General features: G+C 50.3%; 4 protein-coding genes, 1 long non-coding RNA gene, 4 other non-coding genes and 2 pseudogenes across 16 annotated transcripts; 3 read left to right on the plus strand and 8 right to left on the minus strand.

Moving 5' to 3' along the window:
- Positions 1-22,276: 22,276 nt before the first annotated feature.
- LOC136335729 (mitochondrial carnitine/acylcarnitine carrier protein pseudogene) lies at positions 22,277-24,905 on the minus strand (annotated as a pseudogene).
- A 14,078-nt stretch (positions 24,906-38,983) lies between these two features.
- On the minus strand, positions 38,984-39,055 carry TRNAP-UGG (transfer RNA proline (anticodon UGG)). The gene has a single exon. It is a non-coding gene; the product is annotated as a tRNA-Pro (tRNA).
- A 7,360-nt stretch (positions 39,056-46,415) lies between these two features.
- Positions 46,416-55,975, minus strand: LOC136334634 (caspase-14-like). 2 transcript variants are annotated; one of them, XM_066275115.1, is made up of 11 exons: positions 55,699-55,975; positions 55,474-55,614; positions 55,195-55,390; positions 55,008-55,096; positions 54,088-54,198; positions 53,794-53,961; positions 53,023-53,245; positions 52,588-52,704; positions 52,115-52,189; positions 51,155-51,258; positions 46,416-46,589 (listed from the first exon to the last, which is right to left on the minus strand). In XM_066275115.1, exons 1-11 carry the CDS (start codon positions 55,771-55,773, stop codon positions 46,581-46,583), a joined length of 1,308 nt encoding a protein of 435 aa, XP_066131212.1. In that variant the 5' UTR covers positions 55,774-55,975; the 3' UTR covers positions 46,416-46,580. The 2 variants fall into 2 exon arrangements, with proteins under 2 accessions (XP_066131212.1, XP_066131211.1); XM_066275114.1 differs by lacking the exon at positions 46,416-46,589 and adding an exon at positions 49,065-50,599.
- Positions 48,015-48,087, minus strand: TRNAR-CCU (transfer RNA arginine (anticodon CCU)). Its single transcript has one exon. It is a non-coding gene; the product is annotated as a tRNA-Arg (tRNA).
- TRNAR-CCG (transfer RNA arginine (anticodon CCG)) lies at positions 49,562-49,634 on the minus strand. Its single transcript has one exon. It is a non-coding gene; the product is annotated as a tRNA-Arg (tRNA).
- A 6,625-nt stretch (positions 55,976-62,600) lies between the features above and the next one.
- LOC136334641 (sorting nexin-6 pseudogene) lies at positions 62,601-63,622 on the plus strand (annotated as a pseudogene).
- A 788-nt stretch (positions 63,623-64,410) lies between these two features.
- Positions 64,411-85,811, minus strand: LOC136334633 (zinc finger protein 213-like). 6 transcript variants are annotated; one of them, XM_066275113.1, is made up of 9 exons: positions 83,138-83,229; positions 82,329-82,466; positions 79,673-79,886; positions 79,273-79,364; positions 78,830-78,950; positions 76,988-77,080; positions 75,780-76,748; positions 65,419-65,857; positions 64,411-64,882 (listed from the first exon to the last, which is right to left on the minus strand). In XM_066275113.1, the coding sequence occupies exons 2-9, from the start codon at positions 82,383-82,385 to the stop codon at positions 64,651-64,653; spliced, it is 2,217 nt and encodes a 738-aa protein (XP_066131210.1). In that variant the 5' UTR covers positions 82,386-82,466; positions 83,138-83,229; the 3' UTR covers positions 64,411-64,650. The 6 variants fall into 6 exon arrangements, with proteins under 6 accessions (XP_066131210.1, XP_066131209.1, XP_066131208.1 ...); XM_066275111.1 differs by lacking the exons at positions 64,411-64,882; positions 65,419-65,857; positions 83,138-83,229 and adding an exon at positions 84,833-84,852 and having other exon boundaries at positions 74,141-76,748; XM_066275109.1 differs by lacking the exons at positions 64,411-64,882; positions 65,419-65,857; positions 83,138-83,229 and adding an exon at positions 84,808-84,824 and having other exon boundaries at positions 74,141-76,748.
- Positions 85,812-86,190: 379 nt separating this feature from the next.
- LOC136334645 (uncharacterized) lies at positions 86,191-90,197 on the minus strand. The gene is made up of 2 exons (XR_010731199.1): positions 89,245-90,197; positions 86,191-87,086 (listed from the first exon to the last, which is right to left on the minus strand). It is a non-coding gene; the product is annotated as an uncharacterized lncRNA (long non-coding RNA).
- Positions 90,198-92,448: 2,251 nt separating this feature from the next.
- ZSCAN10 (zinc finger and SCAN domain containing 10) lies at positions 92,449-102,139 on the plus strand. 2 transcript variants are annotated; one of them, XM_066275098.1, is made up of 6 exons: positions 92,449-92,516; positions 97,339-97,808; positions 98,038-98,305; positions 98,505-98,569; positions 98,749-98,806; positions 100,608-102,139. In XM_066275098.1, the coding sequence occupies exons 2-6, from the start codon at positions 97,410-97,412 to the stop codon at positions 102,137-102,139; spliced, it is 2,322 nt and encodes a 773-aa protein (XP_066131195.1). In that variant the 5' UTR covers positions 92,449-92,516; positions 97,339-97,409. The 2 variants fall into 2 exon arrangements, with proteins under 2 accessions (XP_066131195.1, XP_066131196.1); XM_066275099.1 differs by lacking the exons at positions 92,449-92,516; positions 98,038-98,305 and having other exon boundaries at positions 97,444-97,673.
- Positions 102,140-107,142: 5,003 nt separating this feature from the next.
- TRNAG-GCC (transfer RNA glycine (anticodon GCC)) lies at positions 107,143-107,218 on the plus strand. Its single transcript has one exon. It is a non-coding gene; the product is annotated as a tRNA-Gly (tRNA).
- Positions 107,219-109,085: 1,867 nt separating this feature from the next.
- MMP25 (matrix metallopeptidase 25) lies at positions 109,086-121,438 on the minus strand. Its single transcript, XM_066275127.1, has 10 exons — positions 120,612-121,438; positions 120,074-120,206; positions 118,486-118,618; positions 118,100-118,392; positions 112,070-112,246; positions 111,901-111,985; positions 111,664-111,746; positions 111,159-111,311; positions 110,828-111,085; positions 109,086-110,666 (listed from the first exon to the last, which is right to left on the minus strand). Exons 1-10 carry the CDS (start codon positions 120,705-120,707, stop codon positions 110,386-110,388), a joined length of 1,692 nt encoding a protein of 563 aa, XP_066131224.1. The 5' UTR covers positions 120,708-121,438; the 3' UTR covers positions 109,086-110,385.
- Positions 121,439-121,896: the final 458 nt, after the last annotated feature.

Consider the following 121,896-nt stretch of genomic DNA (forward strand, 5'->3'; position numbering starts at 1 on the left):
GGAGATTTAACAACATGCTTTTATATAACAATGAGTCAAATAAGTCTCGAAAATTTAAAATAAATGGAAATGCAACTTGTCAAAATTTGTGGGATGTAGTAAAAGCAAAGCTTACAAATTTACAACATTTGGATGCATGTACTATAAAATAAGATCTAAAATCAATAACTTAAGTTTTAATCTACTTTATGATCTGCAAAAGAGGAAATTAAATCCAAAGGAAACAAGAAAAGATAAAAATTAGAAATCAATAAAATGAAATCAATAGAGAAAATAAAAATCAAAAGCTGGTTCTTTGAAAAGATCAATAAATTAGTAAACTCCTAGCCAGGCTAATAACAAAAGAGAGAAAGGACAAATTACTGCTATCAGAAATGAAAAAAGGGCCATCACTATAAATTCTATGAACATTAAAAGGATAATAAAGGAATACTGTGAACAACTATGCCCATAAATTTGGTAACCTAGATGAAATGAACCAATTCCTTGAAAAACTATTGATACCAAAACTCAAAGAAATAATCTGAATAGGCCTGTATCAATTAAACAGGATGAATAATCAATAACCTTCCAAAAGAGAAACTACTGGGCCTAGATGATTTTACTGCTGAATTCTACAAAATATTTAAGGAAGAAATTAAGCCAATTCTCTATAATTTCCACTAGAAAACAAACAAAAGGAGCACTTCCTAACTCATTGTATGAGGCCAACATTTCCCTAATACCAAAACCAAGCAAAGCTATTACAAAAAAGGAAAACTATAGCCTAATGTATCTCTTGGATATATATGCCAAAATCTTCAAAATGTTAGAAGATGTAATCTGACAACATTAGAAAGAATTACTGTATACACCAGGACCAAATGAAATTTACTCCACATATGCAAGGTTGATTTGACATTTGAAAATCAGTTAATGTACAATATCACATCAACAGGCTAAAGAAAATAAATCATACCAGATGTAGAAAAAGCATTTGATGTCTGACCAGGCAGATAGAGCATACTAGGATGTAGAGGACCCAGGTTTGAAACCCTGAGGTAGCCAGCTTGAGCGCAGGCTCACCAGCTTGTGCGTGGAAGCATAGACATGACCTCATGGTCACTGGCTTGAGCCCAAAGGTCACTAGTGTGAACTCAAGGTTGCTAGCTTGAGCAAGGAGTCACTCGCTCTGCTGTAGTCACCCCCCCCCATCAAGGCACATATGAGAAAACAATCAATGGACAATTAAGTTGCCACAATGAGAATTGATGCTTCTCATCTCTCTGTCTGTCCCACTCTCTGTCATAAGAAAAGAAAAGAAAAAGTATTTGATAAAATCCAAAACCCATTCATGATTTATATATATATATATATATATATATATATATATATATATATATACACACACACACACACACACACACACACACACACACACACCCAGCAAACTTGGAATAGAACTTCAACCTGACAAAGGACATTTACAAAAAACAACAGCCAACATCATAATGGTCAGAAATTAGATGCTTTCCCCTTAACATCAGGAATAAGGAACAATATCCCTTCTCACTACTCCTATTCAACGCATACTGAAATTTCTAGTTAATGCAATATGACAAAGGAAATAATAGGTATACAAATTTGAAAAGAAATAGAAATGTCTGCAGATAACATGATTGTCTATGTAGAAAATCCCAAAGAATAGACAAAAATAAAACTGGAACTCAAACAATTATAGAAACCTATCAGGATACAAGACTAGCCTACAAATTTCAATTGCATTCCTATATACCAGCAGTGAGGCACTGTAGAAAAAGAAGCCATTTTTCCAATCCTAAAACCACTAGCCCACATAAAGGCAAAGAAAAGGAGGCTGAGAATGGTATATTGTTTATGATGACTGTGTGGTAAAATTAACTACCGCTTATCAAGCCAAGGATGTGGATGGATCCACTTCTCTTTAAATAGGGAATAAGGCTGAATTTAGTATTAGTGACAAACAGGGGCCTGGACAATGGATTGCAACTTGTTTGCGACTTTTAGGTCATAATACTAACACCAAGAAACTCTTGGGTTATGTGGCAACTCTGAAGGATAATTTTGGATTTACTGAAACAGCTGCTCTGGCTAGTTGGCTCAGTGGTAGAGCATTGGCCCAGTGTGTGAGTGTCCTGAGTTCAACTCCCGGTCAGGGCACACAGGAGAAGTGCCCATCTACTCCACACCTCTCCTTTTCACTTCTCTCTCTCTCTCCTCTTCCTGCAGCCATGGCTCAAATGGTTTGTGCAAGTTGGCCCCAGGTGCTGAGGATGGCTCCATGGCCTCTGCCTCAAGTGCTAAGAAGAGCTTGGTTGTGGACAATGGAGCAATGCCCCAGATGCGCAGATCATTGTCCCCTAGTGGGCTTGCTGGGTGAATCCCGGTCAGGGTGCATTTGGCAGTCTGTTTCCGACTCCCCTCCTCTCACTGAATATCAAAAATATAATAAAAATTTTTTAAAAAGAAAGAAACAGCCAGCCCTGGCCGGTTGGCTCAGCGGTAGAGCGTCGGCCTAGCGTGCGGAGGACCCGGGTTCGATTCCCGGCCAGGGCACATAGGAGAAGCGCCCATTTGCTTCTCCACCCCTCCGCCGCGCCTTCCTCTCTGTCTCTCTCTTCCCCTCCCGCAGCCAAGGCTCCATTGGAGCAAAGATGGCCCGGGCGCTGGGGATGGCTCTGTGGCCTCTGCCCCAGGCGCTAGAGTGGCTCTGGTCGCAACATGGCGACACCCAGGAGGGTCGCAACATGGCGACGCCCAGGATGGGCAGAGCATCGCCCCCTGGTGGGCAGAGCGTCGCCCCCTGGTGGGCGTGCCGGGTGGATCCCGGTCGGGCGCATGCGGGAGTCTGTCTGACTGTCTCTCCCTGTTTCTAGCTTCAGAAAAATGCAAAAAAAAAAAAAAAAAAAAAAAAAAAAGAAAGAAACAGCCAATCATAATAAGGAAAACTTTTTTCATTACAGGGACTTCTCTGGCAATGTTGATAGCTTGGAACTGGGGGACATGGTTGATTATATTTTGTCCAAAGTTAAAGGCAATGGCAATAGTCAGTGTAGAAAAAGTCAACAAAACACGTTTGGTGAATGGCATTACTGAAGAAGCTGATCCTACCATCAACTCTGGTAAAGTCGTTCACCCCTTGATGAGTGGTGATCCAACAGAGTCTGAGTACCAAGAAATTATTTAAAGCCCTGGCCGGTTGGTTCAGTGGTAGAGTGTCAGCCTGGCATGCAGGAGTCCCGGGTTCGATTCCCGGCCAGGGCACACAGGAGAAGCACCCATCTGCTTCTCTCCCCCTCCCCCACTCCTTCCTCTCTGTCTCTTTCTTCCCCTCCCGCAGCCAAGGCTCCATTGCAGCAAAGTTGGCCCGGGCACTGAGGATGGCTCCGTGGCCTCTGCCTCAGGCACAAAATGGCTCTGGTTGCAACAGAGCGATGCCCCCTGGTGGGCATTCCAGGTGGATCCTGGTCGGGCGCATGCGGGAGTCTGTCTGACTGAACATTATTTTTTTAATTAAAGATCTGTCTGTGAGCCAGATGCAGCCATCAAAAGAGCCACATCTGGCTTGTGAGCCATAGGTTCCTGACCCCTGGCCTACATCATCACTCTCATAGAGACACTATGGAGTGTGAAAAATCAGTTTGGCTTCATTAACTATGAAAAGAGCAAGAAGCTCTTTTTCCATGTAAAAGAAGTTCAGATGGCATTGAGCTACAGGCTGGAAAAGAAGTGAAATGCTCAGTGATTTCCTTCCTTCCTTCCTTCCTTCCTTCCTTCCTTCCTTCCTTCCTTCCTTCCTCCCTCCCTCCCTCCCTCCCTCCCTCCCTCCTCCCTCTCTTCGTCCCTCCTTCCTTCCTTGGAGATAAAAAGCATCAACTCATAGTTGTGGTACTTTAGTTGTTCACTTATTACTTTTCATACATGCCTCGACCAGAGCACTCCTGCTGAACCAGTGACCCCTTGCTCAAGCCAGCAACCATGGAATCATGTCAATAATCCTGTGCTCACCTGACCTGTGGTGGCGCAGTGGATAAAGCATCAACCTGGAACGCTAAGGTCTCCAGTTTGAAGCCCTGCACTTGTCTGGTCAAGGCACATATGGGAACTGATGCTTCCTGCTCCTCCCCCCTTTTTCTCTCTCTCACTCTTACTCTTTCTCTTCTCTAAAATGAATTTAAGAAATTTAAAAAATAATAATAATCCCACACTCAAGTCAGTGACCCCGAACCCAAGCTTGATGAGCCCATGCTCAAGCCGGCAACATTGGGCTTTTGAACCTGGGACCTCAGCATCCCAGATTGACGTTCTATTTACTGTGCCAACACGGGTCAGGCTCCCAGTGGCTCTAAAGCTGTGCACTCACAAGTGCAGCACTTGTAATGATCAGTGGGTCTGCGAGGGCCCCAAGGCTGTTGCAACACCATGAACTGATAGATTGGTCAATTGCTTGAACAGCACCCTGGATGATGCCAGTGCTCCTCACGTAATGGTTCTTCAGTAGCCAATGGGACCAAGTAATTCAACAGGATTTGGTGCAGAGAGAAAGATCTGTCAGTCTGGTATCACTGACTAACCACATCCACAAAACACATCATTGGCCCTGGCTGGTTGGCTCAGCGGTAGAGCATCGGCCTGGCGTGCGGGGGACCCAGGTTCGATTCCTGGCCAGGGCACATAGGAGAAGCGCCCATTTGCTTCTCCACCCCCCCCCTCCTTCCTCTCTGTCTCTCTCTTCCCCTCCCGCAGCCAAGGCTCCATTGGAGCAAGGATGGCCCGGGCGCTGGAGATGGCTCCTTGGCCTCTGCCCCAGGCGCTAGAGTGGCTCTGGTCACAACAGAGCGACACCCCAGAGGGGCAGAGCTTCGCCCCATGGTGGGCAGAGCGACCCCCCGGAGGGGCAGAGCATCGCTCCCTGGTGGGCAGAGCGTCGCCCCTGGTGGGCGTGCCGGGTGTATCCCGGTCGGGCGCATGCGGGAGTCTGTCTGACTGTCTCTTCCTGTTTCCAGCTTCAGAAAAATACAAAAAACACACACACAAAAAAAAACCACCACATCATTAATCCATTATGATAAATTTGGGGAATTCTTGTGAAGAGTTCTGAATATCTTCCTCTTCATCCCTCTTTCTAGATAAAATGTATTAAGATACCTAATAAAGATTATCCCCACTTTGTGACAGCATCTCATCCAAAGCAAAGACCCAGTTTCTCAACTCTACACAAGCCCAAGTCTTTTAATTAATATTTTTTAGCATCTTCCTCCTAAGATGCCTCACTATTCACCCATGGTGGGTGTTCTCCCTTGTTATAAGTGATAAACCCAACTTATTCAACAAAAGGTGTGTTTCTAGTGGGTTTTGAGTGGAGGGCATTAAAATTTGGAACAGTCAAGTTATTTAGTAGAAGTGTTTCTTTTTCCATCTTTAACCTGAAGAGGGTGTATCGAATTCTGTTTTTCTGAGATAGATAGTAGATGATTCTTTTACAAAAGACAAATGGTAAGTTTTACACAATAGAAAAAAGCAAACACGATTTTATTAGATATTAGTTCCCTTGGTGATTTTCTTAGCCTGTTTCATTTTGAATAGAAAAACTTTCATAGCAATCAATCACTTTTTCAAGAGCCCCTTTTATGTCCTTGTTTCTCAGGCTGTAGATGAAGAGGTTCAGCATGAGTCGCCACTGTGAACGTCACAACTGCAGTATCTGTCTCAGCTGAGTGGGGAGGTAAAGAGTTGAAATACAGAAATGTGATGGTGCCATAGAAGAAAACTATAGCCCAGTGGGAACCGCAGTTGGAGAAGGCTTTCCATCTTCCCTGCATAGATGGGACTATCAGGACAGCACAAGCCACAAGAATATATAATACCAGGATGCAAATAAAAGGGAATAATCATTATCATCCCTCCTTTAATAAGAATCATCATGTCACTGAGGGGTGTGTCAGAACAGAGGAGTTCCAGAAGAGTAGTCCTATCACAGAAGAAGTGGGGATGGTGTTGTCCACATAGAATGAGACTTGAGCCATCAGCAGGGTATGCAATAGGACGGGCAGGTTGGCAATAACCCATGATCCAGTGACCAGCACGGCACAGAGATGGTGGATTATCTTTTCTGAGTAGTATAAGGGGTGCCATTCGGTGACAAAAAAGTCACAGGCCATCATAGCCAAGAGGAAATGGCCCATATCCATGAATGCCGCGGACCAGCGCAGCTTCCAAATAACGGTGCGGAATTAAAGAAACACACTTTGTCAGAACAAAACCGATGGGACCGGGAGGACTCTTCAAACTGCCTGGCAGTATCTGAGTGCCTCACAGCCCCAGTTCGCTTTATTATATGGACCTATGCAAATCAAGGACCCTGATACAAAGTTGCACATCAAAGGCTAAGTCAGGAACTCTCCCAAGGCAAAAACAGTATACATTAGTGAATTTTACAAACATCTGAAAACAAAGAGTCAGAGGAAGGGCATGTATATTGCTTCCTGCAACCCAAGGAAGGAAGTGGAGTGGGTGCAAACACTCAGCATCAAAGCCAAATATGGAGATGGAAGAGGGAGAACTTAGCCCCCTGCCAAGCCTCGAATCTATAATGGCTTTTTGCCATTACCGGTCCACAACACATGAACATGAAAAGAAAATAAATCTGTGTAAGACACCCAGAGAAGGAGATGGTCTGACTTCCATGTATGTGGTTGGCCAGCATCTTGGGGATGGTCGAGGAGAAGCAGATGTCTGCAAAGGCCATGTTGTAAGGAGGAAGTATATGGGAGTGTGCAGGTGGGATTTCATGCCAATGGCCCAGAGAACGAGTAGGTTTCATAGGACTGTGATCAGGTACATGCTCAGGAAGAAGATGAAAATGAGCTGCTGCTGCTGCTGCTGGGGCTGCTGGGAGAGCCCCAGGTGGAAGAGCCAGAAGACAATTGACTCGTTTGCCTCTCTCATGGGCCTGCACTCATGCAGAGATAGAGGCAGGGGTCAGAAACCTAGAAGCTGAGGGCGTGGATGCAATAACCCAAGCTCCAGCGATGGCCATGTAGTGAAACCTGTTTTAGAGTAGCTCCATTAGGATCTGCCCCTAGTCTCTATGCCAGTGGCCCCCAACCTTTTTTGGGCCACGGACCGGTTTAATGTCAGAAAATATTTTCATGGACCGACCTTTCGGGTGGGACAGATAAATGTATCATGTGACTGAGACAAGTGTCAAAGAGTGAGTCTTAGACGGATATAACAGAGGGAATCTGGTCATTTTTAAAAAATAAAACATCGTTCAAACTTAAATATAAATAAAGTGGAAATAATGTAAGTTATTTATTCTTTCTCTGTGGACTGGTACCAAATGGCCCATGGATCGGTACTCGTCCGTGGCCCAGGGGTTGGGGACCACTGCTCTATACCATCAACTTCCAACTCCCAGTCCTAGGTGATGCTGGTCCCACTGGACTCAGTTTTAAAATTTTATTAAACGAAACATAGAAACAAGATCCAACATGGCAGTGGAGAAGGTGGACGGTACACTCACCTCCTCCCAGGACCAAACTGGAATTACAACTAAATTATAGAAGAATCAACCTGAATAACCAACTGAAGCCTGGCTAAAGAGAAGTATTAGAACCAAGGATTTACAGAAGAAGCCAAATCGAGACTGGTAGGAAGGGCAAAGATGCAAAAAAGGGATGACCCCACTCCCATGGGTGGTAGCTGAGGGACATCTGAGCTGCAAAGGTTCCCCTTATGGAATGTGAGGTCTTAACCCCATACTGGGCTCCCCAGGTCAGCTCACCAGAGCCAGGAAGAGGCACCCATGGAACATCTGGCTATGAAAAGCAGAGAGGTTTCTGTCCACAGGGAAGGACAGGGGTCTATGGAGACACAGGCATGCTTTTAAAGGGCCAATGCACAAAATTTCATTTGCAGCCACTCACCCTGGCCTCCTGCAGAGGGAAGGCAGAGTGGACTACAGTCATGTAAGGAGAGTCTGGGGTCTGTGGCTCTGGGGAGACAGCTGAAGGGAGAGCTGCCAGGATCCCTGTGCTGAGTCATCTTCTCATAATGCGGGCACCATCTTTCTTAGATGAAACACACCCCTCCCTCCAGAATCAGCCTGGGGAAAGCAATAGCCCCCCACTCTGGATTCCCTCTAGTCCCTCTCTGTGGAGTTTAGCCCTAGCTGAGGAGTTTACCCAGGGGCTATTCCGTGTCTGAGCTTAACAGGCAGCCAGCAGGTAAAGGCAGGCCGAAGCAAATCTTGGAGTGCCTTGGAAGTTTTGCTGACCTTTCCATAGGCTTATTGATAATAAAATCCAGTTCCAAAGAGTGGCCTCCTCCTCCTCCTCCTCTTCCCAGTGCGTACCAATAGCTTTATTCCAGGATTCTGAACCCGCCGTGCCCACGGGGCTCAGAGCAACCATGATAGCTAGATAGGGAGTGAATTACTGATGCTACAAATGTGGAAAATGAAGGCTGAGATGCATGGCCGGCTTCAGGTCTGACTGCTGGACATCGGATAATCTTGCAGCGGAACCTAGAGCTCTTGCAGGATGCCTGATATTTCTGTGTGGACAGACAGAGATGAAAACCTTTGCCCAGATTCAGTAAGGCAGGAAATCAATTAAGGTTTTCATTTTCTGCTTAACCTCAAAAGACAAGCTGATGAGAAAAGGCCTAAGTAGAGAAATGTGTACAGATTCCTGGAAGTTTCACTCTGTCCCGGAAAAAAAGAAATAAGAACGAAAAGCCTTACATGTCCTATTTAAAACATAAAAGCTATAAAAAAAAATCCAGCCTTGGGGTGCAGCTTGGCACTTCCCATGTGCACCCAGGCCCAACGGGGACAGACAAAACTGTGGAATCTTTGTAGCTCCCAACAGGTTGCTGAGGGCCAGTCACAGGCAGTGTCTTACACTGGCCTGCACCGGAGTCCCTGGCAAGAAGCTCAGAACCAACACATCCAGTGGCCAGCTTCAGACAACATCAGAGCAGAACCCAATTAGCTTCACAAGCAGCATATCCAAAGGTAGATCTCAACAGGAACAAAACCCAGCTGAGGTGAATTCTGCTTCCTGTGGTCAGCACCTGCCCAGCGGCTCACATGCCTTGGTTAGGGTACAGCCTCACAGTCAGTCAACCTGAACAGTCTCACACACGAATGGGCCAATAGCAATTGAGATTCAGTTACAACAGGAGGACCCATATAACCCACACAAAGGACATTCCTGGAGCAACTAGCTCAGGTGATCAAGAAGACTGCATCACTGGACCCCATAGAACACCTACTTTATAAGGCCTCCCCACAAAGACTGGGAGTCATAGCAGATCTATCTAATACAGAGAAACAAACACAAAGAGGCAGCCAAAATGGGGAGACAAAGAAACAGGTCCCAAATGGCAGAACCGGAGAAACCTCCAGAAAAAGAGCTAAATGAAATTGAAGTAATCAATTTATCAGATATAAAGTTCAAAGTAATGGTTATAAGAATGTTCAACACAGCATGAAAAATGACATAGAGCCCTGGCCAGTTTGCTCAGTGGATAGAGCATCAGCCTAGCGTGAAGACGTCTCAAGTTCAATCCACAGTCAGGGCACATATGAGAAGCCACCACCTGCTCCTCTTCCCCTCCCTGTCCTCCTTCTCTCTCTCTTCCCCTCCCAGAGCCAGTGGTTCGATTGATTTGAGTGTCGGCCTGGGCAGAGGATAGCTTGGTTGGTCCGAGCATTGGCCTCAGGCACTGAGGACAGTTCGGTTGATTCAAGCATCGGCCCCAGATAGGCATTGCTGGGTGGGTCCCAGTCAGGGCACATGCAGGAGTCTATCTCCCCTCCTCTCACTTAAATAAAAAAGGACATATATATCATTTTAAAAGGACCAGTCAGAAATAAAGAATACAATATATGACATCAAGAATACACTGGAGGCCCTGGCCGGTTGGCTCAGTGGTAGAGCGTCAGCCTGGCGTGCAGAAGTCCCGGGTTCGATTCCCGGCCAGGGCACACAGGAGAAGCGCCCATCTGCTTCTCCACCCCTCCCCCTCTCCTTCCTCTCTGTCTCTCTCTTCCCCTCCCGCAGCGAGGCTCCATTGGAGCAAAGATGGCCCGGGTGCTGGGGATGGCTCCTTGGCCTCTTCCCCAGGTGCTAGAGTGGCTCTGGTCACAACAGAGCGACGCCCCGGAGGGGCAGAGCATCGCCCCCCCCCCCCGTGGGCGTGCCAGGTGGATCCCAGTCGGGTGCATGCCGGAGTCTGTCTGACTGTCTCTCCCCGTTTCCAGCTTCAGAAAAATACAAAAAAAAAAAAAAAAAAAAAAAGAATACACTGGAAAGGTGACTGACCATTGGTCACACAGTGGATAAAGCATTGATCTGGTATGCTGAGGTCCCAGGTTCAAAACCCTGAGTTTTGTTTTCTAAGCTGGGCTCATCAGCTTGAATGTGGGGTTGCCAGCTTGAGCATGGGATCATAGACATGACCCCATGGTCGCTGGCTTGAAGCTCAAGGTTGCTGGTTTGAGCAAGGGGTAACTGGATCAGCTGGAGCCCCCTGGTCAAGCCACATATGAGAAAGCAGTCAGTGAACAACTAAAGGACTGAAACAACAAGTCGATGAGTCTCATCTCTCTCCCTTCCTGTCTATCTGTCCCCATCTGTCTGTATATATATATATATATATATATGGCGTGGGCCCGGAATCTGATAATGGTTTAGCTGACTGGTTCTGGCTCAGGGTTTCTCACGAGATAGCAGTGAAACTGTCAGCAGGGGCTCCACTATCTGAATGCTTGACTGTCGCTGGAGGATGGGCTTGCTCACATAGCTATTGGCAGAAAGCCTCAGGCCCCCCCTGGACTTCTCCTCAGAGCTAACGTGATATGTCCTTACAACAGAGCAGCTGGTTTCCTCAGAGCAAGTGATTCAAGAGACACAGAAACAAGATGGAGGCCATGATATCTTTTATAACTGAGTTCCAGAAGTTACACACCACCACTAGCACAACATCCTACTGCTTACACCAGGGGTCCCCAAACTACGGCCCACGGGCCACATGTGGCCCCCTGAAGCCATTTATCTGGCCCCCACCGCACTTCTGGAAGGGGCACCTCTTTCATTGGTGGTCAGTGAGAGGAGTACAGGATCCTAGAGTACTGTTTGTGGCAGCACCGCAAAGCAGGGCGTCACTCACGTACAGTACTACTTCCGGTGACGCAGGACGCAAGCATCACGGCTCTGGAAGCGCATCATATCACTTGATATGGCTAGCAGTGACAAATATGGAACCAGACATTGACCATTTCATTAGCCAAAAGCAGGCCCATAGTTCCCAATGAAATACTGGTCAGTTTGTTGATTTAAATTTACTTGTTCTTTATTTTAAATACTGTATTTGTTCCCGTTTTGTTTTTTTACTTTAAAATAAGATATGTGCAGTGTGCATAGGGATTTGTTCATAGTTTTTTTTATAGTCCGGCCCTCCAATGGTCTGAGGGACAGTGAACTGGCCCCCTGTGTAAAAAGTTTGGGGACCCCTGGCTTACACAGTACTATGGACTGTGTCCCCACAAAATTCGTATGTTGAAATCCTACCCCCAAAAGTGATAGAATTAGGAGGTGGAGGCTTTGGAAGGTGATTATTAGGTCATGAAGGCAAAGCCATCAGATTAGTACAAAAGAGGCTTGAGAAAGTTCCCTTGTCCCTTCTGCCATGAAAAGACCACCACCTATTAACCAGGAAGTGAGCTCTCACCAGACACCAAATGTGCCAGCATATTGATTTTGGACTTTGTAGCCTCCAGAACTATAAAAAATAAATTTCTGTTGTTTATAAGCTATTGCAGCCCGAACAGATTAAGACACAAAATCAGCTCAGTTGACAGCCATCTTGGCAACTGGCTACCACATCCCTTTTATTATAAAGAGAGTTTTTTGGTTAGAAATTGTTTGTAGAATTCCAAGTTGATGAATAGATCATTTATTCTTAATACATATCCTAGCAATCTTTCAACCACAGGTTGATTAAGCATCTCTTCAGGTACATTAATTTCCCTTCCTGAATGTTTCTGAATGTTCTCCAATACCAATGCTCACCACAGGTTTTCTACCTATACCATCCCAAAAGACTTTCATTATATCAGCTTCATTAAGTGATGATTCTTGAGTTGTCATAAAGATCTGAATCAGTCTGACCTGAAGTGGAGCAGTGGTTAAAGCGTCAATCTGGAATGCTGAGGTCACTGGTTCAAAACCTTGGACTTGGCCCTGGCTGGTTGGCTCAGTGGTAGAGCGTCGGCCTGGCATGCGGGGGTCCCGGGTTCGATTCCCGGCCAGGGCACTCAGGAGAAGCGCCCATCTGCTTCTCCACCCCCACCCCCTCTCCTACCTCTCTGTCTCTCTCTCTTCCCCTCCTGCAGCCAAGGCTCCATTGGAGCAAAGATGGCCTGGGCGCTGGGGATGGCTCCTTGGCCTCTGCCCCAGGCGCTAGAGTGGCTCTGGTCGCAATAGAGCGACGCCCCGGGGGGGGGGGCAGAGCATCGGCCTCTGGTGGGCAGAGCGCCCCCCTGGTGGGCGTGCCGGGTGGATCCCGGTCGGGCGCATGCGGGAGTCTGTCTGTCTCTCCCCGTTTCCAGCTTCAGAAGAATACAAAAACAAAAACAACAACAACAAAAAAAAAACCCTGGACTTACTGGGTCCAGGCACATATGAAAAGCAACTATATACTATGATTTGATGCTTCCCGCTCCAGTCTCTTCTAAAACCAATAAATAAAATCTTTAAAAAAAAAAAAGTATGTGTGTATGTATATACGTACAAGTAAAAAAAAAATCCTGAATCTGACTCACAAAGCTCAAACCTTAACGTCTCTTTTATGTCTGCACTATAGGTCACCGTCTGCAGAACCAAATACACATATCAACATTGCCTCCTAGACCAGAAACCTCGGGAAGCTTAAAGCAGCGATTCTCAAACATTAACATGCGTAGAAACCACCTGGGATATTGTTAAAGTGACGATTCTGATTCAGGAAGTCTGAGATGGAGCCTGAGATCATGTATTTCCAACAATCACCCAGGCAATGCCTGGTCCTCGGGTCACACTGAGTCGCAGGGGCTTAGCCCTACTCTGAGAAGGGTCCGAGTGATCTACATACGCTTATGCTATGCTGGCTCCCCAGTCAACCTTGCCTTTTGAAAGGATATCAGATTGGAAGTCAGACCTTGGCCTCCAACCGTCCCAGCCTGTGGAAGTAGGAGACAGAAATCCTTAACACCTGCCTTACAGGGAAGGACAGACAGGGAAGGGTTCAAAGGGCTAGGGCCAGTGTGGAAGGCTCACAGGACCTGCCAGTTTTCCAGGTTTGGCGGGCACCAACCCCAGTGTGCCTCTTCATGCCATTTTGGAGTAAAAGGGTCACAGCCACTTACTGCAGAGCAGAACCTCCGCTCCACGCTGGAATTCCCAGCACACAGGACTTAAGTTGGGAGTCGCCGCAGCACTTTCCCAAATAGACTGCGCAGAGCTGATGCCCCGCCCCCTCCTGTTATTGGATAATAAAGACCTGCAAGGGGCGGGGCAAGAAGAGGCTGGCGACGCAGTCTCTGATTGGTCCCGTTGGAGGGGGCGTGCAGCTCTTCCGGTAAGTGGTACCCTAGTGTTTGTCGCTTCTGCGCTGCGCCTGCGCAGTGGGGGACCCATCTATGGGGGACATTCAGGCGCAAGTCGGTGAGGGAGGTAGAAGTGCAAAATTCAAAGGGGACCCAAAAACTTAGTCATCAACATAAATACTTCAATACAGTGATTTATTACAATTAATGCAGCAGTCTTTGAACAACTTATCAAAAGTTTAAAGACAAGTAAGATGGAAATTCATGTAATATTACTGAAGACCTTCACTTACTTGGTCGAGAGAAATTGTCAAATATTGTCTATTCTCTCATTTGAAACGAAGAGAGGCCTAGAAGTAGATTTTGATGAACTGACTTCTACTAAAGCTAGTGTCAAAGTAAAACACAGCTGAACATTAATTAAAGCAATAAAAATCAATTTTATTCAGTAACTACTGACAGTAGGGGAGGGAGCTGAGCACCATTCCAATTTATGAAGAGGTGATTAAAAAAAAGATGAGGAAATACAGAGGGAGAATGGCAGGGGTTTAAGCCCTCAGGGAAGTAGAAAACTACAAAAAGTAGGATGAGGGTGTTGCTCTTTGTGAAACCTACCTGGGTTTCCTCTTACAGGGGCCGAGAGAAAGGGGTCCTCTCTTCAGATGTTACTGGAACAAAGAGAAAATTCTTTTGGAAGTATTGATTTTTCTGGCACTTTAAGGGGTGGGGCAGGGTCATTCTAGGGAGGTGGTCTTGAACTGTTAGATGCCATCTTAGTGTTTGTTCAAGTCTTTGAGGTCAAAGTTGAGTCTGGTCGATAAGAAGGAGGATCCTGACTGGAACTTGATCAAGGAAGGAATCTGTTACTAGAGAAGTAAAATTTTTAAGTATTCTGGTTTTGGTATAAAGAAAATATTGGAATTAAGGTATGTGAGTTGTAATAGACCTAATTTTTAATTTCTTAATATTTTCAACTACTTTAAATATTTTGGAAAATTTAACCATTAAATATACATTAAAATATGCATATCAGGCTTCATATGACTTGGACACTCCAAGCCCATCAATTTTTAGGGGACTTTTTCATTTTCCTCTCCAGTGACTTCCTCATATTAATTCATTCATATAATCACTTATTCAGGTAAAAAAAATAATTGTTGAGGAAATACTAAATACCAGGAAATGTTGAAAAACTGAGTCCCTCTATTCATGAAATTAGTATGACAGTTTAGTTGGAGAAGGAGGGATAAAGGGAAAAACACAAAATAATTTACTCAGGGCACCAACTTCTGCTATTTTCTCATTATTCATGAAACATGCACTTTACGTGAACCAAACCCGGTGCCTAACACTGATTTTTTTTAAATGTAAATGATGACCCATTAATTCAAGGGCCTTGTCAGCTCATGATGGAAAACCCAAGAAGAATTAAAAAACAATTGCAGTAGAAGGTTGTACACAGCACATGGAAGGATAAGGCAAGCAATTCTACTGGCATGATGTGTAATTTCTTAGGGCTGCCATGACAAAGAATTATCAACTAGGTGTTTTTATTATATTTTTTAACTAGGTATCTTTAAATAACAGAAATTTATTCTCTTGCTGTTTTGGAGGCTTGGTGTCCAAAATCAAGGTGTTGGTAGGGTTGATTCCTTCTGGAGGTTTTGAGGGAAAATCTGTTCCATGCCTTCCTCCTAGCTTCTGTGGCTGCTAACAACACTTAATGTTCCATCACTTAGGATTACTTAGTGCCAGCAATACTTAGTGATGCTTGTAGATGCACCACTACAATCTCTGTCACTCTCTTCACATGGCATTCTCCCTGAGTGTCTTCTGTGATTCTCTTTCTTCATATGGTTTTCTATGTGTGAATAGCTATGTCCAAATTTCCCTCTTCTTAGAAGGACATCCCTGGATGGGTAGCTCATAGTTAGAACATCATCCCAACATGCCAAGATTATGGGTTCAATCCCTGTTCAGGGCACATAAAAGAATCAACCAATGAGTGCAAAAATAAGTGGAACAATTAATCAATGTTTCTCTCTCTCTCTCTCATAAAGAAATTAAAAGTAAGAATAAGAAGGACACCAGTCATTGGAATAGGGCTCATCTTGATCCCCTACAGCTAGATTACATCTATAAAGACCTTATTTCCAAATAGTCATATTCAGAGGTACTGGGAATTAGGACTGAACATATCTTTTAGGGGGAGTGAACACAATTCTACTCACTACAATAGGGAATAGTATTAAGAAATGATAGTAAGATAGAATGCAGAGCACTTAAGGACTTACTGGATATGAGAAATTAGGGAGAGAGTAAGGGGATTGCACCATAGGTGAAGCATTAATTGAGATAAGTGATGTAGGCAGGCAAGAGGTATATGGAATTTTTGTGCTGGTTGGGGTGGATTGTGCTGCTAATGGTGGCAGTGGGGAGATGATGGGTTCCATTTAGGAAATATTGGGTTATTAGAAAAGTTTACTTACAGGTGTAATGTCCATTGCCTCTAGCATCCCCACAGGAGACACATTATATCTGTCCCATCCCCTTCCCCCTACCCCCGCTTTTAAATGGTACAGTAAAATGGATATCTTTCTAAGTCTCGCTAACTTAAAAAAATTCATTCACAGATGTCTGGGCATGTGTTTAAGGAAAGTCCTGGATTTCTCACCTTTCTCTGTAGTCTAGGGGACAAGAGAAAAGGAAGCACACACTTAACATGGGTCTCAAACACCCAACCTGAGATTAAGAGTTTCATGCTGTACCAATTTAGCTAGCTGGACATGTAATATTGAGATTTATGCTCAGAGAAGAGTGTGTACAAATCAGTTAGTACGACACTGAGAATGAAGTGGGATTGTCGCAGACTGCTGGCAGGAGAAGCAATGGCAGCAAAGCAGGACTTGACCCAGGTCCCCTGATTAGCAAGTAGTGCAGGCAGGAAAAGGGAAGCAAGCCTGGGACTTCTTGTGACCATGAAGAATGTCATTCTTCTTGGGTAAGGATCAGATCAATGGGACTTCATCAGTAACGGCTTGTTAAAGTATAAAGCCATATGGGGACACTCTTTATTATGTCCTTTAAGTGGAGCCACAGAAGCAGATCTGAGATTATCAAGCAGTTCCTTGTGATCGCCTAGTCATGACCAGTATTTGTCTTGTCTGTTTATAAAACCCTGAATTGTGATAAACACAAATTGGCTAAGTTTCTTCTCATATACCTCAGAGTCGTTTTTATTTTAATTTTACAAGGGACACTTAGAGAGATCAGTGGACAAAGCCAAGAAGGGCTGTGCTCTGAAAATATGAGTGCAGGACGCAGCAGCTGCAGCATTATATCAATGTTGAATCCAAAATTTCCCAAGAAGGGACGATTACTCTCTGTTTGTCTCTAATGACATTCTCAGTGGATGTGGCCCTAGTGGCGACAGGATTCCTATAAAGAGCTGGGCCTGTGGTTCCCCAAAACATTCTTCCTGCACTGAGGGCTGAATCCCTGCACTGCAGCCGCTCCTTCAGGCACAATTAGCCTGAAAACGTCCATGAGAGTCCCTCTCCCTCAGACCGATAATCTCTGGCCAAGTCTGGAAAAGTGAAGCAAGCAGGGCCTTCTCGAGACTGAACATTACTATTCTCGGGTAAGAGCCAGATCAGTGGGACTTCATCAACAACTGCTTGTTAAGGTATAAACAAATAAATAAAAGTGTGACAAAGTAACATTAGGACAGGAAATATAACTCGACAGTCAGCCTTGGATCTGCAGTGGTCTCTGGAAAACAGAGGTGAGATGGCCTGGGTGTGACCTGGGCCCACGCACGGTTGCCTGGGAAAGTGGGAAACTTTAGCTCAGGGGTCCCCAAACTTTTTACACAGGGGGCCAGTTCACTGTCCCTCAGACCATTGGAGGGCCGGACTATAAAAAAAACTATGAACAAATCCCTATGCACACTGCACATATCTTATTTTAAAGTAAAAAAACAAAACGGGAACAAATATAACATTTAAAATAAAGAACAAGTAAATTTAAATCAACAAACTGACCAGTATTTCAATGGGAACTATGCTCCTCTCACTGACCACCAATGAAAGAGATGCCCCTTCCAGAAGTGCGGTGGGGGCTGGATAAATGGCCTCAGGGGGCCGCATGTGGCCCGCGGGCCGTAGTTTGGGGACCCCTGCTTTAGCTCTTTATAGAAAACAGCTCTTTGTAGTTGGAACTCTTTTTTTTTTATTTTTTTTACAGGGACAGAGAAAGAGTCAGAGAGAGGGATAGATAGGGACAGACAGACAGGAACGAAGAGAGATGAGAAGCATCAATCATCAGTTTTTCGTTGCGACACCTTAGTTGTTCATTGATTGCTTTCTCATATGTGCCTTGACCGCGGGCCTTCAGCAGACTGAGTAACCCCTTGGTCGAGCCAGCGACTTTGGGTCTAAGATGGTGAGCTTTTGCTCAAACCAGATGAGCCCGTGCTCAAGCTGGAGACCTCAGTGTCTCGAACCTGGCTCCTTCTGCATCCCAGTCTAACGCTCTATCCACTGTGCCACCGCTTGGTCAGGCCCACCTGGGCAATCTTGCATGTAAATTACTGAACGCTTAGCAACGGGAGTCCCAACCAGAGTAATTAATGGCCTTGAACCCTCAAAAGCGTGACTGTGGGAGGGCACTGCCTCTCACGGATTTTCCCCTCCTCAGGCCTTGAGCTGACTGGAGCACCTGGCAGAGCTCCCTGCCTCAATATGTCCACATCCTCTGGACACCCAGGACTCCAGTTAAAATGTATAAGCATCAAGATCCATCGTGAAGCTTTTAAAGATTTTTGTTTGTTTGTTTTTTGTTTTGTTTTGTTTTTGTGACAGAGACAAAGACAGAGTCAGAGAGAGGGACAGACCGACAGGAAGAGAAAGAGATGAAAAGCATCAATTCTTCGTTGTGGTACCTTAGTTGTTCATTGATTGCTTTCTCATATGTGCCTTGACTGGGGGGCTATAGCAGAGCGAGTGACCCCTTGCTCAAGCCAGCGACCTTGGACTTCAAGCCAGCGACCTTTGGGCTCAAGCCAGCAACCAGGGGGTCATGTCTATGATCCCACAATCAAGCTGGATGAGCCCGCGCTCAAGCCAGAGATCTCAGGGTTTTGAACCTGGGTCCTCCACATCCCAATTCGACGCTCTATCCTCTGCTCCACTGACTGGTTCGGCTAAAGAATTTTTTTTTTTATTATTCCTTTTCGTAGTGTTGGGTTTAACACCAAATGGCTGAGACCTCTGGGCAATTCCTAAATCTCTAAGAGGAAGTGGTTTTGTTTAAAAAAGGGACTTGTCAGGGACTTGAACCTGGGACCTCTCACACCATAAGAGGCTTTCCCCACACCAGTAAGCTACCCAAAGTTCCTAGTCTTCTTTATAATTATATGGCTCTCTACGGATGGCAGGGCCAGTCGAGTGGCAGGGATACGCAGATTTCACACCCATCGGGAAGAGTTCAGTTCTGGGGCGGGTGGGTGCGGAGGGAGCCCCGCGCTCCCGCCTCGGACAAAACGAGGAGCAGTTCCTTCACTCTTCACTCCTTCACCCCAATCTGGTGGCTCCAGCGCTGGCTGAAAACAACGAACCGGGGCTGAGAATGGCTGCCGGCGGGCTGGTGATCTGTGCGTCTCAGTGCCTTCCTTAAGTTGCTGCGCAGACACTCCGCTCAGCCCCTAGGGCGCTGGGGACGCGGTGGGGCAATGGTCCGCCGGAGCTCCCGGTCCGCGGGGCGGCGCTGTGTCTCCTGAGCCTCGGCCCCTCGGAAGCCCTGGAAAGGCGGCACCTTCATGGATGCTCCCTAAGGACGCTCCGCCTGCCGGATCTCAGGACTCCAAGGTCCAAACAACAAAAAAAAGGAGTTAGAAGAAGAAGGAGGAGGAAGAAGAGAAGGAAGGAGAAGGGGAGGAGAAGGAAGAGGAAGAAGAAGGAAGACGAAAAAGAAAGAAGAGGAAGAAGAACAAGAACTGCCCGATGTGGGGTCAAACTCACGACCCTGAGATTAACAGCCTCATGCTCTAGCGGCTAGAGCATGCCACTGGGATATCCAAAAGTGCCTAGCATGTGTTATCGTGTCTGAATTTCTCCAGCTCGGCTGAGGTGGCGTGGTGGATAAAACGTTGACCTGGAACGCTGAGGTCGCGGATGGAAAACACCAGGCTTGCCCAGTCAAGGCATATTGAGAAGCAAGGAGTTGATACTTCCTGCTCTTCCCACTCACCTCTCCCCCGCCTTTCTCTCTCTCAAATCAATAAATACAATCTTTTTAAAAAGAGAGAAAGAGATTAAAAATTTCCGAATACGTGAAGGTGGTGGGAACTAGGTTAGGTGATAACTTGAACCTGGGCATCAGGGAAAGGTCAATAGCTGAAGCTCCCAATCCGAAACTACCCTAACCAGCTGGTGTCATCAAGCTGAGAAAGCCGGTCTGGCCCGGGTGACCACCGCAGAGGAGCTGGCATCGGCGCTGGGAGGAGCAGCCCCAACGGAGGAGAAGCGAGAGCAAGGGAGCTGCGCGAGTGAAAACTTAGGGCTAAATGTTAAATTATTGATTCCTTGAAGGACATCTGAATTGTTTCCAGGTTTGTTTGTTTTTACTGTTACAATACAACAGCCATAAACATTCATGTAGAGGTTTTTTGTGTGAACATAAATCATGTTTCTGGGATACACAACCAAAATGTAATTGCCGGTGGTGTGGTAGTTACATGTTTAGTTTTTAAAGAAACTGCCGGTGTTTTCCTGAGTATCTGTACCATTTTGTATCATCACCAACAGTGTTTGAGTGATGTAGTTTCTCAGGTAAAATTTTTTAATAAAAATAAAGTGCCGGCATCTTTGCTGCATTTCCAACCTCAAAAAAAATGTCTTCAAGGTTTCAACATCAAAGTATGAAGTTTGCTGTAGTATTTTGTAGATAATTTAGGTAAGTTATGAATGTTTCTCCCTTTCTCTATTTTACTAAGATTTTTAAAATGTTTATTTTATTGATTTTAGAGAGAGGAAAGGATGGGGGGGGGCAAGAACAAACACCAATCTGTTCCTGTATGTGCCCTGACTGGGAATCAAACCAGCAACCCTTGCACTTCGGGACGATGCTCTAACAAACTGAGCTATCTGGCCAGGGCTAAGAATTTTTAAAATCATGAATGAAAGTTGTATTATATCAAATATCTCTTCTTGAATTTATTGAATACATTAATAGATGTCAAATCAACCTTATATTCCCCAGGATAAACTCAACTTGGGTGTGCTGTATTATTCTTGTCGTGTCATAAGATTTGGCTTCTTAATATTTTGTTTTAAAATTTAATTTTTTGAGATAGAGGAATGGAGAGAGAGACAGGACCATCGAGCTGCTCCTGTAGGCGCCCTGACTGGGAATTGCCCAGCAACCTCTGCACTCTGGGACGATACTCCAACCAACAGAGCTAATCAGCCAGGGCAAAAAAAAATTTACATCTATTTTCATGAGTGAGATTATGTACTTTTTAAATTCTTTTTCCTGCCGTTCATGCTTAGTTTTGATATTAGAGCTATGCCAGCCTGGTAGAATATGTTGGGCAGCCCCTCTTCGCCTATTCTATGTAAGGTTTTGTGTGAGATCAAATTTTTCGTTTGTTTTAAGATTTTATTTATGGGTTTTAGGGAGAGTGATGGGAAGTATCAACTCATAGTTGCTTCACTTTAGCTGTCCATTGGTTGTTTGTCTTACGTGCCTAGACCAGGCAAGCCCAGGGTTTCAAACCGGCGACCTCAGTGTTCCATGTGGACACTTTGCTTTTATCCACTGCACTAACACAGACCAGACAAAGTTCTCTCTTTCTCTTCCTCTCTTCCTCCCTTCTTCCCTTCCTCCTCTTCTTATTCTTCTTCCTTTTTTGGGTCTTTTTTTTTAGTTTTTATTTATTTTAAATTGCACTTGACATTCAATATTATTTTACATTAGTTTCAGATATTCAGTATAGTGTTTAGACACATAATTGAAGAAGTGATCCTGCTGATAAATCTAGTACCCACCTGGTACCATCCATAGTTATTATATTATTGACTATATTCCCTATACTGTACTTTATTTACATCTCCATGAATATTTTGTAACTACCAATTGTACTTCTCTTTTAATTGATTTAGAGAGAGAGAGAGATGGGAGAGAAGTGGGAAGCATCAACTCATAGTAGTTGCTTCCAGTATGTGCCTTGGTCCAGCAAGCCCAGGGATCAAACCAGCGACCTCAGCATTACAAGTTGATGCTTTAGCCACTGTACCACCACGGGTCAGATCCAATTGTACTTCTTATACTCTTCACCTTTCTCACAAAGCCCCCTACCCCTCCTTGAATGTTTGGTAGCACACTCTACTGAAGCTATCTGGGTCAAGAATTTTCCTTGGAGGATATTTGATTATTGATTCACTTTCATTATTGATTTTGGAATCATTTACATTTCTATTCCATTAGGGCATGTTTTGTGCTCCAAAAATACATACATACATACATACATACTAGATATATTTTATTTCTAAAATTTCAGAAAGTTTTTTTAGAATATTCTTATAGTATCTTCTTAAGTTATGTAACAACTATAAAGTCATTTTTATCCCTGATATGGGTTAAGCATGTCTTTTTTCAAATTAAAAACAATATTGTTTCCTATTAAAACAGGGGCTCTCATGAGAAGAGTGTGGAAAGAGAGCCTTCCACACCCTGGGCTTTCTCACATATCCCAGCAGCTGGGACTGTGGATTCAAAACTCTCCTCGCTGTGTAGGAGGAAAAGCTCTCCACCTTCTCCTGGGAAATTAGATTACTCTAGTTTCAATTTTGATTACTTGCATGCTAAAGGGCGGGGAAAAAACCCTTCTGTTATCAGGCTATCTGCCCCCTGCACATTTGCTCATTCCACTTGACAGACAGACATGGGCCTCGAGTCCACATTTCTCTGTGCAAGTCAGGATAGGCTGATACCCTGGAAATCGGAGGTGGGGGGATTCCTGGTGAGGGATCAAAGAAGACCCAGCTCCTGATCAGCTGGCTGATAACATGCATAGTACCTCCAGTGAAAGGCTGAGATTTCCTTTTTCAAGACCAGTATTTTGGGTATAGTAGGGCCAGGGGTCAACCAATCAATAGACAATACTCTGGCCACAGGTGGTGTCTGGTCTAGAAGCTTACTCCATCTCCAAATCCTCCTGAGCTCCCTTAAATTGATAAGATGAATTCAAGTTTCAAAATGGCACACCAAGTTATACAGGTAGAGGATGTCGTTAAGGCAACTGGTCTCAACAAGTCCATGAACAGAGCTCTGATCCCACCGTCCCCCTCTCCTCACCCTTCAGGATGGCCTAGTCCTGCCAGTGCTACTCTTTGGTAACAGTCTCCAGCATCCAGAAGCTGTCAGCAGCCTTCAGTCTCACAAGCTGGTGGTGATCCAATTACGGAACTTAATGGTAACTTCAAAGCCAAGAAAACAGGCCTGTGTTGGCTGGGAAGACTCAGATCATCACTGCATTGGACCCTTTGTACAAGGATGTGACTCCTTCATCCCAGATAAGCTCCCTCAGCACATCTCTGAAACCATTAGGATATTATCCAGGAAGTGCAGTCTGGAAGCAGGACATCAGCACGTTGTGGGGGACTGCCACCGCCCAGTTGAAGATCCCAGTGATGCCCCCAGCCACCAGGATCTGAGGCACGCTGAGCTCACTGACACTCCCTCTGTGGTCAAGATATTTTTCAGCCATTGATATATCATAAAATACATCCCACTGCCTGGCACATCTCACATAAGGGTGAGCACAGTCCCCTTGTGGATACCTCATATCCCAGGCTCCTGGTATAGCGTCCTTGCATAGTCCTAGGCACCACTGGATTTGGTTCCCCTGAAGAAGCCTACATCTGCAACAGCACTAGATCGCTTCTCCAAGGGTCATGATTCCTGTGGTGAATATGCCAGATGACATCCCAGATGCAAATAGCTGGGGTTAGCTGAACACATCTTCTGGGTGTTTCTGTTGCAGTTTCTTCCCCAAACCAAACCCAAACGAGCACACAGGGAACATGGGGATAGCTCCAATGATGGGGCAGCCATGCTTTCATATAGCCCAGTGATGCCGTCTCTAATAAGAGTCTTCCAGAAGCAGTCAATGGTCACAGAGTACCTGGGAGGCTGTCCAGGCAAACTTGGGGGCTGCGTCTGTAGTCAGTGCCCATGCTGCCCCATGAACACAGGCACGTGCCTCCATGGCCACGGGCCTAGAGCTCTGATCCGCACCCGGAGATTGTTAAAGAGGGCTCAGCCAGGATCTCTAGCACCCCATCGAGAGTCACATCCCTAGACCAACGAACCCCACTCGATGCTTCTTTGTGGCCAGTGTGGCTTCCGGGGCGGGACCTGCAGAGATGGTGGAGCTCCACCAGGAGGAGACACCGATTTCAGACCCGTCTGGAAGGCAGTCCAGCGCTCCCGGGTTCCATAAAGTGGGGAGCAGCTTCTGCGCGACCCCCGCGTCCAGCTCTGCCCGCAATCCTCGGCCGCTGCCTCCACTCTGCGCTGGGACAACAAAGATCCTCGGCCAGGAAGTCCCGCCGGCGGGTTGGGAGGTGGGAGAGTCCCTGCGCCGCCCTTCTGTTACCTCCCGGGCGCTCCTCCCGGCGGTGAGCGTGAGCGCACTGGGGGCCGCTGGTGCAAAAGCCTGCGCGCGAGGAGTTCCCGGTCCGGTGCAGATGGGTGCTCAAAAGTGGGGCGATGACCCGACCTGTGGTGGCGCAGTGGATAAAGCGTCGCTGAGATCCCAGGTTGGAAACCCCAAGGTCCCCGGCTTGAGGGCGAGGTGGCCAATTTGAGCGCGGGGTCATTGACTTGAGCGTGGGATCATAGACATGACCCCATGGTCGCTGGCTTGAGCTCAAAGGTCTCTGGCTTGAAGCCCAAGGTCGCTGGATTGAGCAAGGGGTCACTGGCTGGGTTTGGGCCCTACCCACCCCCACGTCAAGGCATGTATGAGAAGCGATCAATGAACAACTAAAGTGAGGCACCTACAAGTTGATGCTTCTCATTATCTCACTCCCTGTAGTCAGTGTCCATGCTGCCCCATGAACACCGGGACATGCCTCCAAGGCCACGGGCCTAGAGCTCTGATCCGCACCTGGAGAGTTAAAGAAGGCTGAGCCAGGATCTCTAGCACCCCATCGAGAATCACATCCCTAGACCAACGAACCACACTCGATGCTTCTTTGTGGCCAGTGTGGCTTCCGGGGCGGGACATGTCTCGCGCATGCGCAAAAAGAAAAAAAAAAATGGGCGACAGCGTGTAGAAGTCCCCCGCTTTGAAAAACGCCTCACCCCTATGGTGTGGCACTCATCAGGGGCTGGCCAAAAGCCTGTGAAGTTCAAAAAGGAAACAGCCACCACCATCTCTGCTCTTCCCCTGCCCCTGCCTCCATTGGCTCGGCTCCCTGCTCTCACCCCAGACAAGATCAAAACAAGAAAATGAGCTTCCGATGTTTGGCCTCCCACCCCAGAGCTAGCGCTGAGAGTCACTTGGTTCTACAGACCAAATCAGCCAGCCAGCAATTGTCCTGACCTCAGGTGCCCTACGGTGGCCTAGCACCAGGAAAGGGTGTCTCCTGGAAGGAGGTGATTCCGTCTACCCAGACCCCATGCCAAGGCAGGTCAGCCCACCAGGATGAGGAGTCCTCCAGTACCCCGATAAGGTGCGAAGTCCCACAGCCCATGGCATCTATGGTGCTAATGTCTTCACTTCCACATCCAGGAAGGCCCTGTGGCCTGGGTGTGTGCGGCGCGGGCCACTGAAGTTCCCCAGCTAAAACACAACTTTAGCTAAGTGTAGGTAGGATTTCACCCAGGACTTGAGTGACAATCTCGAACTCTAAAAGATTTGTACTCCCAGAGCAACCAACAAAGCACTCATAAAAAAAACCTTCTGTTGCCTGACCAGGCGGTGGCACAGTGGATAGAGTGTCAGACTGGGATGCCGAGGACCCAGGTTCGAGACCTGAGGTCGCCAGCTTGAGCACGGGTTTATCTGGCTTGAGCAAAAGCTCACCAGCTTGGACCCAAGGTCTCTGGCTCGAGGAAGGGGTTACTCAGTCTGCTGAAGGCCCGCAGTCAAGGCACATATGAGAAAGCAATCAATGAACAACTAAGGTGTCGCAACAAAAAACTAACAAAAAACTAATGATTGATGCTTCTCATCTCTCTGTTCCTGTCTGTCCCTGTCCATCCCTCTCTCTGACTCTGTCTCTGTAAAAAACAAAACAAAAAAAACCCTTCTGTTTCCGGGAGCGGTTGGTTTCCTCTAACCACAGTTGGTGGTGTGGAATCCCAGGCTCAGTGGATGCTGTCTGCTCACTAGGTCCCCCACCCTGCTCAACCAGCAGGAGCCTCTGCCCAGTGGTCTCCCTTATTCTGCTCAAGACACAGAAGGGGGAAAAGGGGAACCCAAAACCTCTCACACCCAAAGCAAGAACCATACCCTCTAGACCAGCGATTTTCAGTGTGTGCAAGAATTTTTAAAACATGCAATAACTTGTTTAGTCAGGGGCACTAACCTCTTTTTCTTTAGATTTATCAAAAAAATGACAACAGCCAGCACAATAGCCATCCAATGTGAAAGATTAAAAATTATTTCTTTTTTTTTTTTTTTTTTGTCAGGCAAAAAATAAATAATTTTTGGAGTGCCACAGAATTTTAGCACTTCGTTTATGTGTGCCATGAGATGGAAGAGATCGAAAATCGCTGCCTCAGACCAACAAGCCACGATGCCACACTTGCTTTGCCCCTGCCTCCCCCTTCTTTTTTTTCTTTCTCTTCTTCCTCGGGCAGCTGAGACAGGAAAATCAACAGCAGTTGCTGCGTGGGCGCGCAGCCATCCGTTCCCACCGCAGTTGAGCAGCTGAGCGGCTGCAACTCTCTTGGAAGTCCCGAAACCACCCTCTTAGCCTCCTGCCCGGATGGATGGTCTCCCCCGGGCTTCCAGTCAAAGAAAGAAGAGTCGCAGGGTCCCAGCCAGTCTGCTCCCACACCAGAACCAATCCTCAATCCCCAACCTGCAGCGCCTACACTTCTGGGCTGGAGGCTTCTATTGGGGGTGGAGGGCAGGGGCAAAACAGACACTGGAATTTCCAAACTACGCAACATTAGGATCCTTAGATCCCTCTACTTGATCAGATATCTGGGGGTCTTTTTCTTATTGATTTTAGAGAGTCAGAGGGAGAAAGGGAGGGGGAGAGATACACACACACTTTCCTTTGTTGTTCCACTTAGTCGTGCATTCATTGGTCACTTCCCACATGTGTCTGCAATTTGGGTGTTTCAGGACAACACTCCAACCGACTGAGATAACCAGCCAGGACCTGATATTTGAATCAAACTCTCCCCCAACATCCCCTCCTGGGGACCATGGGGACTGGAGTCTGGACAATGTTACGGAGCGAGAGATTAGCAGCAAAAGCAGTTTCTGTGGGTGGTTCTTTGGTCCGAGGGACGGTTCTCACTTAGTGTGCATAGAGAGTCAAATCCTGGAGGAGGCCAGTTTTCAGACTTCCATGTCTTTTTATTAGGGGTATCCCTGGGGAGGAAAACCCTTGTGGGACTCCTTCCAAGGGTCTTTGTTACAAGGAGTGAGGAAGCCCTCTGGTCAGTCCTTTTTTTTTTTTAATAGAGACACAGAGAGTCAGAGAGGGATAAACAGGGACAGACAGACAGGAATGGAGAGAGATGAGAAGCATCAATCATTAGTCTTGTTGCAACACCTTAGTTGTTCATTGATTGCTTTCTCATATGTGCCTTGACCATGGGGCTGCAGTAGACCGAGTAACCCCTTGCTCAAGCCAGCGACCCTGGATCCAAGCTGGTGAGCTTTGCTCAAACCAGATGAGCCCGTGTTCAAGCTGGCGACCTCGGGGTCTTGAACCTGGGTCCTCCGCATCCCAGTCCGACACCACTGCGCCACCGCCCAGTCAGGCTCTGGTCAGTCTTAAAGGGCTCATTTGTCCTTGCCTCGTCCTGATTGGGTGGCTGAACTGCTATTCTCCTGGCCATCAGAAATGAGAGTCCAGAAGGCAGATCTGGTTCAAGGGGCAGACACTTCTGAGAGCCGTAACCCAACATAGATTCCTGGGGTGAGCAGGCATCTGCTTTTATTATAACTATTACCACTGCTTTAATTTTAATTCTCATTGTGCCCCATCAGGGTGCTTTTCAGACTAAGGTGGAAAGCCCAGAGCAGAAAAAATACCTATAGTATAAGGGACCAGGAACCTAGATGCCTTCATGGCCTACAACTGGTGATTAAAAACAAACCTCCCAGTGAAAACCCACCCAACCTGGGGGCTCGAACCCACAGCCCTGCGATTGAGTCTCACATTCCACCGACTGAGCTGGCCAGGCAACCCACACGCTACAACTTACTGAATCTCTAAGGTAAAGCCGAGTCTGAGATCAGTGTGACGCAGGAGTCAAAACTGGCCTGTAGACAACATTTTCAGTTCAGATCCTGAAGGTCATACATATAGCCTGAGACCCCCAATGGTGCCGAGCCCCAAGTTGGGTCCTGGTCCTTCTTTGTGCCCTGAGTCCCTGGATGCTGGCACCACCTTGAAGCCACAGGCGGTAGGTGAGTCAGTCTGAGGTTGGTCCAGAGACCAATGTGAACCAGGGGCACCATCCACATGGTGATGGAAAGCGGTCTGATCCATTGATTCCTTCTTCCCTTAATATATTTTGCTGAACTCAAGACTCAAATCCATCTGAGTTAGCTGGTGGGAGCAGGCCCTCAGGATCCAGCTTCTTCTAAGGGAGTGGCACAGAGCCAGGATCTGCCAATTTGGGACAAAAGACTGTTCAGTTTCCTACCCAAAGGTGTCAGGAGGAGTGTGAGGTGGGGAGGTGGGAGGGAGAATCAGGGCATTGAGAGGGGCCTCACTGAGAAAACCTGGCTTCCATCAGACCAGCTCCAGGAGTGGGGCTGCAGTGGGCAGGCAGACCAGAAACTAGAGAGGAGTTAAGGTTACAGTCTTGAGGCACTATTCTTAATGCTTTTCAAAAAAATAGTAAGTTTTACTATCCCAAATAAATCTTTGAGACACGAGCTGCTATTATCCCCACTTTACAGATTAGTAAACTGAGGCCCCTGAGAACCCAAGCATCGTAGGTTCAGATTTAGAGTCCTGATGAAGAATTGAGGATCCTGGTCCTGTAGCCCTTCCCCGTCCCTAAAAGAACTGCCCAGGGTTTGTGTCCTGGACCTTTCACACCTATGGGGAGGCTCCAGACCACAAGTCATTTGGCCATGGAAATTTCCCGGAGCAATATTTCTCCACGAAGCACAGCGTTGTCTAAAGACTGAAGTTGAGGGAGGGAGTCTGTGCAAGGAAGTTTGAACACGTGGCTCTGGGACAGGAGTCAGCTCTGTGTGTCTACAGCGCCCTCAAGTGGGCTTTGGACAATGGGGGAGCCAGGGCTTAGGCTCCAGGGGCCTCTTTCCACTCTCTCCACTCTCCACCACTTTGCTCTCCATCATAGAGACCTAGAAATGGAGTCTACATCTCATCTACACTACGAAAATGGCCCGTGTACAAGGAAGGGTTTGTCGGGGACTTGAATCTAGGGTTTCTCACTCCCAAAGCCCAGAGAGTACCCCTAGATTAACATACCCACCAAGGTCAGTTCCTTTGCCCGCCTCTCTTCCTTTCACAGAAGAAAGTGGTTTCGTCCCCTGATTCTGTGGGGCCTGTAACCACCCATTCTTCTGTAAGTCACTGGCTGACACAGGCTTTAGGGCTACAGTGAGTGGCTTGCTCCTGTGTACCTGAATTCAACATCTCTTGGAAAAGGCCAGGAGGCTATGTCTTGGAATGTCATCGGGTCCTTTGATTTTACGTGTTTCAGTTTGGTCTAGGCCCTGCATTGGGATGGTGAGATTTGTTCAAGCTGAGAGCCCAGGGTGGGTGGCGGCCTCAGTTAAACCCATAGTTCCAGGGCTATAGATAAGAGGTGGACCGAGGTGGGGTGCAGGTCTGGTCCCTAAGAGAAGAGCCTCTGCTCAGCACTCCGGCCCCTCTCCCTGTGCAACCCTATGGACCCTGCACCCAGGCCCGACTTGCCCTGTCTATGTCTAAACCACCTCCGCCCAAATTAAACCTCCAAACACAGGAAAGGACAGCCAAGTACGGTGTTAGCCTTTTCCTTATAGAAGCAGGAGCCCAGAAGTTTTTCCCACGAAGATCTCTAAACAAAATTAGTTGTTGAAAAGCCTGGTAAAGCCCAACTGGGGGGCTTGAACCCACAACTCATATTAAGAGAGTCTCATACTGCAGGGACGCGGCTATCCTGGGTGAGGACGGGCAGGCAGGCGGTGCTCTTGGCTCTTTCGTCTGAGGCCGCCGGGTACTGGGTTGCTGAAGTTCCACTGCTGCAACCAGAGGACACGGGGACGGACGTGGGGCTTTCATCCCCGCAGTGACCGGCTCTCCAGAGCCGCCGCAACGGAGGAACCAGTCCGCTTCTCGGTGACCTCGGACAGGCCTCTGCGCTGCCTGCTCCGCTGGGGCCACTGGAGGCGCCCAGAATCCCGGGAGTGTGCCTGCTTGCCTCTGTTAGCGTGGCTCTGGGTGTCAGTCCCGGGGCATCGGCGTAGTGTGTCTGCCTCTGTTAGCGTGACTCTGGGTGTCAGTCCCGGGGCATCGGCGTAGTGTGTCTGTCTGCCTCTGTTAGTGTGGCTCTGGGTGTCAGTTAGCGTGGCTCTGGGCGTCAGTCCCGGGGCGTCGGCGTAGTGTGCCTGCCTCTGTTAGCATGGCTCTGAGCGTCAGTCCCGGGCATCGGCGTAGTGTGTCTGCCTCTGTTAGCGTGGCTCTGGGTGTCAGTCCCGGGGCATCGGCGTAGTGTGTCTGTCTGTCTCTGTTAGCGTGGCTCTGGGTGTCAGTCCCGGGGCATCGGCGTAGTGTGTCTGTCTGCCTCTGTTAGCGTGGCTCTGGGTGTCAGCGTGGCTCTGGGTGTCAGTCCCCGGGCATCGGCGTAGTGTGTCTGCCTCTGTTAGCGTGGCTCTGGGTGTCAGTCCCGGGCATCGGCGTAGTGTGTCTGCCTCTGTTAGCGTGGCTCTGGGTGTCAGTCCCGGGGCATCGGCGTAGTGTGTCTGCCTGCCTCTGTTAGCGTGGCTCTGGGCGTCAGTCCCGGGCATCGGCGTAGTGTGTCTGCCTGCCTCTGTTAGCGTGGTTCTGGGTGTCAGTCCCGGGCATCGGCGTAGTGTGTCTGCCTCTGTTAGCGTGGCTCTGGGTGTCAGTCCCGGGGCATCGGCGTAGTGTGTCTGTCTGCCTCTGTTAGCGTGGCTCTGGGTGTCAGTTAGCGTGGCTCTGGGCGTCAGTCCCGGGGCATCGGCGTAGTGTGTCTGCCTCTGTTAGCGTGGCTCTGGGTGTCAGTCCCGGGGCATCAGCGTAGTGTGTCTGCCTGCCTCTGTTAGCATGGCTCTGGGCGTCAGTCCCGGGCATCGGCGTAGTGTGTCTGCCTGCCTCTGTTAGCGTGGTTCTGGGTGTCAGTCCCGGGGCATCGGCGTAGTGTGTCTGCCTGCCTCTGTTAGCGTGGTTCTGGGTGTCAGTCCCGAGGCATCGGCGTAGTGTGTCTGCCTCTGTTAGCGTGGCTCTGGGCGTCAGTCCCGGGCATCGGCGTAGTGTGTCTGCCTGCCTCTGTTAGCGTGGCTCTGGGTGTCAGTCCCGGGCATTGGCGTAGTGTGTCTGCCTGCCTCTGTTAGCGTGGCTCTGGGTGTCAGTCCCGGGGCATCGGCGTAGTGTGTCTGCCTGCCTCTGTTAGCGTGGCTCTGGGTGTCAGTCCCGGGGCGTCGGCGTAGTGTGTCTGCCTGCCTCTGTTAGCGTGGTTCTGGGTGTCAGTCCCGGGGCATCGGCGTAGTGTGTCTGCCTGCCTCTGTTAGCGTGGCTCTGGGTGTCAGTCCCGAGGCATCGGCGTAGTGTGTCTGCCTCTGTTAGCGTGGCTCTGGGCGTCAGTCCCGGGCATCGGCGTAGTGTGTCTGCCTGCCTCTGTTAGCGTGGCTCTGGGTGTCAGTCCCGGGCATTGGCGTAGTGTGTCTGCCTGCCTCTGTTAGCGTGGCTCTGGGCGTCAGTCCCGGGGCATCGGCGTAGTGTGTCTGTCTGCCTCTGTTAGCGTGGCTCTGGGCGTCAGTCCCCGGGCATCGGTGTAGTGTGTCTGCCTGCCTCTGTTAGCGTGGCTCTGGGCGTCAGTCCCGGGGCATCGGCGTAGTGTGTCTGCCTGCCTCTGTTAGCGTGGCTCTGGGCGTCAGTCCCGGGGCATCGGCGTAGTGTGTCTGCCTGCCTCTGTTAGCGTGGCTCTGGGCGTCAGTCCCCGGGCATCGGCGTAGTGTGTCTGCCTGCCTCTGTTAGCGTGGCTCTGGGTGTCAGTCCCGGGGCATCGGCGTAGTGTGTCTGCCTGCCTCTGTTAGCGTGGCTCTGGGCGTCAGTCCCCGGGCATCGGCGTAGTGTGTCTGCCTCTGTTAGCGTGGCTCTGGGTGTCAGTCCCGGGCATCGGCGTAGTGTGTCTGCCTGCCTCTGTTAGCGTGGCTCTGGGCGTCAGTCCCGGGGCGTCGGCGTCGTGTGTCTGCCTGCCTCTGTTAGCGTGGCTCTGGGCGTAGTGTGTCTGCCTCTGTTAGCATGGTTCTGGGCGTCAGTCCCGGGGCATCGGCGTGGGGCTAAGTGCCGCGGAGCTGGGGTGGGGCCCGGATCTGACGGGAAAGGGCTCGGGGTGGCAGGCTGAACGGGGAGTACCGGTACCCCACGCCTGCGCTGGGCTCCAAACAAAGGGACAAGCGCAGCAAAATGCTCAGTCCTGGCGCAGTGAACGCAGCGCTCCTTCGGCACCACGAGCACCGGGGGACACCTGGAGGTACCCGCTGGGTCTGGCCGCCACCAGTGTGGAAGGGGTGGGTGGGGGTTCCTAGAAAGGAAGCTGGCGCACAGTGGCCCAACAGACCTCGCTGGGAAGAAAGGTCCTGCTAGCAGGCTGGCTCTTCTCCATCTATGATTGTCACTCAAGATAAACCTCACAAGGCTGAATTCCCCTCGGGCCAGGTGGTGGTGCAGTGGATAGAGCATGGGACTGGGATGCAGAGGACCCAGGCTCGAGACCTCGAGGGACTGGGATGCAGAGGACCCAGGCTCGAGACCTCGAGGGACTGGGATGCAGAGGACCCAGGCTCGAGACCTCGAGGGACTGGGATGCAGAGGACCCAGGCTCGAGACCTTGAGGGACTGGGATGCAGAGGACCCAGGCTCGAGAATTCGAGGTCACCAGAGGTCGCCAACTTGAGCTGGGCTCATCTGGTTTGAGTGCGGGCTCACCAGCTTGAGTGCCAGGAAGCCGGCTTGAGCATGGGGTCATAGACCCTATGGTAGCTAGCTTGAGCCCAAAGGTCGCTGCCTTGAAGTCCAAGCTTGCTCACTGGCTTGAGCAAGGGGTCACTGGCCCGGTTGGAGGTTCCTCCACCCAGTTAAGGCACTTATGAGAAAGCAATCAATGAACAACTAAAGAGCTGCAATGAAGAACTGATGCTTCTCATCTCTCTCCCTTCTTGACTGTCTCTCTCACAAGAAAAAGAAAAAGGAGATGGAATCCACTGCTTTTGTGAGAATATGGGGAGGGGGTGTTAAATCATACCTCTTGGGTCCCTAATTAACTCAGAAGCCCAGGGTCAGGAGGCAGAGGACCTTGCTCCTTTGTATTTAATTCACATCTGCACTCCCCCTGGGAAGGTTCAGAGGTAGATCCAAGGTCCACCTCCACCCCAGGAGTCCTGACAAGTAGGCAGCCTTAGTCTCCTCAAACTAGTTAAGAAACACGCCATCCATTATGGGTCTGAGTGCGCCGTGTAAGGTTACTCAACTGCAGGCCTGATTCTGGCCCTCGTTAGACAACAGGAAACAAACTAAAATCCCAAAAGGCAAATAACTAAATGCAACTTGGGACCTAAGTCTCTTGCCTGCCTTGCCCCACCCTGTCAGAAGTCACTCAACGCTCTTGAGGAGGGAGGTCTTTCTCCTTTGCCAAGACACCACGTGGTGCCTGCAGCACAGCTCCCTATCATCTTACATGGAAGGTAGTAAGGGTCCAGGTGGACCTGGCTCAAAAGAATCCTGTTCATGGACTCTCTCCCAACAGGGGGCTTGAAACCAAGGCCCTGAGATGAAAAGTCCTGATTTCTTTCAAGGAGGGAAGGAAGTAATCAAGAGGCACAATAAACCCCACTGCCACCTCCATCTCACCTTACCCCACCCCACCCTGGGCCAGCGCTGTCCTCGGCTTGACTCCCTCGTTTCTCCCAGAAACTTCCTGGGAACCTCAGGATCGAAAGCTGCGAGGGAGTGGACCCCTGGTCTGAAAATCAGGGATGCGGTGTGGTTGGCACGGTAATGGGGCAAACAGACATAGGCCCAGATGCGAGGCAGTGCTAGGAACAGTCCCTAATGACACCAAGCCCCATAACACTACACTCGAGGGGCTCGCAGGAGGCGGTAGCGCTAAACTGCCTCTTCCCTCCCAATTCTGGGATCAGAACTGAAACTCCCCCTAGCCATCCCTACCTCCAGGGAGATGGAAAGCAGGGGACCCTCTTGCAGAGGGAAGGGCAGGACCATGGGAGTCAAGGTTACAGAGATAGGGGAACAAGGTACCCTTCTTTGCAGTGGCCCCGGGCGATGAGTCCCTCGGGGCCTGCAGGAGCTCCTGGGTCCAAATCCCAGATGAGTCTCACTTTCAAACTCTCAACGTCCTCCCCCTGTGCCCCCACTTTGCATATCCACCTACTGGCCAGCAGGCCTGCATCTTGAGCCCTTGGTGTTGAGGACAGCTAAGAGCTTGGATTTGCTAGATCAGGGTGCCACCCAGAAACAGACAGGGCCCTCAGGGTGGGACTGCGCTCAGGGGACAGCTGCCTCCAGTACAATGATCCCTAAGGCCCTCCCAAGGAGCCATCAGCAGGGGCTCCCTCAGACGCCAGCCACTTCTATTCCTAAAGCACATGACTCCTATACTCAGGGTGATGCTTTGGACCTAGTTCTGTGGTTCCTAAATTGTGTGTGTTGGCACTTTCATAGTATTTAAATTTTTTTCAGGGATATTGTAAAGTTTTGAGGAAAACAGCAATTCTCAACATCTATCAGACACCATACCCTGTGATCTACTAACTAGAGGCAGTTCAGTTCCAATTTTTGATGATGCTATATTTTTGCAAAGCTGGGTTTTCTATGGTTTCTGTGATTAAAAGCAAGCAGTGCAGGAAAATCAATGCGGAATAGGAACTGGCAAGTGCAGTATCCAGTCTGCTTCCAAGGTTGGAGAAGCAGTGCAGCGCCCATTAACTGCACAAATCCCATTAGAAAATAATTATTGGCACTTAAAAGGAATATAAAAAGATTTTTTCCCAGAAAAGTACTGTACAGGGTTGGATAATGCCCTCTGAATACTTTTGTCCACCCAGAACCTCAGAAGAGGTTAAGGTGAAATCATACTGGTGAGGATGGACCCAAATCCAATAACTGGTGTCTTTATAAAAAGATATGATATAAAGACACAGAGGCTCATAGAAGGAAGGAGTCCATGAGATAATACAGGCCGAGACTGGAGGGATGGGTCTACCAGCCAAAATTGCTGGATGCCACCCAACGCTGGAAGGCAGGAAGGATTTTTCTCCAGACCCTTTAAAGAAGAGGGTGGTTGGGCCATGGGCCATGGGCCTCCTTCTCATTTGAGGTATGAGAAAGCCCAGCGGAGTCTCGACTTGAACCCTTTTGAATATTTTCAGGCATGGCCTGGGATGTCCAGGGAAGAGGGTTGGAGAGGACAGCGCCTCCAGGGCTGGAAGAGGTGGGGACTGCAGACAGGAAACCAGCCAGGAACAGAGCAACTCCCGAGGGAGAGTCAGGAAAGGCCCAGGCCACTTGGGAGTAACCAGTGCACAGTCCCCTCAGTCTCGTGACACCCACACTTTGAATCCAAATTTGCTGGCAGGTGGCGCAGAGTGGCAGCTGTACAAGGGCTCCTGCAGACCGAGGAATCTAGGAACTGTGGCTCTACCCCACACCCTGGGCAACGGAGACAGAAGAGGACCTGCAAGTTCAGCTGCAGTGGAGGCTTTGGTGTACTGGGTGTGGAGGGGCCAGGCAAGCCCAGAACTAGGAGAAGCAGAACAGAGTTCTGAGTCCCCAGAGCTGCAGTCAGTGCCGGGTCTGGAGACACTGAAACATGCTTCCTATCAGGGCTGTGAGCGGATCATACCCCAGCCTCTAGTGGGGTCATCCGGCAGTGGGAAAGGCTGACACTGTGGTGGGACAGGGAAACAGGCAAGTTCAGGACAAGTTTAGGTGTATGATTCAAGCCTCAGGTGCTAGAGGTCTCAGGTTCGAGTCCCACCCTTCCTATCCCTTACCTCAGTATCAGCCTGGGATACCTCACCCTTTGTAGCTCCTGCACCCCCAAGGGGAACTGCCAGCCAGCCTTGCTGGGCTGATGATGCCAGGGCATTGGTCCAGGAAGCATCCCAACTACATTTAGGGTAAGCCACGTTCTGGCCAGCAGCCTTACGCTACTCCTTATTGTTAATAATGATCAGTGCAGTGCTGGGTGTCCTGAGCATACACTTCACAATTTCATACCCCTCCACTTTGGCCCTAGATTCTCCTCACCTCCCCATTTCCTTTCTGGGATCTGAGCAGAAGCTGCAAGGCTACTTCAGCCTGCGGCCCAAAGCCCTAGCAGCAGCCTCCATGTCTTGCCTCGCATTACTCTGGCCTCTAATGGATGTTGCCCCAACCTTCTCTTTGTTCACATGGATTAGAAGGTGACCCTTAGCTCCCCAGAAGGTGTCAGTGGAGAACTAGGGGTCATTAACTCCATTCCTGCCCAACAGTCAAGAAGGCCCCACCCAGTGTAAACTACCCCAGCAACAACAGGGAAGCACCCTCTTTGCCCACCAGAGGGCGCTTTGTCAGAGGAGGCTAATAAACCAGAAGACAAGATCTAAAGTCTCATAATACCAAAAATGTCCAAGATGCAATGAAAATCACTGGTCATAGGAAGAACCAGGAAAATCTCAACTGGAAGGAGAAAGACAATCAAGAGACACTGACTCAGATGCTGGAACCATCTGATGGAGGGAAAAGTGGTAAAGTGGTAAAGCAGCACTGTAAACATACTTCAGTGAGCAATTACAACATACTTGAGACAAATTCAAAATTAGAAAGTCTCAAAGAAAGATAAGATATAAAGAATTCCCGACCATGGCCGGTTGGCTCAGTGGTAGAGCATCGGCCCCACGTGTGGAAGTCGCAGGTTTGATTCCCGGCCAGGGCACATAAGAGAAGCATCCATCTGCTTCTCCACCCTTTCCCCTCTCCTTCCTCTCTATCTCTCTCTTTCCCTCTCTTTCCCCAGTGGGGCACTGGGGATGGCTCCGTGGCCTCTGCCTCAGGCGCTAGAATGCCCCCGTTGCAATGGAGCAATGCCCCAGATGAGCAAAGCATCACCCCCTGGTGGGCATGCCGGTGAATCCCCGCAGGGCGCATGCAGGAGTCTGTCTGCATCCCCGCTTCTTACTTCAGAAAAATATACACCCGCAAAATAAGAATCACCAAATGGCCTGATCAGGCGGTGGCGCAGTGGATCCACCTAGGTTTGAAACTCCAAGGTTGCCAGCTTGGGGGTCTTAAAGGGTTCTGGCCACCAGAGTAAAAAAGGCTTGGCAGGGGATCCTGATTTCCCCTTGATGCCATGGGACTCAGGGTTGGGAGAGGCCTTTCTGGGCATTCAGGTAGGCCCTGGGTTCTGCACAGAATACCCACTCACTCAGGAACTCAAGAGTCAGAAGGCTTGAAAGGGGCACCCAGATTGCCACGGGGCATAAGTAGAGAAACCCAAGGAGGTTTAGATCAGAAGTGAAGCCCACCGCCTTGCCTGCCAGTCAGCAAGCTCCAGGGAACGCGGGCCCAGAAGCAGCTTACAGGGAAGGGGTCGGGGTGCCGCCGTGCAGTACTTCCTGGGCCAGGCACAATCAGTGATTAGGATCAGGAAACTCTTCCCCGACTGAGACTTCCCTGAATTCTCCACCAAGGCCTCAATCCCTGCCTGCATTAGCCCTATCTTTTATTTTCTGTGCTCTGATGTTTTGATTGCCCTGCCCAGAGTTAGCCAATTTGTGGAGATAGCAACCAACTCCTCTGTGAACAGGCATTTCAACTGCAAACCAACACAGCCCCCCACCAGCTCTTTTTCTTTTTAAAATATTTTACACTTATTCATTTTAAAATTAAAAAAACATTTTATTGATTGAACTTTTAGGGACAGAGACAAGGGTAGAGGGAGAGAAAGAAGTATCAATTTGTTATTCCACTCATTCATGCCATCATTGGTTGATTCTTGTACATGCCCTGACCAAGAATCAAACCTGCAACTTTGGTGTATCAGGATGATTCTCTAACTGAGCTGCTCCGCCAGGGCCAGCCAGCTCTTTTATCTGGCTCTCACACTCGGGGTCACCTTCCAGAATCACCCCAAAGCCAGAAAACAACTCAAGACAGTACCTAAACCCAGAGCTGGCTGAAATTATTCAGGCTAGCCAGTCTGATCCCGTTTACCGCTGCCTCACCTGTTTCACCTTCCCTGGAGCCGCAATAAAGGCTCTGGCCCAGACTTGCCCTTCCCTCTCCCTCTGCCTCTTGATCAACTCGGGTGCTTCTCCTGCGGCCCCGTGAGGCTTGCCTCCCTCCTTCTGGGAACTTTCAGTAACAGGGCATCTTTTCAATGGCTGGATCTGCAGGGCTCACCATACCCGAATACCTATAATCATAAAACACTGCAGTTCTTTCGGCGTGAAGAAAAGACACCCGTGTCCACAGCGCAGCCTCGGAGGCCCGTGAGGACCCAGGGCCCCGGGTGGCCCTGACACTGAGGAATAGCCCCTCCCTCCCCATGCTCGTTCTCCCGCGGGGCTTCCTTCCTCCCGCTGGCTGTGGAAGGCCCTTGGACAGCCCCTCAAGAAGTGAAAAGACATTTGAAATGCGGGCTCTCCAAAGTTTGAATTTATAACTAACTTTTCACAACTAAATTAAAAATATATTCCCAATGTCGAGTGATATGGCCACTCCGGACCCTGAGACGCCTGGCACACATTGACCAGGTCTCCCGACCGCGGAGAAAGGCGTGGCCACGAGGGGTTTGTCCCCCTTTTAATCCCGGGAAGCAGGGTCTGACGCCTGTCCCCTGGGATTCCGCGGAGGAAAGAGAAGAAAAAGAGAAGGGAAAAAAAAAACAAAAACCCAGAAAAAAAGAGGGCTCGTCCGGGATTTGAACCCGGGACCTCTCGCACCCAAAGCGAGAATCATACCCCTAGACCAACGAGCCAGTACAGTGAAAGCTGCTGACGTTTGTCCTTGGAAGGCTGCGGCCGGGGCTCCGCCCTCTTGTCCTGCTCCAAGCCGGTTTCGCTGTCCCTGGAGAAGCGCGGAAGGAGGGTGGGGCGCGAAGGGTTCCTTTCGATTCCAGAAAGGGAGGAGGAGGTGCGCCCGGCCCGAACCGGAAGGAGGGCGGGGACCGCGGCCCACGATTACCCCCAGATACGCGGAACCTGACTGCCCCCCTACCGGCTGACGGCCACCAGCCACAAGTAACTGGATAAGGGGCGGATGACAAGGAGGAAGGCCGCGTGGCCTGGGTGAGTATGGAGGCCTCACATGGTGGACCTCACCCGGGAAATTTCACCCAACGTGGGTGTTGTAGTAGTATAATGTTATAGTAATTAAATATATAGAAATATTTTTTAAAATGGAAGATATGTAAAAGTAATTAAGATATATTAAAATTAATTAAGGAAATTAAAGTTGTGCCATCTGGATAGGAATTAATATAGTGTGTGCAGATGTGATAAACAGACTCTGACTTTCGAGCAGGGCCCAGTTAGTGTGTGTGTGTGTGAATGTGAAGTTATACATAGATAAGTGGCTTGATGTCATAACTCTGTAAGTTAACATAAACAAGAAACTTCCCTAGGAACATCTGAAAAGTGGCTTGATGTGACATCTCAGGAAATTAACATAAAAAGGACTTCCTGTGAGGAACTCCCAAAAAGGTGGTTTGAGGTGATAATCCTGTAGAGCAGGGGTAGTCAACCTTTTTACACCTACCGCCCACTTTTGTAGCTCTGTTAGTAGTAAAATTTTCTAACCGCCCACCGGTTCCACAGTAATGGTGATTTATAAAGTAGGGAAGTAACTTTACTTTATAAAATTTATAAAGCAGAGTTACAGCAAGTTAAAGCATATAATAATAATTACCAAGTACTTTATGTTGGACTTTCACTAAGTTTGGCAGAATAAATCTTTATAAAACAACTTACTATAGTTAAATCTATCTTTTTATTTATACTTTGGTTGCTCTGCTACCGCCCACCATGAAAGCTGGAATGCCCACTAGTGTGTGGTAGGGACCAGGTTGACCACCACTCCTGTAGATTGACACCTGTTAGAAGGCGTTGGCCAGAAAAGGTACTAAATCTGAGGGGCCCCCCTGCTGCGGTAGTCGCCCAACTCCAACGTGAACGTGGACTGTCTCCTCGCTGCTCTGAGCTCTGACCAAAGACAGCCGAGAGGAGCATGCCCACAGGGCCCCCTTAAACTGTCTGTACCCAGGCACACCAAAAGGATTTATGAGTAATAAATTGCCTGTGTGATTTTTTGCAACTAACTTGTGTGTCGTCTGGTGTTTTTCTTCCGGTGGCAGTTCGATTTGGCACTGATAAGCAGAATCCTCATAGCCGCCTCAAGAGTAGTCTCAAAGAGGCTGCTAGCCCTGCTGATAAGCAGAAGTGTCCCACTGCACGGGGAAGTCGAATCAGGGATGCCTGATTGACATAGAGCTTGGGCTCTACTGGGACAGTGGGACACAAGTTCAGGACCCTAAGAATGATGTTCTGTCCCCCCCACCCCCGCAACCACATGCCCAGGAGATCCTCAATCACTTTGGGGTCCCGCACTGACACTGGCGCTCCTGTCCTCAGCCGAATCCTTTCATGCCAGCCTCGGCCTCACAGCACCCTCACAGCTCCGGAACCCCCAGACAGGAATCAGATGGGGTGGAGGCGCACTTCTTCCCCAAAGGACAGCTGCTCCAACGCTCCAAACTTTTCTTTGCTCTAGCACTGACAAGGGATCCATCCTCCTCCTGGGATGGAAGGTCTTCTTGGCTTTTCCCCCAGTGAAGCCCTGAGCCTTCCTGATTTGCTTCATTCTGCCTGCCCCGAGAAAAGGCTGATAGTTTGAAAATGAGGGCGTCGGTGATTGGAATCCGGTATTTCCCCCTAAGTTCCCACCGCATTCCTTACTGGCCATGTCTAGTGACACTCGTCCCCATTCCCTTCCTTGCCGTCGCCTTTCTGGCTTTCTGGAGCTCCTGGAGCACAAAAGCCTAGGACAGCAGACAGAGGACCGACGGTTCCCTCTCTTCCTGCTGGAAATACCAGCAAATTCAGCGCTCGAAGGCCAAGGACGAAGTGTGCCTGGGATCCAGGGTGCCAGGATCTCTGCCAGTTTTAGGACAGCCAAGTTCTAGGCAGCTTCAACTAGCTCGTGGGGTGATGAACTCTCACAACAGTCTGACCTGCTTAGTAGAGCATGAGACCCTCACATTCCATGTCCTGGGTTTGAGCCTCACGGTGAGTGTGACTTTTGCCCCGATGGCTTTACAACTAAGCAGAGGTGATGGTTTGTAAGAACTAAACATCTTCCAAAGAAAGACCTGTTGCTTGTCAGAGAGGTCCACACGCAGGAGCTGACCTCCAAACTCACTAGAACAACTTGCTTTTGTCCATTCGTGTTTTATTATGTACTTTTTACAATTTTAGAAGTTGAAGTTGGTACAAAAGAGTCTGGAAACCTCTCAGAGGGGTTCCCCTTCTAGGGACTGAAATTCCCACCGTCCTAGAAGGCGCTAACCAGGCCAAGAATTACTGCCTAAAGCACTTAGACGGGAACCCATTACTTATGAGGTTGAGTCTCAGCTCTACACGCTAAACAAGAGCGACAATGTAGGACTTGGAAGTGGATTTTCTGCTAAAGGTAGAATCGCACTAACTCGGGGCCTGAGCAGTGACCTCGGTGGGGTACCATCTGCATCCCGGGGTACTCCCCACCCCAGGACTCTCACCTCCACAACACTGTGTGTCCCTACCCGCACCTGCCGTGGTTTTCTTCCTCGTGGGACAGAGATGTGACAGGAAAGGGAGTCCCTCACTGGAGTGTCCAGCCTTGTCCAAGCCCCTCTTCCTTTCTAAAGTAGAAAAAGGGGGGGAGGACCGTGGGATACTCCCAGTAAAGGTAGGTGTTGCAGTTCCACAAGAAGCCAGCAGTGAGGGAAGTGTGAGTGCCTTTCTGGGGGTGGGGTAGGGAGCTGAAAGGCTGGCAGCACTGGCTCGGCATCAGTGAGTCAAGATAGATGTCAGTCAGCTGGACATCCGGGTTCCCAGGGGTCCGTTTCTCCTGGTGCCTCTGCAGCCCTGGCACCTAACCAACCTCGGTTGTGGCTCTGTGTCAGAAAACCGAGGCTTCTGGGGTGGAGTGGGGTGGGGGGGCTGGGGAGCGAGTAGATGCTTCCTGGGTCCCTCTTGGTGTCGGGGCTAAGGCACTCCACTGGGCCTAGAGAGCCTGTATTTGTCAGGTTTCTCCATAGAGGGAATGGAAATTTCACTGACATGCACGTGTGCACATGTACACACACACACACACACACACACTGAAGTCTTGCTCCCCACTTGAGTTGGAAGACAATCAGAAGCAGAATTCCTTCCTCTCCGAGGGAACCTCAGTTTTTAAGACATTCCACTGATTGGATGAGGCTCACCGACAATATGGCAATATGGAAGGTACTCTGCTTTGCTTGTCTACTGATTTAAACGTTAATCGCACCTGACTAGGTGGTGGCACAGTGGATAGAGCGTCGGACTGCGATGCAGAGGACCCAAGTTCGAGACCGATGTCACCAGCTTGAGCGTGGGCTCATCTGGTTTGAGGAAAAGCCCACCAGCTTGAACCTAAGGTTACTGGCTCCAGCAAGGAGTTTCTGGGTCTGCTGAAGGCCCGCGGTCAAGGCACATATGAGAAAGCAATCAATGAACAACTAAGGTGTTGCAATGCGCAATGAAAAACTAATGATTGATGCTTCTCATCTCTCTCCGTTCCTGTCTGTCTGTCCCTGTCTGTCCCTCTCTCTGACTCACTCTCTGTCTCTGTAAAAAAATAAATAAGTAAAAATTAAAAAAAAAAACAAAAACCAAAAAAAACGTTAATCGCATCTAAAAAATACCTTCACAACAACATCTAGGCTGGTGTTTAACCAAACATCTGGGTACCATAACTTGACCAAATTGACAGAGAAAACCATTGCTGGTCCTATCAAGGGCTGAGCTTCTTTTTTTAATAATAGGAGACACAGGCACAGGGACAAAAGCTTACCTTCTACTTTGATGTGTCCCAGTATGTGCCAGACCAGAAAACAGACGCTCCTAAGCTTCTTGAAGATGCTGCTGCCTCCCCTCAACTGTGCATGTCTTCTTGCTTGGTAAATGGCACTTGCTCCAGGCATGGCCAAGATCCATAGTCAGCTGGTGGGTTTCTGCTCTGATACCAGAGGACCATTCTAGCATGCCTGTGTCTCTGTCCCTTCTGAATCCTTCCTTCACAGTGTGATATTTCTGGCACCTCTGCTCCATGTAATGTAGGCCATTGCATTGCTTTTCCCATGCTGCCATTAGCCACGCTGGCAGTGTATCATAACCGGTTTGAGGGACACCTGCCAGGATGTCACGGAAGAGTGTCTCATATTGATAATTGCTCCATTTTCCAGCTTTTTATTCTCCCCATCCTGATCCAGATCCAGAACCCTCAGGATCCACCCTGAGCAAACTTTCCTGATGACTTCGGACACGCTGTCCAGACCCTGCAGCTCCTTTGCTGTATAATTCTCCTCCCTTCAGCAGGCCCACTGCTTTCCTAACTGAGTCATGCTGAGATGTGACTCTAGTGTTTGGTCCCATGGCCTGGAGGGGAAACAGAAGCAGGTCCCTGAGGAGAGCAAACATGATCCTGTCTAAGGTACCCAACTCATTTGAGGTTTTCATAGTCTTCAGACAAGGGGGTGGAGGCCTGGGCCACTTGAGCGGGCCCAGAGAGTTCACGGGTCTCGATGTGTCTACCCAGATAGCCCATTCCAAGTCTCAGGGTCACGTCTTCATTATCAGCACCCTGACGTGGGCATAAGAGATTTACTGAGGTTGAGAATTCAACTTCTTCCTCAAGTTTTTCTACTGTCACACTGAGGCCTTGAGCCTGGTTTTCGGCTTCCCTGGCCTTTCAGCTGTAGGAGATGTGGGTTGATTCCAAAGCTGCCAGAATGACCTTGTGTTTTCACATTGCTTTGAATTGGTGATTAGTCAACCTGAACCTTTTATTCTTTTGTTTTGATTCATTAAAAACACTCACCAACAGCCACATAATTCCGCAGTCTACTGTATCATTGAAATGTCAGTCCATCCCAGTCGTACACGGGCAAAAGTCCAGGACGGCGCCAGCATGCCAGGGGCTCTATAAACTCTACTTACCATCAGTGATGTGGTTCTTAGTGCCAGGCGGTCAGCCAGTGACTCAACTTCCGAATCTGGTTCTTAGAATCTAGCTGCAATAGTTTCAGGACAAGTTTCCCGAAAGCAAGTCTGAGACAGGGACTTCTGTGCAGTCTGTTTATGAAGGGAACACAGGAGGCGTCTGAAAGGAGGGGGAGAGGCAGGGCAGGTGTGCCAGTGAGTACGCTCTTACTCTTCACTTCAACCTCACCCTTCTAGACCCTATTTAGGGAGACTCTACTTTTGCCAAGAGGAGAAACTAGAGAGACCAAAAGGCTGGAGGAGGAAGCAAGAACTCACTACCTCCTCTTTCCTGTGCCTATTGCCCCCCCCCCTACTTTTTTGTATCCATGCAGCAACAATTCATTCAGAATTGCAGCTGAATCCAGTTTGGAGGTTTCCCAGCACTCATAAAATCAGCATCATCACAGCTCAGATGAGATGTCAATGCGAGCTGACTGAGGTCCCTCCGTAGGGGTCTGCATTCCAGCTCTCTGCAGAGCCCAAAGACACCCAGGCTAGCTGAGTGGCACCTCTTTTTCAGAGATCTGCTTTTAAGCTCCCTACGACTGTCTCCAAGCTTCTTACACTTAATAATCTCACCTCTTCTCTTAGTCCCTCAGCCCTGTGGGTGGGAGCTGCTCTTTGTGTGTTCCCTTTCTGTTTCCAACAGAGCTATTCCGCTGCTGAGTAATTCTTATGATTTTTAGAAAGACCCGGAGAGGTAGGGAGAGAGAGAGGAGGAGGAAGGGAAGCATTTGTTGTTACACTCAGTTCTGCACTTTTTGTTGTTGCTGCTGCTGTTGCTGCTTCCCATGTGTGCCCTGACCAGGATCCAACCTGCAACCTTGTTGTTTCGGGACAATGTTCTTAACTGATTGAACTAACTGGCCAGGGCCAAAAGTTTGTAGCTTTTAGTAACCTCTCCCCACGTTCCTTACCCACCTTTGGGTGAGTTTTCTGACTGCTCATGAACCCTGGTTCGGTCATGAACTTGGGCTTGAATGCAGTGCTTATCTCCTTGCCAACAGGAAATGAGATATTGATCATTTATGGCACACAGTTGGCATTATGATCAAGCTACATGTCACCTGGTTAATAATGACAAAGTGCCGACTTAAGTAAGTGTTCTGGCGGACCACGTGGCTACTGCTCTCGACTATTATGAAAGTAAAGGTGACTACAAGGACTGTGGCATGGAAATAAATGATTCTTTCTTATAGAAAGAAAATGACAAGGTCAGGCCTTTACACTTTCAGCCTAAGTCATGTTCAGAGACAGGGACATTTTATGGCAGCTATAAAACAATCTTATAGCTGCAGGGTTGATAGTATTAGAAATCCCGTTCATAACTGAATTATACATGTTGCAGAATGACAATGTAAGTGGAGTTCACAGCCTCGGGAAACCTTTTGTGTTGAAGAAATGACACTGATTATGAAGGAGTGGAACTAAAGTCTTGGGGACATCTGGGTGGGCTCAGATAAGGTTGAGAATCTTGAACCAACCCCTGGAGCAGCCCATCCTCTGATATCCGAAGAGAGCAGCTTTTCTGAGTTTGACTATCCTATAATAATCCTATAATAATCCCAAATAGAAAGGGTGTCTTGCAAGGGAATGCCAGTTCTCCTCAAAGTCCACACCAACCACCCTAGTTCCCACCTGCCCCATAACTAGTCAGATCAACATGCTGCAGGAAGTATGTACAAATGCTAACCCAGGAGCAAACAGCTTATATGTCAAAATAATTGTGAGTTTTGTTCGTTTGTGCCAGCAGAAACCTGGGGAATATGTATGGAAATGGATCTAAGGGTGTTCGAATAAGGAGGCTGGGATATGATTTTGCATCTGGTGAATTTATTGATCTGGGTATGTTTTCCAGAAAGCCTGTATTTCACACATTATCTCTGCAGCTGAATGTGGTTCTGGCAGGTTTCTTGCTTGGTTGTCTGAATTCAGGGGTGGCCTGTGTTTAATGAGACTAAGGTACAAGAGCTACGTGCCCTGGAGTCCCAGCCAGTAATTAGCCCCGTTCTGCAGTCACCCGCTTCTGTCCTTTCAACATGACAGATGCCTCTGTGTCCTTCACCAAGGACTTCCCTCCAGGTGGAGTGGCTGCGACGATCTCCAAGACGATGGCAATACCCATCGAGAGGGTCCAGCTGCAGGTGTAGCATGCCAGCAAGCAAATCCCCACAGATGTCAAATCATCACATTGTACACCTTCAAGATATATCATTCTTCTTTGTAAAGTGTACCTCAATAAAGCTGGAAAAAACATAATGGGTGAATGGAGGCATAGACAAAAGAAGCTTATCCATCAGTTGATAATGGCTTAACCTGGGGGACATGACGGCACATTACACAATTTTCTGTGTTTTACTGAATGTCTGAAATAGTCCATGATAAAGTTTTCTTTTTTCTAATTTATGCAATCTGTCCTGAAGGTAAAAGTCTCCCAAACTACAGGACATGATATAGAATAAGATCAGAAGCCTCCTGAATATATTACATGTACAGGAGATGACCACTGGAGCTTTTGTCTTACACATACATATAAAAACATAGTTCTCTTTTGCCTTTAAAACCATGAATGGACTCCTCTGTTCCACTAGCTCTGGCCTTACTTCTTCCACTTTCACACATTTACCACAGCCAAGTTAATGAACACATCTATCAGCTCACAGTTACCTTTTTTGTGTATGAGAGAATGCTTAGGATCTATTCTTGTATCAAATTTCAAGTATGCAACACAGTATTATTAACTATAGTCACCACCTAGCTCATTATAAAGCAAACCAGTTGTCATATAATTTAATCTCTAAATAATTGGGTGTGTTTATAAAATATAAAGGCTTTTAAAAATATATGTGGCCTTGGCCAGGTTGCTCAGTTGGTTAGAGCTTTGTCCCAATATGCCAAGGTTGTGGGTTCCATCCCCAGTCAGGGCACATACAAGACTCAACCAATGATACATACATAAGTGGAACTACAATAACTGGTACAACAAATTGTTCCAGAGAGCAATTGTTTCTCTCTTGCTCTCTCTTCCTCTTTCTCTACAAAATCAATAAATATTATATATATCTATATCTATATCTATATCTATATATATATCTCCACACTACAATTAATACACCTGGAAAAATAAACAATTATTCCTTTATCATTAAGTAGAACGGATGAGTATTAAAATATTATATTTAGAGGTCTGCATTCCAGCTCTCTTCTGAGCCCAAAGACACCCATGCTAGCTAAGTGGCACCTCTTTTTTAGAGATCTGCTTTTAAGCTTCCTACGACCTTCTCCAAGCTTTTTACACCTAATAATCTCACCTCTTCCCTTAGTCCCTCAGCCCTGTGGGTGGGAGCTGCTCTCTGTGTTCCCTTTCTGTTTCCAACAGAGCTATTCCACCACTGGTAATTCTTATTGATTTTTAGAAAGACAGAGAGGTAGGGGGAGAGGGGAGGAGGAAAGGAAGCATTTGTTTTTACACTCAGTTCTGTACTTTTTGTTGTTGCTGAACTTTCGTTATGAAAGCATGCAACCCTTGCCAGAAAATAAGAAATCTCTAACATTATGAGAAAATGAAGACTCATCAACTTTAGCTGAAATCCGGATGCGTCTGACTAACTTTCAGGAACCTCTGTTCACCTTTCAAGTATGGAGGGTGTCTAAAACTCGGCCTTTTCCTACCCCGGGTGGGACTCGAACCCACAATCCCTGGCTTAGGAGGCCAATGCCTTATCCATTAGGCCACCGGGGCTGATGGAAAAGACACTGCAGTAGTCTTAAACCAGTCTCTCAATCATCTCCTCGTGTTTCCTGCAGGTTAGGCACGGTCTCCGGGTTGCATTCTAGCCTTTCTCCAGCCCCTCTACCACTCGGATCTTTTCTGCCCCCGAGCATCCTCGGATAAGAAGAGACCGTGCACATGAGGACAAAGTCCAAAGACCTGGGACGGCAGGCGTTAACTCAGCCCGCTGAATTGGGATACGATCCTCATTTAGGGTGCAAGAAGTCAGGCGATCAATCCCAAAAGAACCTTTTCGCGGTCTTTTTAGGAGAATCCGGGTCCCGGATAACTAACAGCAGAGAGGCATTGACTAACGCAAACTAGAAGAGCCAGGGGGAGGGGGACCAGCGGGAGTTCGGGAAAAGTGCAGGTCCTGTCTCCAGACTACTCCCCACATTTCCCTAGACCCAAAGTGCTCCCTGGACCCAGATCTCCACGGTTTTTAGCGGAGCTCAATGGCTTTAGGTCTTTTTCAAGACCCTTTATAATGGCTCTGTATCTGCCAGCTAGCTCAGTCACACAGAACGTGAGACTCGAATATCATCAGAGAACCCAGTGTTTACTTTTCTACCATAAAAGATGAGAGTTCTTCCCCATCTTTAAAGTATTTTATCTTAATGACGTTTTCTTCTTTATATTTATGAGCCCTCAATAAACCTCTGTCTGAAACATCACCCAAACGATCAAACAGAAAGTGACACTCTGCGTGACACCCAGTCCGCTGCGCCGACCAACCGGGGTGCCATTCTTCCAGCGTTTATCTTGGTGGTGGGGGGGGGGGGGAGGTCCCATTACCTTGGTCATTCGCTTAGATAGAATCCCTTGAAAAAAACCCGGTTCCTCAGGGAGAGACATTTTTCATGGGTAAAGTAATGACTCAGTCCTGGGCATACTCTTCATATTTAAATTTTAAATGTACATTCACATAGTAATTTAAGGATACACACTCAGTGCAAGAAATGGAAATAATTAGATTTTTAAAAACATTTTTATTGTGATACTTGTCATTTTAACCATTTAAAAATGTAATTCAGTGGCATCAGTTACATTTATTCACAATATTGTGCAACCGTTACCACTGTTTCCAAACCCTTTTCATCCCAATAATCTCTTATATTTTAAAATGTTCCCTTGGCCACAGTCCAACCTCTTGTCTGTCAGTTTTCTCCATCTAAACTGTATTTCACGTAACCAATTCCCAGTGGGCTCAAGAGACCCCGGACCGGTGGATTCAGAGCCCGCAGTCTGGTTGCGTCCCGCAAGCGTTGGTCCCCGCAGTGCCCTAGGTGTTGCCACGGGTGCACCCCTGGCCCTCCGTCCCGAGTTTGTGCGAAAGAGGCGGCAGGGAGGGCGGCCGGCATTGCCCAGGGTCCTAGGCCAGCGTAGGGAGGCGTTCCGAAAGGCGGAAAATATTAAGCAGAGAGAGAAAAACCATCCTACGCAGCGACCACGAAGGGACTTGAACCCTCAATCTTCTGATCCGGAATCAGACGCCTTATCCATTAGGCCACGCGGCCCCATGAAACAGGGATCTACAACGATTTTCATAAAGCTTCTCTAGGCGCCTGCGCGGCGTACATTAATGGGAGTGCTCAGAGTAAATGGGAGCTCTGCCTCGCCATCCCCTCGGGCTCTTTGTGGGCGGGGCTCGGATCTGGGCTTCTCCAAGTTCTTTAGCGCAGACCACTTCGCGGGGACCGCTTGCGCAGTCCTGTTGCGAATTTGAGCCCTGGTCGGGCCTCCCAGACCCCCTCCTGCCCGGAAAGGTTCCTTCCGATCTCTTTCCTCACGCTCTCCCGGTCGGAGTTGGGTCAAGAAGTGCCCACTGCTGCACCCACCGTTGTGTTTTTCCCATCACCGCACCGCTAAACCTGCAATGCTTTGTTCCAATCCTGTGGCACCAGACTGGACTTTGACAGTCGTGAAGGCAGAGGCCAAGTGTCCTTCCTGCTTTTCCACGGCTCATGTGCAGATAGGGCACGTGGGCTGGGAGAGAGATAGGTACCCCAAGCTGCCACTTCTCAGGACATCCAGCCCAGCCTAGCCCATGTTGGGTTCCTTAGTCTCGGATGCTGCCCAGCGCCATTCAATGCAGGCCCGACATCTGGTTCCCAGGGGCAAAAATGTGTCCTTATGAAGTGCCAGGCACTTCTCATACATTATCCCACTTATTGTGGCACATCGCTGAGAGCAGGCACTATTCACGTGTGCAGCGATCACCAACAGATGTTTATTGCATGTCACTGAGCCCAGCGCTCTGCTGTGCTGCTCCGTTTATAGGTGAGAGAACTGAGGAGTGGGTGGAGTCAGCAGTGGCACTAGGGTGTGGCCACCTGCTGTCAGCACCACTGCGGGGCTGCGGGCCAAGTCAGGCCTGCAGGCAGAGCCGGCGCCTCAGTGAGCTGCGGATCTCCAGGCAGGACTTGTGGCGCTCGGCACAGTCAGGACCCAGCACATCCAGCTCACACACCTGACGATTGACCTGCAAGGACCACGCCCAGCCTGGCACCCAGCTTATTTATTGTGAGGCTTAAATTTTGAATTCTGCCTTGATATCTTTGGGCCCCAAAGGACTAGCCATGAGTCCCCCTGCTCTTGTCAGCTATGCCCCCCAGCCAGCAGGAAAGGCTCACTCCCCACTCAGCTAGTTCCCCCACCAGCCAGGTCAGCTGTACTCCACCTGGGGCCTCCAAATGAGGGGCATCCGTTAGGTCCCCTTGTGGAACTATTCAAACAAGCCAATCACATCCTCCTGCAGGAATCAGGAGGCGCTCCAACCCCTGTTACTACCAAGCAAGCAGCCCACAGCCCCTGCTGGGTCACCCTGTTCCTGAGTGTAACCCACGTGGCCCTGCCTGGTGTAAGGTGTATTCTCGCCTGGCTGTGAGTACATGACTAATAATAACTGCTGTGGGTGTCATGTTTTCAAACATTCCATATTATTGAGGGTCAGTGTATAGGAGGTGATCAGAAAACCAGGGAGAAGAACGTAACTAGCCCCTTGTCCCCTGTCCCCAACTCGCACCTCCCAACATACCTCAGTCAGCAGCTCCAGGAGGTCTCCCCCGGGGGCAGCTCTGAGGACCTTCACTAGCGTCTGGATAAAGTCTGAACCCTTCTCATCCCGATAGGCTACACAGCCTAGGCCAGAGAACCAAAGCCAGAGCATTAGTCACAGGCTGACCAACTGCCTTCCAATCCCCAGGGGTCTACGGATGGTGGAAGTGGGGCACGTAGCCAGGACCCCATCGAATAGGAAAGGGAATAGGGCAGGGAGCAGGAACTTCTTATTTCTGGAACAAGTTGTTGCTTGATATTTATGGAGTGACTATACAATGGACTCAATATCACACAAACATTCATTGTGAATGCACTATGTGCTAGGCTCTGGGCAGGACCCTGAGGCAGGCAGAACTGCCCTGCTCTCATAAAACTTACAGCTTGGGCCCTGGCTGGTTGGCTCAGTGGTAGAGTGTCAGCCTGGCATGTGGAAGTCCCAGGTTTGATTCCCAGTCAGGGCACACAGGATAAGCACCCATCTGCTTCTCCACCCTTCCTCCTCTCCTTTCTCTCTACCTCTCTCTTCCCCTCCCACAGCCAATGCTCCATTGGAGCAGAGTTGGCCAGGGCACTGAGGAAGGTTCCATGGCCTCCACCTCAGGCACTAGAATGTCTCCGGTTGCAGCGGAGCAACACCCCAGACAGGCAGAGCATTGCCCCCTAGCGGACTTGCTGGGTGGATCCCGGTCGGGTGCATGCAGGAGTCTGCCTCTCTGTCTCCCCACTTCTCACTTCAGAAAACAAACAAAAGATGTGGCACAGTCAGCCCAACTCACATGCTCACCAGCGTTACAATTAGTATAAATAATAAACATAAAACAAAATGGCCTAATTGCAACCAGATGGGTGCCCCTGTGCCACAAATGCCAAGCCCCCACTAAAGCCACGCCAGACCTCCAGCCAGGAGGCTGGGCTTCTTGATGATCCATCCCCTTACCCTCGGCAGCTGCATAGACCATTAGAAGGTCTGCTTGGTCACAGCTTCCTGTAGTGGAGCCTCTGGAGGAGCTGCCTGTAAGGGGGATCAAGGCCATTTACCCAGCATTCTGGGACTCCACCAGCCCCAGGGTCTCCCTGAGCCTGGCCAAGTCCGCACAAGGCAGTGGAAAGAGTGCAGAGCAGACAAGACAGATCAGAGCTCAAATCTCAGCCCTGCCACTTACCAGCTGGGTGACTTCATAAAAGCTATCTCACCTCCTGACTCCAGGGTTGTTTCAAGGCTCAAGTAGGGGAAAGCCCTTGATTTTCAAAGCCTTTTGTGGTTTAAAACAATTTTTCTTCCCATCCTCTTGTCAGAGAGAGGACTGAGGGGGCAGCAGGACCCCAACTCAGAGCCCTGGAGAAGTGCTGTGGGCAGCTCTCCCCCACCACCCCTGCCAAGCCCAGGACCCTGAAGGAAGGCAGATCTACCTTGGGCGTCTGCATAGATCTGGAGGACGTCCGCGTGAGAGGGGGTGGCTGGCGGTGCCCGCAGCCAGCGCCAGTACCAGGGGAGAGCTGTGGGCCCCATGCCGGCATCCCTGTGGCCTGGGGAAGGAGAGGACAGGCAGGTCTTTTCATTCAGCAGACACCTGGGGGTGCCTCCCGTGGCCAAGACCCCAGCCCCCCGAACTCCAGTGCAGACCTGCCAGGCTGGAAACATTCAGAGCACCGAATAAAAAGTGCTGAGGGTGAAGTGCTCAAGATCATGGACTTGACCTCTAGGAGACGCTGGGAGAGGAGGCAGAAAAAGGGCTCAGGCTCCCTGGAGGAGGGGGGCTGGCTGAGGAAATCTAGGGCAGGAGGAGCCAGGCTGGAGCCTAGGACCCAGCTGAGTCTCTAGGGAGGGCCCTGGACTCCACTCACCCCCACGGCAAGCCTGAAGCAGGAAGATCTTGGGGCAGCCCTGCAGGGCCCTGCAGCGGCTCAGCTCCTGCACCAGTGCCTCTGGCTGGACCTCCTTCCCATCAGCCCCCAGCAGCTGCCCCTGAGGCCCCCCGTGAGCCATCAGGGCCACAAGGGCACAGCTCACGGGGCTCCTGAGGGTGTCCAGCTGCCCCTGGAACTGGGCCAGCTCCTCCTGGAAAGCCTGTAGCGAGAACAAGCCTGAGGGTAGGGCCAGGGCCATGGCTTTCCCAGTATTTGATGACCTTCCAGGCAGGTTTCTCCAGCCCCCACCCACTCTACCTCCCACCCCCTGCCAGCCTCAGGACCAGGAAGGAAGTCCTTCTAACCCCTGCTGCAAGGGCTGGCATGGCCTCATTGGCAGTGACAGGTGGTTGTTTCTACAGCTCGTTCTCTAGTGCCAACAAGTTTAAAGGCATGAGGGAAGGACACTGAGCTGATGGCTTTCTGGGAAGGAAACTGAGACCCTTCCAGGAAAAGCCTGATGGTCCAACTGTGGCCTTGAGCAGGATGGCAGAGCAACAGTCAGCCTAAGAAGCCACAGGAGCCTGGAGAACGGGCTTCCGGAGAGGCAGGGAAGTGGATTCCCAATGCAGGCAGCAAGGGTGGAGGCTAGAATTGGGGTGCACTTCTGGCCCACAATGGGTGAGAGGCTCAGGATGGAGTCCTCAGGGTGCTAGGAGGAGGTGTCCTTCTTTAGAGCACCATCAGAAGTTCTGGGGTTCCCCTCACCTGGGCTGTAGGATCTGTCTTCAGGGTGGTCTTGAAGCCCAGGTTCTGACACAGGCCCCCCAGTGCCTCCACATCATGCTGGGCCCCAGGCCGGTCCTGGATCACAGCTAGGAGGAGGGCAGCCCTGTCCCTAGACAGGTCGTACTGAGCGCCGGGGCTGGGTTCTGGCTATAAACAAGTTAAGGTGCACTGAAGGTCTGAGGACCTTCTAGCTCCTTGCCTCTCCCACACTGAGTCTCCCTGAACCCCTGTCCCACCTGCCAGGTGGTTGGACACTCCATCCTTCCCCCTTACCTCAGTTTCCCAGGGCTCCACGTGCCCCAGGCACAATGCCCCCCGCAAGGAGCTCCGAAGGACTGGGCAGCAGGTGGCCCCTGAGGACTCGTCAGCTGTCCTACAGAAGACCTGGGAGAACAGGAGCAGAGGACTGTCAGAGGGCTGTCCCACGGGGGCATGGTGGGAGGAGAGCCAGGACCCTGGCTCCAAGGAAAGACTCAGCCACACTCATAACTACTGCAGCCTCTTTGGGGCCCTCTGCCAGATGGAGGGAGGAGGAGACAAATGAAAGAGGGAAGGATGGAAAGGGGGTTCTGTTTCAGGCTCAAGGTCATAGGCTTCCCTGGACATGGATTATACAGTGACCATACCTTGCAGGGGAAGACACCAGGCTGAGGAGAGTGGTGGAGCAAAGCCAGGGCCCACCCCTCACCTGCAGGACCACCCAGTGCCACATAACCATCCAGTGAGACCTTTGGGTGTTGGAACCAGACCTGAGTCATTCCCACCCCTGCCCTCCAGGGACCTGCACTCTGATGAAATCGTCATTAACTGGATGAGTGTAAACTGGGGTGGGCAGATGTACGTATAAGCATGACTCAGGGAGCGTGAGGAAGAGTGTTATCGGCAGCCTGGACTGCGTGGGGCTGACCAGGACAACAGGAGGGGCACGGCAAGCAGAGCGAGCAGCTGGGGCAAAGGCGTGGAGACCTGAAGATGTTGGAGTGTCTGGGGGATCCTGAGTGGGTAGGAGGAGGGCTGTGGGTAGAGGGTTGGAGGCGAGACTGCAAGGCTGACACCACGTGTGTAGACAATGAATTGTAGAGTGGTATTGTAGAATGAATGGGTGGGAAGCATGTGAATGAATCTGTGTGACAGGCCCAGGGGAAGCGACTGGTGTAGCGCCCTTCCTGTGATTCGCCATCTAGGGTCCCCACCTCTGTCAGCAGCTGCAGCAGGGACCAGTGAGGATGGCGGCCACAGAGTTCACCCAGGCCCGTGAGAAAGGCTCCAGTCGTGGGGGCAGCTGTGTGGAAAAGCACAGTGTTGGTCTGGAGGGAAGATCTTGGCCTCCGACCCCTGACCTTCCCTGGCCACAGTGGGGGTCCCTGCCCGGCCACTCACCCCCAGGAGCACTAGAGAGCAGCAGGAAGACTTTGGGGCAGCCCCGCAGGGCCTCACAGTCACTCAGCTCCCGGACCAACTTCTGTGGCTGCCGCAGCTGCCCCCTGGGGGCCACCAAAGCCACCAGGACACAGCCCAGAGGAGCCCCGTGGGCATCCAGCTGCTCCCGGAACCCAGTCAGCTCCTCCAGGAAGTCCTAGGGCAGGAGCAAAGGCAGGCCTGGTCCGGGGAGGCCCCGGCGGGGCTGAGCATAGAGGCAGCAAACAGGCGAGGGCTTACCTGGACCAGGGCCTCCCTCCGCTGGCAGCTCTCAAAGCCCAAGGTCTGGAACACACCCTCCAGGGCAGCCACTGTAGAGATGGACACCTCAGGGCTGCTGAGTGTCAGGGCCACCCTTGGACCCTGCACATTGTACTTCCCCTGGGGAGGCAAGTCCAGAGTTGGGCTGGATAGGGCTCAGCGAGAAGCCAAAAGTGGGTTGGGACCGGCAGTGCCTCCCGATACCTTTCTTCCCAGGCTATCTTGAGCATCGGCCATCTGTGCTGCCATCCGCAGTGTCCCAGACACCAGGAAGGCCATGTGTGCCAGGTGGCTGCTTCCTCTGAGCACAGAACTGCCCCAGCACCAATGCCCTCTGTTGCAATCCTTGCCCTCTCCCAGGTCTCTGACCTATCGGCTGTTTATGAGCTGAGCGGACTCTGCGCCCTCTCTTGGAACTTGGGTCCTGGGCCTCACTCCTTGCTGTTTCCTAGGCGCAGCGGGCTACTTCCTGGCTGGCACTGATATGCCCCTGCCTGAGCCAGGAGCCTGTGCAATCCTATTCTTAGCTCCTAGGCCACCTCTTATCTGATCTCGTTACACCCGAGCGTCTCCTTCTGAGCCAGCCATCAGCATCAAAGAAGTTGGTGCACTGCTCCTGCCACCTGTCACCCACGTTCAGTGAAGGAAGGTGCTCAGTGGTGGGATTCAGCCGGTTCGCACCGGTTCGGCAGAACTGATACCTAATTTTTTGTTGAGTTTGGTGAACCGGTTGTTAAAATGGCATTTGTAATCAGGGTTCTCTCTAAGGTGGGCGCCTGGGCAGCTACCCAATGTGGAAATCGTAAATTTGCATTCCTTAACGTTCATCTGCGCAACAGTGTACTCTAAGCGCCCATAGTAATGTTCATTCTGTCCATAGGTGAAAAAAAATTTCATGAAACAATGCTTGTAATATTTATTCATTTCATAAAACTCATTATACCTTTGTTGAAATACTTACATTTTAATTCCCTCACGTTTGTTACTTCAGTAAACAAACATACAACATAAAGAGAAAAAGTGCCAAACAACCAGGGGGACAAGCTTTCATTTGTTTCAGCTTTGTGGGGTTTTTTGTTTTTGTTTTTGGTGTTTTTTTTTTTAGCAGAGACAGAGAGAATCAGAGAGAGAGACAGACAGGGACAGACAGACAGGAAGGGAGAGAGATCAGAAACATCAATTCTTCTTTGCAGTTCCTTAGTTGTTCATTGATTGATTTCTCATATGTGCCTTGACTGGGGGGCTACAACAGACTGAGTGACCCCTTGCTCAAGCCAGCGACCTTTGGCTCAAGCTGGTGAGCCTTGCTCAAACCAGATGAGCCTGCGCTCAAGCTGGCGACCCCGGGGTCTCGAACCTGGGTCCTCCACATCCCAGTCCAAGCTCTATCCACTGTGCCACCATCTGGTCAGGCTCAGCTTTGTGTTATGCCCAAAATTCCCCCAGAGATATTATGAGTGTGGTGGTGCTTCCTGAATGGTAAAGCCAATAGGAAGCTAGGACACAATGAACCAACAGAAATATAGATTTCCAGAGTTATCTTATTGCCCATTTTGGAAGCCGTGGAAGAATGCTCACAACTTTCCCATGACAAACAGGTCTGTCATACACATTATTTGATCGTATTTAATCTGTATAGCCTATGCCATTTATTAATTCAGCCTAGAAATTTTCATTTAGTATTGAGAAAATGAAGAAAATGTATGTTCTAACTGATGTTTATCATTAGTATGAGCACAATGCTTTGTTTATAAAAGTCTCTGATATGGTCACACATGGACAAAAAGTTCTCCTGAGAGTTTGAAGTCTTAGCCTGACCAGGCAGTGGTACAGTGGATAGAGCGTTGGACTAGGATGCAGAGGACCCAGGTTCGAGACCCCAAGGTCGCCAGCTTGAGCGTGGGCTCATCTGGTTTGAGCAAGGCTCACCAGCTTGAGCCCAAGGTGGCTTGAGCAAGGGGTCACTCTGTCTGCTGTAGCCCCCAGTCAAGGCACATATGAGAAATCAATCAATGAACAACTAAGGAACTGCAACGAAGAATTGATGTTTCTCATCTCTCTCCTTTCCTGTGTGTCTCTGTCCCTGTCTGTCCCTCTCTCTGACTCTCTCTGTCTCTGCCACAAAAAAAAAAAAAAGAGAGTTTGAAGTCTTAGAGCAAACAATGTAATAATTTTTAATGAAAAGATGATTAAGGGTAGATCACACAGCAAATGATGCTCAAATAAAAGCAGAGAAAATTGCAAGTGAGGATGCCAATCAAGAAGCAATATGGGCCTGACCAGGTGGTGGCGCAGTGGATAGAGCGTCGGACTGGGATGCGGAAGGACCCAGGTTCGAGACCCCGAGGTCGCCAGCTTGAGCGCGGGTTCATCTGGCTTGAGCAAAGAGCTCACCAGCTTGGACCCAAGGTCCCTGGCTCCAGCAGGGGGTTACTCGGTCTGCTGAAGGCCCACGGTCAAGGCACATGTGAGAAAGCAATCAATGAACAACTAAGAAGTCGCAACGCGCACAACTAAGAAGTCGCAACGCGCACAACGAGAAACTGATGATTGATGCTTCTCATCTCTCTCCGTTCCTGTCTGTCTGTCCCTGTCTATCTCTGCCTCTGTAAAAAAAAAAAAAAAAAAAAAAAAGAAGCAATATGGCCTGACCAAGCGGTGGCACAGTGGGTAAAGCGTCGAACTGGGATGCGGAAGACCCAGGTTCGAGACCCCAAGGTCGCCAGCTTGAGCGTGGGCTCATCTGGTTTGAGCAAAAGCTCACCAGCTTGAGCCCAAGGTCACTGGCTCAAGCAAGGGGTTACTTGGTCTGCTGAAGGCCCGCGGTCAAGGCACATATGAGAAAGCAATCAATGAACAACTAAGGTGTTGCAACGCGCAATGAAAAACTAATGATTGGTGCTTCTCATCTCTCCATTCCTGTCTGTCTGTCCCTGTCTATCTCTCTCTTTGTCTCTGTAAAAGAAAAGAAAAAAAAAGAAGCAATATGGAAATATCTATTTTTTTTCTTATCCAGTGAGGAGGGGAAGCAGAGACAGACTCCTTCATGCGCCTCCACCAAAATCCACCCGCCAAGCCCACTAGGGGGTGATGCTCTGCCCATTGGGGGCATTGCTTTGTTGCTCAACAACAGAGCTCCTCTTAGCACCTGAGAAGGAGGCCATGAAACCATCCACAGTGCCCAGCCCAGGGCTAACTCGCTCCAATCAAGCCATGGCTGCAGGAGGAGAAGAGAGAAAGAAGCAAGAGGGGGAGAGGTGGAGAAGCAGATGGGTTCTTCTCCTAGGTGCCCTGACTGGGAATCGAACCCAAGACTTCCACATGCTGGGCTGACACGCTACCACTGAGCCAACTGGCCAAGCTGGAAATATCTTAAATATCAGTATTATTGTTGTTGTTTTTTTGGTCAGGTATTATTTAATATTTTTTCATTAATATTTTAAAACTCTTTCTTATGCCTGACCAGGTGGTGGCGCAATGGATAGATCGTCGGACTGGGATGTGGAGGACCCAGGTTCGAGACCCCGAGGTCACCAGCTTGAGCACGGGCTCATCTGGTTAGAGCAAAAGCTCACCAGCTTGAGCCCAAGGTCGCTGGCTTGAGCAAGGGGTTACTCGGTCTGCTGAAGGCCCGTGATCAACACACATATGAGAAAGCAATTAATGAACAACTAAGGTGTTGCAACAGGCAACGAAAAACTAATGATTGATGCTTCTCATCTCTCCATTCCTGTCTGTCTGTCCCTGTCTAATCCCTCTCTCTGACTCTCTCTCTGTCTCTGTAAAATAAATAAATAAAATAAAATAAAATAAAACTCTTATAACATAATCTAGTTTTGTGTGCCTATTTTTTTTTTTTTTTTTTCTTTTTTCATTTTTCTAAAGCTGGAAACAGGGAGAGACAGTCAGACAGACTCCCGCATGCGCCCGACCGGGATCCACCCGGCACGCCCACCAGGGGCGGTGCTCTGCCCCCCAGGGGGCGATGCTCTGCCCATCCTGGGCGTCGCCATATTGCGACCAGAGCCACTCTAGCGCCTGAGGCAGAGGCCACAGAGCCATGCCCAGCGCCCGGGCCATCTTTGCTCCAATGGAGCCTTGGCTGCGGGAGGGGAAGAGAGAGACAGAGAGGAAAGCGCGGCGGAGGGGTGGAGAAGCAAATGGGCGCTTCTCCTATGTGCCCTGGCCGGGAATCGAACCCGGGTCCTCCGCACGCTAGGACGACGCTCTACCGCTGAGCCAACCGGCCAGGGCCTGTGTGCCTATTTTATTGTTCTTTTTTTTAATATTTTATTTATTGATTTTCTTAGAGAGAGAGGAGTGAGAGAGAGAGACAGAGAGAGAGAGAAGGGGGAGGAGCAGGAAGCATCAACTCCCATATGTGCCTTGACCAGGCAAGCCCAGGGTTTCGAACCGGCGACCTCAGTGTTCCAGGTCGACGCTTTATCCCACTGCACCACCACAGGTCAGGCCTATTTTATTGTTCTTATCTAAGTATTAAATACATGAAATAATAAACTACCTTTCAGTATATCTTTTTTTATATTTAAAACGGTCATTACAGCAAAGAACCAGTGTGTGGGAGATGGGCTGTGGGCTGGGTCATTGTAGCCTAAGGCTTGGTTTGGGAATAAACCTTTCCCTCTCTCTTAATACTAAGATCTCTTCATACTAAGATCTCTTCATACTAAGATCTTTTAATACTAAGATCTTTTCAACACTAAGCTTTTCTCCACACCCTTGACTGTTGCATGATGTAGGGTGGTACACTCTTATGAGGAATCCAATTTATGCCTCAGATGAGTGGCTTTGTATCAGAGACTTCCCTGTTTGTATATTGGATTAAAGGCTTTAATTGTCTATGCTATATAATAAAGCAAAGACCAGGGGGCTCTCTCTGATATTGCCATCAGCATTGAAGAGGCCTCCCGATACCATCCTCTTTTCTCGGTGAGTCTATTGTCTTAATTCCACATCGTTCTCCCCCAGGACCTGGAATTACTAGCGGCGCTGGTTCATGACACCAGTGTCTAAATTATTTAAATCCCACTACTGAAGGTGCCCATACCGATGTACTCAAGATGTAAGCTCAAGCTTAAAGTACAGGGAGTGAAGGGTGCTGCCCCAGAGGTAGAAACCCCCAACTAAAGTTAACTGTCCATAATGACACCCCAGTTGCTTCATCTGAGAAGTGAGGTCTGTCCCAGCCACCTCAGGAGGAAGCAAGTATTAAGTGGGAAAAGACTTAGGAAAGGCCCAGGGGGCAGAAAGGCTGGCACAGAGACCAGAGAACAGAACATCTTGTCACAGTCAGCCACACCCCTCCTCAAGTAAGCCCACCTAGGCCATCATCCGGTGAATTAGGGAGGGCTCAGCAGGGGTGGGAGGAGCTCTGCCATGAGCCCAGCAGCTACATGCAGGCCCGGCCTGCTGCCTGGGCCTGGGGGTAGTCAGATGTGAAGGGCTACACGGGGAACAGGGGAAGGGCCTACTTTGACTCAGAAGCCCTCTCCCTAATAGATTTGAACAAAGGCACCAGCATGAGCACACCACCACCCTGACCATTCACCCTGTTTCAGGGCCTGTTTCTTCATGTCACCATTGAGGAGAAAGGGAGTGGCCTGGCCAACACTCCCAAGTCTTGCTTAGCTGAGATAGGGAGGGGTGCTTCTGGCTGTCTCATCCTGAGCTGTCCCCAGACCAGGGCAGGCACTGGCCAACACAGGAGGACCAGAGGTTAATGGCTACCGTTTGGGGTCCAGCTCACCTGGAAGCCAAGAATGTGGCTCCACCTGGTAACTGCCCAGTGCCACGTGCCAACAGGACTACCAGGCCAGGAGACCAAGGGATGAGAATTCTAGGTTACCCCACCCAGCGGCTACCTAAGGAATAGAACCATGTGTTCTCTAGCAGTGCCAAGTCCCGGGTACAGTTTGGGTGGTGGGCACATGACGGGCATGGGACCCTCACTGCCTGGCACTGTCTCCTTTTGTGTCTCCCTCACTCCGCTGGCCCTGCCAACCTCACAGGAAGGCCTGGACAACTCCCGCCTTCTTTTTGGAGGAGGAACTTGGACTTAAAGCAATAAATGTAGATTTTTAAAAGTGATGCTGCTCTACAGGTGGACATTTCTAATGCTCTTAGCAGAGAGATAAAGTAAAATTCACCAGAGTTCACACAGAGTTCATTGCCAATTTTTTTTTTTAACATTTTGTTTTTTATTTATTGATTTTTTTAGAGAGAGAGGAGTGAGAGAGAGAGACAGAGAGAGAGAGAGAAGGGGGAGGAGCAGGAAGCATCAACTCCCATATGTGCCTTGACCAGGCAAGCCCAAGGTTTTGAACCGGCGACCTCAGTGTTCCAGGTCGACGCTTTATCCCACTGCGCCACCATAGGTCAGGCTTCATTGCCAAATTTTAAACAAAATGAGTTTTCCTTGGCGGTGGCCAGTTAGCTAAGTCGGTTAGAGCCTCATTCCGAACTGGCAAGGTTGCAGGTTTGATCTTCGTCAGGACACATGAAAGAATCAGCCAGTGATGACATGAATGAGTGGCACAACAAATGAATGCTTCCCTTATCCCTCCCTTCTCTCTCTCTTCCTCTGTCTCCCTAAAAATATCAGTCAATAAAAAAATAAATAAAATTAAGCCAGATAGTTCCGCTGGTTGGAGTGTTGCCAGTTCCATCCCCAGTCAGGGCACATACAGGAACAGCTCCATGTCCCTGTTTCCCTGCCTCTCTCTCTCTCTCTCTAAAAAAACAAAAGAGCCTGACCTGTGGTGGCGCAGTGGATAAAGCGTGGACCTGGAAATGCTGAGGTCGCCGGTTCGAAACCCTGGGCTTGCCTGGTCAAGGCACATATGGGAGTTGATGCTTCCAGCTCCTCCCCCCTTCTCTCTCTCCTCTCTAAAATGAATAAATAAAAAAAAGAAAAGAAAAAACAGGAAAAGTTTTCCTTTGTTCGACATCAGGAATTTATCTGGCTTCGTGATTCCTTTGTTGAAAATGAAGACTATGCAGGTTACATTATCACACCAGCACCACCAAGACCTGATTTTGATGCTTCCAGGGAAAAACTATAGAAATTTGGAGAAAGAAAAAGGTCCATGATGAAAGAGGAATTCACAAAGATGCAACAGGAACTGGAAACTTAATATTTGGCAATATTCAAGAAGACTGTTGTTGCAATGCCTGTATTCCTGTGTTGTTGTATGGCTGTACATCCTATTTTGGAAAGAGATTTAAATTTCCATGTCTTCTTGGAATATAATCAAGACTTGCGTGTGTGAGGAAAAAATATAGAAACTTGAACGTTTAAAAAACACGGTTAAATCAACAGATGAAATAATTGTTTCAGGAGAAAAGGACATAGATGATTTCTCTAAGCATGAATGAACATTCCTTTTCGAATATCCTAACCGAAGATAAGGATGCACTTGCTAAATCTGATAGGGTGACAAGATCTCACAAAAGTGCTGCCAACAATTACAACAGAATTGGTTCTTCCTTATATGCTTCAAGAACTCAGGATGCTACAGATACATGCACATTTTCTCTCAAAGTTTCAGAACTGTGTGATAAAACAAAAACAGAAGCACGAGCATCTGCTGATCAAGACATCAGACTTTCTGACCTTTGAAAATATTACTTTATTAGAGAACCTCAAGCTGCTAAGGATCTCTCCTCTATGGAAGATGTAAGGTCACTAGTGGATGATAAAAATGCTAATAAAGCACTGGATAAAGCAAGAACAAGAAACGAAGATGTTAGAGGCTGAAACATCCAACAACCATGTTGTCAGAAATATAAAAAAAAAGTGCAATCTTCAGAACAAGAACTTACAGACTTTAAAGAGTTGCGACATTCAGAAAACTATGATTGGGCCTGGCCGGGTTAGAACTGAAGCATGCAGGGTCACCTCCAGCTGCTGCAGAAGGCCCTGGCGGTGTTAAACGGAGACACCTAAACCACATTTCACCTTCGGGTTAAAAAGGGCTGCCTTCCTTCAGATTTTATTTTTGTTTTCTTACTGATATTGGGTATTTACTGCTCAGTAATAACAGCTGACAAAGTGCATCCATTCCCCGTCTGAAAAACAACGGAGCACTGCCGTCCACAGGTGGGGCCAGGCTGAGGTGAACGGTGCACTTCTGCACCAGCTCCCCACAGGTGGCGCCAGTCTGAGGTGAACGGCACACTCCTGCACCAGCTCCTCCGAGGCAGTTGGCCCTCCTCTTCAGAAGCCCAAAGTTCACTCTTTCCTAAGTAGCCTCTATAACTGTGTTTAGTTTATGGCTGCCAATCTTATTTACCTTTAAGTGATTTCTGAAGTAACCCTTTCAAAATAGTCTTCAAATAAGATAGATTGGCATTACTTTCTATTGAATTTTGTTTTTTAAAAAAATTGTGTACCACCTTAGTTCACTCATGTATCCTGGTAAAGCATCTTAATTGGCCTTATTATTATTATTTTTTTTTTTTTTGTATTTTTCTGAAGCTGGAAACAGGGAGAGACAGTCAGACTCCCGCATGCGCCCGACCGGATCCACCCGGCACGCCCACCAGAGGCAACGCTCTGCCCACCAGGGGGCGATGCTCTGCCCCTCCGGGATGTCGCTCCGCCGCGACCAGAGCCACTCTAGCGCCTGGGGCAGAGGCCAAGGAACCATCCCCAGCGCCCGGGCCATCTTTGCTCCAATGGAGCCTTGGCTGCGGGAGGGGAAGAGAGAGACAGAGAGGAAGGAGGGGGGGTGGGGAAGCAAATGGGCGCTTCTCCTATGTGCCCTGGCCGGGAATCGAACCCCGGGTCCCCCGCACGCCAGGCCGACGCTCTACCGCTGAGCCAACCGGCCAGGGCCAATCGGCCTTATTTTTAATTAACGAATATTTCTTAGAGGTTTTGGGACAGACTTTAATCTTTCTAAGTATGATTCCTGAAACAAATGCATTAGTATGTTTCCCTTAAACCTATAGAACAAACCAACTACTGTCAAATAAACGGGATAACTGGCCAGGAAAAAGAACAGAACAGCCTAGAGGAAGTTTCCACATTTATTCAAACCGTCTTGCTGCCCTGTGGTATGTCCCCCCCTGTGGTATGTCCCTGTGAATCCCCGTCTGCAGGTGATGCAGACATGGAATGCAGTGCCTAAGAAGTCAGTGACAGTGCTGATGGAGTGCTAGTGTTACGTACCATAAACTCCACCTGTCTGGATGAGAGTGTCGGAGCAGTGGGCTTCCACTGGCCCTGCTCTGTCTGCAGAGTAGACCTCCAGTCCCTGCAGCCACCACTAGCCTCAGCAGACCATGGCTCTCAAGGGGGAAGTCAGTGGGGATCAGCATGGCTGGCAATGTCCGTATTGCCGGAACAGGACAGAGTGGTCTCGGCCTGGAAATGGGGGCGGGGGTGGTGGTATGTGGACCCAGATCCTCTCAGGTGTGGGCTGACTGGCCCTCCTAGAGCCTGTCAGCACCCTAGTGGTCAAAGCCCATTCTCCACCCCTGCAGGAAGGCAGAGGTTAGCAGGGCAGAGGGCCTGGCCCATGGACTGAGTCAAGAAGGTGAGGAACGAGGAGCCCCAGGGCAAGCAAGGCGCACAGGAGCTTCCTAGATGGGGGTCCCCAGGCCCTGCCAGAGTTCTCACACTTCCCTGCTGCTTCAGCCTTTTTCCCACGCTAAGGCCACCTGCCAGGAATGTGCTGGGGCTCCAGAAGTCAGAGGGCAAGAGAAACCTGCAGAGCAGGGAAAATGGCCACAGGGTTCCGGGGGATTTCTATTATTTGAGAGCGCTGACCGGTCCTGGGACAGAGCAGGGCAGGCAGTAGGAGGGTGGGGGTGGTTGCAGAAGCTGGCAGCAGAGGAAGGCGGCCATCCTGCTGCTCTGCCTCCCAGAAGATCCCTTCAGCCCTAACCCCTCCCCCTCACCCCACTGGCTGGGCCATCTTGGCATGCAGACTCTGGTGGGCGATGAGGTGGGCACGCTGCTTGAAGCTCTTGTCACATTCGCCGCAGCCGAAGGGCCGCTCTCCCGTGTGCACACGCCGGTGGTCCAGCAAGTAGGAGCGCAGTGAGAAGCTCTTGCCACAGTCGATGCAGCCAAAGGGCTTCTCACCCGTGTGGATGCGCTGGTGGTCCGCTAGGTAGGCACTGCGGCTGAAGCTCTTGCCGCACTCGGAGCAGGAGAAGGGCTTCTGGCCTGTGTGCACGCCTTGGTGGCGCACCAAGTCCGAGGAGCTGCGGAAGCTCTTCTCACACGCCTGGCACTTGTGAGGCTTCTCGCCTGTGTGCGTGCGCTGGTGGCGCGCAAGGTCTGAGCCCCAGCGGAAGCGCTTGCCGCACTGGCCACAGCTGTGTGGCTTCTCCGCTGCGGCTGCGAGGTCCCGGAACTGGCGCCTGCGCGTAGGCGGCCGCCCCCGCCTCGCCCCAGCCGCTGGCTCCAAAGGCTCGGCCTCCTCAGGGCTCCAGGCCACAGTCACATTGCTGCCTGTCTGGCCTGGGAGCACCCTCACCGCCTCCTCCAGACAGGATCGCCCCCTTTGGCTCTTGAGCCCCAAACCTGCAAGCAGAGAGAAGGTGGCCTCTTCAGTCCCACCTGATCTGGGCTCGGAGCTGGGAAAATGCAGAAACAAGGCTCAGTGGCAAGCACCTTGACTGTCACGTCCTTCCAGTCATGTCAATTTTATTTCCTACAATCCAGGAGCGGTGTGTTTTACCACGATTATTTTCAGAATGTGAAGCTTTTACTCTTGACTTAATTTCTCCTGCACAATTCTAAGGCCAAGGCTCTAGAGCTTGTTCTCTAAAACGTAATAACGAGTTAAAACACAGTATCATCTGTAGAGCCTCCAAGGTTCCAAAACTTGAATTACTTCTCTGGCCTTCAGAGCTGCTTGTACATATATGTATAGCTATGTATAAACGCTTCATTTAAAAAAGTCAGAAAGTCCAGGGCTGGACAGACCCGAGCCACAGTCTCCTCGCTATAAAATGGAGACATGAGGCCCTGGCCAGATGGCTCAGTGGATAAAGCATCGTCCTGGCCCACCAAGGTCCCAAGTTCTACCCCAGAGAGAAGCAATCAATGAGTGCACTACTAAAATTGAAACTAAGTGGAACGAGTTGATACTTCTTTCTTCCTCTCTCTCCCTTCCCACCCTCTTCTCTCCCTTCCTCTTTCTCTCAAACCAATGGAAATAAATTTTTTAAACGGGACATGATAAAAGGCCAGCAGAGAAACAGTGCAGAGGCAGCAGCCCAGTCTGCTAATCCTGCCCCAGAGGCACTTCCTAACTATACACCTCAACAAGCTGTGCCGCCCTTCCACACTAGGACCCAATGCCCCATTCTCTGAAACCTGGCTATCCAAACTCCAAAACTGAATACGTGAAGGTCAAGTCTGTAAATGATCCAAACTCTATTCATTATCAGAAACGAGGGAACCACATGGGTCCAGCTCTCATGGTTCCTTCCATTACATAAGCTCTTGTCTTCTTAACTCAGGAACAGAGTTGGATCCAGAGGGATCCTAGCCCAGCCCATCAAATTATGGGGGTTAAATGAGATTATCGCTAAACAGCGCGTAGACAGGCCCTGGCTTGGAGAGGAACCGGGGAGCGTGGCCTCTAGTGCACAGGCCCAGGCATGATGCGCAGTACGTGCTCTCACTGTCAGCACCTCTTCACGGGGCAGCCTGGGGGCCTTGCCACCACCGTTTGGATCGAGTCCCAACTTTGTCCCCTTGGTGTCCATTGACCTGAGTCTGAGGTCCTGTGTCTGTAAAATGGGGACAACAGTTTTATGCACGTGGCTTTGAGAATCACAAGAAAAAGCCCATGCAAGTGCTCAGCACCACAGTGCTAGCATGTTGCAAGCACCCATCATGTATCAATGTATATTCACGGGCAGAGAAAAATTAACATTAACACACCAAAAAAAAATCAGCCAGGGCTCTTGAAGAGAGCCAGGGAAAGCCTACCTTAGAGCCCCCTGTGAGGGAGTGGGGAGGAGGACTGAGGATTCCATCAAGACCTGCAGGGGGATGCGGCCTGTCTGGGCCCTCTCTCTGCTGCTGGCACCCCCGAGGAGACTGCTGCCTCCAGCTCAGAGGAGCCAAGGACCCTGAGGGTCTTGGCTGCACCTACTGCTTACCCAGGGCAACGTTCCGGGAGTTTTCCCGCTTTATGTCCCAGAAAAGATCCCGCTGAGCAGGGTCCAGGGACCCCCATTCTTCCTGAGAGAAATAGAAGGGAATGTCTCCAAATGTCAGAGGCCCCTGAAATGAAGTGAGAAACCCTGCTCAGGACTCACCAGGCAGCTGTGGGCGGAGTGAGGAACAGGGCTGGGACAGGAGACACCAGCGAGAAGCAGGACGATGGAAGAGGCTTGAGAAGGCAAGGCCCATTTTAGGGCCTCATCAGCACTGAGGGTCTCAGAGGGGACAATGGGACTAGTAACTCACATGGCTCTCAGAGTCAAAGCAGGCATTCATTTTCTGTCTGGTACTCCCCTCTGTAAGAAGAGCAGGAAGCTGGGCTGAAAGAAAAGAACGGAGCCTCAGAGACACCAGCTCAAGCTAGGGATGAACCCCACACACTCCACTGTGCACAGGCACGCACACACACGTCTAAGTTTCAGGTACCCTTCCTGCTACCCATAGGGCAATGTCCAGAAGGAGCCAGGCCCCTGCCCAGCCACTCTGCGACCTACTCACCACCATGGTTGTGCTGCTCCAAGGGTACAGGTGGCTGGTTTTGTGCCCCGGCTGTCGGGGGAGGTCCCCTGGCCTGGGATCTCTGGACTGCAGTCTCGGGGTCCACCTCCTCTGACGGCACATCCTGTGCAGGAACCACAACATGCTCATCAGCACCGAGACCAGACGAGGGAGACAGAGTTTAATCCCTGGGAAGGAGACACAGGACATGTCCCTCAGGAGACTGGGGTTTGGGGAGAAATCAACACAGGGTCCCAGGAAAGTCCAGAGGAAAATGTGATACCAGGCAGTGCCATGTGCCCAGGGACACTTCCTGATCAAACACAAGGCAAGAACCAGCCCCCAAAGGATAGAATCACAGAGCCATTTAGCAAGGGGGAGTGCAGAGACCTTCCTGTGAAGGGCAGAACCCCATACCTTATAGTCACTCATTAGCACCTCCCCAGACGCTTCCAGTGTCAAGGGCCCAACACCCCACAAGACAGCAGGGTTCACATGTACAGCTCTACCTTCTCATGCCCCCTCTGGTGCTCTCACCACGCACATCACTGTATCCCCAGTGCCTGGCCTAGAGCAGAACACGAATAAACATATGCAGAACCTGTGTGGAGCTAACACCTGCCTTCCTGGAACATGCCCACTTTGGTCCTGCTCTGCCCTCCAAAGCCACCAATAAAAGAAACCAGATTCATCTGGACAATGTCTTCAGATAGACAACACCTCTTATGACATGCTCCTGTGGATGTTCCCTACAGCTATGTCCCCACCACCCCTGGAAGACTCATCTCTCAGTGCCAAACAGATGCGCCCTGGACGGATGTGGGAGGGTCCCCTCACCTGCGTCCATGATTCCACTGGATGCTTCTGCAGTTCCTCCACCAAGGCAACAGCTTCCTCGCCACTCCCTGGGCACCGCTCACGCACCCAGTCCTGGACACCCCCAGGCAGCACTCTCAAGAACTGCTCCAGGACCAGCAGCTCCAAGATCTGCTCCTTGGTGCGCAGCTCAGGTCGCAGCCAGCGGCAGCATAGCTCCCACAGCTGGCTGAAGGCCTCGTGGGGCCCGCCGGCATCCCTGTAGCAGAACCGCCTAAAGCGCTGGCGGCAGGCCTCAGAATCCCTGCTGTCGTCTCGCTGGCCCGAGTCCTGATCCCAGGAGGAATCTTCCACCTTCACAATGAGAAGCCCTTCTCCCTCCCCAGGGGCCTGGTCCTGAAGCTCCAGGGGGGCTGCCATCCCCCTGGTCTAAGGCTCGGGGTTGGTGGGCCTCAACCTGGGCCCAGGAGCCTCCCCTTCAGTCTCCCAGGGGGGTTCCCTGTGGCAGCTGGGCCAGCATCTGGACATGCACTCCTAGGAAAAGATCAGAACAGCAGGAGTGGGAGATGTACAGGAGCAAACACCAGTCTGGAGGGACATTCAAAAACTTGAGCTCCCATCCTTTCCTGGCCCTGAGCGCGTTTTCATGTTCTCCTGTAATGCCTTCCTTATGTGACACTCTCTCCCACCAATACTGGCCTGTGGCCCCTTATCCTCAGCTCTGAAATCCAAAATTGCCAGATTTCTACCACCTGGCCCACTGATACGACCATGTTTGTAATCTCCATTTACTCCCCTTAACATAAATGCTCGTGTTTTATGGCAGAAATATTAATGTATTCTTGCAGTTTGTAAAAATTCATTCAGCTGTCCTTACCAAGTGTACTTCTGTATGTATATTATGCTTCAAAAAAGTTAATTAACACGTTTGATTATTGAGTGTTGCCCTTAATTCTGCTGGTGGGATTGCTAGATACACTACTTGTACTGTATTACCTTTCTCATATTTGAAAACTCAATTCCAAAACACATCTGGCCCAGGGGTGTCAGTAATGGGCTCACAGACACCATCCTAAGCCATTTAACCACAGGTACATATGAATGTATCACATACATACATTGCCACTCAAAAGTCCTGAAAAGTGTGTATTTTGAAACTTTGGGTTTTTTCTTTCAATAAAGAAGTGACACAAACCATTGTAATAAAAAAGGGAGATTTACATGACATGGAAATACATAAAAGAGAAACTCTCTTCCACAATGCAGTGCAGTTTCCCATTAACAGTCTGACAGATGACTTTCAGACCTTTCCCTGTGCATTTATTAAAAACGTACCTATAGAAACGGAAAACGAAACAGTGTTGTGTGTGTGTGTGTTTTCACATAAATGAGATCTTACTGCACAAGCTATTTTGTATGTGCTTTCCCACCTAACAATGCTTCATTGGCGGCTCTGGAAGATTCCGCGGCATGCAGTTTCCGAACCAATACCCCAGTGAGGCATTCAGGCTGGTTCTGGTCCTTCCCTAGCACACACTAAACACTTGATTCTGGTATTCCTCACAACACCCCTGAAAAGTACGCGCTCCGTTCTCAGCCTCTAGTGACCGAGGAGGAGGCTCTGATCGGACAGGGCCAGGGACTCACCAGGGTCGCTTGGCAAGACGCGCGCGGCAGGCGGGAACGCGAACCTGGCCGGAGCCCGGTGCTCGGTTTCCAGCAGCCTCGCCTACGCGGAGCTGAGAGGAGGCGGGACTGGCAGCGGGTGCAGGCGCCCGCAGTCCCCACAGCACTTTTCAGCGGTGTGCGCCCCCTTCGGCTTCTGCCTTGCCTGGGGGCGCGGGCCCCACCCGCCCGAAGACCTGCGCTGGACCTCGGAGTCCGGCAGCCCTTGTCGCCGGTCCCGCCCCCAGGCCACACACCTCCCACAGCCGCCCAGGCGTTCCCAGTTCCGCTGCTAGGAAGCGACACCGGAAGTTCGCGCAGAGCTCGCCGGGAAACAGCAGAGCGTGAGCGCCGTTTTAAACACTAGAAACTACCCGCCCCAGAAGGCCGTTCGTGCATCGAGCTTTTTTTTTTTTTTTTTTTTTTTTGCCTTGACGGATGGCCAATGAACGGGAAGAATTCCTAGGGCTACCCAGTCAGAAGGCAGCGATACCACGCGCATCAACACCCACGCCCGCGGTTTGTGTCCATGTCTAGGCTCGCGTGGTACTTCCTTTGGCTTTTCCGTCAAGTTTCTCTGTCCCTCTGGCTCTTGAGGGGCGAAAGGGAAAGCCGAGGCTGGCCTGATGAGCAGACATAGCAACTGGCCCAGCCACAAGTGGAGCGCCAGCTCCGCCGGGAGGAGTGCGCTGGAGCGGACTTTTCCTCCCGCCTCCGGCTCTTTCTGGGGAGACTGTATTCCAGCCTCTTGGATTCCGCCATCGCCCTTTAGCCGCTCCTAACGGGACATGGAGCTTCCTGGGAAATGCAGTCCAGTGAGGGGCGCGGAGCTTCCTGCGGCTATTCGCCGTCCCTGAGCGTTGGCCGGGGCCACTCAGCAGGACTCGGCAGGTTGGGACTCTGATCCCGGGGAGCCCCGCGCTCTTCTACTAGCAACTTTATCTCTGGAGCGGTGGGGGTCCCGAGGCCAAGGAGAATTTAGAGCTTGCGAGCCATGTCCGGGAAGCTTTGGGTTCTCCCACCCTCTCTGTATACTCATACCTAGAGATCTGAGGCTCCAGATATTTTAAAGAAATACAAAAAGCTTCGTTTCTATTATGCAAGCATGCTCTCAGTGTAGAAAAGAAAATTTAAAAAGTATGGAAACTTATAAAGATACCGATATCCACAAGGCTAACTCCCTCACTGCTCAAATGTCATTCCCTCAAAGTGGCTTTCCCTAACCCTGTGTAAACAGCACATCCACACCCCCCCGCCATGGCTCAACTTTCTTATTTTTCTTCCTAGCTTTTACCAATAGCTGATATATTTGTGTAATATTCATCTCTTACTACTGAACTATTGGCTCCATGAGGTCAGACTGTTTTTCATTGCCCTACACCCAGCACCTAGAATTGTTTCTGGCACAATATTTGTTGAATAACTAAAGGTTTAAAATATTCGTAATAAAGCCATTAGGAAATAAGCACTATTAATATTTTAGTCTGTATTTACAGTTCTACATCTATGAATATTTCTAATATAAATCTGGAATCAGTCTATGTAAGTCATGTTTTGTTGACTCAAAAGTCTATCAGGGACGTTTTTCCATATCAGCATTTATAAATAAAAGAATCTGTTTTGCGGAATGTACAGTATTCCATAGCATGGAAGTCACTTTATTTAAAGCCCCTTACTCTTGGACATTTAGTTTCCATTTTTTTGTATTTCCACATTCACCTTGCTGCATTTGCTTGAGAAACTGCTGAAGGGCGTGAGCCAAGGCTGTTCTATGAAGACTGCTGAAGTGAATGCTACTGGCTCCCCTCACTCTATTGGCCTCAAGGGAAAACCATTTGGGGAAGAAGGAACTTGAAAGTACCCTATTCCAGGTGTGGCCTTATCGTGTTCTTCCAACGCCCTCTATTGGCAAAAACTAACATCAGATTGGGTTGCAAAGGAGAAAGGTTCAATGATCTGGCTGCAGTATCACAAAGCACCATGAAATGTGTATTGGAGGCTGAGAGACAGATCAATAACTGGCACACATACTGTATATTGTATTGGGCATCGCTGGTAGATGATAAATTACTTGCATATAAATACAAGGAAATTGATGACCTAATTGCATTTTCTTTTCCGTCTGATAATGTTTTAGTTTATTTTTCTAGCTAGAAAATATCTATAAATGAAGAGTAAAAATTTATTTCCAAAAAAGTTATATTTACTTCCAGAATTTATATTCATTACTTTCTTAGTTTTATAATGTTGTCTAGAACTCCTTAACAATGTTAGGTCAGCAGACATATTGTCTTGGTTAATGAAAACTTTTAATGATTTATGATTGTCTAGTGTTTGTCTCTGATAAATAGCCATGCTCACATTAAGAAGCATCTATTCTCATTTGTAGCATAAAGACTACTAGTTGTTCCCCAATATCAGTTTTCCCCTTAGTAAGAACTTTTTGATGGGCACATGGCAACTCATAATAAAGAGTATATTTTCCGAGTCTCTCCAGCAGCTAAGTATGGCCATGTAATTAAATTGAAGCCCATGCGATGTGAACAGATGTGATGTATGCATCTTACTGGAAAGGGATGGGTCATGTCTTCCTAGTCTGTTTTCCCCAACTGTTAGCAGAAATTTGGACGTAATGATACGAACCATGAAGATGAGAGTCACATCCAGAGGTGTCAAAACAATAAGATGGAAGGTGCCTGGACTCCTGAGTGTGGAGCTGTCAAACCTGCCCTGGACTTATACCCAGACAGGTGAAAGATAAAGAGATACTATGTTTAAGCCACTGTTGCTTTTGGGTCTCTATTACAAACAGAATGTATACCCTATCTAGCATTACTGACTGCTAAGAGTTCTTTCATTAAAAACAAATAGAGCCTGACCAGGCGGTGGCGCAGTGAATAGAGTGTCGGACTGGGATGCAGAGGACCCAGGTTCGAGACCCTGAGGTCGCCAGCTTGAGCGCGGGCTCATCTGGTTTGAGCAAAAGCCCACCAGCTTGAGCCCAAGGTCGCTCGCTGGCCTCCAGCAAGGGGCTATGTGGTCTGCTGAAGGCCCGCAGTCAAGGAACATATGAGAAAGCAATCAATGAACAACTAAGGTGTTGCAACGCGCAATGAAAAACTAATGATTGATGCTTCTCATCTCTCCGTTCCTGTCTGTCTGTCCCTGTCTATCCCTCTCCCTGTCTCTGTAAAAAAACACACACAAAAAAAACAACAAATAGATCCTGGCCTGTGATGGAGTGGATAAAGCATCAACCTGGAATGCTGAGATTACTGGTTCAAAACCCTGGGCTTACCCAGTCAAGGCACATACGACAAGCAATCAATGAATAACTATGAGTTGACACTTTTTGCTCCCCCACTCTTCTTCCTAAAATCAGTAAGTAAAATAAAATAAAATAAATAGAAAAAAATAGATATTTTTATAATTTCTCTCGTGGTATATTTAATATTCAGAACGTTTACATCTTGTTGACTAAATATTTTGTTTTCTGTTTTTGAGCAAGAGAGAGACAGGGACAGACAGAAAGGGAGAGAGATGAGAAGCATCAATTCATATAGTAGTTGCAGCACTTTAGTTCATTGATTGCTTTCTCATATGTGCCTTGACTGGGGGGATCTAGCCATGCCAGTGACCTTGGACTTAAGCCAGCAATCTTGGGCTCCAAGCCAGTGACCTTTGGGCTCCAGCCAGAGACCATGTTCATGATCCCACACTCAAGCCAGCAACGCTGTGCTTAAGCTAGTGAGCCCGCACGCAAGCCAGAGACCTCCGGGCTTCAAACCAGCGACCTCAGCATTCCAGGTCGACACTTTATCCACTGCACCACCACAGGTCAGGCCAAAAGTGTTGCATTTGGAACCTGGGCAAGAAGCCTGCCTGACCATATGTCAGAGGCTGGACCAGGCGCATGAACATGAGGAAGGTTGGACCATCCTCATAACCTCCCATTCTCCACCCTCCACGAGACACCAGGGAGAAACCTAGGCCATAGCACCTCACAAGTCTTAACCTCTCTAGCTTCCCATCCCTCCCAGCAGGGTTGTCATTTTGCCCCACAGAACACCAATCTCTTCATGCAGGGCCTTTATTCATTTTGTTTTCCTAGCTTGGAAGGTTCTGCCCAAAAATTCTTGTAAAACAGCATCTTGTCATTCTTCAAATCCTTGCTTACATGTTCCCTCCTTGCATGGGCTTTCTCTGTCAGTTCCTAGCATCCTCCATTGCTTCACCCGTCCTTTCTTTCTGACATTTGTCACTACTTGAGATTCATGTGTCATTTATCTGCTTGCTAGTCTCCCCCATTATAGCCAACCCATGAGGGTAAGGATCTTGTCTGGCTTGTTCATTGCTTATTCCTCAACATTTAGCAAAGAACCTGGAACATATTCATTTCGTATTTGAAAAATGAATGAGTAAATGCAGCAAAGACCCTTTTTAACGTTTCTCCACCTCTTACTACCCCTCACCTCGCACTGGCCTAAGTGTATGTACCCGCTTCCCTCGAAGAAGACCACAGTCTCCTTCCAGACGGTTGCCACACTCATGCCCGTCTCTCAGGGGCAACACTGGTCAGGCCCTGCTTGGGCCTGGGCCAAGTGCAGGGGTCGGGGCTCCTCCAGTGCCACGAATGAGCCAGCCATCAGCAGGACTGGACGTGGCCGCCGGGCTTGGATTCCCGGAGTATCTCAGGCTGCAGCGAGATGCGGGGACTCGGTGCCCAAGCCCTGAGTGATGACTCGGGTGCCTTGGTGAGGACACTGGTTGACCTGGGAGCCTCCCATAGTCTGGGGCTGTCATCAGCACCCCCCACCACTCTTCCCAACCCGTCCACCCTACGACAGAGCAATAGGCCGAGGCTTGAATTCCAAGGCCTTTAATTTGCAGTAGTCAGCCTGATATGTGCCCTAGCTCCTCCCAGCGTTGCCATGCTGCACCCCCATGCCAGCACCTCCCCAACTCCCTCACAGGGATCCTCTCGCTCTTCCCCAAGGGCCCAGCTCCTCCCTCTCAGCCTCCTAGGTAGGAGCAGGTGAAGGTGCCGCCAGAGCCCCCGCCGCACCCAGCATCAGCATGGCCAGAGCCTTGGGGCCCGTGGTGTGGATCTTCTCGTGCCGGTGCAGGTTGGAGCGCCGGCTGAAGCTCTTGCCGCAGAGCGGGCAGGAGTAGGGCCGGACGCCGCGGTGGGTGCGCTGGTGGGCTGTGAGGTGTGAGCTGTGGCTGAAGCTCTTGCCGCAGTCGAGGCAGTGGTAGGGCTTCTCCCCAGTGTGCGTGCGGTTGTGCGCGATGAGGTTGGAGCGCTGGCTGAAGCACTTGCCGCATTCGGGGCACGGGTAGGGCTTCACCCCGGTGTGGGTGCGCTGGTGGGTGACCAGGGCCGAGCTCTGTGTGAAGCACTTACTGCAGACGGGACACTTGTGGGGCTTGGCGCCGGTGTGAGTGCCCTGGTGGGTGACCAGGTCCGAGCGGCGGGTGAAGCGCTTCGCACAGCGCTCGCACACGTAGGGCTTCTCGCCTGTGTGGATGCGCTGGTGCTGGATGAGCGTCGAGTGGTGGCTGAAGCTCTTCCAGCAGGAGGGGCAGGTGTAGGGCTTCTCGCCCGTGTGGATGATCTGGTGCTGGATGAGGTGCGAGCTCCGGCCGAAGCGCTTGCCGCAGTCCGTGCAGGCGTACGGCTTCTCCCCCGTGTGCGTGCGCCGGTGCGTCACCAGGTGCGAGTGCCAGCTGAAGCCCTTGCCGCACTGCTCGCACTGGTAGGTCTTCCTGCCGGCATCCCCATCAGGGGCCGGCCCCTCCTCGCTGCCCCCGGAGACGCCTGTCTCCTCCTTGCCGGGTTTCTCTGGGAGGCCAGTGTCGGACAGGGCTGGTTCTAAGGGTCTCTCCATCGGGGGACCTGGCCGCCCATCATCTCTGGCTGGCCCCAATCTCTGGCCACTGGCTGCTTGCCGTCCACACTGTAGGACGTCCCCATAGGCTCTCCCCGTCCTGGTCCTGAAGGACTTCACATCCCCAGCGACTGCCAGGGATGAGGTCGCTTCCTCCTTTCTCCCCTCCACTGCTCCTGGAGAAGGGTTTCCAACCAGAGAGAGGCTTTTGTGAGGGGCCACGGTGGAGAAAGGGGCAAGAACCCACAGGGAGCTGGGGAAGTGAAAGCCACCTTCTGCAGAGGCGGGGAGGCTGGCGCCCTGCCCAGAAAGGCACATATGCCTGCACCCCACAGGAAGCAGAGCCTGCACTGACAAAGGGGCACCAGGGGGTGACGGTCATGACCCACTGCCCACCCATCACCTCTGAACGCACCTCTCTTCTCATCTCCCATCTGCAGGCACGAACTTGAGGCCTCGCCCTTGCCCTGCACTTGGGAGGCCCAGAAATTTCTGCTGAAGGGAAACCCTGCCCAAAAAGAGATGCAGTGCTCAGTCGCGGACCTCCCGGGCTGCCCAGCTGGAGACAACCCCCCACCGGAAGTGACAGAGCAAAGGGGAATGGGTGCAACTCCGGTGAGACCACCTGAGCTCAACGGTTGCTTGGGGTCAGGTGTCCACCCTCTCTAGGAAGCATGTTCCAGGGTCACCACTAGACACTCTTTTCAGGGGTGAGTCAGAGCTCTTCCTTATCTCCCTGAGCCAGCACCAGAAATAAAGGGCGAGGGTTTGGGCCAGGTCAGCTGCCAGCAATCCCCTTCCTCACACAGCTCCAGTCATGGGCCCAGCAACGGTGGAAACCAAACACAGTCTCCCACTCCCACACCTGCACCTTCCCAGGACCATCAGCACAAAGGGCTCCTGGGGGAGGGCCTGGAACTAGAGGCCCAGGGACGCTGACCACCCAAATGTTAGAGACCGAAGTTCCATTTGTCAAGTTCCAGGGTGAGAGCCCAAGAATTCTGGTCAAGTCAGTAAGAAAGCAAAGAGCCTGGCCTCCATCCTCTGATCCAAGTCCCAGAGGAGGAAGGGAAAGTGTTAAGATACACTGGGGAGTTAAGGTCACTCATGAGGCCTGTCATGGGACTACAAATGAGTGCTAGGTTCCCTCTGATCTCCCAGGGCTCAGACCAGCAGGTCTGGGCAAGTCCTGGGGGTGTTAACAACAGGTGGTACACAAACCTGAGATAATTAAAGGATTGAGCAGAGTGGCTGTGATCTTGGGGTTCACCAAGGACAATGGGAGAGCTGGCCCACCACTGAAGTCCAAGGGTGGCACTACCAAATCCTCAACTCTATTTGGACCAGCAGGTGTGCAACGGGTCCGTGTTGACAGACAGACAGACTGACTGACTGAATGAATAACAATAAATGAACATTCTGAGTTTCCCATAAGATCTCATAAAAACCTGCCAAGAAAACTAGAGTCTGAAAGTGAGGAGTCAAAGCCCTGGGACATAACTACTTGCTATGAGAAAAACCAAGAGAGCCAAGGCAACTCTGAGAAGAGGACACGCCCCTCGGAGAAGTGACAGCTCAGAATGTGTGAGTCTGGAGATGAACCGGCACCATGTCCCCCCTACCATGGGCACGCAGCCCTGACCCCAGAGCAAAGTCTCTGCGCAAAGCCAGGCTTTGAGAAAGAGGAGGGTGACACTACAGGAAGAAGCACCACAGAAGAATAAAAAAGAGCAGAAGCTCTAGGCTGGCACTATCTAGTACCACAGCCAACTAGCCACATAGAGCTATTTCAGTTCACATTTGAGCTGATTAAAATGAAATAAAATTTACCCTGGCCAGATAGTTCAGCTAGTTAGAGCATCATCTCAATACACCATGGCTGTGAGTTCAATCCCCCGTCAAGGCACGTACAAGAATCAACCAATGAATGCACAAGTAAGTGGATAAATGAAACAACAAATCAGTGCTTTCCTCTCCCTCTCTCTCAAACCAATAACATTAAATTAAATACTCAGTTGCTCTAGCCACTTTTCTAGTGCTCAACACGCCCCTCTAGCTACTGGCTACCACCATTTCGGCCCACATATGGAGCACACCGATCACTAGGACCCATCACTAGGAAGGTTCTGTAGAACAGTAGTCTATGTGAACAGTAAGAACAGCCTTAGAGAGCTGAGAGGTGACAGCAGGATGGACCCCACCTCTGACATCCAGGGTCTCAGGAAGAGGTCACCCCAGCACAAGTGCCAGCCCTTACCCAAGGCCAGCCCGTTCCGCTTCTGCAGGACATCCCAGTAGAAACTCTGCTGCGTGTGGTCCAGCCGCCCCCACTCCTCCCGGGACAGGTACAGAGCAACGTCCTCAAAGGTCACTGGCATCTGAAACACGAAATGCCCACTCTGCAGGACACACTAAGACATGTGGAGGGGCCTGATGGAGCCAAGATGAGATCCCAACCCCCGCTGTCCAGATCCGAGCGTCAAGCCACCCAAAGGATGGCTTTTGGGGGCAAGAATAAGGCAGTTACGTATAGCGGACAGGAGACAAAAACAAGAGGCCCTCTTTCCCGACAGACAGCCAACGCTACATTCCCTTCCAGCCCTCACCCTCAGGGCCAGTGATGAGATCCACATGACAGTTCAGTCGGAGACACTGTCCCTCCACGCCTAGTTCCCCTCGATCTCGGACAGGGGCACTTACCTGGGACCAGGCAGTGAGGAGCGCTGCGGCCATCTGCCGGTCTCTGGTCCTCCCCTCGTAAGAAAGCACGGGGATCTGGGGGGAGGGGAGGGCTGAGAGAGGAGAGAGGTCCTCAGAGAGGCCACCTCGTCCTGGGTCCGCTGCTTCCGAGGGGCTCATGCCCAGCAAACCCACACTGCCTCAAGCCCCACCCTCAACCCCACCCAAGAAGAGTGTCAGTAGGCTCTGAGGCTGTGCCAGGGTGACCTCTGACAGGCAAGTGGGTAGACATCCAGAAATCTCTCCTGACCTCGCAGGGGCCTTGCAGAGACCTCTTCCCCTCCCCATCTGGGCTGTAAGCTCCACCTCTCCCCACAGCTGCTGCCCAGGAAAGCGCCTCTCTCAAAGTGCCTCTCCTCACCTCCGCCAGGCAGAAAAAGAGTTTTCTCTGTAGAGTCCTGGCTGAGGCGCCCCCAGTTCCCAGCTCCTTGAGCCCTGTCCTCCTGCGACGCTCCCTCGGGGTGAAGATTTTGCAACTCTGTTTTAATGTCGGGTGACTCCTGAGCAGCTCCCAAAGGCACCGTCTCCTTTGACTTGGAAAGCATTTCTTGACAAGGCTGCCCATGACCTGGAACCTATGAACAGCAGCCCCCATCAGTACTGGAAAGAGACTGAGAAACACAGCCAAGCCCTATGTCCTCCACACCCAGGGGTCCCTGCAGGGGCAGGCACCTAGTGTGTTCAAACCCACGACCAAATGCAAGACAGCTTGAAGGACTTGCCTTGCTTCCTCCTCCCACCCCCAGGGGACTGTGCATCTCCCGCTCACCCCCACGGAAGGCAGGCAGGACGGCAGGCAGGCTTATCAAGGCCCTGCTAGGTGCGGCCTGGCCAGGTGCCCACACAACAGCTGCCTGATTCAATTCAAGCCTTGTACCGCTAACAGCAGTGTGGATTATAATTTTTAATATATGAGTAAACCAAGTGTAATGAATTGAAAACCCAATGACTGGTGTCCTTATAAAAAGAGGTGAGGACACAGAAACATGGAGGCCAAGCAAAGAAGAAGCAAGGATTGGAGTGATGCTGTTACAAGCCAAAAAATACCTGGACCCCAGAAGCGGGAAGAGGCAGCAAGGACCTTCCCCTACAGTCTTGGGAGGGACCCTGTTCATACCTTGATTTTGGGTCTCTGGCCTCCAGAACTGTGAGAGAATAAATTTCTGTTGTTTTAAGCCACCAAGTTTGGGGTCCTTTGTTACAGCAGCCCCAGGAAATGAATACACTAAGGCTCAGAGATCAGATAATGGCCCAAGGTCATGGAGGTCAAGAGTGGCTCCACCAGGATTTGTACTCAAGTGTATCTGACTCCTGAGTCACCCTTAGGACCACCATGTCTTGAAGATGACAGGGAAGCATCATGTGCCTTGGGACGTATCCGGCCTGACTGAATTTGGTCACAGTTGGAGTTTTGGTTAGGAGAAAAAAACCCCAAGGATGCCCCTAAGTGTACGAGGCCGGTGCCCATCTTGGTCTGACAGGAGAACTCCTCTCCAGCGTACCCCCTTCAGCATCACCCCACCCAGTGGGACCTCAGGGTCCTCCCAACTCATCCCCCACCCCTTATCACACCAGTCTCAGCCCCAGTCCTCCAGGAGAGTGAGGAGCAGGCTTCAGTCAGGTGACTGGGGCTCCAATCCAGGGCTGCCCCTCACTAGCCATTCAACCCTGAGCAGGCACTGTCTCCACCCAAACCTCAAGAGCCTCGTCGGATTAAGTCACTTCTCTTGCACCGGGAGGACCCTGGTGAAGCTTCATTGCCATCCACGGCATGGAGATTGGCCAGCCTTCTACTGGGAATTCGTGCCTATCCCTCCCACTCCCCACCCCTCTTCCATCTGTCTTAGGGTCTCAAAGGGAAAGACCCCAGGCTAGGAGTCAGAGTGCTTCAGAGCCACATGGTTGAGGCAGCCTCCAAGACTCAGCTGCTCTGCCTCCCACACAGATAATGCATGAGAAAGAACTGCCCACTCCAGAAAGTTCTGGATAAACATAGAACAGTACCTGTAATTATTATTACTCTACTGTGAGAGCTGACAAAACCCAACATCAACAGAGAATGTCACAGACATGTGAGGCCCGCTGGTGCTACAAAGGCATGTGGAAGGGAAACCAAACAGTGGTACAATTCTTTGTGCTTCTATGATAAAAAAACAAACAAACATAGAACTAATACATGATTTGTGTTTGTCCTTACAAAGACTATACTTTCAGGGATCATTTCTATTACTTACAACCACTGGTATTACTGGGTGAAGGGATACAGGTCTCTCTGACTTAGGCTCCAATTGCTGTGCATATTCTTGTGTTGTGTATTACAATAATGATCTCCTGTAAGCTGACGAACTGCTTACTGAGGACTCTTGTGCCCACTATCTCATCTGAGCCACCCAACCACCTGGGTGAGATGGATGGGAACAACTGGCACACGATCCATCCACATTCTATAGATCACATACCTGGTTCCCAGAAGCCAGGGAACTTGCCCAAAGTCACACACCTGGCTATGACCGACTCATATTCCTGATTCCAAGCCTGGTGACTCTGGTTTCCCCACAGGTTGTAATTACATACATACATACATACACACACACACACACACACACACACAGGTGGGCAACAGGTACAGGAAGGTGTAGGTGCTCAGACCCAAAGAGAGGAGATGGGGCCCCAGGGTGAGGACAGTGGGGTTGGGGGGAGACTAAGGCTTCTCTGTGTGCTATTCATAGGGCTAGCCTCCTGGGTAGGACCCCCACACAGCCTCATGTGGCCTTTGGTCCACTGACTATGAAATTCTCTAGGCCAAGCAATGCAGTTCTTCAGAATTCAATTCCCAGGTAGAAGGTATTTCCCATCATAGCACCTTCTCTTCAATACCCCCCTTCCACCCCCCTCCACCAGCTCTGCACCCCAGCAAGTCTAACTCTTCCATTGGTCCCGATGCCCTGCTGTGAAGATCCCATCCGGCTCCAGTACCTTCCAGAGCACACCTCCCTCACCTAACACCCCGTCCATACCTCCTGGGCTCTCTCTTTGTCCTGGGTAGCCTGGATGCCTTCACGGTCTGCAGACATTTTCTATCTCAGAGTTAGAAAGCACAGCTGAGTCGGTTCTCCTTCTGTTGGCCAAACCCCCTCCAGCTTCTGGCCAGGAGCCTGGAAGGGCAAAGGGAAATCATCTGGCATCTCCTAGACCACTCTAAAGTGCCCTGAAAGTCCCATGTGGGGCCAGACCCATCCCTGTTCCCAAATATAAAGCCTTCTTGATGCCACCCAACAGCCTCCCTCTCTGGATTTGGTTCCTCACTTCTATAGAATGCTAATTTGTATTTTCTCTGTCACTAAAACAAGAGCCCTGCAACTCAGGGAGAGCCTGACTGACTAGGAATCTGTATTTCCTGTCATCAGAGCCAAAAACGCTGCAGAGATCCTATAAAACAGGTGCTGCACGGGCCCCCAACCGCCACAGCCAGCTTGGCTGAGGAACCCAGGCCCTGCCATTTCCCCAGCCCAGGACACATACACCCTTTGCTGAGCCTGACTCGGCCCTGCCTGAGATCCAGAAATTGAGCGCCCCACTCTCAGCAGCCCTCCCTGCGGCTGCAATCACCAGCCTGGGCTCGGGTGTCTATCCGGCTCACAGTCCTGGACAGAGGATATCGTTCCCGTCCTTTCTCTTCCCCAACCGGGATCCAGACCCCCTTCTCTCCAAGACCTCTCCACCTTTGACCCCGTCCCCTCCTGTCAGCTGGCAGCCTGCTCGGGTCTCTGGATCCAGGTCCCCTCCCCAGCCCCCACCCTCACTAAGGTGGAGGTGGGTGGGGCACCTTGGGCAGCGGAAAGGGGGGCGTCTCCCCTGGGAAGGGAGTCTCGGCAGCCTGCACCAGGAAAAGGGAGCCGGGTGGAGACTGGGATTAAGGACAACAGGAAGTCCCTCCCAGATCCCGTTCCCCGCACAGCTACAGTCCTATAAAGTTCCCGGCTTCAAGGGTTCCGGGTCTAGGGTCCCCAGCCCAATTGCACTTGCCCATAGCCATAAGGACCCCCTAGATTGGTATTGGCAGTTTACGATGTTTTCCGGGCATGTACTACTTGTGATGTCAGCCAAGCAGGAGTGCCAATATGGGAAACTACATTTTATGGGAGGATTTTTTATTTTTGACGTTTCAGAGAGAGCATTAGAGCATTGCCGTTGTCCTCACAGGAAGAAGGGCACTTTGCTGGGTGGAAAGGTATGATGGTTCGTTTCAGCACCCTTCAGGGCTTCTGAAGGTCTATGGTCTCCATAAAGACATCCCTGTATTTTATTAATGGCCTCCAGGCTGGCCAGCGGGTCTTCTGGGTTCCCTCCATAACTGACACAGAGTTCTCTATCTGTAAGAAACAGAGGGGCCTGGGATCTCCCCTCTACCCCTATGTCCTACACCTCTGAAAGATGCAGAATCAATATGACTTTTCAAGATGCCGCCTTCCCCAAGCTCTCTCTCAAGGCTGGGGTTAGCAGGGGTAAAGGGGTCTGAACCAACTATCTATGGGGTCCCAGACCCTCAGACATCACTGGTGGCTTCTTTTTTATTTTATTTTATTTTATTTATTTATTTATTTATTTATTTTCATTTTTCTGAAGCTGGAAACAGGGAGAGACAGTCAGACAGACTCCCGCATGCGCCCGACCGGGATCCACCCGGCACGCCCACCAGGGGCGGTGCTCTGCCCCCCAGGGGGCGATGCTCTGCCCATCCTGGGCGTCGCCATATTGCGACCAGAGCCACTCTAGCGCCTGAGGCAGAGGCCACAGAGCCATGCCCAGCGCTCGGGCCATCTTTGCTCCAATGGAGCCTTGGCTGCGGGAGGGGAAGAGAGAGACAGAGAGGAAAGCGCGGCGGAGGGGTGGAGAAGCAAATGGGCGCTTCTCCTGTGTGCCCTGGCCGGGAATCGAACCCGGGTCCTCCACACGCTAGGCCGACGCTCTACCGCTGAGCCAACCGGCCAGGGCTTTTATTTTATTTTATTCATTTTAGAGAGGAGAGAGAGTTAGAATGAGGGGGGGGGGAGAGCAGGAAGCATCAACTCCCATATATGCCTTGACCAGGCAAGCCCAGGGTTTTGAATCGGTGACCTCAGTGTTCCAGGTCAATGCTTTATCCACTGCGCCACCACAGGTCAGGCACTGGTGGCTTCTTATTCCACTCGCCAGTCAGGAAAGGAATGGGGGCCAGCCCTGGAATCAGATTCTTGTTGTTGTGTTTGTTTTTTTGCCTTTTTATAGATTTCATTTTTTTCTATTTTAGAGAGAAAGGGGGGGCAAGAGAGAGAGAAAGAGAGAGAGAGGAGGAACAGGAAGCATCAACTCCAATATGTGCCTTGACTGGGCAAGCCCAGGGTTTCGAACTGGAGACCTCAGTCTTTCAGGTCAACGCTTTATCCACTGCGCCACCACAGGTCAGGCTGGAATCAGATTCTAGGAAGGTTTCTTCTTCCAGCAAATGTTCCATACCCACTGCCTTTGGCCCATCAGCGACCTGTGAGACGCATCCACTTCACCCAGTAAGACAGGTATGACTGGCCCCCGTAACGAGCACACAGGCAGCTGCAAGAGTGCACAAGGGTTTAATTTAAAAAACAAACAAAAACTCCCCAAAACTTAGTTTCCAACATTTGAAAATTAGAAGAATTCTCATAAAATTGATTTTCTTGAAAAATTAGAACACCTGGCAACCCTGGACCCAAATTCCCCACATTCAGGGCCGGCTCTTAAAGACTACCACATTTGGCCCCTACAGCATTTTGAATTTGCAACTCTCCTAATGGAGTTAAACATGTTTTAGGAGTCCTAACATTCTAACCCATTATATTGTCACTTTGATGAAGGGAAAATTACCCCCAGGGTTTGTCTCATTAGTATTTCCAGGCACTTGAATCCTCAAGGTAAAACGGTACAAAGGTGTGGCAAAAGTCAATATTGTTTTCAAGCCAGAGTGCTGCAAACTGAGGGAGGAGGGGAATAAACTGCTCGATCTGTGAGTGTTTCTCCAATAAGGAGCACAGGAGCATAGCCAGTGTCCAGAGTAAGGGACCTTGCTCCTGAGGTGGGCCATTTTAGCCTAGAAGTACACCAAGTCCAAAAAGAGTGGGTGTGTCCTGACTCCTGGGCAAGTTTCTCTACCAGACAAAAAGGATACTTCAGGGATACTGGGGAAGCCCAGAGATTTGGATCCCACCAAAGCCCCGCGCTTAGAAGTTGGCGCCACCCAGGGTCCCAGCCCATCAGGCACCAAAGTTGGGAGCGCGTCGCCTAGGCAACGACTCAGCCCCGCTCCTCAGAAACACTGGTGATTGGCTGACGCCCTATGACTCCGCCTCGCCGCGGCACCGCTCAGCCACTCTCACCTGCACGATCCAGTCTGCGCCTCCGGAGGCATCCCCGCAGTGTATCATCCCTGTGCCTCCCGACCCTGGCGAGTGTGCCAGCGTTTTCCGACCGGCTGCTCCATTCCAACTTCCGGTTTTCCCGACTCTCGCGGCCCCGGCTGTGAGCCCCGGATGCGGGGCCACCCGAAACAGTGAGAGCCGCGAGGCAAGCCCTCGAGTTGGCTGGGGAAATTGAGGCTAGGCGAAGGCGCCCGCCCGGGAGGGCCAGCGCATGGCCACCGTGCTCGGGACCAGGAGCAGAAATTACGCCCCAGCCTCCAAGAACAAGAGTCTCCCCCCACATTCACCTGTTCTGAATTTTATTTCAAAAAATGGGAGTATACCATATGCTGCTGACTTGCCCCCCACCCCCGTCCCCGTGTGTGGGACATATCTTAGAGATTGTTCAATATAAAAAAAATAGAAAAAACCATGCAGTGTGTCAAAGACAAACACAGCCGGACATTAGTTAAAGTGGTGGAAAAGATTTTATTCGATAACCACTGATAGCAGGGGAAAGGACTGAACACCATCCAGTTTGAGAGGGCATTTTCAAGGAAGAACGAGAGAGGGAAAAAATGGGGTTCAGAAAGTCAGAGAAGTGAAAAATCACAAAGAGCGGGTTAGTGTAGATATGATTAGGCCAAGTGCATCTGCTAGCTGTGAGCTACAGAAGTCAGCAGTCCAGCCTCCCATGGAGCAGGGAGACAGACGGCCTGTCCCTTCTTGAGAATACATTTCAAATGACTCTCAGGTCTGTACAGATACTTTTGGTTTTTAAGAGATGCGTGTTCACAATTATAAGACCTTTTTAGTAAATACTCGAAGAAAAGGAGGTCAGGCGCTAATCATCAGGTGTTGGCTAAAACAGTAAATTCTCCTGGCAGCAGTGTTGAGCTTTTTCAAACAGGTATTTTATTGGGCTGGGGGTTAAAAGGGGACGCTATCCTTACGCTGTTAGAAGCCATGCCACAGTTTGGTCAAGTCTCTTAGGGCAGGTTTGGACGGAGTGGTTGGGTGCCAAGAGTTGTGCAGTTCTCAAGTGGTGCCCTGCTGTTTTTTCTTAACTATGTCATAATCCACTGTATGGCTATATCAGTTTCTTTAACCAGGTCCCTACTCACCACCCAATTCTTGATGCCCTTGTCTTGCAGCAACTGGAACTATCCAGCAGTTATTATCATGAAGCCTTTATTCCATCCTAGTGGTTGAGCAAGATAATATCTGATCTTGCAAACAGGGAAGGCAGAGAGTCTGCCAACCCCTAGCCGAACTCCTGGATCTCAGCCATGATGGTCGCATGGCAGCCAGCCCATCAGTCACCTTCTCCTGTGCTGGGCAAGCACCAGGACAGAAGTCTTCTCCCTAAGTAGCAACACAAAGTGTTTGCTTTCAAAATCGCCAAGACTGGCAGTTTCAGCCTTAGCCAAGCAACCCACTAAACTTAATAGGGTGGACTGAATATGCTCCCCAAACACTTTCGTCCCACCTTCCTGAACACTGTCTCTACCTGGAAACTAAAAACAGCTTACAGTACTGGGAATGAAGAGACACTATTGAAACTAAGCTCGTCACTCTGGTTGGCCCTTTGAGAATAAATTCAGTTACTTTCCCTTTAGAGGCTGATACATTTTTAGGAAACTAGGACACTGTCATCATCCCCAAATTCCCTTAGCTTCTGCTGCCACTGCCTCCTTTATCTAATACTTAGTGTCCTCCCATCTTGGGTAGAGTTTCAGGCTGCATTCACGCATGTAGAACACTGAAGCAAGTGGGAATGGGGACACGCAGGTGGCTTTCTGACCAGCCCAGCATCAGAGGATCGCCGTATTGGAGGCCCCTCACGGGAGCAGATGGCAATGACACCCAGGCACCAACCCTTGTTGTTCCTTTCAGCTTATGTTTTCAGCCCCTCATCCTGCTGCAGATTCTGCCCCCACCCCACCAGCCCTCAGATGCTCTCTACACGTGATATGGTCTTTCACAAGAATCTTTTATATTCCAGTTACTCCACGGGGTGTGAAAAAGGTGTAGATATTCCATTTGTTTTTATTTCATCCTTTTGAAAAGGTCTATTAGTGTGATTGTTTTATAATGTGAAAAAGGTCAGCTAATGATACAAATCAGGACTCCTTGGAGAAACAGCTCAATCTAGGACTGAGGCAAGGAATGCACTAGATAAGTTTGCAGATGGTAGAAAGGGAAATGGTTTAAGTTCTCTAGACAAGTGTATGGAAGAATCTTCTAAAGCTGAACATCTACATACCCTGTGTCACAGCGACTCACGCCTGGGTACAAACCCAGGAGTACCTCATATATGTGGACCACAGACATACAAGAACTACTTGATGTAGCCCCAAACTGAAAATCACCCACTGAAAATCATGTTATTTCTTTAGAGAATAAATAAATAGCATACCCTGGCCAGGTAGCTAAGTTGGTTGGGGCATCATCTCAACATGTCAAGGTCGTGGGTTCGATCCTTGGTCAGGGCACATACAGGTGTCAACCAATGAACACAAATGAGTAGAACAATAAATTGATGTCTCTCTCTCTTCCCCCTTTCTCTCTCTCTCAAATCAATAAAATACATATTTTAAAAGAATAATATATAATGCAATGGGGAATACCATTCAGGGATCAAGCAACATATGGATAAGCCCCCTGCTGTAAGTAATACCAGAAGCAAAGTTCCAATTGTGTGACTACATTTTATAAAAAGTTCAAAAACAGACTAAATAAATTGGTTGTTGACAGAAGTCAGGATAGCGATGAGTAGGGAGGGGAAGTGACCAGGAAGAGCCCAGGAGTGTTGGTAAGTTCCAATTTGATCTGGATACTGTTTTAACTTGGTAGAAATCTATCTCACTTTTCATATTTGGTTTGTTACATTTCTGTATGTTATATTTAAAAATTTACTTTAAAAAAGTGTTTTTAAACCAGTGTCACCCAACAAATTCAATAAAAAGGGGAGAAAAGTGAATGAAGAGAAACCGGTTTGGCCACTGCTGATGTCCAGGCAAGAGGAAATAGTGATGGCAGTGGAGGTAGAGAAACATGCAGATTTGCCTGACTGGTGGTGGCACAGTGGATAGAGCGTCGACCCAGGATGCTGAGGTCCAAGGTTTAAAATTCCAAGGTCGCCAGCTTGAGTTCAAGATCATCAATATGAGCCCAAGGTTGCTGGCTTGAGCAAGGGGTCCCAGCTCAGCTTGAGCCTGCCAGTCAAGGCACGTATGAGAAACAATCAATGAACAACTAAAGTGACACAACTACAGGTTGATGCTTCTCATCTCTCTGTCCCTTCCTTCCTTCCTCTCTCTCAGAAAGGAAGGAAGGAAGGAAGGAAGGAAGGAAGGAAGGGAGAAAGGAAGGAAGAAGGAAGGAAGGAAAAAAAGAAAGAGAGAGAGAGAGAAGAAAGAAAGAAAAAGAAAGAAAGGAAGGAAGGAAGGAAGGAAGGAAGGAAGGAAGGAAGGAAAGAAGGAAGGAAGGAAAAATAAGTTTGGAACAGGCAAAGGCTCACCTTATGTTCTTGTCACTACTGCAGACACTTCTTTTACCAGAGTTGGCCCTCAGTGAGGGGAGCCACCTGTGTGCCCCCAGTCCCACCTGCTTCAGTGTGGTAAAAGGCACACTTTTACCAGAATGTGCCTTCAGTGAGGCATCTGGCTATACCATAAACACCGTGCAATTTCTCCTTCAAGATTGTGACCACCCCGAGGAAAATTCTGGGGTTACTGCAGGAAAAGATGTTACTAATCCAGTTTAAAAATACACACTTAGGCCACTGGATTAACTGGAGGCTATTCAAGAGATTATAGTGCTTTTAATAGTATTCTTCCCAGAGTTGGAGAAGAAGTTCTTGCTTTGCCCTGAATTATTCTAAATGGAGGAATCCTATAGAAATTAAAAACACAGGGAGATTTGATTTTCTTCTTAAATCTCTGAAGAGCTGAGAGGAAGGATGAAGACCCCATCAGTCAGCACTGTTAGGTGCTTTTGCTGACTAGACTGATGCTAAGTTTAATTTTTTCCCACTTTTAATAAATAAATGGTAAGGTTTTTTTTAAAGACAGAAATATTACTTCCAAAAATTCTTAGGTAACAAGTACAACAGTTGATTTTGTTTTTCTGGAGAGAAGTATCAACTCGTAGTTGTAGCACCTTAGTTGTTCATTGATTGCTCCTCATATGTGCCTTGATGGGGGTGGAATCCTGATGGAGCCAGTGACCTTGGGCTCAAGCCAGTGACCTTGGGCTTCAAGCCAGTGACCTTTGGGCTCAAGCCAGCAACCATAGGATCATGTCAATTATCCCAAGCTCAAGCTGGCGACCCTGTGCTCAAGCTGTTGAGCCTGCGCTCAGGCCAATAACCTCTGGGTTTCAAACCTGGGCATCCCAGGTCGACACTCTATCCATTGTGCCACCCCTAGTCAGATGAAATTTGCATTTTTTCAAGATAATTTTAAGAGATATTGAAATATACCCCAAATTGATAGGTAAATGTTAAAAGTCCTTGGGCCCTGGCCGGGTAGTTTGGTTGATTAGAGTGTTGTCCCAACATTGCATGTTCGAGCCCTGGTCAGGAAATATATGTGTCAACCAATGAATTCACAATTAAGTGGAACAAAATCAGTGTTTCTCTCTTTCTCCTCCCTCTAAAATCAATCAATCAATGTTTTTAAAATTTTTTAAAAAAAGTCCTTGGGGACATGTTTATCACTAAATAGAGATAAGTAATAATCCAGCAATTTAAGAATTTTAACATTCTGGGAAGGGAAGTGTATTTTTAAAGATCAGGAAAAATTTGAAGGGGATTAAATGATCATTAACCCCACCCCTTTTATTTTCCTAAAAAGTAACTTCGGTTAATAAGAGAAGTAGAAGAAATCCCTGGCCCAACCTGTTATGGCACAGTGGACAGAGCATAAACTTGGAACACTGAGGTCGCAGGTTCAAAACCGTGGGCTTGCCAGGTCAGGGCACATATGGGAAACAATCAATGAACAACTAGAATGAAGCAATTATGAGTTGATGCTTCTCTTTCTCCCTCTCCCCCAACTCTTTCTAAAATCAGTAAATAAAAATTTAAAAAAAATAAGGAAAATTAAAAAAAGGAATCCCTGCTTTAGGGACCTAGACCTGTCTAGACTGTAAGCCTCGTGGGGGCAGCACTTGTCCGTTCGGCTCAGCCCGCGTCCCTGGGGTTGGGGACAGTGCCAGACACACAATAGGAAAGCAAATATTTTCTGAATGAATGAATGGTGCAAGCCCGTGGTAAGCCAAGAGCAAGGATATAAGGCAAACGCATAATCGGCCGGAGGGTTAGGTACGAAGAAGGCCCAAAGCTAGGGTAGGTCTCGTCTCCCTCCAAGCCTTTCTGCCTGGCTGATATTTCTGGTACTTGAGTCAAGCAGGTCTTTGCTTTTCTAACATATTTCCAGGAAAGGTGTGCGCCTGAGTCGGAGGCCTTGGAAATCCGTGTTAACAGCGAACCCCGAATCTTCCGCTGCGCTCTCAGCCAGCTCCCCCAGGCTCTCACTCCGGACGCTCCAGGCCCAACGCCCAGAGACAAGCCAGGTCGGATCCTTACCCGGACAGGCCGAGTTCTCCCAGTCCAGCCGCCCCTACTCCCAGGGGTCAGGTACACGGCCACGTCCTCGAAGGCCCCGGCATGGGGACGCAAGTAAGTCCTGGGGACAGGAGCAAGGGAGGGAGAGGCAGTACTGCCGGCGGGTCGAAGGACCCACGTGGGGGTCCCCCAGCCTCCACCACCGTGTAGGTGGCCCCGGGGCCCCAGGACAGGTTAGTGCTGTGGGGGTGCACCCTCTAGGCTGCCGCCAAGAACACAACCCAAAAGTGTCCCTAGAACAAAGGGAAAAAGCTTGACTTTGGACTTAATTTTAGGTGAGGTCACTTCCCCTCACGGGAGCCCCGGCTTTGTCATTGGTAAAGCTGGAGTCAAAAGCCACCTGGGTGGATTCTCGGGAGGATTTTAGGTGGCAATGTTGATGGCGCCCTCCCTTCCCCCTTTACGTAGTCCTATTCTCTTCTCTTCTCAGCGCCCACCAGTTTGTTCCTGCACCCTGGCTTGTAAATCCGGGAGGTCAGAGCCTGTTTCTCCTGCTAACTCTGTGTGGGCAGCACCTACTACTGTGCCTGGCACAGGGCAGACCCTTGACAAAGATTTGTTGCATGAATGAAATGCCTAGCAAAGAGCCCAGAGCACAGCAGGCATTTTAAAATGGCAGCTCTTGCCTCCGCACCCCCCCTAAAAAATACAGGATGACAGACACCTCCCTCCCAGGGGGCATAATTAGACCAGTCTTTTTTTTTTTTTTTTTTTTTTTTAACTTTTTTTTAGGCTTTATTCGTTCACTTTTGGAGAGAGGGGAGAGAGCGAAAGAGAAGGAGCGTGAAAAGCGTCTATTCATAGTAGTTGCTTCCTGTATGTGCCTTGACCCGGCAAGCCCAGGAATTTGAACTGGCGATTTTAGCGTTCCAGACCAATCTTGATTAAGAGGGGGCAGTTCTTACTTGGAAGAGTTGGAATCTGGATTAGCCTCTTTGTCTTTATTCCTCTGGCCCCGCCCTGCCTTCCCCCAACCCTGCTCCCAAACTGGGAGGTTAAGGGTTAACTCCAGGATGCCCCCTCATCACCTGAATGGGACTGGGGCTGGGAACTTCCTGTTCCATTTTCCTGGAGTCCTAACCCCAGCTGGCTGAACTCGATTCTGGTCCTACGGCCCTCAGAGAACCCCAGCACCTCTATCTCTGGAGTGGGGACCCTGAGTGGTGAGTTGCAAGGATGGCTGGGGTGCAGGCCGCCAGGACAAACGTAAGGGGTCATAGCAGCTTGCGGAGAAAATTGGCAGGGGGGTTGGGCAGGCCTCAATGGGGGATTAGGTAGCTGGAAGAAAGTCCTGGGAGGGTGGGTGGTCTGTGCTATGGAGGAGCCCAGCGCCAGCGATCACTGGACCTGTGGTGATGGGGGCATCAGGGAGGTTGTAGGACTTCCTAGGACATGGGCTTGCTATCCCCACTGGGGAGGGGAAGGCAGGCTCCACGTGACCCTAGAAGGACTGACCAGGCTTATCGACTCAGCTCAGCACTAGCAGGGGAGCCCAGCCAACAAAGATGAGCCATTCCTGCCAACTGTGTCCAGGGAGAAAGGGAGAGTTCCTGGCCAAGGACCCTGGACTCCGGGCTCCCCTACTGTCTGGGTGGGTTTCGTGGCAGCAACTCCACCCTGGGCTGGTCCAGCCTGTCCCTCCCTAACTCTCTGGGCTCCAAATTAAGCTGGTCGATTTTAGAGGGTGGCTGTAGAGTCTCCCTCGTCACCCCACCCAACCCCCACAGATGTGCATATTAACTAAGCTTTTGTGCGCTGGGGACCTGGGGGTGGGGGGAGGGAGAGACTCTACGCCAATTTCCCTTGAATTTCACTTTCAAACCTTTTGGTGAGGCCTCACCTGGAGATTCTGGCATCCCAGGAATCTAGGCCTGATGGCTAAAATTTGGAATACCTTTATTTTTTCTGATTCACACTGTGATATTCTAGCTAAGGTGAGGCAAATCCCACAGCGTGGGAGGGAAACTGGGTCCTTTTCTGTTTCTGAGCTTTTGTGTAGTGGTCAAGATCACCGTTCTCACTTAGAGCAAATCTTCTCTTCCCCCGGTATGACCTGAAACAAATGACCTATCCTGTCTGAACATGGTCTTTGCACTTGTCAAATGGAAAAGTAATTTACCCCATGCACTGAAGTGGGATTAAGCAACCTATATACACTATAGGTAAGCACTCAGAACCTGCCAGCTGTTAATACAGGGTTTCTAATTACACTTGATCAGTTCTCTAATTATTTTGCTCTTGCTACCAAGACACAATGAAACAAAAACCCATTATTAAAAATATTTATAGCCTGACCAGGCGGTGGCGCAGTGGATAGAGCATCGGACTGGGATGCGGAGGACCCAGGTTCAAGACCCCGAGGTCGCCAGCTTGAGCGCAGGCTCATCTGGTTTGAGCAAAAGCTCACCAGCTTGGACCCAAGGTCACTGGCTTGAGCAAGGGGTTACTCGGTCTGCTGTAGCCCCACAGTCAAGGCACATATGAGAAAGCAATCAATGAACAACTGAGGTGTCACAATGAAAAACTAATGATTGATGCTTCTCATCTCTCTCCGTTCCTGACTGCGTGACCCTATCTATCCCTCTCCCTGACTCTCTCTCTCTGTCTCTGTAAAAAAAAATATATAATACTTTTTCTGCATCATTTTACATGCTTTCCTCAAAAATTACAACTATGAGGTACACACTATATTCTCGTTTTGTTATTTCTACTAACAAACACTGAAGTCACTGCAAGAGCTGGATGAACAGTTCCTTAACAAGAGCCAGTTCCTACTTGCTAAGTAGCAGACCAAGGGGAGAAATACACTCAACCAAGACTGTGGCACAGAGTGATAGTTGAGGGGCTGAGACAGGTGGCTGGTGTTTTGTGGAGTCCCGGAATTGAGGGGACGATAGGTAGAAGGAGCCAGCGATAAAAGGAAAAGCCCCATGGAGGGTCAGATGACACAGAGCAGGAAAGAATGGAGCTTGGAGAGGCTGGGGGGAGACTGAGATGCTGGAGAGTCTGGGAAACTGCTGGAAAGAGGAAGGACAAAGAAGGGGAGATTATGGAGGGGAGGGGAAAGACTGGAGAGAAGCAGAAAAGTGGGGGGAGGTGAGAGAAGCTGGCCTGGGCAGGTGGGTGGTCAGGATATAGTCCTGAGTCTTTTTGTTTTAACATCTTATCCCTCTCCCCTCTCCCCTCTTCCCTCTTTCCTCTCTCCTGAAGCAGGAAGTATAGAACTAGGCTTTAAAAAAACAACAGGTTTTCTTTGTTCTACCCTTTCCCACCCCACTCACTCCACCTGTAAAGGAGATTCAGAGAACCCTCAGCCCCTTGACCCCTGAATCCCATATCAAGAGGTCTCCACAAACTGTTCAAACCTCTGGACCAAACTAACTTCCCCCTAGCCCCATTGCCAAAGTTGGGTTACCATAGGCAAATGTCTGTGCCCCTGAGCATTGGTGTCCTCAACTGTAAAATGGGACCAAAGTTAGCTGTGCTCATTTGTATTATTACCCAGTTATAGTGAGAATGAAAATAGCTTGCCCTTATGCACCCACAGTTTACTCCCTGTAGGTAGTGGGAAGTGATGCTAAAGGCTTTCTATCCCCCTGCCTGGGATGTCCATGGGGGAAAATGGGGAGACAGGGTTGGGAATAGCGCATTTACTGTAGCCCTGAGGCTGGAGAGAAGGGAGGGCAGAAAGAGGTTGGAACTTGGGTGTCTGTATCCATAAAATAATTCCTGCCCAAATTAAAATATAAAAGTACCCCAAAGCACTGTGACAAAAGCACAGGCCTGTTCAGACAAGGGTAAATCTTCTGAGTTGTACTGAAGGACTAAACTGAATCCCTGTGAGTGGGGCTGAACTTGGGCAGCTCCTTCTTGAGAAGCTGGACTACTTCCTAAAAGGAAGGAGTAGCCCCACAAAATTTTTTGGGTCTTGGGAAAAAAGGTGGGGGCACTATTGGTTGCATGGACCCAGTGCCCCCTGGTGGTGGCAGTGAGAAACAGCTTATCGCCCGCAGGAATCCCCCCGGGATTCCTCTCCCAGGGGTAGGGTAGACCAGGAAAGAATCCAAATTTATTTATTTTTTTAAAAAAATTAGGTAAAAAAATGGAAATCACGGCCTCTCCTACCCATAAGCCAACTCACAAGGTCACACCCACTAGAGGCCTTTGAAATGACCAAGGCAGCTTTGGCCTGCCTTGTGGACACATCTGTCACATACTTCTGCAAGCTGTAATCCTCTTTTCACCTGGAGACTCATCCACCCATTCTAGCTCCTTGGCTCAACCTGATTTCAGTCTCTGGTGAAGAGTGAGGAGATGAGTAGAATGGAACACCAGGAAGGAGATCAGCCCTGCACTGGGCAGCTGAGTGGCCTTGGCCTTGACTGCTAAAAGCCACCTCCAGAGCCATTAAGTGAGCATCAGGATGTCTAGACAGAGATCATATGCATGAGCTTTTCCCTCAACCTTTTATCCTTAAAATTCTTAAACATCCAGAGGAGTGAAAGAGCAGTGCAATAAACATCCATACATCACCTGACCAGGCGGTGGCTCAGTGGACAGAGCGTCGGACTGGGACCTGGAGGATCCAGGTTCGAAACCCTGAGGTCGCCAGCTTGAGCCCAAGGTTGCTGGCTTGAGCAAGGGGTTACTCACTCTGCTATACCCCCCAGTCAAGGCACATATGAGAAAGCAATCAATGAACAACTAAGGGGTCACAACGAAGAATTGATGCTTCTCCTCTCTCTCCCTTTCTCTCTGTCTATCCCTATCTGTCCCTCTCTTTGTCTCTGTCACAAAAAATAAATAAACATCCATACATCTCCCAGATTCTACAAGTGCTAAATTTTGCCACATTGGCCATGTTGGTTCGTAAACATGGCTGAACGTCTTCTCCTTCACTTCCAAACCCTTCAACATCTAAAAATAAATTTTCTACATACCACAAAACTGAAATCTCATCTCAGAAATTAATTTCCATTGTCATCTAGTGCCCTATCCATGTTGAAATTTCCCCAATTGACCCCAATATATCTTTGAGAGCCTTTTAAAAAAAATCAAAATCCAATCAATTTTATGCATTTCATTGTAAGGATTTTGGTCTCCTCTAGAGTCTAGAGCAATACACCCCTTACTGGAACTTATTCTTTTTTGTAACAAAAGACTGAAGATCCTGGACCAACTGTGTGGGAGAATATGCTGTCTTTAGGATTTGTTCGATTGTTTACTTGAGGGCTCATTTGACTTGTTTTTGCTCCCTATGATGTCTTATATACTGGAAGTTGGGTCTGAAGGCTGGATTGGATTGCAATGGAACGTTTTTTGTTTTGTTTTTTTTTTGTATTTTTCTGAAGTGAGAGTGGGGAAGTGGAGAGACAAACTCCCACTTGTGCCCAACCGGGATTCACCCGGCATGGCCATCAGGGGGCGATGCTCTGCCCATCTGGGGCCCTTGCTCCATTGCAACTGGAGCCATTCTAGTGCCTGAGGCAGAGGCCATGGAGCTATCCTCAGCGCCTGGGCCAACTTTGCTCCAATTGGGCCTTGGCTGCAGGAGGGGAAGAGATAGACAGAGAGGAAGGAGAGGGGGAGGGGTCGAGAAGCAGATGGGCGTTTCTCCTATGTGCCCTGGCTGGGAATTGAACCTGGTACTTCCACACGCCGGGCCGATGCTCTACCACTGAGTCAGCCGGCCAGGGCACGATAGAACATTTTTGGTAAGGACCCATCTTTGGTGTTTCCATGTACTCAGCTTGGCATAAAATCAAGAGACAGGGAAAGCCAGATTATCCTTTCTTGGGGAGATGCCAACTTAGACTGCTGGGTTAGGTGAGGCGAAGTCTAGCTGCTGCAGTAGAGGACAGTGACACAGAGCTGTCCGTTTTCTCTGCCTGTTAGTGCAGTGGTCTGGCTGAGCCATTCCACATGACCAGTGCGAGAAACGATTCTTCTGGAGGCTGCATCTTTAGGCATCTCTTAACACCACAGGTGTGGGAGCGGAGAGGGATAGAGACCCAGGAGCGAAAGCAGCTGTAGTGAAGTGTCGTCCAAGGTGAAGAATGCTTGTAGAAACTATCCCAGCTGAGAGGGAGCCAGAGCAGCTCGGAGCAGTAAAACTGGAGGAGGAGGAAGAGGCTGCCGGACAGGAGGACCACAAGCAGCCAGATATCAGGCTCCGGCCAGAAGTGGCTCACCAGCTCTTTCGATGCTTCCGGTATCAAGAGGACATGGGGCCCAGGGCGTCACTGAGCCGCCTCCGGGACCTGTGCAGCCATTGGCTGCAGCCGTCACTGCACACCAAGAAGCAGATCCTGGAGCTGCTGGTGCTGGAGCAGTTCCTATGCGGACTGCCCCCACACCTCCTGGCCCGGCTGCATGGCCAGCAGCTTAAGGATGGTGAGGAGGTGGTGCTGCTGCTGGAGGGTGTCCAGAGGGAGTTCATCGACATAGGACCATTGGTAAGAGGGTGGCAGCCAGGTGGGGTGGCTGGTGGGGAAGACAAAGAATTTATGCCCCTGTTAAGAAATCACTGAAAACTCCACTTTCCTCCCTCTGCCAATTCTTTCTTGTCTTCCTAACTCCTTCCCTGTCTGACTGTCACTTTTCCTTGGTCCCATTTCTTTTGGGAGTCAGAAGGACATGGGTCACCATCCTGTCTGTTGCCTAACGTGGATGTGTTTTGAACAGGATTTTAGTTTTAATGCTGGCAAGAACTGTCCTCGTGCAGACATTACTTTGGAAGAACAGAGGGACCTCTCCCAGGTCTCTGTTCATAGCCCCAAGAAGGAAGTGCCCCCAGAAAGGCCTCCATACCTGGAACCATCAGAAGAACTCCTGCCATCCCAGCCAGAGCCCTCCAAGCCTGCTGAGCTGGAGGCCTGGAGACGTTCCCCAAGTTCAAAGCAGCCACTGAGCCCAGGTCTCAAGAGGACATTCCAGGCTCTGCAGGAGAGTGGTAAGAAGCTGGTGCCCAAGGGACGTAGGAGCTGGGAGGCCTGGTGGGAAGGGAAGTGGACAGTCTCCGTAGTTGACAGGAATGGATGAGAGCCAAGATGTGTCTCACAGGGACTTGACAACAGGTGCGTGTCTTTATAGCTTTATGATAGATAAAGCTGACTTCTCACAACTCTTTCTTTCTCCCCCAATGCGGTCAGGTCCCCAGGGCCCCGAGCTGTGGCCTGAGGAGAACTCCCATGATCAGGAGCTAGCGGCTGTTCTGGTGAGTTGGACTGGTCCCCTCACTCCAGGGTGTTCTTTTTTCCCAAATGTTCATTGGCTCTGCAGTTTTAGCAAATCCATGTCTTTCTGAATTTAAGCCTAAGAAACTGTTCATTCCCCTCAGGTCCCAGAGCCCTGTTCCTCACTCACGGAAGGTGTCTGCCCCTCCTTTTGTTACAGGAGTCCCTGACCTTTGAAGATGTCCCGGTGAAGAAGACGTGGCCTGTGCACCCTCTGGGTAAGAGCCCTTCCCAGAGCTGACAACCACTGAAGCCTCTACCTTTTTGTTGGGATGTGATTCCTGAAGCTTTAGACCAGGGGTCCCCAAACTTTTTACACAGGGGGCCAGTTCACTGTCCCTCAGACCGTTGGAGGGCCAGGCTATAAGAAAAAACTATGAACAAATCTCTATGCACACTGCACATATCTTATTTTAAAGTAAAAAAAAAAACGGGAACAAATACAATATTTAAAATAAAGAACAAGTAAATTTAAATCAACAAACTGACCAGTATTTCTTTTTTTTTTTTTTTTTTTTATCATTTTTCTGAAGCTGGAAACAGGGAGAGACAGTCAGACAGACTCCCGCATGCGAACGACCGGGATCCACCCGGCACGCCCACCAGGGGGCGATGCTCTGCCCATCCTGGGCGTCACCATGTTGCGACCAGAGCCGCTCTAGCGCCTTAAGCAGAGGCCACAGAGCCATCCCCAGCGCCCGGGCCATCTTTGCTCCAATGGAGCCTTGGCTGCGGGAGGGGAAGAGAGAGACAGAGAGGAAAGCGTGGCGGAGGGGTGGAGAAGCAAATGGGTGCTTCTCTTGTGTGCCCTGGCCGGGAATCGAACCCGGGTCCTCCGCACGCTAGGCTGACGCTCTACCGCTGAGCCAACTGGCCAGGGCCTGACCAGTATTTCAATGGGAACTATGGGCCTGCTTTTGGCTAATGAGATGGTCAATGTCTGGTTCCATATTTGTCACTGCTAGCCGTAACAAATGATATGACGTGCTTCCGGAGCCCTGACGCGTGCATCCTGCGTCACCGGAAGTAGTACTGTACGTGAGTGACACTGCGCTTTGGCACCGCCACATACAGTACTCCAGGAGCACAGGGTGCATCGCTCCTCTCACTGACCACCAATGAAAGAGGTGCCCCTTCTGGAAGTGCGGGGTGGCCGGATAAATGGCTTCATGCGGCCCACGGGCCGTAGTTTGGGGCCTCCTGCTTTATATCTACCTCACACTTAGACCTCTTTGGTTCATATATATATATATATATATATATATGTATGTATGTGTGTGTGTGTTATATATATATATATATATATATATATATATATTCCCCCCCAAGAGTTCATTGTGTCTGGTCTAATTATCAACCCCTTTAACACTGAGCTTTTAAAATAGGTGGTCATACCCTGGCTGGGTAGCTAAGCTGGTTAGAGCATTGTCCCAATACACCATGGTTTCAGGATGGATCCCCAGTCAGGGCACATTCAAGAATCAACCAATGAGTACATGAATAAGTGGAACCAATCGATGTTGAGAGAGAGAGAGAGACAGACAGACAGACAGACATCAATTTGTTGTTCCACCCATCCGTGCACTCATAGGTTGACTCCTGCCTGTGCCCCGCTGGGGATGGAACCGCAACCCTGGTGCATCACGACAACACTCCAACCAGCTAGACCACCTGGCCAGGGCTCAATAAATAAATGTTTAAACATAAAAAATAGGTGGTCATAGGAGTGCTTGCTAATGGCTATGGGGTATCCATTTGGAGGAATAGTCAAGTTCTGACACTGGATAGTGGTGACAGTTGGGGAACATTGTGAATGTATCTGATGGACCAGAATTGCACACTATAAAACAGTTCCAGTGTTAAATTGTATGTTACTTATTTTTTAGCCCACACTCTCTGCTCACCCACTAGCTTTTCAGGATCCCCGGTTTCTTGTCACTTTCAGGCAATGATGGTCTGGCGATACCTAGGAGCCCTCTGGACAGGCCTGACCAATCTTGTTATTTGCTTCTTTTATAGGATGTGGAAGCAGAGTCTCAGATGAGTTTAAAGACGAACCTAAGGCGATCGCCTGGCCTGCTGCCATCCCCACAGAGTCCCAGGAAGATAGTCCAGGGGCAGCAGAAGAGCCCCATGCGGAGTCACAGGGTCCAGGGGTGAGCAGCTCCTGTGAAGGAGAGTCCCCCGAAGGCAAGAATGACATTCGAGAGGCCAAAGTGGCCAAAGGGACTCCCAAGTCAGAGCCAGAGACGAAATTCATCTGCACAGAATGTGGAGTAAGTTTCCCGACGCTGGCCCGCCTGGAAGGGCACCATCTGCGGTCTCACCCTGGCTCGCGGTCCTTCTCGTGCCAGTGCTGCGGGAAGACTTTCGGCCGCAACTCCATCCTCAAATTGCACATGCGCACGCACACGGACGAGAGGCCACATGCCTGCCACCTCTGCAGCCACCGGTTTCGCCAGACCTCGCACCTTAATAAGCATCTGCAGACGCACTCTGAGCCTGCCTTCTTGTGTGCCGAATGCGGTCAGGGCTTCCAGAGCCGGACCAGCCTCCTGCAGCACCTGCTAGGACACGCTCGGGACCAAAAGGCCTCCTGTGCTCCAGAGAATAAGACCAAAGCACCAGAGCTGACCGTGGTCCTGTGCTCACACTGTGGCCAAACCTTCCAGCGTCGCTCCAGCCTCAAACGCCATCTGCGGATTCACGCCAAAGAGGGGAGCTCCGAGAGCCTGCCCTCAGGCTCTGAGCACAAGCCCTACGTGTGCAGCGACTGTGGCAAGGCTTTTCGGCGCAGTGAGCACCTGGGGGCGCACCTCCGTGTGCACACAGGTGAGCGGCCCTTCTCCTGCCAGGTCTGCGACCGTAGATTCAACCAGAGCTCCCAGCTGGCCTGCCACCAACGGGTGCACACGGGCGAGAAGCCTTACGGCTGCTCTCAGTGCGGGAAACGCTTTGTGCGCCGGGCTAGCTTGGCCCGCCACCTCCTGATCCACGGTGGCCCGAGGCCTCACCGCTGCTCCCAGTGCGGCAAGAGCTTCAGCCAGGCGCAGGACCTGGCCCGCCACCGGCGCAGCCACACTGGCGAGAAGCCCTGCCGCTGCAGCGAGTGCGGGGAGGGCTTCAGCCAGAGCGCCCACCTGGCGCGCCACCAGCGGATCCACACCGGGGAGAAGCCCCACGCCTGTGACACCTGCGGTCACCGCTTCCGCAATAGTTCCAACCTTGCCCGCCACCGCCGCAGCCACACGGGTGAGCGGCCCTATGGCTGCAAGACATGCGGCCGGAGCTTCCGGCGCAATGCCCACCTGCAACGGCACCTGGCCACCCATGCAGGGGCCGGGGACGAGGTGGTGTCCGGGCAGGCCGAGCCCCCCCAAGAGTGCCTGGAGTGTGGCAAGAGCTTCAGCCGCAGCTGTAACCTATTGCGTCACATGCTGGTGCACACGGGGGCCAGGCCCTACTCCTGCACACAGTGTGGCCGCAGCTTCAGCCGCAATTCCCACCTGCTGCGCCACCTGAGAACCCATTCCCGAGAGGCCCTGTACTAGCTTTGTTCAGGTTTCTCCGGGCCTGCCCTGCAGGCCTTTCCCTGGCCTCCTCTGAACCCACAAACAACAGGCAGACCCCTGCCCCACCCGCTTGTGCCCTGGCCAACCCCACCTCTCCCTGGCTCCAGTTAACCCTGCATTACTTCTCCCCTCCCCCAGAAGCATCTCTTCCTGGCCTCAGGAATGCTTTTCCAAACGCCCTCAATAAAACAGCCTTAAAAAAATAAAAACAGCTCATTTTGGCCTGACCTGTGGTGGGGCAGTGGATAAAGTGTCCTCCTGAAATGCTAAGGTAACCAGTTCCAAACCCTGGACTTGCTCGGTCAAGGCATATGCGAAAGTTGATGTTTCCTGCTCCTCCCGCCCTTTGCTCTTTCTATCTCCTCTCTAAAATCAATAAATAAAAATCTTTAAAAATTTCATTTTGTATTTAAGCACTGATTTTACAAAATGTGGCATAAAGGTGAACTAAATGTACAACTTAAATTCTTCATATAAATTGTCTTCTAAATACATTGCGCCTAATGATTACATTAACTAGTGTTTGTGTATGTGTGTGTGTGGGTAGGTGGAGGAATGAGACAGAAACGGACAAGGGGGTGGACAGAAGTAAGAAGGACAAGAAGAGGGAGGTCTGAGGGTCCTGAAGAAAAGGGCACACCCCTTCCCCTCTGACCCTGGCTCCTCCACTATCTGAACCAGGGAATCTCTGAGACCAGGAATGGACCTCTTGCTCGCCCCACCCCTTCCCCATCAGCCTGAGACAAAGGAGGGGCAGAGGAAAGACCAGGCGAGGAAGCAGGTTGGAGTATTTTCAAGACCTTCCAAGAATAAAGTCGCCTGACCAGGCGGTGGCGCAGCGGATGGGGCGTCGGACTGGGATGCGGAAGGACCCGGGGTTCAAGACCCTGAGGTGACCAGCTTGAGCGCGGGCTCATCTGGTTTGAGCAAAAGCTCACCAGCTTGGACCCAGGGTCGCTGGCTTGAGTGGGGGGGTTGCTCGATCTGCTGGGGGCCCGCGGTCAGGGCACATATGGGGGGGGCGATCGATGGACAACTAAGGTGTCGCAACAAAAAAAGGCTGATGATTGATGCTTCTCATCTCTCTCCATTCTTGTCTGTCTGTCCCAGTCTGTCCCTCTCTCTGACTCTCTCTGTCTCTGTAAAAATAAATAAATAAGTAAAGTCATCCAGGCAGGGGTCAGGGTACAGGGGAATGTCCACCAGGTTCCTTAAACAGTGTATCCCAGCCCAGCCCCAAAGTCCAGAGAAGGTTCTATAGCAGCTTCAGGCTCAGGACATCCAGGACCTGCAAGGTTCTTTGTGGCTTTGTTGCTCATAGCCTGGCTCACCTCTCAGCTCTTTAAGACCCAACTTGGAGCCAAAGCCCCACACAGCTCAGCTCAGCCATTGTCTTGCCCTCTGGATTAGTGTTCCAGAGCTGCCAGAACAAAGCACCACAGACTGGGTGGCTTAACAACACAGATTAATTTTCTCAATAGTTCTGGAGACTAGAAGTCTGAATCAAACTGTAGGCAGAGTTGGTTTCTTCTGAGGGCTATGAGGGAAGGATCTGTTCCAGGCCTCAGTCCTAGGCTTGTAAATGGCTGTCATGTTTCTATGACATTCTCCCTGTATACATATGTCTGTCTCCTAACGTCCCACTTTCAAGAGGAAGGGCCGATCCTATGACCTTATTTAACTTGATTCCCTTTATAAGGACCTTGTCTTTTATTAAGGTAATATTCTGAGGTACTGAGGTTAGGACTTCAGCATATGAATTTGGGGGGGGAACACAATTCAACCCCTAGCATCCTCAAAACGAGCCCAGGTTCCTGAGAGGCCACCCATGGGATCCCCAGAGGGACAGACCTACACATCACACTTTCTTGGTACAAGTCTAATTTGGGTTAACTAGACCTCAGCTGATGTCTCTTAGCCCCTTAGGAGCCATTCAATTGTCTGAAACCCCCTTTCCACACCTAGGAAGTCCAGATCCTTCCCTGAGTTGTCTGGATTCCAGGGTAGGAGAGAAGGGAGCTGCTCCTGCTTCAGGTACAAGTATTATTTCTGGACTTCATCTCCAGAAGCCTGGCTCCCTGACCCCACTTAACACTCTTCCCTTCCATGACGATCTCACAAAGGCCACCATCTGAAGAAATGTTGTGTTTCATTGTGCACTGTACCATTTTTAATAGCTTTAGTGAGATATAATTCACAGACAATACACCCAGTAAAGTGTACAATTCAACGCCCAGTTCAACCATCACGATTAATTTCAGAGCATTTTCATCCCCCAAAAGAAATTCTGCACCCCTTAGTCACCATCCTCAAGCCCCCATATCCTCACTTCCCACCAGACCCAGGCAACCACTAATCTATTTTTTGTCTATAGATTTGCCTATTCTAGACATTTAATATAAGTGGAATCATACAATATGTCACCTTTCTGTGTCTGTTTATTTTTACTTTAATATTTTCAAGGTTCATTGAGGTAGTAGCATGTGTAAGTACTTCATTCTTTTGTATAGCTGAATAATACTTCACTGTGTGAATAAACTGCATTTTGTTTATCCGTTCATCTGTTGATGGACATTCGGGTTGTTTTCACCTCTTGGCAAGTATGGATAATGTTGCTATGAACATTCATGTACAAGTATCTATATGGACATGTTTTTCTCCAGAGTATATACTTAGGTATGGAATTGCTATGTCACAAAATAACTATGTTTTTAATTTTTTGAGATACCACCAGACTCTTCTCCAAAGTGCCTCACCATTTTATATTCCCAGAAGCAGTGCATGAAAGTTCCAATTTCTCCACATCCTCATCAACACTTACTATTGTCTTTTTTATTATTATTATCTTTTTTAAGCGAGACAGAGAGATGGAGGGACAGACAGGGAAAGACAGACAGGAAGGGAGATGAGAAGCATCAACTCACAGTTGTGGCACCCTAGTTACTCATCAATTGCTTTCTCATCTGTGCCTTGACCAGGGGGCTCCAGCTGAGTCAGTGACCCTTTGCTCAAGCCAGTGACCTTTGGACTCAAGCCTGCAACCATGGGGTCATGTCTGTGATCCCACACTCAAGTCATCAACCCTGGGGCCCCAAATCTGGGCCCTCAGTGTCCCAATGGCCCATCCACTGCACCACCATCTAGTCAGGTTTTTTTGTTTTTTTGCTTGTTTTTTAAGAGAGAGGGATAGACAGGGACAGACAGACAGGAAAGGAGAGAGATGAGAAGCATCAATCATTACTTTTTCTTTGTGCGTTGCAACACCTTAATTGTTCATTGATTGCCTTCCCATACGTGACTTGACCGTGGGCCTTCAGCAGACTGAGTAACCCCTTGCTTGAGCCAGAGACCTTGGGCTCAAGCTGGTGAGCTTTTGCTCAAACCAGATGAGCCTGTGCTCAAGCTGGCGACCTCGGGGTCTTGAACCTGGGTCTTCCGCATCCCAGTTCGACGCTCTATCCACTGCGCCACTGCCTAGTCAGGCTAGTCAGGTTTTTTTTAAAAATTTATTTTAGAGAGAGAGGAAGGGAGATAGAAAGACAAATGTCAATTTGTTGTTCTACTTATTTATGCATCTATTAGTTGATTCTTTTATGTGCCCTGGCCAGGGATCAAACCCACAACCTTGGCATATCCGGGCAATGTTCTAACGAATTGAGCTACCCAGCCAGGTCACTACTATGTCTTTTGGATTCTAGGCATCATAGTGGGTGTGACATAGTATCCTATTATGATTTTGATTCACATTTTCCTAATGATTAATTGATGTTGAGCCTTTTTTCATGTGCATACTGGCCATTTGTATATCCACTGCTCATAAAAATTAGGGGATACTTTATCGCTTCATATTCATTTTGAAATATCCCCTAATTTCTGTGAGCAGTATATATCTTCCTTGAAGAAATGTATACTCTGATTCTTTGCCCATTTTATTTATTTACTTCTATTTATTGATTTTAGAGAGAAGGGAGAGAGAGACAGCAAGTGAGAGAGAGAGAGAGAGAGAAAGATAGGAATATAGATCTGTTCCTATATGTGTCCTGACCAGGGATCGAACTGGCAACCTCTGTGCTTTGGGTTGGCACTCTAACTAACCAAGCTATCCAGCCAGGGCTCCTAGCCCATTTTAAAAGTGGGTTATTTTCCTTTTTATTATTAAGATTGTATGAGTAGTTTATATATTCCAGATAAGAGTTTCATCTCAGATATATCATTTGCAAATACTTTTTCCCATTCCTTGGGTTGTCTTTTTACTTTTTGATGGTGCCTTTTGAAGGACAAAAAAAGAAATATTTTTTGAGAGAGAGGCAGGGAGAGACTGAGGAATCAAACCGGCAACCTCTGTGCTCCAGGAGGACACTTCAACTAACAAAGCATCCAGCCAGGACTTAATTTTTTTTTTTTTCTTCAGAGATAAAGAGAGGAAGGGAGAGGAGGGAAGGGAGAAGGGAAGCATTTATTTCTTGTTCCACTCAGTCGTGCATTCATTGGTTGCTTTCCATGTGTGTGTCCTGACTGGGGATCGAACCCATAACTGGATGGGGTTTGTTTTGTTTTGTTTTGACAGAGACAGAGAGAGTCAGAGAGAGGGATAGATAGGGACAGACAGACAGGAATGGAGAGATGAGAAGCATCAATCATTAGTTTTTTGTTGCGCATTGAGACACCTTAGTTGTTCATTGATTGCTTTCTCATATGTGCCTTGACCGTGGACCTTCAGCAGACCGAGTAACCCCTTGCTGGAGTCAGCGAGCTTGGGTCCAAGCTGGTGAGCTTTTGTTCAAACTAGATGAGCCCGCGCTCAAGCTGGCGACCTCAGGGTCTCGAACCTGGGTCCTTGGCATCCCAGTCCGACACTCTATCCACTGTGCCATCACCTGGTCAGGCGAACTTTTCTAACCAACCGAGCTAACCAGCCAGGGCCAAGAACAAAATATTTTATTTTGATTATGAGACTGTACCATTTAAAAGTAATATTAATTGCCCTGGCCAGTTGGCTCAGTGGTAGAGCGTCAGCCTGCCGTGCGGGAGTCCTGGGTTCAATTCCCGGCCAGGGCACACAGCAGAGGCGCCCATCTGCTTCTCCACCCCTCCCCCTCTCCTTCCTCTCTGTCCCTCTCTTCCCTTCCCGCAGCCAAGGCTCCACTGGAGCAAAGTTTGCCGGGGCACTGAGGATGGCTCTGTGGTCTCTGCCTCAGGCGCTAGAATGGCTCTGATTGTGGCAGAGCATCACCCCCTGGTGGGCATGCCGGGTGGATCCCAGTCGGGCGCATGCGGGAGTCTGTCTGCCTGCCTCCCCGTTTCCAACTTCAGAGAAATACGGAAAAAAAAAAAAAAAAGTAATATTAATCAACTTGACCTGGCACTTTTGTATAAGTGACTTAATAAAATTTAAAGGCAGGAGAAGGCCCTGGCCAATGGTTTAGTGGATAGAGTGTCAGCCTGGCATATGGATGTCCAGGGTTCAATCCTCAGTCAGGACACACATAAGAAGTGACCATCTCACCCCCATGTTTACTGCAGCATTGTTGGTTTTGTTTTTTGTTTTTTTTGTGGGGTTTTTTTGATAGAGATAGGAACAGACAGACAGGAACGGAGAGAGACGAGAAGCATTAATTCTTCATTGCGGCATTTTAGTTGTTCATTGATTGCTTTCTCATATGTGCCTTGACCGTGGGGCTATAGCAGACTGAGTAACCCCTTGCTCAAGCCAGAGACCTTGGGCTCAAGCTGGTGAACCTTACTCAAACCAGATGAGCCTGCACTCAAGCTGGCGACCTCGGGGTCTCGAACCTGGATCCTTCGCATCTCAGTCCAATGCTCTATCCTGTGCCATCGCATGATCAGGCCTGCAGCATTGTTTACAATAGCCAAGATCTGGAAACAGCCCAAGTATCTATCAGTGTATGAGTGGATTAAAAAGCTGTGGTACATACACACAAATGGAATACTATGCGGCCATGAAAAAGAAGGAAACCTTACCTTTTGCGAGAGCATAGATGAAATTGGAGATTATTATGCTAAGTGAAATAAGTCAGGCAAGAAAGATATCATATGATCTCACTTATATGTGGAATCTAATGAACAAAGTGAACTGAGGAACAGAATAGAGGCAGAGGCAGGGTCACAAGGACCAGAAGGACAGCAGTCAGAGAGAAGGGGGATGAGGGGATGGGATCAGAAAAGGTGAAGAGATTAGTGAAATTATATATACATAACATAGAGATACAGTTAACAGTACAGCAAGTCCCAGAGGGAAGAGGGAAGGGAGTTAGGGGGAGGGGGGCAATGGAGGTATAAATAGGGTCATGGGGGTGGGGGGTGAAGGTGTTATATTCAGTGGGACACTTGAATCCATGTAAACACAATAAATAAAAATTAAAAAAAAAAAGAAGTGACCATTTGCTTCTCTTCCCCTTCCTCTCCCCCTTCTCATTATCTTCCCCTCTTGTAGCCAGTGGCTCAGTTGGTTTGAGCACTGGCCTCAGGTGCTGAGGAAAGCTCGGTTGGTTGGTCCGAGTATAGGCCTTAAAAGCTGATAGCCGGTTAGCTCAGACGCTCCATCGAGCATCTGCCCCAGATGGGAGTTGCTGGGTGGATCCTGGTCCAAGCGCATGCAGGAGTCTATCTTACTACCTCCCCTCCTCTCACTTAAAAAAAAAAAAAAAATTAAAGGCAGGAGAAGAAATTTTCATGTAGCACTGAAAGCAGCATCAAGTTTTACATTGGACACTCTTCCTCTGGACTACACCTCCCCAACCAACTTTTAGGTTCCTCTCTCTGCTTCCTCCCACTCATTCTCTGTCCATCCCCCACCATGTGGTCCACCAACTCTGGATTCCAACTCCAGAATGATTCGGGTCTGTCAAGTTCCTCCCACCAAAGATTCATCCATGCTCAGAAAAAAAGAGGGGCTTTCTCTCCAGTCATTTTTATTGTTCTTACGGATGGGGCTACGCTTTAAAATACAAGTTTTCCCCTCCTCATACTTTGAAAGAATCCTGACAGGCCCAGATGGCTTTCTGGTGGCTTAGAATTCTCAGGTCACCGACTGGTTGAAGACATGCCCAACTGTTGCCTTCATACTGCTTGCTGTGACCAACAGCAGGCACTGTCTCTGCTCACGGGGACTATAGCCCACAGCTTCACCTCCAGGTAGCATTGTGGGGCCACGAGGCTGGATAGCAACCCAAGAGGAGTGCCTCCAGGCATAGGGGTGACACCTCTCAACCAAAGTCATTAGCTTGACTCAAGAGACATAATGAGGCTGGTTGGCTCCTGGGAGAACATAGCAGAGACACAGAAAAGCCACAGGAGAGAGACAGGCCTTGCCCATCAGTCTACCCACCCCCACCCCGGCTTGTTCAAATGAACACTCCTGGCCCTACCCTGAGCAGAGATTTCGGATGAGGCATGGGATCTGCATTTTTAAGTTCCCTGGGTGATTCTGATGTGCCATGTTCCAAAAGCACCGCTGTAGATTCTGAATTCTGTGGAGAGTGGGGACGAATGAGATGGTCCAGGTCCCACCCACTCCTCACCTGGAGAGCTGAGAAAGCAGTGACCCTGAAGTTAGTGTATTCAGCGCACTGTCTTTCCATCAGCGTTGAGCTGACAGGAGCCAAGGAACTCTCCTTGGAGCTGCAAACACTCCAGTGTGGAGGCAGAAAGATGTTTTTAAATATAGGAGGGTGTCTTATTGAATGGGAAGTTCTGGGTCCAGAGGCCAGACTGTGGAAGGTCACCCTTGTGGCCACTGGTGTCACCCAGAACGGGCAGTTCTGGTGCCCAAGAGTGGTCTCAGGACTGGCACCTGGTGGAAGCAGAACAAGGTGAGAAACTTCTAGAAAAGTGAGGGGGTGGAGCTAGGGTTTAGTCTCCCAATCAGACCTGTCCTCTAAGAACCCAAATAGACGTGGGCTGCTGTTGCCTGTTACAGCGAGTCAGCCGTCTACACTCCGAGGAAAGCCACCTTATTCCGGGAAAAGGACAGTCCTACGGGGGCAACGCGTGGTTAGGGTGGTTTTGGGAAAGGGAAGCCGAGCACTTCCTGGACCAGCTTTTGTCCCCCAGGTCAATGGGGCTTAGCTCCACCCACCTCGGTCCTGCCGCTTGCATTCTGAGCCCGCCCCTGGGAGCCGAGGAACCCGCTCCGCCGCTATCACGACCCCCTACAGGCCCGCGGCGGGAGACCCGACGCCCCCAGTGTAGCAGCTTGTCCCACCTCAGCGGAAGGTGACGCCCCCCACCAGCAGGGGCAACAAGGGCAGCAGGGGAAGCAGAAAGGGCACGGACGGCCGCGGCGCAGCCTGGTTGATCTCGCATTGACAATTGCAGTTTCCAGGATTAAGAGTCGCTCTGGGGGGTCTGGGGGAGCGAGGACCAGCGCTGGGGGCCGGGCAGTCCAGCCACAGGGGGCCCATGGGTTGGGGGGAGTCCGGGTCGGCCTTGACGCTGCCCTTGGGAAAGCGCCAGTAGTGGGCGCCCTTGAAGAAGTAGATGTCACCTGTAGGACGGCGGAAACGCTGCAGGGCCGGTCCAGGCTGCCCAAGCCCCGCCCCTCCAGAGGGCTCTCGGGGAAACCCCCGGGAGGAACACGAGCCACATCCCCCAGGGCCAGTAGCTTGGAGTCCCGGGGCCTCACACGCTCCCCGTGGGCTATCTTACCTGTGTTGCTGACCGTGACATCATCGGGGGCATGAGGCGCCCCCTCCCAGAGACTCAGGTCACGCGGGTAGCCAGGGTCCGGGCGTGCGGCTGCCTCGTCGTACCGCCAGTAGTACTGGCCCCGGACCAGGTAGGTCTTCCCGTTGAGTGGCCACGAGAACACAGCATCCACCTCCTCTCCCGGCGGCAGCCCCAGCTCCGCCAGCGGCCGCGGGGCGCCCTCCAACTGCCGGTCCTGGAACACCCAGAACTGGGAGCCTGCAGGGAGAGGGCTTGGTGAGCTACTGCTCCCTACGCCCCGCCCCGCCTGTCCCCGCCGGGCCCCACTCACCGCTGAAAAGGAGGATTTGGCCATCTCGGTGCCGGACATAGGCAGCCTGGATGACATTCACCTGGGCCGGCAGCCCCTCCCAGAAGCGGTGCAGCCGGGCAGGCTGGGGGGACACCAGCTGTCCGGAGGGCTGGAGGCGCCAGAACCAGGGTCCTTTAGGAGAAAAAGGGGTGGGTATGGGGCAGTAGATGGCAAAAGGTCTTGTCCCCCAGAGTGTGTGGCTGGGACTTGGCGCTGGGTCCTTCCTCCCTTTCCCAAAACCATTCTAACCACGCGTTGCCCCTGCAGGACTGTCCTTGGGGGGGGGGGGCTCCATCTGGAAACCAAGGGTCCAGTGGATGTAAGGTGACCAGCTGGCCCAGAACTTTCCTTTGACCAACACTCCCCTCCCCCATTCCCCAGTTTGAAAGTCCTACATCCTGGGAAACCCCACAGGCCTGGTGGGTCACCCTTAGTGCGTAGGAAGCCAAGTCTATGGGGTCAGGGGAGATCCAAAGTGCCTCACCTTTAAAGAAGAAGGTTTCCCCACGGATGTTGGCGATGGCATCAAAATTGCCATCACATCGATCAGGAACAGGGAGAGAGGGGCTGAGGGGAAAGGAAAAGTGAGAGAAAGGAGTCAGGGCTCCTCCTCTCTTTACTTCACCTTGGTGACAGTCCTATGAGGCAGGGACTCTTACCATGCCCATCTCACCAAGGGTATGGAGCTCGCCTAAGATCACAGAGGTGAAAGAGGACTCACCTGTCTGGGGGCAGGGCAGGGGGTGGAGGAGGAGGACCCAGGGGTTTCCTTGTGGGCTCATCATATGGGGTTTGGGGTGGTTTTCCTGTAGGGAGAGTTAGAGAGGCATGGGTTCCTTGACCTTGCTGCAGAAGCCACATGGGGGGCACCCCCCCTCAACTCCCTGTACCATAGAGCTGCTGCAGGCCTTCACGGTCATCCTTGGACAGGCGGTACTTGGTGGGATCGCCAACGGGGCCCTGGTAAAAGGGCCTCATGATGGAGTCAGGTGCAGAGGAGTGGCCCAGGCCCAGGGAGTGGCCAAATTCATGAACAGCCACAGCAAACAGGTCAGTCCCCACCCCACCTGGGGAGGAAGGGAGAATGGACGGAGAGCTGTGGCAGCCAGAAAGGGGGCATCAAAGAAGCCCCTGGGAGTGGGGCCTGCTGGCAGACAGGAATAGCCAGGGTCCCCTCCGGAGGTGGCCACAGCCTCCTCTGCCCCAAACCCTCCCTGAGCCGTTTCATCCTTCCTGTAGAGTTCACTTATTCGGCAGATATTTTTGTTTGGCAGTGCTAGACACTGATATACCGGGCTCAAAGATCCGTAGAGTCAGGTTAGGGAAAGGGCAGGAGGAGCCAGTCTGGACAGAGGAAGGAGAGCTTACACGGATGCAGCCCCTGCTGGCAGGAAGGGAAGACTGTGCTTACAGAAACATGGGGGGGAGGGGAAGCAGGAGGCCGGGGTGCATACAGTTCTCTTGAGGAAGCCCTAGCCCTTGGAGTTCTCCCCCTTTCAGGTCTGGTCTAGCTTGTGGTCAGAGGTCCCTACCGCCCCCCACCCTTCCCACCCTCACGCAGGAGAAATGTTGCTCAGTCCCCTTGGCCTCTGTTCTTAAGACATTCAGAACTCCACTCCCACCCCCTGGTCCTTCCCTCCTTCCCCCTCCTTCCATCTGTACCCCTCCAGTAGCCACAGCCCCTCTATCTCTATTGCTCTCCCCATCTCCCCCTCCCCCACCCTCCAGCCCTCCCCACCTCCCTGGGGTCCTGGCCTCTCCTCCCCACCACTGCAGCTTCCTCCATCTCCTCAGAAGCCCAAGCTCCAGCATGCACTCTCTGACCACAGTCTGCTGGCCTGGGCACCCAGCCTTGCTCCCAGCCTCTCTGAACACAGAGGCCTCTTCCTCGGGGACCTAGCCCAGGCGCCAGAAGCAAGCCTCTTCCTGCTCACAGTTGCTGGCCAAATCCCAGCTCCTCATTCAACCACGAGCTGCCTGCTGGCTCCTGCTTAGCCGGTGAGAAGCCAAAAGAGATAGAGACAGTAGGAGGAGTGAGCAGCCCCCAGAAGGCATCGATTTCCCCAGATGTTGATCTCTTTTACAGAAATCTCTAACTAGGGGGCAACAGTGTTAGAAGTGACCCGGTGAACTGAGAAGGAACTTTCGGCCACTAAAGGCCACTAGATGAGTCTTAGACTGAAATGCATAAATCATAAGAGGAGCTGCAAACACTTGTCCTCATGTACTTGTCACAGAACCTCTACCTCCAACCCCATTTTACAGGCCAGGAAACTGAAGCACAGAGAGGCCAAGTTAAATGACAGTGCCGAGACTAAGGCTGAGTACTCTGGCCGTGCTGTTCTGCTTGCAGCAGTGATTTCACACGCCCTTGGTCACACTTATAAGTACTGACGGATTCCCATGCTGACTGTGGGACTCATTGCACAGTCCTTTTTCTGAGAAGTTGGAGGAAGTTGGGTGTCTTAATCAGGTAGATCTCTTTCATCTCCCACCCTCCTCCCCTTCCCTGCCTGCCAGCTCCTTCGGCCACTCCCCTTCTTTGCACTCTTCTCAAGCTATGCATCTAGGGGAAGTGACCCAACCATGCAGATTCAGCCCCACGGAGATTAGTCTGTGGGGTTCCTTGACACCTCCTCTCCTGGTTGCCTGGGCCTCAGCAGGAAGCTCCTTTGATCTATGCACTCAGCCTCAATTCCAGGCCCACCACCCCTCAGCCTGCCTCACAGGCCCAGCCCCCAATTCTTAGATGACAAATGCTAACAAATTCATTTCCTATTTCATTAAGACAGGCCATCCTATGTAATCTGTAACTTCCTCTGTACCCAGAACATATAGCTTTATTTCCCCCATGCTCACTTCCTGCCTCGCTTACCTCTAGAATGAAACAATGCCCCACCCACTTGTCCATTCCTGCAGCCATTTACGCTTCTGTCTATCTGGCTGGTCATCCATCCAAGTGGCCATCCTCCCATCCCTCACCCCTTTCTACTGACTCATCCAGCATCGCTGGATGCTCAGGACTCCCTCATCCTAGGGACACTCCCTGGACCTGTCTGCCACCCATCCATATCCCTCTCCTTCCCCAGCAAGTTCTTTGGTCAGTTGTCTAAATTCAGTCCATTTTCTCAGCTCCTCTCCCACCTAACCACACTACTGGATTCTTCCCACACACACCAAGTCAACAGGCGCTAAGGTCACTTCGTCCCCAGATGACCAAATCCAAGCCATGTAACTTACTGGATTGGCTTACCATTCTACCCACTGCAGACCACTTCCTCTTTCACTCTTTTCTTTTTTGAGAGAGAGAGTAGGTCAGAGACAGGGAGAGAGAGATGAGAAGCATGAACTTGTAATTGCTTTCATTTTAGTTGTGCGTTGATTTCTTCCAAGAAGGAGAAGAAGGCTAGAAGCACCAACTCATAGTTGCTTTCACTTCAGTTTTACGTTGATTGCTTCTCACATGTGCCTTGGCTGGGTGAGCCAGTGTTGCCTTGCTCAAGCCAGCGACCCCGTGCTAATGAGCCCAAGCTCAGAGCCAGCCCTCTCGGTACTTCTTAATTGGCGACCTCGCCATTCTGGATCAATGCTTTATGCCCTGTGCCACCACCAGTCAGGCTTGCTCTTATTCTTGATCAGCTTTTGGCCTGTTCTTTCTCTATTTCTTTGATTTCTTCTCTATTGATGCCTTACCCATTACTACGGGGCTCTCCATTAGCTCTATACTTGACTTCCATATTCTACACTCTCCTCCTTACCAACCCCCCAGTCTCTGATCCTTAAATCTGCCATCAGGCCCAGCTCTGATAGCAGCTGGCAATGAATGGAACACTACTCTGTGTCAGGCCCTGTGCAGATAGCTGGAGGTGGATTACTCATTTAATCCACAAGTCCAGGCTCCCAGCAGGTATTATTATCAGCATTTCTAAGATACAAAAAACTAAGCACACTGGCCCTGGCTCAGCAGTAGAGCATCAGCCCGGTGTGTGGAAGTCCCGCATTTGATTCCCAGCCAGGGCACACAGGAGAAGTGCCCATCTGCTTCTCCACCCTTCCCCCTCTCCTTTCTCTCTGTCTCTCTCTTTCCCTCCCACAGCCAAGACTCCACTGGAGTAAAGTTGGCCTGGACACTGAGGATGGCTCTATGGCCTCCACCTGAGATGCTAGAATGGTTCCAGTTGCAGTGGAGCAATGCTCCAGATGGGCCGAGCATCGCCCCCTGGTGGGCATGCTGGGTGGATCCCAGTTGGGCGCATGCAGGGATTTGTCTGTCGCCCCCACCCGTCTTACTTCAGAAAAACACACACAAAAATATAATAAAAATAAATAAGTGATTTAAAAAAAAAAACAACCCAGCACATTGACATCAAGTAACTTACATACAGAGCCAGCAAAGGACCCCAGGCTTGAGTTCTGCTTCAAGCTCACATTCTTAAATGCTGTGTTACACAGTCTCATTGTTGTAGATGCAGCTGCACCTTGCCCAAATCCCCTCTGGGCCTGTGGGACCATCTCCTGGCTGCCTCCTTCCCGAGAAAATGGCCCTCCATCCCAAACCACCTCCGCCCAGCAGGTCGCAGTCAATGGCCTCGGGTGCATAATAATGCCCCAGAGTTCCCCGTGGGGTCAGGCTCCTCTCCATCTGCAACCGCATCCTTGCTCAGCTTCTTTCTCCGGCTTCCTGCTGCTTCCCTTTCCCCTGAGAACATGCCCCCGAGAAACTGCTTGCCTAAGAATTTCCATCTTGATCTCTGCTTCTGGGGAACCTGAGCTAAGACAGGGGAGTCCAAGCTCTAGTCTAGGGTGACATACTGAACTACCGATGCACCAGCCGCCCTAACTACCCCTAAGCGCTGCAAACAAGCCCCACAACCTGAACTCATCCCTACCTTCCCCCAGCCTGCTCCCCCTTTCCCGCACTTTCTACCTGCATTAACAGGGCTCTGTCCTCCAGGGGCCAGCACCCCACCCTCCTATATACCCTTTGACCCCCAGGATCTGGTCAGACCCCAATCCCTGCCCGTCCTGACTAAGCTTCCCTCAGAGCTGCCCACTGCCCTCAGTTCACCACCTCCCACCAGCCATCGCTCTCACCTTGACCCTGTTGCAAATTCCTGACTCCAGGCCCCTCCTGCCCTGCACTGCAGCCAGTGTTATTTCTAGAATGCAAACCATTTCACCTCTGTTGCCTTCAGAATCCTACAATCCAGATCCTTGCTAGCACTCTCCAAGGCACTTTGTGGCATGAAATCTTCTGTCCATCTTCTACGGTCCCCTGCCTGAAACTATTTCTGCCTTCCAGGCCATTTCTCACCCCAGTGCTTCCATCCCTGCCCACCCCTGGCTCCCCTGGGAAACACCTGGGCTCTGGGAAACACCTTTCAGCCAAAGCCTCAGATCAGCCTTTCCTCTGAGCATGCACAGGCTCGAGGACTTTCCTGTTGTGATTTCCTGTAGTTGTGTCATTGTGTGTAGCAACTTCCATTTACTCTTCTGACTCAGCTGCTGGACAGAGCTGTATTGTCTCTTTAAGTCCTCAGCCCCAGTTCAGAGCTGGGCACCTGACAAGCTTCTGTCATAGGTAATTTTCTGTCAGCTTGGCCAGCCTATGGTGCCCAGTTACTTGATAAAAGACTGTCCTAGACCCAGGTTCGAGACCCTGAGGTCACCAGCTTGAGCACAGGCTTATCTGGTTTGAGCAAAAGCTCACCAGCTTGGACCCAAGGTCGCTGGCTTGAGCAAGGGGTTACTCGGTCTGCTGAAGGCCTGCGGTCAAGGCACATATGAGAAAGCAATCAATGAACAACTAAGCTGTCACAATTCGCAACAAAAAACTAATGATTGATGCTTCTCATCTCTCTCCGTTCCTGTCTGTCTGTCCCTATCTATCCCTCTCTCTGACTCTCTCTCTCTGTCTCTGAAAAAAAAAAAAAAAAAAAAAAAAAAGACTGTCCTAGATGTTACTGTGGAGGTTATTTTGTAGATGTGAGTAACATCTACAATCAGTTGATTGTAAGTAAGTAAAGCAGGTTACTCTCCATACTGTGGGTGGGGCCTCATCTAATCAGTTGAAGGGCTTAAGAGCAAAAACTGAGGTTTCCCAGAGAAAGAATTCTGCCTCAGGACTACAACATAGAAATCCTTCCTGCACCTGACCAGTGGTGGTACAGTGGATAGAGCATGGACCTGGGATGCTGAGGTCCTGGGGTTAAAATCCCTAAAGCTGCCAGCTTGAGTACAGGGTTGCTGACTTGAGCGTGGGATCATTGACATGATCCCATGGTCACTGGCTTGAGCCCAAAGGTTGCTGGCTTGAGCCCTAAAGAGGTTGCTGGCTGGGCTGGAGCCTCCCGGCAAGGTGCGTATAAGAAGCAATCAATAAACAGCTAAAGTGCTGCAACTACCCTGGGCCTGTGTGCTGGGCCTCAGCCTCTGTCTGCCCAGCTACCCTTACTCCCCACTCTTCCTTCCCCAGGGTAAATAAACAGCTAAAGTACTGCAACTACAAGTTGATGCTTCTCATCTGTTTCCTTCTCTCTCTTTCACTAAAAATAATAATAATGAAATAAACAAACAAGTAATTCTGTCTGGGTTTCCAGCCAACTGGCTTGTCCTACAAATTTTGGACTCAGTATTGCAACATAAATTCTAACCTGAATTTCCAGCCTATGGGCCTGCCTTACAGATTTTGGATTTGCAAGTCCCACAATTCCATGAGCCAAATCCTTAAAATATTTCACTTCACACACACACACACACACACACACACACACACACACACAGATACACACACATCCTATTGGTCTGTTTCTCTGGAGAAGCCCAACTAATATAGCATCCATTAATAAATGTAATTTAAACCTACTTTTAAGACCAGACAGGCCTGGGGAGAGGACCTCTCAGAAGAAGAGACACTGTACCTTTTGACCCAAATGTCCAGATTTCCTCATCGTCGAAGTGAGTGTCCCCAGAGATGGAATGCTCCCCAGGGAAGAAGGCATGGGCCAGGGTCCCCCCCTGGCCATCAAAGGGGTAGCTGTCCTGGTGGAAGGCGCGGGCAAAGTCGATGAGGATGTCAGGCTCCGCTGGGGCCTGAGAACCCACCTCCTGGAATTTGAGGCTTGACTCAACACTCCAGGTGGTTAAGGCATGGTGCATGAGAGTCCGGACCGTCTCCGGGCTCAGCGCAGAACTCTGGGGGAAGGACTGTACCCTGGGGAAAGAAGAGTGGGGAGTGTGGGAGCTGGGCAGACAGAGGCTAAGGCCCAGCAGGCAGGCCCAGGGTAGGATAGGCACTGGGACCTACCTCCATGTCAGGGTTCGCTTCTTCCAAACACTGCCACCCAGAGCATAGCGCCGCCGCCTAACCAGCCCTGCCACCCCCAGCACATCAGGCAGGGAGCACCGGGGCTTATGCATGGTGGCCACCGTCACTGGGTCTGTGGGAGAAGTTGGGGGGTAGGATCAGCAGGACAACCTCTCCTAATCATAGTACCAACCAACTTCCTACATGGAGAAACTGAGGTCCAGAGAGGCTAAAAAGACTCGCCCCTCTTGGACTCGCCCTCTGCACCTGGCCCTGGAGGGACTGGCAGCCTCCAGTGGTGCCCAAAGCCTCAGGCAAGGATCCCGGAAGCCTGCTTCCCTCAACTCTGGCAGTTGGACTCAGACAAGGAGCCCTAGGGGTGCAATGAAAACATCTCTCTTTGAGGCTGGAAACCCCTGGTGGCCCACACCCCATACCAAGCTCCCAAGATCCCGTGATGTCTAGATGGTCCCCATGCTGGCTGGGTCTCTTGTTTCCTGTGGCTAGCCACCCCCTCCTGGGTTAGAGCTGCCTGGAATCCTCTTTTCCAGCTAGGCTCAATTCCTAGAAGTCTCCTCATCTTCCAAGGAAGGTCAGACCTCACCTTGGTTGAGGTAACGAAGAATAATTGAGCACATGTAGATGCCAAATAGTGCTGGGCAATGAATGGACAGTGCAAGGAAAGCCTGCCTTTCCTCATAGCTAGCCAGGATCCCAACAGTTCCCTCTTCTTTCCCATTTAACCCTAAAGATGAGCCTCTCAGCTCTATCTCCAAACTGTGCACGCTGGATTCAACCACTTCTCGTCACATCCTCCACCCTAGTCCAGGCCATCATCATCCCTTGCCTGGACACTGTAATACCTCCTTCCTGGTCTCTGTGTTCCACATCCATTCTCCATCAACCAGAGGAAATGTAAAACTGCAAATCAGATCAAGTTGCCTCCCTCCTTCAAACCCATGCTTTCTTCGCCATGTGTGGAATCAAATCCAAACACCTTGAAGCCTCTTACTCTGAATCAGGCATTTGCTTAGTTCCTCAGTGCTTTCTCATCACAGGACCTTTGCCTGCCACAGGGCCTTTGCACTGGCCTGGTACACTGTTCTCCCACATCTTCCTATGGCTGGCTCCTCCTCTTTGTGTCCTATAAGTTCCTTGTGTTATAGGAGCTCCTCTTGACACATATGACAACTTTCAGAGGACCCTGACCTAACCAGATTGTATCCTCATGACCATTAACATTTTATTTTCTTCAGAACACCAGTATCTGAAATTATCTTGCATATTTCTGTTCCTGATCTCTAGAATGTATCTGTCTCTCTCTAGAATATCAGCTCCATGAAAGCAGGGACCTTATCTACTTTGTTCACTGCTGTAGCAGCAGAGCCTAAAATGGCCTCTCATGTAAGAGATTCTTTATAAATATTTATTGAAAGAGGAGTGCTTGAGAACCTCTTGGATTAGGACCTGAGACCAGCATTTTCATAAGCCCCACGATTCAGGAGCTTGCTGAGGTTTAAGAACAGCTGGATGATGGTCAGGCTGCGTACAAAAAGACAAGGCTGGGAAGGGGCTGGGGACCACCTACCCAGGAGGCCAGTCTCAGGCAGCCCAGCAAACCTCTGCATCACCTTGATGGCATCCTGAAGCTTTGCGGGGCTCTGCAGCTGGGCCTGGGCTGGATGGGGTGGTGGCAGATAGCCATAGCGGGTCAGCCAGTCCTGGACCGAGGAGGTGGACAGGTGAAGGGTGTGAGGGATGGGGCTCCGTCTGGCCACAGCCATCCTGGCGGTCCCACCTCCCACCAGCTGGGAGCCCAGGGCTGGAAGCCCTGACCACCCGCGGCTTTCCTTTCCCCTCGCGGTCTTGGCCCTCCAACCCTGGCTTTGCCGGTCTTCATTTAGACCCGAGTCCTGACCCCCATTTCCCCACCCCAGTCCCATTCCAGATCTTCAAATCCAGGCTCCAAACCTGACAGCCCCAAGAATCTGGGTCCCCAGACCCCATTCCCGATCAGTCACTCTTTGGACACTTGAACCCGTCCTCATCCTGACCTGGGTGTCCCGCACCGGCTCCCTCCTCTCCGCCCCCTGCAAGTCCCAGGACCCGGGAGACCCGGCACTCACCACGCTCAGGCTCACGTCCTGCGCTGAGGGCTTAGGGGCGAGCGCCCGCGGCAGCAGCGGCAGCAGCCGGAGCGTCAGTGCCAGGAGCGGGAGCATGGCTCGCTCCTACCTGGGCAGCCGCGGGGCTCGGGGGCCTGAGCACAGCCGCCCTCGGGGACCCGGGGCAGGAGCCCGGAGAGGCTGGGGTGGGAGCGCCTGTCACAGGACAGGAGGGAAGGGCAGGAGGACTGGGGGCCGCACAGGGGCCCAGGGTCTTGGACAGCACCGAGCAGAAGTACGAGGGTCCCGCAGAGGGTCCCGGAGCCTGGGGTCGTTGGGTCGCTGGGATCTCGGGAGGGTTGTGAAGACGCGGGAGGGAGCACAAGCCCGGACTCCGGGTCGGCTGCGGCGGCCTCTTGGGGTCCCGGGCGGGTCCTGCGCGGGCACAGGGCGGGCAGGGCGCGCGCGCCCAGGTGAGTGGTGGCCGTCCCCCGAGGAGGAGCGGGCCAGGTGAGTGGTGGCCGTCCCCGAGGAGGAGCGGGCCAGGTGACGGCCCCGGCCCCCCGCCCGGACCCAGCGACCCTCGAGCTCGGGGTGGGGTCGGGCGGAAGGCGGCGGTGTGGAGTCCCAGCTGCGTCCCTGGCTTCACCATCCACGGCCGCGTCCCCAAGTTTCTCTTCCTAGATCTCGGCTCCGGTGGGACTCCCCGGGACGCGGCTCGCTTCTGCTTTCTCAGCCCGGGCCGCGGGGCCGGGGGAGGTGCCGCCCGGAGTCCTCCCCGCCCCCAGCCGCCTTCCCGAAGACCCTGCGTCCGCAAGCAGGCGAAGCGCGGGGCGGGGTGGGGCGGTTCCGGGCGCTCGACTTCCCTTCTCCGCCGGGGTCCTCCCGCCTCCACGCGGGTCGCGGTCAGTGCCCACCGTGTGCCCGGGGCGGCCCCGTGGTTCCCGCCTTCATATCCCCGACCACCTGTGCTGCGCGGTCTCAGCCGCCGCAAACCGTGGTCCCGGCATCTCTGGATCCCGGACTCAGGGGCTGCCCCGGACTGTGCCCTTTCTCCGCAGGCACGAGACGTCTAGTAACATCCACAAAAGAGCTCTGGTACCTGCGGCGTGCCAGCAGCACAGGAGAGGAAAGTCCCCGAGGCAGAGATCTGGGGACCCAGAGAGCCGCGCCTCGCCCTCGCCCTCGCCCTCGCCCTCGCCCTCGCCCTCGCCCTCGCCATGCCGCCGGGGTAGCCCAGGGCTAGGAGACCCGGCAGCTTGAGAAGTATCGGGAGGAGCCAGGAGGGCCTTCCTGGCCAGGGACT

The sequence above is a fragment of the Saccopteryx bilineata genome, chromosome 4, assembly GCF_036850765.1.
Source record: "Saccopteryx bilineata isolate mSacBil1 chromosome 4, mSacBil1_pri_phased_curated, whole genome shotgun sequence".
Classification (NCBI taxonomy): Eukaryota; Metazoa; Chordata; class Mammalia; order Chiroptera; family Emballonuridae; genus Saccopteryx; species Saccopteryx bilineata.

Bases quoted from the DNA above. Each gene is read 5' to 3' on its own strand.
- LOC136334634 (XM_066275114.1), bottom strand. From the start codon at position 55,773: ATGGCCTTCCTGGTGTCTGGGACACTGCGGATGGCAGCACAGATGGCC. The intron at 54,199-55,007 runs GTGGGGACCCTA...CTGTTCTCCCAG, and splicing joins TGCTGCAGCTGCTGACAGAG to GTCTTCTGTAGGACAGCTGA. The intron at 53,246-53,793 runs GTGAGGGGAACC...TTCTCGCTACAG, and splicing joins AGACAGATCCTACAGCCCAG to GCTTTCCAGGAGGAGCTGGC.
- LOC136334633 (XM_066275113.1), bottom strand. From the start codon at position 82,385: ATGTCTGCAGACCGTGAAGGCATCCAGGCTACCCAGGACAAAGAGAGA. The intron at 79,887-82,328 runs GTATGGACGGGG...TGCTGTTCATAG, and splicing joins ACAAAGAGAGAGCCCAGGAG to GTTCCAGGTCATGGGCAGCC. The intron at 65,858-75,779 runs GCCCCAAGGCTC...TCGCAGCCGCAG, and splicing joins CGAGAAGATCCACACCACGG to CGGAGAAGCCACACAGCTGT.
- ZSCAN10 (XM_066275098.1), top strand. From the start codon at position 97,410: ATGCTTGTAGAAACTATCCCAGCTGAGAGGGAGCCAGAGCAGCTCGGA. The intron at 98,306-98,504 runs GTAAGAAGCTGG...CAATGCGGTCAG, and splicing joins CCAGGCTCTGCAGGAGAGTG to GTCCCCAGGGCCCCGAGCTG. The intron at 98,570-98,748 runs GTGAGTTGGACT...CTTTTGTTACAG, and splicing joins AGGAGCTAGCGGCTGTTCTG to GAGTCCCTGACCTTTGAAGA.
- MMP25 (XM_066275127.1), bottom strand. From the start codon at position 120,707: ATGCTCCCGCTCCTGGCACTGACGCTCCGGCTGCTGCCGCTGCTGCCG. The intron at 111,312-111,663 runs GTGAGGCACTTT...TTTCTCCTAAAG, and splicing joins GGAAACCTTCTTCTTTAAAG to GACCCTGGTTCTGGCGCCTC. The intron at 110,667-110,827 runs GTAAGATAGCCC...GCCGTCCTACAG, and splicing joins TGTCACGGTCAGCAACACAG to GTGACATCTACTTCTTCAAG.